Below are 144,179 nucleotides of genomic sequence, written 5' to 3'. Positions count from 1 at the left end.
TTTGTTAGTAAGCAGTGCATCAGATTTGTCAGGTATTTTTGCTCAGAAAGTGTAGGCTGTGTTGGCACTTGACATAGTAGGTATCATTTAGAAAACAGTGACTTGTTCGTAATGAAAAGAAATATTATATGACAAGCACAGTAAAATTTTGTATTGCTTAACTTCCTCAGAGGGGCAGGTGCCTTTTTTTGGAGAAAAGAGTTTCCTGTCTTTATCTGTCCAGGTTCATTATGGTCTTTAGACTTCTTCACTGTTGAACTGCAGCTACTTCTGCATAGTATGGGAACTCCAGCTTCGCAAATATAAAACCAAATGTGTGATGTTTAGTGACTTTCCTGGCTGTAATTAGCCATATGTTTGAACCTGATCATCCCCATTCTCTAAACATCTCTGTACTTAAGTTGACTGCTTGCCAGCTGGAAGGCATGTGAGATACCTTGCCATCCCACTGATGTGCCTCTGTCTTCAGAGAGAGATCTGAGACATGAGAACGTAAAACTATACTTCATCTATTGTAGCCTGTACAACTCAAACCAGAATAAATTAGTTTTGGTATGAGTATTTTGTGACAATCTAATCAAAACAGAAATGTTGCCAAGGGAAATAATCTGCAATGTACCATCAAAGCCATAGCATACATGGTTTTACTTTGAGTTCCTTATTTTTAGTCATATTGAACACTAGTGATTCCAGACAAAATCTGGGATCCAGTAAGCGTATTGGTCTGCAACTTCATACAAGGACAGCCCTATTGCATGAAATATGGTTATTGACTTAGACCATTTTAAGCATAAATGTTTTCTGATGGATTGGAATGTCTTCAGAATTTTGGCTGCAACCACGTGGGTATTTTGGTTCACACACCTGTGCATTTTAAAGCAAATCTCCCACTTACCTGATTTACTGCACATTTGTTTGTCTCATAACAATGAAGATTCAGAGGGTCATAAAGGTTCAAAGCCAGCACCAGTGCTGAGAAACTTGTGAACTAACTTAATTGAAAAAGACCTAATTGCAGTGTACTGCAACATTCTGTTCACTCTTTACATATGTATATATATATATTCAAAACACAGAGATTTTAGTTCTGCCATACTAAAGTACTGCTTCTCAGTCCTCCAACACAAAGGCTGGAGTGTGAGCTGCCCCAAGAGCTGTTTGAAAGGAAAGGGTTTGCTGGAAGGAGAAAAGATGAAGCAATTTTTAAGGGACAAGTCCAAGTTAGAAATGTTTCATTGTTCTAAATGAAATCAGTATTCTAATGATTGAGTAATTTAAAGTTACTCTGCAGCATCCAGGCTTCTGTAGTAAATTGTCAGATCCAGAATGTACTTTCAGCACAAAAGAAAAGCCTCTCAGAAAACATTAAGCTGCAGCTAAGATGAAGCAGAAGAGCAAAGATGAGATATTTATGTGAAAGGCTGGCATACACTCGTTAATACTTACCCCTGTGTATTTGCAGCTGCCAAGTGACTTACAAAGAATAGTAAATAATGGGCATTATTTCAGTCTTTTTTTTCTCCTTGCAGCTGATGCACATCAGAGATACAGACTTCCAGTATAAAAGGTGAAGGTGCTGAAGCACTTGTTTAAGCCCCCTTCTGCTTCCCAGTCCTGAACTGGTCACCCTTGCTGCAATTCAGACCTGTCTGGGAGCACTGGGAAGTGTGCTGGACACTGTACTCAGGAGTGGGGCGTCCTCAGAGTACGGCTCCCTGCTGGAACACAGACAGGAAACTTTTTTCTTCTTCCTCTGCCAGAGCAGTTAGTCAAGGTTACTGTGTTTAAAAGCAGGTTATGAATGGTACACGATAGTTTTTCCATTTCAGAGCTATCAGCCAGGGAGATGTGCTTCATTAGTCTCAATAATTATCGGAAATAATGATGAAAAATAATCAGCAAGGCAAGGGGAAAGGGACCCATCCTGCCTCCAGCCTTGCTGTCAGTGGTCATTAGAGAGTCCTCCCACAAATAAAAGTGTAATTCTTGGTTCATGTCTTTTAGCTTAATTCTCTGTTGTCCCAGTATATCCAAATGCTTAGAAGAAAGGAGATAAGGATGAGTAAGAGAAAGCTTATTTATATATAACTATGATTTTTCTTCACTAATGCCAGATGGAGTATCTTAATAACGTGATAAACTAATAGAGCTGAATTGCTGCACTGGATTTTTATGACACAAAGCCAACCTATGTTAAATCATATGTGGGCTCAAACACAGGGAGCTTTAATCTAAATGTATGAATCTTTTTGCTGCAACAAGTGAAAGCAAATTGTTCTCCCTCACTAATTAAGATTTATTATACCAACTTTTGATATTTAAAAAAAGTTACATAAAGAAATCACAATTAAACCTGTAAGGGATATGTATGCTTTTCACTTGTACATTAAATGTATTTCTGTCAATCTCCGTTGATCTTCCTGTTGACACAAGTACATACGTAATGTACTTACATAGCAAATCTCACCCAGTCTGAGGGGTGGGAGAAAGACTTGGTTTGTTCTAGATGATATTTGAGGTGTTTCAAGTGCCTTCAGTCTGTGCTCTGCTAATGTCGACATAATACACGAAGGCAACTTGATGTAAAGTCATGGAATGTAGGATTATTTGACTTTTTTTCTTGCTGCCCCCTCTCCTCCTCCCTCCTTGCTTTTTTTTTTTTTTTTTCTCCATCTGTGTGCGTGTGTGTTGTTCCATATTACAAATTGCTACCTTCAGCCAGGGCATCATTCAGAAGTTCTGCTATGGAAGAAACAGGTTATTTGCCTCATAACCTTTCTGTTTTTCCAGTAGTTCTAAATTAGGTCCCTTGGATCACTCTTCAAGGTCAGTGGCTTTTTCATTAAGTGCAGAGTGCCTTAGTTTCTGAGTTACTTAAATTCCCTATGCTCTGGGCCACTGGTTTTAGGCTTAGTTCACTTTTATTTTTGGATTTGGCCAAAGTTAACATAACAAGCTGTATGTGTTATCAGCCTTTTTATTTCCCTCCCTCCTTTCTTGTTTAATATGTGAGCTCATCCTTCCAGTCTAGCAGATCACCTGCATGATTGCTGGAGTATTAAGTCCTAACTCTTTCATTACATTTCAGTAGGTCAAGAACATGGGTTGCACAGCAGAGTGCAATTTTTTTTGACATTCTTTTTGATATTGCCATTTATATCTGTTAATATAAAAAGGACAGGCCTCTAACATTGCTCTTCAGAACAAAGCTGGCACCATTAAAAATCTCTAAGATCTGACTACTAGGTTGGTAACTTGATCAGAAAAGCATTATCAACAAAAGAATAGGGCTAGAATAGTGTACATAAACAAAATTCACAGAAAACATAATTTCTGGCTTTCTGTCAACCATATGCCAGGTAAGGATCTTCTGTAATTCTGAAAAAATGTATTTACTGCAAATTGTCATAATAAATACTCGAGCTTTTTTGCATCTCTTATTTCAGCATTTATTTTTTTTTTTAAGTTTAAATTGTGTCCTTCAGTTCCTCTGCATGGTAGGTCACAGTTATTATTTCCTTTAAAACAAGAGAAGAAGCTTAGGAAAACACACATTATTTTCCTGAATAATATGTGATGAGGAAATGACAGAAGCCAAAATAGTATCCTGCTGTTTTAACGGTTATGCTGTTATATTTTGTGATTTGTAATATCACGGGATGGAAGATCAACACTTTGTCAGAGGAAGTAAGCAGTTGGAGGTGCTGTGTTAATGTTGAAATCTCTCATAGGATTTGGTTTCACTTGAAAATTACATTCAATTAGAAAACACCCCTAAGTGGCTTCTCAAGGTAGTGGTTAACTTGGTGTGATTTCCAAGTGAAGAATACCCCTGGAGGAGATGCTATTAATTGTACTCTTCACAGCATTTCCTAAGGAGCAGCCAAGGTCAGTGTCATTTTCCTGGGCACTATGCAGCCAAGTGACCAGGAACTTCTTCAGTTTAAATAGTTTAGGATCTAAATGGACAAGTGAACAAATCAGTGTGGTAAATATAATTTTATTGAGGCAACAATGGAGTGAGAGAGGGTGTTCTCTAAAGTGAAATCTAGGGCGATGCCAAGAACAAAGGTTTTGACCAAAGCACCAGGACAAAGCTCTGATTGTTCTTTCATCATGTCAGAAGTCTTGCTTTGATGAAGTGTAGATACCATGTGCAATGGTCCCTCACAGTCTTCTTGTTCTGCGTGGTCTTTTTGCTTTGGACTCTGGCCTCCTTGTACTTGTCTTTTTAAAGCTAAAGGCCTTGCTGGTAATGTGATGGGAAGTGTTTCAAGGCACCATATATTCACACAAAGACCTACTGGCAAGTCCTAGCGTGGGTCCATGTTGCTTAGCATTATTATTATTATTATTATTATTATTATTATTATTATTATTATTATATCGGGGTGCAGGGGGAGAGGCTCAAATGAGAATGATAAAGAACAAAACACAATTTTAAGAGAGACATCGTCTTAAAGTAGTGTACCGCTACCTCGTTGCCTGCCAGCATTCTGTAGCATCTTAAATCTGATTTTCAAGGTCTCTTATTTGAACAGGAAGGAAGGAAGACACTGCTTAGTTCTATAAGTCATCTTCATTGCCATTTTATTTCTTTTCCAATACTGAACAACCTTCCAAGTAACTGAGCCAAGAGAACAAGTGAGTCAAGTGTTCAGATTAGCCTGTAAACTGCAGGCTGCAGGGAGACATGGAAAGAACGAGATATTTGCTTTGTCCTTATGCTCCCTTCGCTAAAGCGTCCACTTCCCACTCTCTGAGGCAAGAGTCTCTCCAGCAGATCTCCCTCTGATCTGGTCTTACATTCAGCTTTACCGACACTCACTTGCCATCGACAATATCGGACAGCTAACGTGAATACTTAGTTTATTTGGGCTGTAGGTGGCTGAGGTTGAACTTAAAGATAGTGCTTTAATTCAGCAAGGGAATTGAAAATATGTTTCAAGTGCTTGGTTAGAAGAACAAACTATAGATATCCATCCTATAGTACCTGATCAAGTTTCCCCTTTATTGAAATCTGCTACAAAAAATAGTGATCCTTAAATGTCAGTCAAATAGCAAAGAAAAAATTGAGATCAAATCATACATTTTTCATAAGTATTCATATGGAATAAAATGCAAGTTGAGAATAGCCGGAGATACAGTAAGAGTATATTTTCAACTTAAGAAAGCCAAATGTAAATTTCTTACATAAGAACAGGTTTTAATGTTCAGATTTATGTGATAATAGACATTTTCCCTAGTAGTTTTCCCCCAGTATGCCCTCCACAATGCTCAGCTTTTTGCGTGTTTAATGTAACTGTATGAACTTGACCTTGCAGTCTATGCATTCAGTTCACTGCTAAGGTGCAATTATTAATGCATATACCTATAATATATCCAATCGTTGGGAAAAAAAATGTCATGTATGAAGTTATGCACATTGTCCCAGGTTTAGGTAGCATATTTCTACACCTGACAGTTTTATTCAATTTGTCAGAAACAAAACTCTGTCCTGTGTTATTGAGACTAGCTTTCAGAAAGTGCTTCAGCACACACTTAGCTAAGTAGTTCAGGGTCAAAGCTTTGCCTTAATGGAATGCAAAATAATTTACTTATTAAAAATTATCATATTTTAAACCAATCAACAGTTTGGGGTTTCCACACAGATTAAGCTTATTTTTGCAATTAAAAGTAATTTTCTTAGATAAAAATAGCCTAACAGCACCATCTTCTGACAAACTGTAATTTCTGCAGTAACCTTGAAAAGCACTTTTAATCCTTTGCATACAAATTTTGGTAGCTGTCACAAATAAAATAGAGATTCTAGGGGAAATAGATGGAAGTGTAATACCCTGTATCCTAACAGAAGACATTGGCTGAGAGTCCTGGGCAGCCACTTACTGACCAATTTCTTTTCACTTAAAACAGTGAGAGAATTTCATTCAGCTGTAGTTGTGCCTCAAATTGTCATTGAAAGATTTGCTGCAAAAACATTTCAAAGGTATATTCCTGCCACATATTTGTAAAGGGGTAATTTATATGTAGTTTGAACAGTAGACAGTTCCACCAACTTTAGATGTCTTGTAACTTTATTGTGAGAGTAGAGATATTATATATGTCCGATTTTCTTACCCAGTCTTGCTGTATTTGTTTAACCAAAATTGGTGTCAGTTTTGTAGTGAAGTGCAAAGAATAAAAGAATATTGATCATTTTGATACATTTGCCATCCATTTAGGGCAACAGTGGTATTAGGTGATTGTATTTCAGCAATAGTGCTTTTACTCGTGTTTGCCTTTGTTATCTATTAGCTCGTGCACTTCATCACTTACCATGACATCGCAGGTTCCCACGCAGAAGCAGTTCTAAGGTGGCTGCATCTTCCCAGCCACCAAAAACCACCAGGTGACTCGGCACACCCCACAAGAAACAGGTTTCAAAACATTACCTTGCGCTTGCCATGAGATAAGAGAGGCATGTATGGGCTATAGTATGGATCAGCTTATCCACAGTAGTTGTGCCACAGAATGCTGATTCCAGGTTTGATATATCAAATATCCTTCAGTACACAAGACACACATCAGGATGCGGAACATTAGGAATATTGTACTGGTCTGTGCTGGTAGCGAGATCACTGAGGTCACTGCTGTTGCCATCTGAAGGCTGAGCTTCATAGGAACGGCTAACCGGGAGCTGAGCCAGAGCTCTTGGGACAGAGCAGCTTCAGAGCTAGAGGCAGAAAGCAAAGGGAAAAGAAAGATTCAACTCCTTAAAAAAAACCCAACAAACTCCCCAAAACAGGAAAATCTTATTGTACTTGTTTATTCTCCCATTCCAGGCTTATGGTTGGAATACAGTAAAGTATCAGGTTCCTAAAAGACAATCCTCCAAGACAACAAAACCACCCCAAACAAAAACCAGGTTCCCAAAAATTGTCAGGTTCATGATCCTCCATTTTGTAATAGCTCACAGTTTCTTGTCTTTGGTTCTCAGAACTGATTTGTTGCTTCTATGCTAGAACCCAAGTGGCTTTTTTATAGATAGGAGCTTACTGCCGGCTCCTCTGCTGACTTATTCCTCACAGGAAACACCATGAAGATGTATGGATGTCTGCCCTCGGCTTCTGACTACTCCCTTCTCTTACTTTGAGATTGATAGACCACTTGTTCTTATTTAACTCTCAAAATGACAACTGACTGCTCTTGGTATTTCTGGTTCTTGTGTTTGGTTCACCTTGAATGAACTTCCAGTCTTATTTTCTGAAAGTCCAGTGTAGGTTGGGCTCAATCTTTCAGTCTGATCTTGTGTTTCCCAGTTAAAATCCACTCATAACATATGATCTAAATTCATATTTTTAAAGTCTCAGTTAAATTTTACCTGTAATAAGCAGTGATATTCTGTGGAACCTGCTTTACAGATGTTAAAAGGTAAGGTGCTTAGACTTTGGAAATTTATTTACCTGCTTTGCCTAAACCAAGGAGTTTTTGTTTGACATAGTAAATTCCTGGACTGTAAATGTCATTTAGAAATATTAGCTACACTTTTGTTGATGGTAATAGATGCAACAGTAATTAATATTTGACAAGTTTTGATAGAGAATCAGCCAACCTCCTCAAAAACCGTGATAATAAACACAGTACTGAAACAATTTATGGAACCGCAACTTTGCATCTCAAGGGAAAAAAATCTATTTCACTTTATTCCAAGTAATTTGTGAACATACACATTTACATTAGAAACCTGCAAGGTATCTTTTTAGGTAATCACTGTTTTCATATGTATTCATGAGTTTTTACCCAGACAACTAATCCCTGTACTCATGATGAATTACATATTCACACGTTTAAATGTTAGTTGTATCACCACTGTCTTAATGAGTAAATATATGCTCCACACAGCTGTAATGCCTAGAAGCTTGTAGCAGAGAGAACTGAAAATAGTCCAAGTCTGTCATAGTGAAATGAGTGTGCTGCTTAGGAATTGTGTTCAAATAATCTTATATGTTAATGAGAGAAAAAGTGCAATTTCCCATCCTAATTTAGGAAATGAAGACTGAAATACTATACTGCATTCTCAGACTGAAAGGTAAGAAAATTTGTTGGAGGGAAGTAGAAATGGAAATTTGTTGTCATTATTATTTTGGTGATTGCCTTCCAGCATTACCAGATCTTACATACATTGACCCTTAGCAGTAAAAGAAACAGTATTGTAACTCAGAAATGAAAATTTAGAAATATTTTCAAATCATTGCATTACAACTCAAAGATAGTAATGCCTTACTGTAGTGGCTGTGTACTTTGCAAAGGTATTGATTTATAGCATTGATTTTACTTCCAGAAAAAAGTATTCTGGAAGAAAGCAGAGTTTGACATTCATAAGTACACTGCATTTCCATATATATGTACCAAGGGAGGAGAGCTCTGATTATAGAAGTCAGTTCAGTTCTAGCTATGTGTCAGTCAACTTACAAATGTTGCTGTTACATTTTGAGAAGTTGAAAGTTAGGTAGTACATTGCATTTAACTTTAAAAGGGTATCAAGAACAAAATACTGATGACCATCTGAATGACCTTGTAGGTTTTTTCTTGCATATGTTACAGAAATCTATTACTTTGAGAAATATTTACTAAAGTTGGCAAAAGTCTCAGAATTACTGATATTTATCATTGAATGAACTCAAGCTAGAAAACCTGATTACTTGTCAGACTGTGGAATAAGATTTTTTTCTACAGCAGAAACCCTGTAACTTTTTTCTTGGTTTCCTGTTTATTTAAATTGCATCATCTAATAATAATTTGAAGAAATATAAATTCTGTCTTGCTGATTTGTGATTAACTCTTCAATAGGCAAGTATAAAATATGTGAACATCACAGGTTCACTCATGGAAGGCTAAAAGTTCGGCAAAAGCTTTGGCTGATCACTTTGAGCTCGTCCCTTCTCCAAGACACAAAGCAAGCCTTTCAGTAGAGAAGATTGGCTCAAGCTACCTTCAGGCAAGCAGAGGTACATCATCTCGTATGATTGTAATATGTAGTCCATTGATCAAGAAACAGAGTTATTTTTGATGGATCATCTTGCAGATCTTGAAGCCTATAATGCTTCCTTGACAAAGGATGGGTTGGATAAAAATTAAGGAATGGAGAGGAGAGGCATGAGGAATGATGCTTCCCAGTATTCTGGTTTTGAAGACACTGATAAAAGGAGAGACAGAAAAAGGAGGATGGTAGGACAAACACTAGCCCTTTTTAATGCTCAGACATAGAGCATCTTCCTTCCCGTCTTTCCTGCCTTGAGTAATCTGGCTGCTCACAGTCCAGGATTCCAGCCTGAACCAGCCCTTAGGCCCACTAATTCCCTTGCAGCTGAGGCAGCCACAAGCCCTTTGCTGACAGGATCTTTCCAGAGTCGGCAGCTGTGGCAGCTGTAGGAGAGATGAGCTCCAAAGTCTCCATCGGTGCAACGGAGGGCTGAGGGCAAGCAGGAAGGTTTGTTTGACAAATTGAAAGAAAAGTGTGTTGTCTTGGAAATATTTAACAAGTAAACAGCTTCAGGTAAAACAAACTAATAATAAACATGTTAGACTACGTTACATCATAATAATGAATGTCATTTCTCCTAGGTATCTGATTTATGCTAAACAACTTTGTTTTCTTTTTATTTTCCCTGACTACTTTCTTGTCTGTTCATACTTGTATGCAAAGCAAGTAAAACAAAACACATAAATCAATAGACCTAATTATAAGAGACAAGAGTAGGTTGTACTTATTTCCACTGGTGGAGCTTGAGACTTTTAAGTCTGACGTGTTTTCTGACGACCTATTTGTTCACATCTTCTATAAAATGTAGAACCTCCCCTGAGACATTCAAGGCAAAAAACATGCCAAGAAATTCTTGTTTCTGAGCTTCTTTGCAATGACTACAAATAAAGTTAAACTATGTGGGGAAAAAGAGGCAAAACAGAACTTAAACCTGTATTGTTACTGGCAACAAAAAGCTGAAAAATTTATATGTGGAAGACAGGAAAGAAAAGGCCATTGTCATATAGACTAATTAAATGTAATAATCCAAACCTGTTACTTTCCAAATTGTTCTCTTTATTCTTCAGAATATGTCTTGTCCTACTTATTTCTTTAACCTATTCAGTACTAAATGGTTTGTTGTTTGTTTTTTTTTTTTTTTTACTTTGCTGATAAGAATAAAGTCTCCAAGCCATGGTTGATACATATGCTTCTTGTATCAGAGACCGAGATCTTGCATCACGTCTGGATGATGGGTGTTTCTGTGGATACTTCTGTTGTCTGAATGGCTTTGTCTTGGATTATTAAAAATTTTAAGTCTTTCATTATTATTTTTTTTATGTTCTGTTACAAATAAATATTTTTCCTATTTTTTCAAAGGAGGTAAATTTTCTCACTCATTTTCTCTGAGATTGCCCATGATGCTGGCACACATTTGATAAAAAAAAATGCTTCATATCCCCTTCTTTAAGAAGGATACCATACTTTGTATGCATGTTTTGGATCCAGTAACATACAGGATTGGTTTTATTTGGAGGCAAAATTGGTTGACTTTAAGGTACTTAGGAAGATGAAAGAGAAGCGTATGGCAGAATGTTAGACAGGTATGCCATCCTGTATGGCGCTGGATCCGAGTCTGCTAGCCACGTATTCCTACCTATTCTTCTGAAAATCTGTTTTCAGCACAAATGGTATGTTGTGGGAATTATGTACTCTCTGGAACATCTGGGTTTACTATGGAAAACAACATGATACTTTGCATAACCAGACAGATTACATCAAAACTGAATCAGACCTGGGAGAAACCGTGGACTCCTGGGTATGTGTGAAATTGCTCTTTCAACTTCTGTTGTCTTCTTGCCTTAGGAATTAAATAACTCTCCCAAATCACATGACTATGGTGTTCCTAACCAAAGCAAATCAAATAAAAACCCAAATGTCAGGCCAGAAGTTATTTTCCACAAAGAAAAATAAAATGCTGAAAAGGGGCATTTCTTTTTTTGGTGTGAATTATAAGTTGACTATTTTTTTCTTCATGATGCTCTTTTCCATGTAGTGCAGCCAATTTACTTTTCTCAATAAATGGTAAAGTCAGAAATACGATACATCTTGTAGACCAGGAGTTAATATTCACAATATGTTTCCTGGGTTTGTGCTATAGAAAATTAAGTAATCAATACCATGTCTATAAGGATTATAATAGCTTGATAGTCAAGTGAAAAAAATAATGAAATAAATTAACCATATTCCTCTAAAAATTCTTGGGAAGACTGTTTTCATGCAGATGTGCCTGTTAATTTTGATTTTGAAAGATATGCTATCAGATCTTAGTAAGCATTAACTCTATCTGTTGCACCTGGGCATTAAGAAGTCAGACTTATAAAATCCCTTTTCACCTCAAGTTCTCTGCAGTAAACCTGACCACCTGAGCCCAGCTTTGAATGCCCTGGCTTTCCTAGATTGAAGTTAGACCCCTAATACTATTTGACCATGCAGTACTTTTTTAGTTTTAGTATGTGAATATGTTCTTTTGTTTGTTTTTTCCTCTTAGAGTCAGAAAACAAGACTATAAATCCCATGGTGGAACTTGAAAAATTGGGTTTGTGTGGTTCAAATCTTTTGAAAATTCTATAAAGCAGCATGAGACATTGTTCTATTCAATTTCTAGCTATTGATCCAACTGAATGCTTGTTTGGAGATTGCCTTTGCAGCTTTACTTGAACAGAAGAAATACTTTTCTCTTTAGAGATAGGGTGTGTGGGGATTTCACTTACAAGGGACACGTGTCATGTATACGGATTTCTCATGCAGAGGGCAAATAGAATAGTTTTGCCCTTGAGGCTGATCATTACACCTCCAACTTGCACAGCTTATGGGTGTCTTAATTACAAAAAGGATGGTGAGCCGCTCACAACTGGGAAGATAAATGTCTTGGCTACCAGAGGAAAAGAGTTCTGTTTAAAGATATGTCAGCCAGGCTACCCTGTTCCTACATCAGGCTCCCTGTGATAAAGCCAACATTGGAAAGAATTCAGAATGAAAGGCTTAGATCCTCAGGCCAAGGAAACCTGAGTCTACCATAAAGACGGGGAGACCTTCTGCTACGGGCGGCGATGAGTTGGCCTAACTGCCCAGCATTATCCTGCTGGCCTAAAGGTCACACAGGTGATCTTACCCAGTGGGCTGGTTTTGTGCTTCAACTTGAAAGGTAAGAGGGTTTTCAGAAATAATTACAAATTAACTTTTACCTATTCACACTATGTTTCGCTTTACTTTTCCTGTCAAGGTAAAGCAAATATTCTAATGTTGCTGTTTCTTTTTTCCTGTGCTTCCCTGTTATGTTTTTTCAAGTCATCTACATTTGCGTGTTTTTGTCAATATATACAATGGGCTTCTGTGAAATAAACTTGATATAAGAGCAGAGAAAACACTATTTCTAGCAAATCTGTTTTTTAAAACATACTCAGGAATTTAGGTACTTGCTGCTTATGTGAAAATTCCAACAGTTAGACTAGGGATGAACATTAAAGTGTCTGCCCAAAATGCCACTCCGTTAGTTGACTACAGTTACTCCTGCTTGCTTTGATTAAGATTTTAGGTGTTTTGGTCTTGGGAAGAGTAAATAAGTAATGATTGCACTTAAAATAATCTGTATGAAAGGTTCCCAGAATTGCTGGCTCTTGTGTTTCTGACTTCTTCCGTGGTGTTTGGCCCATGTGTTATGTGAAGATGCTTGAAAGCCAAGTGGTGAGATCCCCACTGGCGGTGCCTCTGGAAGTGCTGTTCTCTGGCACGTGGCTTAGGAAATGGGTGGGGGTTTTGCTTTAGAAAAATAAAGATACCAGTGCCTCATATTGTCAAATGATGTTCAAACATAGCAATAGACATTCTGTGAGGAACTGCTTTGTGGGGATTTGTGTTTCATGTCGTCTTCTCTAGTTAACTGTGAGATCATACACACTCAGGATCTGCAAGTCCGTGGCTCCTGAATGCGAATTTTCTCATTTGGACAATTGAAGTTTGGATTAGCTTAATCCTTTGGTTTGGGGTGGCTTTGCAAGTTTAGCAATTAGAAGGCCACTAAGGTGTCTTTGGGCTGACGAAAATTTTTGGCATTCAGTGACTTTGGTGCTGGTCAGTGCTTGGCTGAATTAATGTCTCTAAACAAAATTTCTAGCCTCCACTGGTAGTTTCAGGGCTATTTGATTTACAGAATTGCATTACATTACAAGCGTGATAAAAATACAGTATTGACTTAGTGTTTCATACAGTCTTATAGTCTTATAAAATGGTATTGATCCATCTTTCACTTCGAAGGTCAGCATAAAGTTTACAAAAAGAAGTATATGAGGTTAGGAAACATTATGCAGTAGTTGCCCATTAAAGTATTAAAATGTGACCTGCTGTTGCAGGAGCTTTCAGCAAATCTTTTAGTACCTTCATCAGTCCCAAGCTGCATTCATATGACTAATAAAAATTAATATAATGTTGCACTGATTAGGATACTTTGCACTGTAATCATTCTTTCATTGGAACACCTCAACACACATCATTATACCTTTTCTTCAAAGCACAGTTATTTTATGCTGCAGTAAATCCTTTACCAATTTGGAATGGAAACATTAAAAGTCTCTTTTTCTGTTGGTAGTGCTTGGTTCTTCTTTAGTGTCGATGTCCTTTGAAATGCATAACAGCTCACGTATGTAGTCTCTTGAGATAGGCAAATACAAACAGGCACCTTGAAAAAGGAAAGTGAGTGAGAATTAAACAACATTGCATTGAAAGTAAAATTGCAAATAGAACCCACAGCTGTGAACTTGCTAAATAAAAAATATACTAGGATTTAATTTGAAGCAAGCTTTGGAGACTCTTGTGATCCTTTTTGAGGACAGATACAGTTGTGCTTCTGCATACGGTTGCTTTCCTGAACGGAAGTCTCTGTGATGTGCTGCTCACGGAGCACACCAGGCAGAAGAAGAACAGCTGAATGGTGCATCTATGCTGGTATTTTAGTTCAGACTGGGAATCTGCTTTTGAAGTGAATCTGGTCAGCCCTGTTTGTGATGATTTGATAACGTCATGAAATGCTTTCTGTTGGATTAAGGGAAGATGTCCTCTAGGGGCATGCCTAATGCACTCCAGGAGTGGCCATTTAGTCTGAAACAGTCAAACAATTGTTGGTAGTGTTGGCGCTGAGTCCCTGCCTGTTTTATTCTTCTTATCTTCTCCTATTGTTCCATACAACATACAAAATTATACGTAACCTATAAACGAGTGTTTTCTCAGTTCTGCTACTTTCTCTGTGATTTCTGGTCAACAGATATCTTGCATGTACAATACAGACACATTGCTTCTGTCATTGAGTTGTCTGTGAAGCATTTGGCTTTTTTTGTTTTTTAATATGATGAGAACTGGCAATGATTTAAATCAATGCCTTGTTCCTTTTGTACTTATTTTAATATGGAAAACTCTTCTAACGTGTGTAACATCATTCAAGCTGGAAAAATACTTACATAAAAATCTATGCTAGCAATATTTTACCTTCATTACAAGTTAAGAAATATATTTGATTCAGTTTGTTAGCTGATCATACTGTTAATTGGTTTTACATGTGTCTACTATCCTAGATGTCTAAAAAGAGATTTAGAGTTGGGGGGGGAGCTATTTTTACTTTTTTAGTTTCTAATGTTAATTTCTTTTCCATAAATATCCTGTTACAAATAATATCATTCTGATAGTCAGTATAACAGAGGAAAAAAAAAAGGAGAAAAAAATTGCAGTCTCCGGCATATTGACAAGATACCTATTCAGAACAGCAACAAAAAATCTCATGGCTAATAAGAAACTAAATATTTTTTTCAGTGCCTAGTCAGCTGGCAATAGCAATAATAAGTAAGCTTCTCCATGACAGCCCAGAGACGCTGCACTTACGAACTGTGTGTTACGCTACTTATTTTGCAAAGGAAGGAATGGCGTACAGGAAAAGCGGGAACAGCATACAGCAGAGGTCAGCTTTCAGAAGAAAATGTAAAAGTTGTTAGATATCAAAAGTATACTTTTGGAGCTACATCATTTTATGATCATAGAAACAAACATATTTGGCCATACTTTTTGTTGTCTTGAAGGGAAAGGAATAAGGACCTTGCCTTGAGACTAATACTGTCTTGCAAAAAAACCCCAATGGTCTAAATCTTGCTTCCCCTTTGAAAGCACACATGCTTACTGCTGTGGTACTGCATTTTAATATTACCACCAGATATTTTTGTAAAATTATATGTGCTACCCATGTATACTCTCTCCATAAGTCAATAACTGTGCAACTTTCTGTTGTATTTGCTTATTTCTGTCAGTCACACATCCTGCTGTATCTAAGTAACAGTTTGGTTGCTTTTTATTTAAAGAAGTTTTCAGACGTACAGAAGGCTTGTGTATGTCTGTGTATATGTAAATACATACATGGAATCAATACCTATACTTTGATGGATAGAAATGAGATTATTATTGAAAAAGTCAATATCGAATATGTATCAGAAAGAAATTTTATTAGATAATGAAGCTATAAAAATCTTTACTGTAACTCATGGATGAGATATTTTGTTAGGTATTGTTGCTACTTTACTAGTTGTACTTAATATTTCTGGCTTTTTCTTAATAAACGACTTTTTTAGACAGTCCAGAGGGAGTTTAAGTTCACCTTGTGACTGCATTTCTAAGGTATTATTTCCATACTTTAAGATGATAATTTTCAATGAAGAGTTTTCATCTGTATGTTATATAAATGTTAGATAGAGAATACAGTTTCATTAAACTGACACTCGTCTTTTACGTTACAGAATTCTGTCACTTTATGAAAGGAGCTACATCATTTATAAGCCTAAATTGTGAAGTATATAAAAATTTAACATTTGAAAACAGGTTTATGTCTGGTTCTGAAGACTGAAAACAGTTTTCCTCTCTCAGATGAGTCTTTTAAGACATAAAAATTCAATTCCTTTTTTTCAGATGTATGACTATTTTCCCGAATGGAGGGGAAGTAGACAGTGTTGCCACAGAAAAAGAGAAATAGCTCTTAAGAAACTTCTTAGATCACTGGAACTGAAACATATAGGGTATGAATTGGATGCTCTGAGTATCAACCTTCGTGAAAAGAGGGCTTTGCAGAACAAGAATTTTTTATGAAAACGAATAGAATAGTGTCTCTGAAAATTGTGAAATGTTTGCAGCAGCAGTAGAAGTTAGTGGAAAGGTATCATTTTTGGCACTTTTCAGGAGAAACCCTGTGTTTTGTAAGATTGATCACAAGTTGCATGTGTTTATCAACCTTTGCTGGTCAAAGGTATCATCACCTGAAACCTTTGGGAGATCCTACTTTGTAATATTTAGTTCAAAGTTATACATTTAGTGAAAGCCTAGCTCTGTGGCTTATAGTTTCTTACTCCCTAGTTCTAGCCGTAACCTGCACTCAACAAATGTTTTAAAAACAATATCCTCAGTAAATGGAGAAGGAGAGATTTTAGCATGCCCTTTGCTACCAAACTGTATAAAGTATTCGATTACTGACTTTTATTTTGTAAGTGCAGTTAAACAAAGATATATAATCAAGTGAGATAAGGAGCTGGTGATTCTGTCCTACAGTTTTCTCTGTCTGAAGTTTCCAATATTTATCTCAATAATCATATAAAAGATAACTTGCTTTTTGGAATATTTAGCTTAATAAAATTGTGATTGCAGTAGATGCTATATTATTTACCATGTCTGTATTATATTTAGAAGAATGTCTAAATAGAAAATCTGAAGTGTTAAATATTTATCTAAGTTATTAAAAAATCTTTTAATTATTAATTATTAATAGCAGAACAGGGACAAAACTTTTATAATCCTTGTTGAATTTGTTATCATTGTAAAGTTTGGAGTCAGTGCAATAAGAACAATCTTCACATCAGAGAGAAAACCAGCATATTGGCAATCTTGTAATATTTTAATTCATCATTTCTTTGGTTGCATGGCTTTATATTAAAATTGATTCATGCTGCTATGTTTCCATGCTCTATACCCATTTTAGTGTGCCTAGAACAAAAGTATACCTTTTCCAAATTAGCAGTATTTGACCCACACCCAAGTGTTCTAGGTAGGATATCATCCTGTGAGCCTAGAAGCATGTATTTTTTGTAAAAAGGTGAAAAATTAAGTTTTATGCAATAATACTACTACCTCTTGCTAATAATTCCAGTTATTAAATGGTTATTATAATTTAGTCACGCTCAAGTTTTAAAGAAAGCTCCAGTCATCAGGATGATTATTGATTTTATAAATTTGATAGAAAATAGTATAACAGCAGTGGTCTCTTGACATACTACTCTTCTGCTTTGCTGTAGAATTCCTTTCTAAGGAAAATTCATTTTTCAGTTACAGCCAGTGAGATGCTCCCTATTCCATACATGCTGTATATTTTTAACGGATTTGGATATTAAGCTTCAGACATTATATAAATTGACTGTTGAATGGTATTGGTTTGTTCATTAGTCATTAGTTTAAATTATCATACAAACATAAATGTTCAATACTCATAGATCAAAAATAAATGTTGGTCATTCTCTTATTTCTGAAATATATTGCAACGAGAGAAATGAATTTATATGATCACTCCAGACATAGTAATACTAGCTCAAGGCATATTTTTTACTGTTCAGACTTTACTCTTCTTCCCTTCCCCCACAAAGGAGTCTCCATAAGCATAAAGCAATTATTACAGATATTTCTCACAAGGGTGGAGCTCTTATCTTTATCCAGGCTGTTTTGTCCTGTCTGCCTAACACAGTAGAAAACCCCAAAAATTTATGTTACTACTCACAACATTCTGAGCCTTTCAAATATATATTTTTTTTTCAAATATCTCTTAAACAAATACTTTTAAGTACATCCACACATAAATATTGGAAACTTAGGGTGGAACACTGGTAGCCCATTTATGAACGTACAGGAAAGAATGAAGGGATATTGGCATGATTTAAAATAAATTAATATTAATATATTTTGATATAATATTAGATAATTTATATAATTACATAATATGAAAAAGACAATGAAAGACTATTTTTAGGTTAGAGTGTTATTTAGAAGGGCTGGTTTGCTGTATTCACTGCATGTGGGATTATGATTTGCTTTGGGTTTGAAAATGGATCTCTGCGTCTGTTAAGAAAATATATTAGGAAAACATTAAGAAAACAAGGCGTTCATTGAGCTGTTATAGAGAAAATATGCATGTATGTCTTGGTCTTATTTGAGAGAAGATACATTGGGTAAGATAATGTAATAAGATGAGTAATCAGCTGTGACACAAGTGGGAAATAGTTTTGCAAGCAGTGCCTTGTTACTGATTATTTTATCAGTGAAATATGCTGGAATAGAACTATTACTTTTTCAAAAATTTGGAAATCTTCCTGACTTACCAACTTTTCCCGTTCTCAGGTTTGCCAGAAATGTTGACAACCAACTTTATGTCAAGTTGATCACAGCTATCAAAAAAAGGAAACGTTTTCTTTTGCTTAATTTTTTACACTTGTCATGTTTCATCAATTGCATTAAATTCTGGCCCCAGTTACGATGTCATTGGCATATGAGTCAGGTCTCACTGTACTGGAGTCAAAGCTATTACAGCAATGTAAACTATCAGGAAAAAGAAGAGAATTGTACCCCTTGTGTTAAAACATCATGACTGTTTAACATAAACCAAAGGATATTGAACTTTCACATTTTGGAAGTTTAGTCTGTCCATAGAAAAACAGCTTTTGCTGTTATTGAGTCCCACGACCGGGGCCAGAAGAGGTGTATTTGTTAACTCCCAGTCAAAGCAAAGCTGGGTGACACTGGAAAGAAGACTCTCTTCTTTCAGACTTTTAAATTGGATAGTGCTGTGATGGGGCACACAGCACACCTCCCTTCTCATTCTTCTTGAAAAATTGTATACTATCTCTTTGTACTGATGGAAGCTGCAAAGTTTAGTACGTGTGAATAGCATCCCTGTGTGATAAGCTTTTCTGGAAAAAAATCAGATGTTTCCCTGGATTTCTGAGGAAAGTAGACAGACAAGTTCTGTCTACTGAGTACCTTTAGAGTCTGACGCACCTCCTACTCATCTTCTCTCTTTCATCTCCTTCTTTGGTCTTATACTCAGCTTTACTTTGTTTCAGTCTAATCGCCACAGTCACAAGGTTTACTTTTGTCTGAACGCAGAGCTCCCTGAAGGGTTTGTGCATGCTCTCTTCATTGTGCTTTCCTGAATGCCGGGTACTGGCAGCGTTCTCCTGGATTACATTTCCGTAAGTATGGCTGCTATACGAATGATGCAGTCCTTAACGCTTACTGAGAGAAATTTGTTATACTCCTTACACTTTTGCAATAATCATCTTATCTTAAACAAGCAGCACAAAGTTTTTTAAATGAACTAGCACTCTTAGGTCAGTTACATGGTGCTGTATATGTTGTGCCTGATGACAGTAGACTCACTCTTGCCTTAGGGAAGTGTAATCTTAATTGCCATTTTTTGCTAGCCAAATCTCTCTTTTCTGTGACAGTGAGCTCTCTTTTTTTGCTTCCCAGGGTTGCAGACTCTGAAGGAGACATACCCCTCTCAAACTCATAGAATTAAATCAAAAGCTTATTGTTAAAATGCTTAAGAATATAATTTGTCTTCCATATTAATTGATAAAATTGATATTTTGCAGGGCTTGAGGATAAAAACAAAACGCCCAAAACTTCAAAGCCAACATTATGGACATTTTTTGTCATGGCAAGGCAGGATTTGAGCTACAAAAACGCTATTCAAACACGGTAAAGCCTTTTAGAAAGCTGGAAATCTGATCCATTACTTTAAATAGACTGGCCATCAGATGCAGTCACAGTGCTTCTTAGCATACGTTGGACACTGGATTTCATGCAGGTCTGTGTACAAGTGAATGTGTTCATTATCCTAATTGCCTGTCTCCATTTAGCTTATTTTCAAGAGAGTTTGAAGGAAAGTATTACAGTATTTATTTATGTCTAAGTTCAGAATGTTTTTTACAAGACACAGAGTGTCAGGACAAAACAACAGTGAACAATAAAAGTCAGTTTGCTGTGAAATTACATTTATGTTAAAACATATATACTGACTTCAAAGGCAAAGTCTGTCCTTATGAAGGTACTTGCTGTCCTATCATTTCAAATTTACAGATGTGCAATGTCTGTAATAATGATATCAAAGACAAATCCTTAGCTCGGTGCATTAAAAATGAATGATTACGGGACAGATTTTTAAAGAAAAAAATGCTTTCAGAATAAGATGTTAATTATCTGTGATCTTGTAAAAATGAAACAAAAAAAACTTGATACAAAAGTCGCAGCTGCTTTGTAGTTTGTGGTCTGCAATAATAAAGCTAAAACTATAAAAAAATATGGAATTTCTAATGCAAATGGAAAAAATTGTTTCCTGTGAAAAGAAAATTTTCATCTTGGCTTAAAAAATTTCTGTGCATAAGAAATTCCCTGAAAAATGCATTTAATTCTAAATAGAGAGAACTGGACTACTGTTTCTGAAAATTAGAAAAGAATCATGTGAAAGCTCTTAACTGCTCACAGAACGCTTCTGAGACAACATGCCATACCCAAGAGTGTAGTTAAACTGCCTTATTTATTTAAGAAAGACATATAGACATCAAGGTGGCTTCAGAAACTAAAGACTTCAGAAACTTAAAACTGCTAGAGGGGAACATTACCTGTAAGGGAGAGTGTGGATGCAACATCAAAATATCTATACCTGAGTTTTTAGCTGGCTACCCTACTAGAGTTTTTAAAAACAATTAAAAAAATTATAGAGTGAACAGGTTTGTAATACTAGTGACATAAATATTGCTCTGATGATCTATTTTCCACCATCTTCCATCATAGCTAATGCTTCAAGTTTGTATGATAAGCACCTAAGGAAGTGACGACATGATGGTCCAAGAGTCCAAGAGTGCATCACACGCCAGCCCAAGGGCCCGGGGCTCCTGCCGCATCCCACTTCGCCTGCACTGTTACCCACAGCTGATACCCAAAATTAGGGAAGCCCAACTCTTTAGTCACAGCTTCTCATTTGCACAGCTGCATCTGCAAAGATATGATCTGTTTTTTTGAGGGAAGCTGTTGGGCTAGGCTTGGGTTGGGGGATGGTAGGATGATTCTTTCCTGCTTTCCTACAATACTGTTGCTTTTGGTTTCCTTAAAACTGGGTTGCTGTAGAATTTACTTGTAGTATCAAGGTTTTTGAGCAGCTTACGCATTTAATTGGCAGACAATCAGACTGGGAAGCTGCCGTGCTCGGTGTAGGCCAGTTAGAGTGGGTTTATGCCATTAATCATCTAATAACAAGAAGTCGCAGGGTAAAGGTGGGGTTCTGGTACCGCCACATCAGCTGCTGTTGAACTGATGGTCTGTGGCTTTGTCACAAGTACTTGCGAATATTGATGCCAAGTTGTATTTAATGTCCTCCAGCGTTTCTCATGTTTTGTGGGTGATGATAGGCGCAAGTGTCTTCGGCAGCAGTGAGGTCCCTGCAGCCATGCCTCCGCAGGAACCTGGGCGGGGAAGGTTGGGAGCTAGCACCCCCGGCCCTGGAGCAGCTCTGCAGGGGTGGCTGGGTTGGTGGCATTGGGCTTTGAGGCGTGTAGGCATGGATTACATTTCTCCCCTTTACAGTAAACATAGGGATATGCCTGGAGTAGAAATCCCGATCTAGGCCACCGGGATTGGAATAGGAAAGGTGAAATAGGTGCTCTCCCTGTGGGTAGCACGCGTGTGGTGACACGTGGCAGTGCTGCCTGATGTCATGTGTGTGCCGGGCAGGCGGTCCTGCCGCGAGGCTCTTTACCGTCATATTGCTCTCTGGGGATGTTTCCGGTATTTGTCCCAAAAACAGAAGCACAAACTGCCTAGTTGAAAAAAAAAAATGGACTAATGGTCCTTTTATATAGGCATGGCTATATCAAGTGATCTTTTTGTTTGTCATTTCATGAGAAAAGGAGGCAGAGGATAGCTAGGAAGCCACGCCGCAGAGCGCTCCCTGCCTGGTTCCTTCCCAGCTCCTCTCCGAGGGCTTTGGCCTGCTTCAGGTTTGGTTTCCAGCTGTGTTTTTGTCTTTTATAGTTAATTATGACAATGTTTACAGCAGAAGAAGTTTATATTCTTCAACTTGTCTTGTCATTATAAAATGAAATCCTGTGATGTTTAATAGCTGGGAAACAGATCAGAATTCACTATGATTCCAGACAGACAGCAAAAAGCATTTCTTAACGGCACTTCACAATTATTAAAAAAAACCCTCTATGTCCTTGACTTCTTTGACACTGCCAATCAAAATTCGTCTTCCCTTTGGGCATGTCTTATGAGCTGCTCAGATTCAGAATAATTTATAATGAGTAAATCAAACAATTCTCTAACATGTTAATGGCCTTAATTTCCTCCGTCTCCTCAAGGTCTAGAGGCTTGATTGCGGCGTTGAGAATATAAAAAAAGAACATTATAAATTGAAACCTGTCAGAGATGGTCAGAATGAGAAAAGTGCTGGTATAAAAAAAAAGTTAAAGGTGCATAAAAGTGGAAGACTTCTGGCTTTTGTTCATACCATGCCTAGGAAATGTCTTCTTGATTTACATCATAGCAAATAGTATTTGTTTTCATGAAATGTACGCTACATGGCACTGAATCAAAGAAAGAAAAGATATAATAGATATATATGCTGTATGCTCGTAAACTGGAATAATTCCTTTTGTTGTAAAGCTGTAAAGGTATTGACTTGCATTTTGTGCATAACAAAAACTGATGATCCAAAAGCAAATTATGAAAAAATTAATCTGTATCCTGGCAGTATGCAGGGTTAGTTACAGCTCGTAATATAAGCTGTATATCAGTGAAAATAAAACTGGTATATAAAAGCTATCATATTATGGAGCTTTGTCCGATAATTTTGTATTTCCTACAGTTTGTAACAGAGGCATTTATGGCAGTAATCACTTTAATTTTATATTTTGCATCAGCAGAATATCATTTTAATTCTGGCTTGGAAGGCTCTGTGGAGGTCATCTTTTCCAACCTCGTCTGCTCCTCGCTCACCTTGCAGCAGGGCAAATTGGGGTTTTTTGAATGTCTTGAGGGATGCCAGTTCCTCAGCATCTTTGGTTCTCATGCCAGTATTTGAACACACTCATGGTAAGGAAAAAAAATAATCCTAATATCTAATCAGAATTTCCTGTCCCCAGTATTTCCCATCACCTTTATCCTGTGTCTGCACAGCTCCCCCTCTTACCATCTCCATGTCTTTCCAGTGGGTGGTTGCAAACAGATCTCCTCTCAGCCTTCTCCTTCAGGCAGAATGACCCCATTTTTCTGACACTCTTCAGATGTGGTTTTGTGACCATGGGCTCTTCCCTACTTAGTCATCCTTGTGGCTTTGTTGGACTGGCTCAAGGATGCCCATGTCTTCCCCGTACTGTGGAGCTGAAGACTGGGTGCAGTCCTCCTGACGCACCGTCACACAGAAACACACCCGAGCCACTAGTCACTGCTGAGGGGCACCGTCGTACCAAATGCTGTATGAGCACACGGTGGACAGGTAGATGGTTTGTGGCCCTGTAAGCTTGTAAGCTAAATGAATAGTGATACCAGATGTTTCCATCCAAGACAGAGACAGCAGCACCCAACAGTGGTGTAATAACGTCGAGCTGGCACAGTACAGTGTCACTGCTGTATCAGCAGCCTAATTGTTGCCAAGTTTTACACAGTACGGGAAAAACAAAGAAAGGGAAAATCGTTAGAGCTATCTGGGCGAGTCCCTGACAAACACACCGAGCAGATTACACGTGAAACTGTATGGATGGGCTTCACTGGAAATGTAGCAATGAGTGGTTCAGTAAGAGTCAAGAATGAGCATGTCAGAAGTGACTGGTGGGATGGGGAGGTGACCTTGAAAACAAAAGCAGCAAAAATAGTGTTGGGAAGTCAAGGAAGGGATGACTGTAAATTAAGGCCAAGAGATCAGTGATGTAAACAGATCAACAGACTAGAAAATTATCTTATAAAAAATATTCTTAGTGAATAAGGCAAAGGGTGGCTCAGTACTCAAAATGGTCACCTTAATGTCAGAAAGACCAAGTCTTTGATGACATGAAGGGACAATCTGAGGATTTTGGGATGTAGGGTATGTGAGAGCATCTGGAGAAAGAAATATGTCAAAGATAATGGTATCGTGGTGTGCTGGAGTAACAGTTATGTGTAACCTTAATTACAGTAATTAAAAAACACACAAAAAGATGAGCTATAAATGTGAATATGCTTGATGTATTATGATGCCAATGTTCACAGGCCACCTTATGAAAGTCTGTAAGATCCACTACATTTACTGCGTATTGCACAGCGATAATTCCTGCTTGTGTCAAAAAGCGATGGTACTTCTGTACCTGATACAGTCTATCCAGTGATTAACATACAGCTTTATCTGTATCTGTATTATAACATACATGTTTTAAACACAGTGTACAAGTTATTGGATGAAAAAGTCTTCTTTATATTTCTAGCCCTACATCAGTTTATTTGTTTATTGTGCATAGCAAAAGGTCAGTAACAGTTTAAGATGTACATTTAACAGGGAAGCTGCTTCTCAGTGTCCATCTAATTCTGTGATTCTGTTATCATTTATGGAAGAAACTGGTTTTCATTTGTTTTCTTGAACAACCCTTGTCAAAACTTGTACTGATAAGGGTCAGAACATTAATCCCCATTATGAAAATCTTCAATTGTTTTTACTGTCATTTCTAATAATGACAAAATGGACACAAGTTCAGTTAATATTTATGATTTTTGTGTGTCTTATGTGAAGAAATTTCTGTGACCCGTGTACTTCCCCCACCCATGATGGTAATGACACAGTAATCTTCATAAGATCCTTTTTGATATGGCATCTTAGGAAGTAGCCTGGAAAAAATTTTATTCCAAAATTTCCTCTTTCTTTCCTGACGCCGTTTAAAGAAAGCTGAATATTTGCATAGCCCTTATTATAAGACATGTTTTTAACTGTTTTCCAATTAAAGTAAGAAAAGTGCGTTCAAGGTAAATCAAAAGGAACTGTTAGATATTTTGGATAATAAAATTATCCTTCAGCAGGGTATTTATGTTGCAGAGACTTTATTTTTCAGTTTACTGTTTTAAAATTAATTTGTTTTAATTTTCAATCAGGTACTTCAGCATTCCATGTTGCTGACTTGAAGACAGCCTGCTTCTTGCTTCTGTGATAAGCAATTAAAACATTGAGACTAAATACTTTCTGAAGTCTTGAAAAATCAAACCTGGGATAATATAACAAAGGCTGCTTCTGGCACAGACTAGGTAAGAGCTACTTTAATGACAATTTAAGTTTGTAATAATTTTACGACATCTGTTTTTTTAAAGTCCAAATATTTATGAACCTCAAGTACAAGAGGAAAAAAAGTCAAATGGATGATATCCTATTTCATCTTTACATATAACATTTACATATAAAATGTTATGAGGTTATAGACAGATAAAGTATTTGAGTTTAGTCCTACCATCATTGGTTTGAGACTACAGGGAATTTTACAAGTTTGCTCTATTTAGAAAGAGGTTTGAGAGCAGCAAAGCTCGTGACATCTAGTCTGTCACGGTTTGGTTTTTCCCCAGCTCACAGCTATGACTATGTTTTTTCCCCAGTTGAAACATTCATCCCTTATCTCTCTTTTCTGTGTTTATCCTCCAGCGTTTCAAAGGCCTGGCCTTAACCTTCTCCAAGAGAGTTACAAACAGTATCCATTTGCCTTGTTAGGGTACTGATTTCTGTGGAGCAAATAGGAATTTAATGTCTTTGAAAGTATGGCCACGTCAATTTTTGTTGGACCTGACCTACACATGGAGACGTATGTAGGTAAAGCAGAACACTTGTGTACGTGCACTCACACAAAGCAAAATCTTACAGGCATCTTTTGTATTTTTATTTACAGTATAAAATGCTGGGGGGGTTGATACCCTTAAAAAATCAGAACATAGTGCAACAGGCACAAAATTTCTTGAAAAGATAAATACTTGATGATTTAAATGTCAAATATTCTTTGTAATTTGTTAGATATATTGAAGTTAATATTTCTGCAACATACTAAACAATACATATTTCAGAATCTTAATAGCATATTACTGAAATAATTTCAGAAAATGCAGCAAGCCTATTACAATTTAAAACTGAGGGATTTTTTCTAGGTTAGAGTCTGTGCCACATAAAGCTCACCTTTGACTTTAACAAAAATGAATGGCTATGCATAAAACCAGCTCCTTCCAGGAATTGGCTAAATAGGAATGAGTAATTACTTTGTGTCAAACGAAAGTATCATTCTTTACATGAGTTCCTTTTTCTGTTGTAGTTTTTGCTAATGCAAAATGTTTTTGAATTATATATGTAACAGTCGCTTATGGATACATTGAGGTCAACAAGAAACATGTTTGGCTAGACTTATTCTACTGTACATCTTGAATTTTGGGAAAGTTTAGAACTGTTTTAATTTGTATGAAAGCTTGAGCATTCAAGCTTTTCCCAGATCCTCATCTACAGATTCAATGTGGGATGGTGCTACTGAGGATCTCTGTTCTCATCCATAACATCTTTGTTTAAGTCTTACAGGATATAGCCACTGGTATTTGGAAAATTTCATTTTGATATTTCTGTTTTCTATGTTCAAAGTACCTCCTCACAGGGTTATGGAATGATCCTCTTTACGTTCCTTAACATGCTCTATAATGTGGTGGTGGGGAAAAAGGTCTGCAAAAAACTTGTGTGTATAAAGTTCTGGGTGCTACCATTGAAGTCTCATAGCTCCAATATAACGTGATATATCTATATCTATTATATACCTTTATATGTATCTTTATAATTTTATGTCGTATATCTATTATCTTCATGGTCTCCTAATTAATTTCTGCCATGTTCCTCTGAGTTCCTGAGAGAAGAATGATAAAACTGTGTCACATTTGGTTCTTCTGTCTTTCTTATAAGCTAATTTTTTTATTTTATTTTATTTTAATGTAAGAAAGATTGATCGAAAGTGTTATTCTGGTGAATTTTGTGTGCAAGCATTTTTTGATAAACTGGGATCAGGTCCAGGAATTTGCCTGTCATGGAGTTTCTGGTGGGAGCAGAGATTACCTTTCCAGATAATTCTCAAGAGTTCTCTAAGAAACTCAAATTTATTCCCATTAAAATATTTCCATGCCAGAGAGAGAAAAGTTGTACTCTAAATATAAATGAGAGGCTTCCAAGAAACTTTTCCAGACTTAATTTAAATTATCATTGAGGTGGAGGGAAAGCAAAAGGAGAGGGGAAAGGAGGCTTCTGCATGCCAGAGTGTGGGGTGGTCACAACCTCAAATACTTGGAGGTGTGAAGTCATGGGAGTATTATCACGTTAACAGCAGTATTATCTAAATATTCTAATCATTGAGTAAAAGACATGACATTCTTTAAGTCTTTCTGTACTGTTTTAGTGCTATGTAGCTGTGAGATTGCTTACACATGTCCTGTTGTCTCTTGCATTTCCACGAGGCTCCTTTACCAGTGCCTCAGCATGGATTGCCGGACTGTGCACTCCGCTGTCAGACGACAGTGCTTACGAGCCCTGGAATGAGTCCAGAGCCAGTCAGAATATTGCATTAAGTGGGCATTACAGTGCAGCTATTACAGGGCAGAAGTTGCTTTGGTAGAAATCTATGCGGAGTCTCATATGAAGTTATTATATTGCCATTACGGTGTCAAAGCAATCCCTAAGCCAGTCCGCGGAGACCACATTATTATGTCATGATTGGAGATTACGCCTTTGCACTAAATGGCTACAGAATAAGTCTACAGAGACCTAATTATATTGCCATTGCTGCTAGAGAGGACTGTTTAACTGTAAAGCACTTTCTGTGGAAGCTCACTTACAGCGACAAAATAAAACGGAATTATGACAGTGTACTTTCTGCTGAAAAAAAGAAAGAAAGCAAGCAAAATCAATTATCATGTCAAATTAAACCATAAATACATACTAAATGCTGAATTTACTGTCAACCTAACTTAACTCTGACTTCCTGTAACTAAAATACACAGATAAATAATAGTTGTCTTTGAATTCCCACAGCAAGTAATTTTTTAATCGTGAAAAATCTCTTTGTGCATACAATACTACAATAACTCTGAAGAGTCAGTTTTATGCCCCTGTAATAATGATGTGATTGGATTATAAAGGACCAGCTCCTGTCCCAAACTACTCAATGCACCTGAAGTTGCTAAACAGAACTTTTGATTGAAGTGTTAGATGGTCAGTAGTGGTTTAAATTGTGAATTTATGCATGGATCTAAACATAAGGCTATTACCAAATTAATTTGTATGTGTATATATTTATGTTCATCCAGACAGAGAGCAAAGTTATTGCTATGAAAATCAGATTAATAGTAATACCAATCTACAAAAAACGTTTCCCAAGACAGAAGGCCAAACAAAGATGAGATCAATTCTTGCAAATGTTTATTTAGAGTGCCTCTCAGACTATGAAGATGTTATTCATTACCTGTTCTATAGATGCAGTGCCTCCTTTAAACTGCTATAGAAAATCAATGCTCTGAGTAGGAGAAAAGACGCTTTCCTCTATAAATCACAAGTATAGACTTCAGTGCTATAAATTTAATTCAGGAACAATGAAAACAAAACAAATATCTCTTCGCCACCTTTTAGTTAATAAAATATAAAGGTTTTATAGAAGAACATGAACTTGAACTCAACCAAGATTCAGATGAACCTGCAATAGAACTGAATTTATTAAATATTCATATGCAGGTATTTGCCTGTAATTAAACATTTCAATTTATATATATGTATTTTAAACAAGTTTCAGTTTATAAAAATCTGCTTGTTATATATAGTTGACTACTATATATCTGTAGAAGTCTTCTCTCTTAAGTCTTCATCAGCTAAATGGAGGAAGTTGAAACGAGGCACCATTTGTTCTACAAATGAAGAGTTGCAAAAAATTGCTTAGAGTTAATAAAACTGGGGTTTAGAGAACAGTAAAGGGAATATAATACTCATCAAGTAATCAATCACCCTTAGCACATATAGTGCTAAATCTGTCTGTCTAATATATCTATTTTGGTATTTTTAATGTATCTGTCACTAGTATCTAGGTACCGTGTGTCAGATTTAGCAAGCCTCATTAAATGTAGTATAAAACTTAAATTCACAAGAAGGCAATAGCTGTTTTCTATGACACAGAAATTCAATAACAAAAATGTAAACTAAAGAAGTTATTTGTAGTTACTGTATATTAAATGCACATAGATTCATCACCTCGTCAGATACTGAAATATATATTCATTTATTTGTTCACTGATGATAGTCTGAAAAATTAGATGAATGAAATAATCTGTGACCTCTAAAATAATTGTTAAGACATAGCCAAGTGTACGTGTTGCAGCTGTGGAGCTCTGCACAGTGGAAGCTGAGGCTAACAGGAATGTGATGATTTACCAGCAAGCTCCTGATTACATTACTACTGCATAGACTCGCAGATGACAAGGAACAACATTACTTATATTAAGACTAACAGATTAAGGAGGGCTGTGATAGTGGGAAAGATGATGTTTATGTAAAGGAAGAAGATAGGCTGTATGTTTAAGGGTGGAATGGTATGGAAGGAGTTGTTGGGAAGGAGATATTCTTACCATTCATGTTTGAAATTAACACAGTTATTGAGTAATAGCAAAATCACTGCCATGCAATGACATATAGGATGTCACATAATGGCGATGTAAAGACTAAGCTCTTCTTCTCAAAGGAATATAGATAGAATATTGTCATTCTAATGAGGAAAAAAAAAAAAAAAAGAAAAGAAAAGAATTAGGCTTGGCTAAAAACCCTGGAAACTGCCCTTCAGGGAAAAACTGGGAATGATCAAGGGCAGACTTTAGGAAAAGAGTCCCTCCTTAAGCCTGTTTGCAGCAGTACTCAGAATTTCAGTGTATGAAGATAACCTTCAATCTCATTTAAGATAATGTCCTAGACGGGAGAAAAATCTTCTAAGAATCACTTGACATAATTTGCGTAGGACTGTAGCATCAAAACAGCTGTGTTATTGAAAATATTTACATGCACAGACATTAATTCTTAGAAGAATCTCTCCTCCATCATGTGTTTCCTCTTCTTCCCCAGCCAATGAAATATAAATTGTGTTAAGGAGTACGTTCTCACAAAGAGGGTCCCCCGTGGAGAGTCGGCCAAGTCATGACAATCACACCAATATGGCTACATGCCGTGCTCACTTTATTAAACAAACAGGTCATATTTATAACTTAAACTGACTGCTCACCCGACTTTACACGCAGTTGATTGAATAAGAGTCTCTGGCCACGTGGGGTCCGTGTCACTGATTGGTGAGCGTGCTGCAGGCGCCTGATCGGAGCGTGCCGATGAGAGTGTGCTGATTTCGCAGTTCCCAGGACTTGCTCTGCACCTGGCTTCTTGTTTGTGCATAGCTTGTTTTATTTCTCCCACTGCTTGTTCCCAGGACAATTTAAAGCTGCTCTGCAGCTTCAACTAATGGGCCTGGGTTGTCCAACCTGGACAAGGGCAACATATGTCCTCGGTCGTTTAAAAATCCATCTACATTCTCATTATACATGTGCTGTCATTTCAAACTAACACTCTGATCCATAGAAAGAATGGCAAATGATAGCTTTTTACAACCTCTTCACTTTCATATACTCACTTATTCATGATTATTCATCATTTGACCCACAGATCATAGTCACGAGGAGGTACCCGTGCTTTGCTGCTGGTACACCTCTAAGACATATGTATGGCAAAGGCCTGAAACTGGGGGGATGGCACTTTCAAAGTGTGCAATCTCTTTCAAACAACAACACAGAAGATTTATCCCATCTCCCTAGGCTCTTCCTAACTCACGTCACCTTATGCTAAAACCAGTGCTCTGTCATGGTGCAGCTCTGGGTCTTCCAACATTCTGCTTAACACCCACGCGTAATGCGGTCAGTCAAGAAAGGAGCTTGGAGTTACTCAGTCCATTACACTGCCAAAGGGCAGAACCAGCAGTACCACATTGACTGCAGCCAGAATTCTTCTAGGTAAATCCCCTTGGCTACTGTCAGAGTTAAATCCATGTTTTCTAACTTCCAGTTAGTGTGGATTTTGCTGCTGAAAGGGCACAAAACATTTTGTGCAGTTTTAAACTCACTGGTTTACTTTTGTGTTTGGAAGACTGGACTGGTCATTAAATAAAAGCGAAGATATGGCAGTTCTTCCAATGTTAGTAAATGGTAATACTGGAACAAGCTCAAGGAATGTCTAAATCATCATCAAACATATATTTAAGAGCTCATGTTTTGCCCGTATTTCCCAAATATAACCTGGATTTTACTGTGGCAATGCAATATTATCGTCAGAGTTTTTAAGAAATAGACCTGACAAAGAATGTAGAACATCCAAGTAGAGGAAAATCTGGAAGTTGTAAAGGTCAGATGTAGTAAAATAATTTTCCTTGACAATGAATTTGGCTTGTAAAACATCCTTCAAAAAATTTTCCAGGAATTGTAAATGTTCAGTAAATATAAACCCAATGTAATTCTCTAATTGAACTGAATCATTGAATATGGTAATTCTATGCACATTTTCCATACAACATGTTGACTTCATGCTGAAATACAAGGAATTGATTTTGCTTCTCAAAGTCATGAGAACTTTTTATTTATTTATTTATTTATTTATTTTATCCAAGAAGTTTGCCCATGCTTTGCAAAGTGTGCTCTTACTGCACATTGTACGGACATTTTTCACTGACAGTATGAGTTCTGGATTCTGGGGAGATAATAGGTTCTGTTATCTACCAAATCAGCAATTATGAGCTAGACAACTGTTCTTCACTAGAGGGACAATAGTGGCTACTCCAATGTTCATTAAGATACGAATCTTTCAAACAAAAGCATACCTACCAGGAATCTAAATTTTGCCTTATTTAGTGAAAGAGTATTTACATTTGATTTCTTGTTTCCTTTTAAAATTGTCTTTTGAATCTAATTGACTGAATTATATTGTGCAATGAACACAGTTATTCAAGACAAAAGATTTCCTGATCATCCTATGGAAATATTCTGATCCTCGCCTCCCGAAATAAACAATCTTTCTGAAGCATTCAAAATCGTTTTAGGAAAAAATATTGTAATTATATAAGTCATTATGCATATAACTCACATATAAGTTAAGTTAAAAAAGACTGATGCTTGAGAACTGGAAAAATGCTAGAATTAAGGTTACCTGTACAAATTCATTCAGTCCAGTGTTTATCTGAATGCATTACACTGTACACAGTGCATTTAATATTATAAACAGTGATTAATAAAGCAGTTAACCAAGAGTGCTCAAGGTTTAACCTGCATTCTTTCCTAACTTTCAAGACCTTAATTTTGTAACCTGATAGGATAGTATTTCGTGCTAGATGTGAATGTAGTCTAAACAGACACTTGTTTTATTGAAAAACTTTAATTACAGCAGCAGCAGTTTGGCCACTAAATAGTGATTTCTGCACAGGGTGTTGTAGGGTTGGTATCTTCAAGATTCACAGGACAGCTCTGAGAAATCTGAGCTATAAAATCCAACTTTCTTACTGTTTTTAGCATGTGAGATTGTAAACTTTGATATCATTACATAGGATAATCAGATTTTGCCCTAGTGTAGCATCTATTCACTTTTTAAAATGTACAAACCACTACATTGACCTCTGGGGTCAATGAAGCACATACTGCATTCATTGTAATGCACCTTGGCCAAAACCAGTCTTACAGGAACTGCATATCTGACATGAACTCTGTCCAGCCTCTTCAGAGACTGACGACGCTAGTTTGGCATCCAGAGTGTTGGAAGTCAGATACAAAATCTCTTGAAAGCTGGAAAGAGCTTTTTACCCCTCTTTTTTATGTATTATGGTTTTTTTATTATTATTTGTTATTTTAGAGGTTTCCTAGTTGAATAAAAGCTATTGAGAATGCAGAAGCTGTGCAGACACAAAATCAGTTATTTGCCAAGGAAGTTTTAACTATATTACCCTTGAAATTTTATATATTTTAATGTATCGCTTTTAATACAAAACTTTAACTTTACCCATAAAAGTCTAATTTCTGCCTGATAAACTCCCAAATTAGTTTCAGATAATTGCTTTTTCAGTCTTCTCACATACATCTACTGTCAATTTTTTACAGCTCACTAAGCCATTTCAAATTATGTCTGGTTTGTCTTGCAAAATAAAAAAGAGTGATTAAAGATGTTAAGGGTTTCTGTATCCAAACCTTTGTTTTTGGCATTACAAATATTTTTCATTTGACTTTTTTTTTCCACATATGGTGCCTTCAAGAGCAACCCTGAAAAGAAAAAGGACTAGCTGTGGTACGCTGTGCCTTAAATTGTGGTCTTTACATAATATGTTGTTTAATGCTTAAGTGTCAGTTATGCTTTCAGGTCCGGCCCTTTCTGATCCATGTGCAAGATCTGCACATGGATATGCAGGTATTATATATTATATAAAATATATATATTTGGATGTCACTTGTGATAATTGCACTTCATTTGTGATTTTATCAGTTTTCACACTAAAAATTTAATAAATTCCTTTCTAATAGTAGTAGCAGGGGGGCAGAAAACTGAACTGACATAAAGGAAGGCTACGATAAAATTTTTGACGCGTTTCCATGGGTTCATGACTTTTTTCACTGAGGTACAAAACTTCCTTCCAGTCCTGTGTTCCTCAAATCAGAGCGGGTTATTAGGAGCTTTTCCTCTGGCATCTAACAGGTGGATAGGCACTTCTAGAGATCTCTTCTTCACATTCTAAACAAATGTATTTGTTTTGGAAATACTTGGACTTGGACTTAGGCCTTGAACGGTGTTTTTTCCTGAAGGGAAGGGAATGGTACATTTTTGTAGACTAGAAGTTACGACTTTGGGATTTAACTTCAAAGAAGAAACTTTTTGGGCAAGTATAATAAGGGGAAGTCGGTAGTGAATGTAGACATAACGGTACACAGAAATATGAGAGGACCTGATATTTATTTTTAATATATTTTCCACTAGGCTTTGGTTTTGTAGACATCTAGTAGAAACTAGTTGCTTCATTTTAAGAGATTAGTACAAACTTGGAAGAATGCAATAATATTCAAAACATTATTGCCAAGTGGAGGATGAAATATTACCTTCTATTAAAAAAACCCAATTTTTTCAACAATTGTTATGCTTTGGGAAATACCATATCATTCCTTTAGTTGAAACATAAATTTTAGGGTTCACTTTTTGCCTTATTAAAATATAATAAGCTAATTGTTGCCAAAAATTTGTTCATTATCTAACAATTATATTAATTGGGTGGTTAAATGTTTACTTAAGATATCCTATTTATCTTCTGCAGACAGCAGATGTAGGTTGTAACAATGGTTATGAGTGACTGCTGACGGTCCAGATTCCTTTCTTTATCCTAAAATGTACTGTAGGGATTGCGTTGCTTCATAGTCAGAATATTCTGTGATATTTATACCAATTATTTCAACCTTGACATACCCTATCATATGATTTTAAAGTAACTTTGAAAGTATTTTCTCTTCAGCATACTCAGTTTTTTTTAAACAGACTGATTGAACTTTAGGTTGTGGTTCAGATCATGCCTTGGTTTGTGATGAGATAAACACCCAATCTCATATAAAGTGTGAATAGAGATCTCAGAATTTAAAAAAAAAATAAAAAATAAAAAAAATAGTGTCATACACAAAGCCAGAATCATCGATCTGAGACTTGGCTAACTACCAGAACCAGGCAGACTGGCACATTTGTTTGTGCACAAGTCAGCAAGACACACTTAACATGCCTTTTTGCTGTATGGTGAAACCTAGTTCTAAGAGTGCTCTTCAAATATCCTGATTTATAATAAAAATAAAATCTGTTATAAAAGTTTGGCATTGCCTATTTTCAGAAAATCTGAATGTAAATTTCACTAAAATTTGAGGGTTTATTTATTTTTTTTTTCTGAAACAGTATTTATGAATAAGAATAAGAAAATCTTGTTTTCAATTAGAGGTTATCAATATTCCTGTTTTCATACCCCTGAGTATTGCGTTATTATGTTGTTAATTCCTCTCAGAACTGGTTCAGTCCGGTTTCCAAACTGGTGGGTGCTGCGTGTGTCAGTCACTCTGTCCAGGTGTGCAACACACACTCCGCAGCTCAGTGCTGCCAGATCCTAGCGAACAGAAACAGGTTATTACCTTACAGATTTTTTCCACATAAAATAATCGTTCATACAGTATATATTTTATTTGTGAATTCTTTACTATTCATTCTTTAAAAGGAAAATGGAAGCAGAGTATATATTTCAGGCCCTGGTGTTTCTGCTTTTATTCTCTCGCCTTTGCTTTCAGGGCATAGCAGCACACAACTCCATAGCATCTGCAAGATGTCGTCTTTTGCACTTCTTTCATCTCTAGGTGACAGAAACAAGCTTCTCTCATCATTATTTTTCTCTTCCCCATTGTTGGAAAGCATAAATATTTTGCTTGTACCCCTTCCAGTCACTTCCCTCCTTTTGAGTTGTGTAATATTTTGAACATTTACAGTATATTTAATCTGAGATTAACAGTCTCGCTGTGAATGTACATTATGCAGACAGCATGAAAAGGGTGGGATACTAAACTTATTTTTCATCTACTAACTAGTGTTAAGGCTTACTGGGTAAGTGCTAAGTTATAAAAAGGCCTCATAACATTAATCTTAACTGTTAGTATTATTAAGAGTGCATAGATGACAAGAATTTTATGATGGAACAGCTTTAAATTGACTATCAAAAAATCAACTAATCACTATGAAGAATAATCATTTAGAATATGATCATTTCTGATTTAAGAATTATCTTTATTTCTTACCATGACTGATATGGTTTATACAAAAAATATTTCATGTTAATGAGATAAAAAGAACGGGGACAGCCGGTTTGTACTTGGTGTGCACTCAGCATTTTGGTCACAATAAGTATAGGCTAAACACCATAACTAATAGTCCTCTTTTCTCTAGAAATAAGAACTGAAATGAGAGCATAGTCCAATTATCTGGGATTATGCAATATGTTTAATTTTAGCATTATGTGCCTGCATAAAAGAAAAAAAAAAAAAGGCACGATAAATCTGGTTAATATAACAGTACTCTTCCAGTCTACTTGTTATATGAGGGAGCTTATTAAATTTATAATTAACAAGAAAATACCTAAAATGTCTTATGATAAAAACTCAAGCAGATTTCGAGTTAAGTCAAAATAGGCTGATATTTCCTAATGAAATGAAAACTGAGCCCTTTCATAGTTTTCTGAGGGATGATTGTCTGGGGTTTGCCCGTAGGGTTTGTTTGATTAAGAGGAGTAGTTGGGGGTGGGGTTTTTGAGAGAGAGACTTTTCTTTCTTTCCCCCCCCCCCCCCCCAAAATAGATCACTGCCTGTAAGCATCTCCCCAGTTCAAAGGAATTTTGGAACATTGGGGAGTCATGGTCATAGAAGAACTATACCTTTAAGAATAACCTCTAAAATGCTATGATAAGTACTTCTTTAATCCTTTTCCTTTTCACAGTTTTCCTTGTTGCATATCTGCAAATACAGAGCATGATTATAATAAACAGCTTGCAGTGCTCTACGGGTATACTGTTACCTCTTTAGAATGGAATAAATAATATAAATTTAAATGATATTTTAACAAATGCGATGATGTTTACTTATGTACATAATAGGCTACCACACTGGGAAAAGTGAGTATAAAGGAAGATAAAAGATATTTCTGGTAGAATTTTCATGACAGAATTATTAGAGAATGCACAGGGTTTTAAACTTTTGTATTTCAGCTTCCCTTGCTAGCATATGGCAAATTTTATTATTTAAAATTCAGTTGTCCAAGTAGTTAATTATAATTTTGAGATATTAGAAGTATAGAGCCTTAATCATAGTATCTTTTAGAGTAGCAAGTTTTTGCACAATGTATGTGTACCGTTATGGCTTGTCCTTAGAAGGTGTAGGCCAAGCCCCCCCTTTAAATTTAAGTGCAATTTAGAGTGACACATAAGGGTAAAGATTCTCTCCTAAAGAACATTAAAATGCTTACTATGTTGTGAATGTTGGAAATTCACTCTCTGGCTGAGCCTAGTTGCCTCTAATTTCAGAAGACAAGAGACTTCTACTGTAACAATTATTGAATATTGCTCTTTAGGGTTTTATGAATAATGAAAAACTATCCATTATATGGAAAGATTAATTTAGCTGAATGAGCTTCAGGATGCTTGGAGTCATTTTCAAATAAAATCTGAAGTCAAGATGTTCATCTATTTGTTGTGTTCGGCTGTGAAAGTAAAAGGTACATATTCATATAAATCATAAAATACTCAGTATATATGAATGCCTTCTGCAAGTCTTCATAGGTGGCTAAAGTAGAAAATACAGGATTCTCCCTTCTTTAGGTGCTTTAATTATTAAACTTAGTATAGCATTCCTGATGCAGAAATCCTCAATAACAGGAAAATATTTGATTCAATATATTAAACTCCCAAGTAATAAGAAAAATATGACTGCACTAATCTTTACTTTAAGAGCTAGAATAGTAGAACAAGACGTTACTAGTGAAAATGAAAATTATATTCATCTTATCTCATAAATGTGTGTTACACTTGCATTTATCTTTACTGTCCTGCTTTTTTTGAAAACAAAGATTGGATTCTGGAGGTGCCTGACTTGAGCAATGGATAGCTGGTGGCATCCAGCAGCGGCTGTGTAGGAAAAGCAGCATAATTGGGCAGCTTCGTTACAGCTGCCTTTCCTGCGAGCCGACCTCGGCTCTGCCTTGCAGACTTCAGGATGCTGACCTTGCCTTACTGCGCCTTGAAGCAGAATTGCTCTCGGGTAGGGGTAGGGGACCACCGTGTTGCCCCTCGCAGAGGCAAGCAGTGGCCAAAGCAGGAGCGGAGCAGCCGTTTGCCACTGGGCTCTTCTCCTGGCTGGGTTGCTGTGTCCAGCCTTTCAGGGATACCTTGAAATCATTTATGGCAAATCAACTACTTTAAAGAAAAAGCTGAAGAAAAGGTTGTCATTCCAGCAAAACTCCAGAGACAGGATCACTTATATTCTTAATTAAAATAAGTCACCTTCATCAATGGAGATTTTATAGCCAGTACACAGCTGGAAATCTATAAAATATCTGCAAAAGACTTTCAGCGCACCTGTGTTTATATTTGTAGGAGGCAAGACTGACGTGCGCGTGTGCACAGAGGTGTGTGTGAGCACGCTCGTGTGTCCCCGGTAGCCAGATGTCATCATGCGAGCCCTTCCCGGGGCTCTTCCAAAGGCAACTATGGCTAGCAGAGTCTTCACTTTTTCCCTGTCCCAGAAAGGGAGGCTCAGAGAGCTGGATTTGCCAGCTTTCCGAGGTAAAGCATTTGTGTTAGATCCAAGATCAGGATTTAGACAGATTGTAGTCTTTACTAAATAAAATTAAATTCTCTGTAGATGCAAATTGGGTGTACTTGGTTGGAACATAGTCTGTTGCCAACTAAAATGTTTGGGTTTATTTAATATAAATCTGCATGTGCGTAGTCTTTATCTTGACAAATTCTGACTGTAAAAGTAGGAAATATAACAGTGGGAAATATATTTTTTTAAGTCACACCAAATATCTCCCTTATATAAGACAGTTATTAAGATTTACGAAAAAACATAAGATAAATGAGAATTATTCTTGATAAGAACAGCCAAAACCTTTCTAATAGCAAGGAGCTGGAAAAGGTTTCGGGAAAGTAAAGGGAAAACAAATTTCCCCTTTTTAATTCCAATATATTATTTTTATAACCTTCTAGCAAATGGTAAATATACAATATGAAAGCCATCTGTGTAGGCAAGAACACTGGCCGCCAGATGAAAATTTTACACCTGCTTAGGCTATTCTCTGAATTGAAAACCTATGAGTAAATAACTATTTATAATGGACTCTATTTATTTTGACAGAATATTTATAATCATTTTTTGGTTTGGTCATAATACTATTTTAAAAGTGTCCGTGAATAGTTTTCTAGAACTCTTTAAAGCTAGTATTTTTCTATTTCAGATTAAAAAATCAGTTATAATTTTGTCTCATGTCATTGTTGTGTTTATTGATGAGATACAAACACTTGACTGTCAAATACAATGACTGAAAATCTGATTTAGAAAGCATGCTCTATATTCATTAATTCTAACAAACTTAACATGTCAGATGTTCATAGAAAGCAAATACATATGGCTATGGATGATTAATTTCAGATTACAAATTAGTAGGAATGGGGTTTTTTCCAGGTTTTTTTATGATGAGTTCTGGATAATCAATACCTACTGGTAATTATTTTAGATAATGAAACAGTGAATTTTTCCTTCCCTAATTTATTTTGGCAGTCATTTCTGATGGAGGGGTTTTTTTATTTTTTTAATTAATTTTTACAAAAGTTTTTAATCAGAAATCTTGGCTTTTTGCTTACCCTGAATTAATGTCAGTATAAAATAATGGAACAAGATTTTAATTAGTTTGACTTACATGTGAATTTGGCTAATGATTAGGCCCATAATTTTAAGTGCAATTTTGAACAGATTTTAGAAGTTAAATTGCTGAAGCCGATATTGCTGTGATATTTACCAGTGTAACTTTCAGTATTTTAAAAAATGGTTCCCTCCCCCCCCGCCCCCCGCATTTATGTTCCTATTAAAGAAACTGAATTCTGCCGTTAATTTCTTAAGTTTCCTTTTTTCTAACAGATAGGTGTCTGGCTTTTCTGTGAATTATTATGCAGACCAAGGCAAGTTCCCTAGCTTGTATGTGCTTCCTTTCCCACTTCCCTTCCCTTTCTCCTCCCCTATTTTGACCTCATTTTGTTTTCTCCCAAATAGTCACTAAGTCGTTACTTTCATGGATGTAAAATAAGCTGTCACAAGGAAGGCATTCTGACATTCCACAAGGCTTTTCTGGGATCCAATATTTCACCATGAATTTGAGTATTTTCCTCTTTTTGTTTCCTTTCTAATAAAAAAGACCAAGAACGGTCTTCTTGATAGCAAGGAGCTATACATACATATGCACATGTATATAGACATAAGAGAGCAAATATTTTTTCAGGAATCTGACTTGTATGAAATAAAAGGCCAGACAATTAAAATCATACTTACTTGTGGTAAAGATACTGACAATTTTATTTATCTTTTATATAATCTGAATTTTAATCTCATTTTTCAACCAAGTGCTTTTTAAATAGACAGGATTATTAGGCTTCAGGTTCCAGGGGAAAAAAAAATGGCAGTAGAAAGGAAGTTTGGAGTTAAGAAATTTCCGTACTTTAACTGTTAGGAAAGCATAGAATAATCACCATTAATGTCACCGCTAAAGAGCACAAGTCACCACTGAATTGTGTGATTGTTTTTATATACACTGCCTATGCCTTTGAAAACAGTACCTATAATTAGACAGTACAAGGAAAGTGTGTGGTTTTTTTTGAAAAATGAAGTTGTTCAAGAGCTGATGCTGAAGTAAGTTCAAATATAAAAAGTAGTTTTAAAATAACACTTTGCTGTAATGAGTAGAAATCATGACAGGAGAATAAAGGATAAGAAAATATCCTTGGGGCATAAGTGAGATGATTAGAAATATCATTAAAGCTAAAGCATCTGTTTGAATCCTTTGTGAGGCATCCAATTCACCCACATACACACATAAAAGAGGGCTCAGTTTACTAATGCTGCAGTTTGAACACTAAATATAACATGCTTTGCATTTAAAGAACATACAGATTAAATATGAGATGCCTGTAATACAAGGGAGCCTGCAGTAACGATACGCTGCGGATTTAAAGATGGCGTGTAAACAGGCAGATGTCCAGAGTGAGCAAATGTTCATTACAGAAATTTCACATCAGGCATTTGTTTTCTACCACTGAAGAAAAATAAAGAATATTTTTTAAAGGTGTGGAGGGAAAATAAAATTTATTAGCAAAGATGAGCAGAAAGTTGGCAGATGCCATCCTGATAATCTGTCAGAACAAAATTCAGCAGGGACGGGCACCCGGCCGATGTGAGGTCGGGCTGAGGCAGAGCCAGGCAATGCAGAACATCCTCATTCTACTGGGAGAAACTGGGCACAGCATGCACACACCTGCAATGGGGAAAACCGGGAGGGAAATACAACGCAGGTAGATATGTAACACACAAACCTTGGCTTTCTGCGTCGAAATAGAGTCTAGTTTAATCCTTTTTGCAGAGCATACAAGTGTATGAAGCTCTACTCATACTTGTAGTATTACTTTAAGCCTTCAGTATCCCAGATAGCACTGCCTGTTGCCATTAACGTTCTCTGTTCATCTGGGATGCCTGTAGAGACCCCAGTCCACTATACAGCCAGCTCTGGTCTGGTTATCAGCTAACTTTATTATGGATTTTTAATTATTTCATTAATTTAGAACGGAATTTAAGAAGTCATTTCAGAATGGGATTTTTTTGTGCTTTTTTCTACAGCTGATCACCCTGAAGCTAGTTAAATATACAAGATATAAAAATGAAGAGTAAAAACACATAAAAAGTTTAAATTCTTTTCAAACTTGCCATAGAAATCATTGAAAGAACAGAGGAAATAATCTGTGGTCTCCTGGGAGTCTCTAATTTGAGAAAAAAAAAAAAATTCTTTTCAAGATTGTTTTTTGTTGTTTGTTTTTTTTTTTTTTTTTTAATTTAGTTTCAGATATCCAGGGTTTTTTTCAACCAGTCTTAAACTTCATTTAAAAAAGGTCAGTGTGCATGTGTGTCCTTAATTGCAGCTGGCCAAGAAAGTCAAGAGAACCAATACTTGGTATATTCTGATAACACTGAAGATAGGACACAGATTCTGCCTCCATTTTGGGGTAAAGAAGTCCAAATCCATTGTAATGTCTGGATGTACTTATATAGTGATGGCACGGCGGTACCACAAGGCACACTTAGGCCTCTTCAGATTTTCTAGATAATTAATACTCGGGTTTAGTATACCTAAAATTTTCACATAGTGTCTCTTACCACAAATGAATTAATTCCTTCTTGTGTGAATGCACAAGAATAATAACAATAGTCTTTATCCTTCTCTGTCCCATCACTAGTGACCTGCTGAAGATGATCTGATCCAGTCTCCTACCTGAAGAAGGATCAGGTCTTGAAGAGACAAATACTGAAAATCTCCAGGGGTCAGACTCCAGCACTCTTAGTGCTTCACCAATATCCTTGTGGTATAGTAAAACCAGAGAGGAAAGTTAATGACAGAGAAGAGGGGAAAATTAAGGTAAGCCTGCGCGATCCTCAGGCTGCTTGGAGACCCAAGTCTGTTTCTGGCAGCCTCTGCCTCTTCATACATACATCACCGTCCTGGAAGGGTTTGCCTTCCCCTCCTTCCCCTCCTGCAGAGCGGCATTCCCTCCCTTCCAGGGTAAGGCTGAAAGTACATCTCCAGGTGGTGCTGGTACCTGGGAATGAACAAGGTCAGGATAGCACACTTGGAAACAAAACCATTGCGTTAGAAATACAGGAAACCAAAACCCAGCATTACAGAAATTCCTGTTCTTAGCATTTCTACAGATTCTCACTGAAGTGAAGGCAGAGACACAGACTGGTTTTGGTAAGAGCTGGAAAAGGTTTTGAAATAGAACTGTCTTCTTCAAAATGAGGCAATATGAGTTGTACAGAAAGCTTGTATATGGATCTTATGCTAATCTAGACTGATTTTTACCCCTTTCTCTGAGTTTAAAACAGTTCAGTGGTTTAAAATAAGAGCACCTATCTGTAGTGTAGGTGTGCTTAATTTTGTGCCTTTAAAAGGAATGTCTAAAAAATGAAAATATCTAGACATATTCTTAGTTTCTAAAGATAAAAAGTCTTCATCTGAAAATTTATGTTAGTCCTTAGGAGTTCCTGCACATGAATGGTAATTCTCAAAGTTAATGAAATATACTTTCATTATATATGAATATATATAGAGATAGATAGATAGATAGAAAATATAGCTAGATAATTCATTTTAGTCATGGTTAAACTTCTTTGCACAGCAAAACCAAAAGAGTTTAAGAATGCATTTACCCTGATTTTTGGACTTGCTGAAGTGCCTCTGCTGATACATAATCATAATAAGATTTGATCACAATGCGGTAAACTACTTTCTAAAGGTCAGCAGAATGAGGATTCCTTTCCTCTAATGGTTTAACACCTTTCTAACATATGTTTTTGAAAAATAACAAGAAAATAGAGATATTCTTGCATGTAAATTACCAGCTTCGAGGTTGGAATATAATGCTAACAGAAGCGAAGAGTTACATTTCCTTTTTGTGATAATAAATGCTTAATTTGTCGGATTACAGGCTATCAAAGTGATCCATCCTTTACACCCTACCCTAAGGTAAGGCACATTAATAGTCAGTTTTATTGGAGTCTTGCATACACTCAAAGGACAGTTGCATCACCAGCAGCTGCAGAATGTATTTGAGAACAGTATACATGTTCCACTTGCATGCTGTAACTGGTTCCACCCATCTAGCAGGGCTGTGTTTCTTTAGTGACCAGTAATTGATCATCTGTGATTTGCTGGAGCTTTTGGTATTAATCTGTGCTTGTACCTTCAAGCCACAGCTCTCCGCATTTGGTGCCGGACCTTTTGGAAAGCTCTGCTATGGCTTCTGTCTCCAACAGCCTTAGACATCTGACTACCCAGTAACATGAAGTCTTATTAAAAACCAGCCTAGTCATACATCCATCCTTATCCTAGGGTCATTGAATAGTTCTCTCTACAAAGTAACAGTCCATTAAAGTACACATTTATATGTATAGCTATAAAATGCATGGCAACTGCTTGGTTTTAATATCTATTAGTTATAGCAGTATCATCAGTATGTTATCAAAATTGCCTTACAACAGCATGACAAAATATTGTTTACTGCAACAAGCAGACCACACAGCAGCTCAAGTTTCTTGCCTCGGTAATTCCTCATTACTGTCATGTTAGGTCTTTTTCACACGCTGTATCCAATCCCAGGAAATGTGTTGATTATATTCTTTGCTAGTTCAAAGATGCGATTGCATGAGTTATGGAAATTTCCCATGTACGTTTTACATTCTAGGCTTGGGTTCAGGTTTCTGCCAATCTTCTAAAAGAGAGAGGAAACAGCAGTCCCAGAAGCATCATGATGGGAAAATCAGAAGGGGTACCAGTTGCTTTCTGTTTCATTTTTTAGTGTCTTGTGTTATGGCCCTTTGCACAGATATAACACACGTGACTTTGGGCTAGTTCCTAACTGCATAAGCGCTAACAAAAACGCAAACCATAGCGTTGCCTGTTCTGTGGGTAGAGTATTAAAATTTCGTAAACTGTCCTTTTTTTTGCCATTGACACTGGCTTGAAAGAAACTGGATAAACAAAAGTGATTTTAGTGTTTATATAGGACATATTAACAGATCTTCAGTAATACTGTCACTTCCAGACATTTCTGTAATAACTGCATGAAAATAAGAATAAACAATGCTACTAAACTTGGCTCTAAGTATATAGCCACTCTCTGATACTTTGAGACCAAAATTCTGAAGGCTATAATAATTATATTTAAATGTTCCCAGAGTATTTATATGTATTTCTTTTAAAAGGAACAGTTTTTTGCCCTTAAGGCCCACTCAAGTTGCAATGATTTTAATTAGTGACACACATTGCTTAATTCAACTTCTTCCACGTGTACTGTTAGGAATGTTTCAACCAGCTAACAGCTCTCCATGGTCAGGGAGCTGAAGGTGTATGTGTAGTGAGATGGATTTAATAGAACAACTCTCCTGACTCAGACAGGGGACTCTGATTCTGGGGCAGTCGTGATTAAAGTATAGGCTGTTTCTTTAAAGAAACCACAGGTTGGGTCATCTTAGGGTAAAGGCCATCGATCGGATCTAATTGGCTTGGGCAGACATGACAGGTTTGGGAGTTTTAGTCAAGATTCCTGGCTGAACCAAGTTCCTCTGAGGGACTTAAATCAGATCTGTATAGCAATTTTCTCATGTCCTTCTGCTGGCTTCCCTTCAGTTTTTCCAGTCCTTCATGAGATATAGGGCCACAGGTTTTTCAGAAGAGCTGTGATTCCCACGTTGCTGTATTTGCAGGCGTGTGTGACACCAAGCTATTTGTTCTGGTCCCTCTTTCCCCATTATTTTATAGTATTCAACATTCAGCTTTAAAAGTGTACATGAGTGACAAATTAGACTCTGGGTGAGAACAGACAGTTGTGCTCCCCGAGACATGACAGGATGAGTCCATCTGGGTGTTTTTGCACCATTTTGTGGTTTGAGCTGCTTCTCCTCCCCTCTGTTCCTTACTCTTCTGACCTTTTCAGCTCCCCACTGGAGTTTTGCTGACACTTTCTGTGTTAAAGGTATTTGATAAACTCTCATACAAAATGTATGACTCTAAACAGACTCTTCAGCATCAGACAGATGACCTTCCTGCCTTCCTCTTTCTTTTTCTGGGCTGTGGCTTTCGCACCCTAGAACAGCCTGCCTAGGGAGCGCCCGGCACAGGTGTGTCATGGAAAGCGAGTCCTGCTTTCAGACTTCTGCACACTATCATACACTTAAAGTTTTTTTTTTTTTTTTTTTTTTTCTGTACTTCCTGGTTGATTTATTTAACAGTCAGGCCTTCTACACAAAGTAAATAAATGTTTATATAAATTAATTTGGTTCAGGCCAGCCCTTCATATTTCTCTGGATAAAGAACAGTTCCTAGACCTCATTTGCAAGGTTTATTCAGTATAAGTTACACATCAGGAAAGAAAACCTCTTTTCCTTTACAAAGATGAAAATACCACTGTAGTGATGTGCAAGAGCTATGCAGAAGTAGAGTTTATCTGGCAATTGAAAGTTGGATTATTTTAGCAAGATTTCAGGACATCACTTGATATAAAAAAGCAGTCATTGTTTACACAGGCAGGAAAATTTTCTTTGTGCTATCTGCAGTTTGGTAATGTTAACAGCCTATAAATCACATTATAATGTGCAAACGTGAATGAGCGAAACAGAAATAGGGGCAGCTGTAATCTCCATTTGTTATCCTTTGAATACTGATAAAAAATTGAGCCTTTCTTGGACTTTAGAGTCTTTAACTTTATAACAGAATATTTAGTTGGTTACATTTCAAAGAAGAATCATAATTTATTTAAATTTATATAGATTTGCTTCATGTAATTATATTAAACTGTAAGAGAATCTAGAAGACATTGTTCTGGAGATCTGTATGTCTTCCTAAGGATGCCTTGTTTACTGGGATAGCATAGCACAGAAGTGTTTTTGGTTACTATTTAAAGTATCATCAGCAAGACAACTGAAAAAAAATCACTGGTCAGTATTTCGACCACGCTCTCTAAATTCACAGTTTACATTTCTTTTTTTTTTTTTTTTTTATTACAGGTTTGGCATTTTTCCATATAGGTGATTATATGGGTAGTACCTCTTGTAATTCTACTTAGTTGTATGAGACATTTGGAGAGAACAAATGGTCTCTGATCTGGATCGGTTACAAATCAGGTTTGTGTTTGTAAGCTATATTATAAATTGGATTGGGGGAGGGGGTGTGTGAAGAAGTGGTACTTTGAAGTCTGGTTATAGTCCTTGTTCTTCAACAGATATGTGCCTTACTGTCACAAAGGTGATTAAATAAAGCTCAGCGAATGTCATTCCTGTCTCTGTGGTCCACGTTAAAGAGATCACTTTAAAATGTATGCACTCAATTGTCAATGGTGTTACCGTCCTCCAAAGCACAGCCTCACAGGGGCTGAAGCCTGACAACAGGGATTTTCTGAGTGGATCTATGTTGATAGCAGACAGTACTAGCAACCTGTGATACGCCAAGCCTCATAATACACGGAAACGCCAGGCTGTGAAGGGACACGAACATCTTTGTGTATGTATGAACCTTAGACCTGAGTAAAGTAGGTGCCTCTGAGAACTTCATGTTGAGGTCAGAGTTCAAAAGGATTTGAATTAATCAAATTCTTGGCATTTTGATCTCATGTGTGAATTTTGGTTTTGTGTCAGAATTAAAGCAGGAATCATGGATTTTGAATTAGATCCATTAATCTACACATATTCTAAACTGAGACTGAAGTCTCTGCCCTGATATCTGAGGAGTTTTGCTTTTTTTTTTAGTGGCATAAATGTTCTAGTTTTGACCTACATACTACACCCAAACCAATTCTTTCTCATTTTCTCCATAATTCTTATAAGATAATCTCAGGAGGATATAGGAGCAGGACATTTAAAAGAGTTTATGTACAATTATTACCTTTCTAATTAAAAAAATTTACACGTGTATAGTTATTAATATGATTAAAGGAAAAATCCAAAAATACCCTTTTAATCGCTAGAGTGTGACTCCATAGACCTTTTCCGCATTATAATTGAATGAGATCTATAAAGCTGAGAAATGAATCACATTCCTTTTAGAAAAAGAGGCATTTTAGTTTTGGTAAAAGGCAAATAATCTAAGAGAGGAATTTTATTCCTGGTATAGGTCAGTATGAATTGATTAAAAGAAAATAAGTATAAGAAATCAGTATTATTGGCAGCTATTTCCTCTTTACTGTGCTGTAGAAGTACCGATGGAAGATCCAGCCGTGTACCAGAATGGCACTGCACCTGCCCCACTGCTCTGTGATGTACTTGCATGTTGCTACTGTGTTTACCAGCTGTATTTTATTAAAAAAATTACAGAAAACATTTGACTGAAGTTGACAAAATAACCACATAAAATGTACCTGTTTATTCCATCATATTTGCATGTCAAGTAATTTTTCAACAGCCATTTTGTTCTTCAAAATTAATTTCTTTATGACCAGACTTATATTTAATATATATTGAAGTAACTTACAAACTTCAAACTATTTTTTTTAAATTAAAAATGCCAGCATACATTTAAAAACTACATTGCAGTCATAGATACTTAGTCAGTAAAGAACACATGTAAAAGAAATAACCTTTTTCTGTACTCACTGCAGTTCTAATATACTTCGAATTTTGATGAATATTGTTGTTATCAAGGAACACTTCTGGAATGTTTAATACTTTATGAATTAATTGTTACAAATTCAGAATTCAGCCCAGTCAGGTTTGTACTGTCTTTTACACAGTAACTAGGTCACCCAAGTCGATGTTTCTCATCTCTAATGTCATACCTGCATGATTATCTCTCTGCTCAGTCCCTGGTATCCCTAAAGAGCCCAGAATTGATCTCATCATGTCCAGCCATTTAGGGTCCAAATTTCCATACAACTTCAGCACAATGTGTTTGGAGTTTAAAAACTGTAATTTTGCTTTTGTCTTAGCAATTACAGAGTCAGACAAAAACACTTCTGGGGTATCTGGGTATCTGGGGTATCCCTGACCCAGAGTGGGTCACCCAGATATTTCATTATCCTGGACCACACAGACACGGCTGCAGCCCCTCCGGCTACTAAATCCCTGCAGTTTATACCCAGCGGTGCTTGTGCATCAACCATGTGTGCACTGGCAGGTAAATTAATTTGGGTGTTCAGGGATGAATGCAGTAAATCCTGCAATTTTTGCCTAGTATACAGAGCTAAAATAGCAATGTGGTTTGCACATATTTATTGCTTAAATGGTCCTGTGGATTAGATATTTAGAGGAGGAAAAATAAAATATGCGGCACCACAAAAATGGAAAAAGTGGTCTGTCCTGATAGGTGTTGCCTTTGAAGTGTTTATGAATTAATGGCATCACAGCTAATCCCTGCAATGGCTTGAACAATTGGTTTGTGAGACTAGGATATACTACATTTACAAGGAAAATAGTTCCATGGACATTTACCACCTGTCTTGCAACACCTATTTCTTTAGTAATACAAATATTATTACAATCTTGGCAACTCTTATTACAGATAATTCTTAAATTGAGAGATTTACTCTAGGTGAATTCTCTTCCTGGTAATTGTTCCATATATCCTGTCTGAGTTTAAATGTCATGCTTCTCAATTCAGAGAATGGCTATTGGCATACTTTAAAGTATACAGAACCTTTGGATTTTCAGAAAACCCTTTCTAAATGTTGTATTTTATACTTTAAGACATACTGTCAGAAGCAGTGAAATCTTCTCTGTTAAAAACTAAGGTCAACACAGAGACCTGCAAGCATAATGCAGGTTAAAAAATGCACTAAAGCTGATTAGGTACTGAATATGATGCTGAAGTACTATGCAAACATGATTAATTGCAAATCTATTGGTATGTCAACTTCAAATGTATGACTTAGGGTTCCAAAGCATAAATTAATTTTAAGATATATGAATATATATGATATTAATCAAAATCGACTATATTCTTTCACAGTTTCCCATTTTTAGAACTTTTTAATGAGTTAAATATTTTCCTGAAGCTACATGTGTTAATTGACAATGGTACAAACATTACAAGTGGATCTGAATTCTGCTTTCACAGCATAATTTTATTCACAGTAACATTTTTAATGTAATTATTGTACCATTTTCTGTTATAGTAACACGTCTCAAAGATTTGAAGATCTTTGCTCAAGGGAATGGTAGACATGCAATAATAGTAAATTTCTGCTTTAACATGTTAAAACTTTTTATAAAGTGCAAGTAATCTTAAATATTTTTTATTTGAACATGCAGAATTGCATTGGAGTATAAGTTATCTGTTCATGAGTTTAATGAAAGTCGGAAGAAAAATGTGCATTTTTGTAGAAATATTTCTTGGAAGACATAAAAGAAATATTTCAGGGAAGCTAAAATGTTACTTGGATATTTCAGTCATGTATGTAAAATCATTTGAAGATAGTGCTTTGGACTTAAAGCTGATCTACATTAAAACAAAAGGTATAAGATGGTTAAATAAGACTCAGATTGAGTGAAAGGTTTTGTTTTATGTTGAACAAAAAGCTTTGATGCTGCTACATCAATCCAAAACACCTTTTTCCTGGCCCAGTTAGCATGTTTACTTAATTGGATATTATTTCATTCTTATCTGCATATGTTATTTAGAATTTACAGCTGAAATGCTTTCTAGAAAAAATACATGAAGGAATTGCATGTTCACATATTGTATGTATTTAGCAGAATGTGTCATCATTTACATAAATATAGCTGTATCTATTCCTACAGGTAATTGTAAGATGCATGATCTTTTCCTCTGTTACCCAATGAAGCCAAAGGTATGCTATAATAATGGTACAAAACCTACAGAAGTTGAATTTTAGCACACTGTTCTGATGGAATATAAAAAAAGAATTCACCTCCATGAATTTTCATTTACTTAATTGCACTGTGGCTCTTGTCAAATGCAGGCTGGAGCCAGCATTCCTGGTGCATGTAGATACCATTGTATTCATGGCTCTCTAATGCTCTGGACAAGGCTTTCTGGTTTGGGGTTATTCATTGCTTCTACAATAGTATTCAAAAATGAGATGTAAATATTTGTAATTCCTGAAAGGTGATATAAATCTCTCCTACTAGCCTGCCTTTTGCTTCACCATTGCCTGCTGTAGAAGAGGAATAGTTTTCTATTTACCTTTTAGTATCCTTTTGCCACCTGTCGGGATGTTTACAAACTAATTCTCTTGTTAGAGTCAGCACACTCTCAATGAGAACAGAAGTCTTTGTAGCAGAATATTGCAAATCAAAAGTGTTTCTGTAAACCTGGCACTCAGTTTCAACAACTCCAGTTAGTTGGAGTTACACAACTTTTAACTCTGCTAAATTTAGCTTTCTTAGTACAAGATAAAAATCATGTCCCAGTAACGAGCAAGAAGCAGAGAGAGTTTATCACTATTTTTGTTTCATGCTAACACATACAGTACTATTTACCAAAACTGGCACTTTCATTCCAACTAGTAAAGAAAATAAATCAGGAAAGAAAGCAACAACTACTGTGACAGCTGCTAGAAAAATGTTGAAGAATCACTTGGCATTCACTTGTAAACCGGCAATTTTTGTTCGCATTTCCAGAAAGCGATGTCAGTTAATGTTCTTTTCTTTACAGGTCTGATGCCATACCCATTTTTAACACTTGTCTAAGAAAATATTGGATCCATGGATAAGTTCAAATCTGTGGTCAGCAGCATTTTAATGTATGATCCCTTTGCCATGTGTCCATCCAGGAATACCTAGCCTAGGTAAGTGTGAAATAAAGATGTGGTTTCCTCAGGGCAACATCCACTTAAGTAATTGTGACTGCAACTTAGTGAGCAAAGAGGTACGCTCTCCGTGATGCTTAGTTATTATAGTGTCACACATCTGAAGGCTTAAATAGAAAGTAAATAGTTAACATAAGCAAATAAAACCCCCTTTTTAAAAGTATTTTTTTCAGTTAGCTAGGTAACTCTGCAAGGAAGGGTATCATCACAAGCTCATTCTCCTTTCTTCTCCAAATTTTAGCATTCTGTTTGATTCAACACATTTTAGATTTTACATATTTTTTTTTATAACAAAGGTCTGTAATTTACAAAGAATTCCCACAGGTCAGCATACTTTAAGGGAAAAGTTCTGCTTTACTTTCTTTTCCAGCAGGAGATTTTATGTAAGATGAAGTAATCAGATATGCCAATTCACTCACCATAAAATGATTGTATTAATTGATCATTGCAAAGTTTTTATTAGAATAATTAATTTCACAACTACGTTATTATCTAAACAATTAAGAAAATCAGTGAGGGTTATGCCACGATCTCAGCAGTGGCGTACTGATAGCACTGCGTCTCCTGGCGACAGCTCAGGTGGCTGAGGAAGATGCATTGCCCTGAGCTGTGGGGTGGAGGCAGGTAGCGGTGCTGGCTGCTGATGGAGTTAATGTTGTTACTGCTCGTTGACAGCTCAGGTGGGAAGGAACATGCAGCTCCCAACACCTGCCAAAACCTGGGGGCCTGGGAATTAGCCAGGTTTCTTAGCAGGTTCCTCTTCTGCATGTCAGTTCAGCAGTCAGGGTATGAGGAGGGGGAAAATTCCCTGTCGCAGAGGTAACTGTACCGAGGAACTCTTTTTCTGTGCTTGGTCAAACAAAGCCCTGGTTCATCAGTGAGAGAAGCTGCCTGAGCAATGGAAGCTTTTACAGAGTAATAACTTTCAACAGTTATTGTAAAGACAGGCTTTTTAAGAGGCAGGCTGATGTTTGTGTTCAAGGGCAGTAAGGAAAAAGGAGGAAAAAATACATATATTATGAGAAGAATAACAGTCTCTGCAGTGATTTTCCTTAAAGGGAGATTTGCGAATGTGCACAAAAGCAATAGCAAAGAGAGGAAAGGTATTGACAGGAAGGAAAATGAAAATGAATTAAAAGTGTCAATATTTCCCTTGAGTAATTAAATAAGAGCATTCTTGTCCCTCATCCATTTTGGGGGGGAGGGAGATTGCGGTTCACTGCAGTGCCGTAAATTATAGCAAGGCAAGTCAGTCTCCACTTCGGGGGGTTCAGTGCCAAAGCCGGCTTGGGGCACGTGCTACCCCATTGCAGGCGGCTACGCAGCCTGCCTTCTGCAAGCTGTCAGCCAGATCCTGCATCAGAGCCAGGCCAAAAAATAGCAGTTTTGTTTACGTTTACATTTTAATCTCAGTCATGTTCAGGATCTGGTTTATACTGGTGCTCCTTGAAGATGATGAAAAAGGTAGTGTTGGGGCTGGAATGAACGATATATGAGGAGGCAGAAACACGTTAATGCCACTGAAAGCTAAATCTTTCCTCTCTGTCTACTAGAAGTGTAAAAAAGGCATCTTTCCACATAGCAATTACATATTTTAATTCAAATTGGAACGAGGTGATGAGTGTATGGGTCACATCCTGCCTACAATTTCACTGGTTCAGTCCTCAGTGGATTCAAGAGGAGCTCATTTTGTTTATCCATGGGGAGAACAGAGACACTGGGATTAAAAATACTCACAGACAGGTTTATGGATGTCCTTGTGTGTAATCCATATAGACTGTAAGAAAACAATTTAAAAGAAATATTTTTTTTCTGTTACACTGATACAGATGAGGTTTATCTTTGTAATCCCAAAACTAGATTACTTGCATGCCAGCAAATGGCTATTTTTTTTTCCCTCTGTAAAATATGAGAAATGTTATCATCAGTCACTTCAGTTCCTGGAAAATCTTTTCAGGTCTGAAATTCTGTTGTGTAAACTAATAGCACAGTTCACTACAGAAAAATATTTTAAATGTAATTTAACATCATACAGAAGCAGACAACTTGTAAGGTAACATATTTTCTTCTAGCAAATATGTGTCAAATTAGCTGAACAGGTTTAACAAGTGTGTCCTCATTCCTTCAGGAAATAAGAATACAATTTCTAGATTCTCCAAGCAAATTAGGCACCCAGCTCCCCTTAAAAACAGAAATAGGTAGTAAAAGTTATTCTGTACTTCAAGATTTCAATGAACTTGAAAATGCCATCTGGTCCTTAAAGAAAAAGGAAGAATTTTATCTGTGTAGTACGTGCCTACCCACCTGCTTCGTCTTGTGGGTTTTCTTTCAAAAACAGACATCAGTTTTTCCTGTGGTCTTGGAAGTATCTGAAGTTTTGTTCTAAAATACGCTTCATCTTTCATGGAAAAAGAACTGTTAATGGCATTGCTGTGTCAACAGCTTTACCTGTTATTTTAATGTTAGCATAGTTTAAGGGTGTGGAAAACACATAGTTCAGCTGCATTGAGCGAGCTGTTGAGTCAGTGTTTAACTGTACACATGCAAAATGATGTTTCCTTCCCTGATCATCATGGGAGAGGTAAGTTGCTGAAATATAGATGAGCACTTAAAAGATAAAACAGAAAACTATAAAACACACTATGTGCAGTGGCATTATACGGTGTCTGACACTAAACTCCCCAGAAAGGGGAGAAGAAAAAGAGGGAGCAGTACTTTGGACAAGTTTGCTGCATGCCCTTCCTGTAAACTGCTAGCTGTGACGACAACAACACTGCACTGGCTGATTTGTAGGAGGATATGTAGAACAATTTCCAACAGGGTTTCAGGAATTCAGGAAACAGTTGGAAAGACAAAGGTGACATCTGCCTCCTCGACTACCTGAAGTGATGCATCTACAGGGAAGGAGGTACTACTGACCACTCGGGGCTGCACTGAGAGATAGGCAGTGGAGAGAGCTCTTTGATCTCCATTTGTTGAAAACTCATTAATGAGCCGAGGACAAAAATACATACAAAAAGTTTTTCATAATCTTTTGGAAGTATAATCTCTATTCAGCAGATAAAATACAGTTGTAGTTTTACTGAAGATCAAGTTGCAGCTTTACTCAGCTCCCGTATGCCCCTCGGGGGTGTGATTTTCTGTCTCACACTGACCAGAGGTGTCAATACCTGTACTGATCCTCAACTAGGTAACAAAAGCATTTGTAAAAAATATTTAAGACCAACTCATCCAGCCATCCTTTTGGGCCTCTTCCATTATATGGACAAGTACTAAATTTCCTGTTAAAAACATGGATAAAAAATTCAGACACAATATTACAGTGTTTATGCCACATACAGGTTAAAGTAATAATATTTCTCTTTTTCTTACTTTGTATTTCTTGAGAAACAATCAACTCACAGGATTGCACATTTCAAAATAATTGGCCAATATGACTTGACAGATCTCATCAGAGCAGAAGGATCATTACCAGATGTGATGAGCCTTATCTTCTATCTGAATAAAACAAAGATTACAGAGTACTTGCAAGGACAAAGGAAAAGTAATGGCTTCCTCATGTCTATGGATATTTTCTGAAGGAAGGGGAAAAAAATAAAGGTAGGATACTGACTTTAAAATTAGCAAAGCTTCCTACAGCCTGTATCACTGAAGTTCATATACAATGGTTCTGTATGCTTTTATTATTGTTAGTCGAGATCACAATAAATTCTATTTTTTCTTGCTATGTAGATGTACTACCTCCTGTGGCTGTATTATCTGCCAGTTTAATAAGGATACTTTTCACCTCTCACCCATGACGATACTATGAAACAGTGAGTTGTCATTCCTAGGAAAGACATATCTGAACTGCGTTTTATTCATCCTTTTAGATTGACAGTGATTAATAATCATCCCACATAGAGTAAACTCCATCTAGACAATCTTTTTTGTGTTCACTCATGAGAGTATCATGTGAGATTTTAAAACACTCGGGTCGTGATGAATTATATAGTCTGTTTTTCTCTTATCCCCAAGACCTGTCACTGTACTGCCAAAAAAAGTTTGATGGCTTTGAAATGATTCATTTGCAAAAAAAAAATCTTGATTCTTATTTGTCCTATTGATATCATCTAGATGTCTTATAAATGGATCCTGTGCCTACTCCAGAAGCTGAACTCAAGCAAGTAGGTCTATTTTAGACCTTAGATTCTGCCTTTTAAAAATTTGTTTCCCCTTTTACCTACCTTCTCTAAACTGTTTAACTGCTCTAAGGAGCATTTCATCAGGCTATATTTATATTCATCACACACAAACTGTATGCTGGAGCAAAACTGAATACAGAAGAAAAGAACAAATTAACTGCTGGCTTCAAACACTCTACAAAATCTGACTGTGAAAAAATGACAACACTAAACTTAATGATTTCTTTTTTACCAAAACAAAATTTTCCTCCTATTAGAAACAAGTCATTGTAATTGGCCAGCCAGACTGGAGAGTAAGCTGCTCATTTTTTTCTAATAAAATACTTATGAATCTGTAATGGGTTTTTAAATTTCTTCTGTTCTTACAATATGCTCATAAAGTGTACAAATCATTAACTCAAATATATTTTATTCAGTACAGGAATAATTTACTTTATGTTTTATTTTAGGAATAAAGATTTAGGAAAAAAATTACCTTAAGAGTAATCTTTAAATATCATCTCCTCTGAAATAGATATGCTAGAATAACTTTTCATCAGATGTGAGGTACATCCTCATTTTAGATCTTGGTAAGAAAATTAAGACCTGATTGTTCTAATATACGATACCAAAACCAAAACTATTCAATCTAATTTCATGAGCATGGATGATAGTTCCCGTCTTCCAATAACACGTAGCATTTTTTAATAGAAAAATTAATGTTTCATTGGATTTATGCACATGAAAGATGAAATAAATGTGTTTTAAAATGTGTGTAATTACACTGAAAGAACAATTTAAAATAAATTGTTCTGTCACCCAATTTAATGTTTAAGATAAACAATTGACCTAATGGTGTTTTATAAAATTACATTTGTCTTTTAAACTACTATATCAGAATATATTTCAGATAAACTTGAGGATAAAAATGTAATGCTTCTGAATAACTAAATTACAATAATTTGAAAATAAATCGGGCAATTTTGACTACATTATTGTATAAAGACTTCTTTTTAATACAGTAGTAGGAAAGATCGTACAGTTTAAAGGAGTAGACATAAAAGAATATATGGATTAAATGTTGATATTGCAGGTTGGAAGGTACCTGTGGCTTTTTTTAGCAGGGCATACTGATGAGCCTGATGGACAGAAACAGAATAAATATTAAATCCACAGTGAGTGTATAGAACAATGTTTTGCTTATCATCCGTTTTTTAAATACACATCTTTTACGAGCTTCTGCAATTCTGCCTCATAGGCCATTTGCAAATTACAACTAAATGACAACTCTCCTAACGTTCCCTAACTGGCAGCTTATGTAAATTTCTATTTCAGCATAATTTTTTGGCAGATATCTCCACTTCTTGGAAATGCGGGTGAGTTAAAAAGTAAAAACCATGAGTGAAATACTCGGTTGATGATTCTTTTTATTGCATAGTGTACCCCCAAAACAGAACAATTTGAAACAGATTACATGATGATCAAGAAAAGTTTGAAATGGCAAATGTTTTGAATGCTTGTGACCAAGCTGGTTCTGTAATCAGTGTCTATGAGAACTGGCTTATTCCTTGTTTTTCACCTCCAGTATTTCCCAGCCATTGTGGCTATATAAGCTTGAGAAAATGAAGCAGGATGCATGCAGTGTGCTGCTGCTTGCTCTGGTATTTTATGTTATTTTGGGGTGGGGTGTGTGTGGAAGGGAGTAGGGAGATGTGTTTCAGTACAATGTTATAGAGTGATATTAATTGGACCAGATTTTTTAATTCTATAAGCATCCACAATAAAATTTTAATGCATACGCAATTTTAAGTACATGCATAATTATCAGGCACTAAACATATGCTTAAGTATGTTCCTGGAGCTGGGCCTAATGACCTAACCTCTCCCCGTGAAAGTCAACGGTAACAGAAGCCATTTCTGTATAATACTGCAGGATATAGCTTTTAATATCCGAGTATTAAAAAAAATAAATTTTAACCTTGTCCTGCTAATAAAATGGACAAATATTAATAGGGGTTGTAATTATTCTAAGTCGTAAAATGCAGCATATTATTCTGATGCTGATGTACCCTCCCTAACATTAAAACATCAAAACATCTTCTGGTAAGCCAGCTAATGTTTCTTCCAGGTTCAAATCACTGAGTACCGATTAATTTTAAGGATGAAGTCTCTTCTCAAATTTCATTATTTTTAAGTGATATTGAAAACCAAACCATAAATTTAATTCTATTTTTGAAAATTTCTGACAGACAAGGTACTCCAAAGGCAACTAGAGACAACCTACGTTGTCAGGAACATTTACGTTATTGTTCTGTAATAAAGAGCTGTGGTTTGTGCCACATTTAAGCATTAATCTTCAGGCATTTCAGTTTCTCCTTCGGTATTTGCCTATAAAACCATCTAGAGTGTTTCAGAAAGTTTTCTTGCCCTTGACTTACACTGCAGATCACAGTTTTTGACAGTTTTTCCCCTCAGTTTTCAAACCAACAATAGAATAATGTTAATTATAATTTCCAATTTTATTATTTTGTTTTCCAAAAAGAGGTGCAAGTGATAGGGCAGACATTTAAAGTACATGTCACTTACCAACAGTGTATTTTTTACCTTTGGAACCTCTCAGCATCCGTATGGTTTTTGAAATTACTTGTATGTTTCTTGGCCTTCCAAGAGCAATTTGAAGGGGAAAGAGGATCCAAATTCCTTGTCAAACTTTATTTTAAAAATGTGCTTAGGTGTTACAGCTACTGAAGATGTTAATCATGTACTTAAGGAATTAAGAGACTGGGATAATCAGCAGAGTATTATAGACTGACACACAGTTGCTGAAAGGCTTTTTTAGGCAGAGGTTTGCACTGAAAATAAGCCTAAAAACAGTGAGTTAGGGTCAGCTGTAAAACCCTTCAGCAGCAGAAAAGCATCACCAAAGGCTGAGCACTGGAAAGCCCTACCATATAAAAAAGCAGTTGAAAGATATTTTTGCTTATTACTTGAAAAAAAAGTTGTGTGATTTTTGAAGATGGATCTCAGCATTGTTCATTGTTCATTGACAACTGCAGAGGTATATGTCTACATCTCTAATGCTCATTTAGGTTATATTTGCTTTAAATTTTTGCTGAGTCATTTATAATTCTGGTGTTGAATATGTTTGGAGAGTGAGAAGAGTTAGTTTAACAGGCTGTGCAATTTAAGATGCCTATATTCCTTATCCTTTAAAAATGCTGGAAGATGGTAACATTTTTTCCCTTTCTTTTTTTCTGAAAGACATGCAATCTGTGCCACTGTTAATGCCTATCCTTGGATTTCCACTGTGGCTGCCCACTCCCTGTTAATCTGTGCATCACAGTATGACAATAACTTGCAAAATACACCCATAGAACATGTGTTTTTCAAATTCAGAATGTCATCGCTATTCAGTAATAAAGTTGGAGACAGCTAGCACAGCTGCTTTGAGTTCACTGAAGAGATAGCATGCACACACGGAGCTCTGGGTCTGCTTTGCAATTGCGGGCCATATTTCTGCCCTGGTGTTCCACATTATTTCATCCTCTTTTTGAAACTGTGCAATATAACAGCTGCAGCAGTTTAAAGGCTCAATTTTTATTTTTCTTCAACAAAAAAAAAAAGAAAAAGGAGGTTAAAAAATTGTGATGAATGTCTTCAAGCAGTGCGCAGAGCTTAACTTGTTACATGAATTCCTTGGACAGATCTAGGGAAATAAACCGCAGCACAGGTGGCATCTGGCCGTCAGCTGCACAGGTGTGAGCGATGGGGTTTGCAAATCCATGAGCGTAGATCCTTGATGCTGGGGCTGGTGGGGGCTCTTCCTGTTTGCCCATGTTCTCTTTCCCCACTTACAAGCCCATTATTTTTGGCAGGGAAAAAAAAGCCAAAACAAAGTCACAAATTAGATTGACAAGCAGATTTCAGACTGTAATTTAGAAATAGTCACTTCTTGGATGATTAAAGGATGGCATATATAGAGAGAGGAATGGCTAATTATAATAGTGTTGATTTAACAAATGAATAATTTTCTGATTTTTCTCTTAGTAAAATATATGCATCCCATTCGTGTACATACCAGAAAAGCCTTAAAAGTGTATCATTTCATAGCATACAACTTTTCAGTAATACACTGACACACAGGATACTTTCCACTGAACAGAAGTGTTTCAGAATCTGCCACCTCTGCTGAGCTGTATTGTCAGAAATCAGTGTGTCACGTCACGAGACACATCATAAATCACAAAAGTGTCGTTCAAGTACTGCTTGTGTTTTTATTTTTGCACTGTTCTGTATCTCCAGTACAAATCCTTTGGAAGAACATAGGCTGTAGACTGTGTTATGTGAGGGATTTATTTATTATTTTTTTTTAAAAAATCTTTTTTTGACTTAGTGGATTGACTTACAAAAAGCAAAGATATAACGCTTGGAAATTACTGAAAACTCGAATAATATAAAACCTGTTGACTATACACTGAATGTATTAGTATAATGGAAAATGCTACGAGTAAAAGTTTTCTTTTATATTATTAGTTAATAGCTTTGGCAATTTTAATTGTAAAACAGTTATGTCTTTAATCGTTAGATGCATCCTGAATAATGTTAGGCAATAAAAAATAGAAAGATGTGCTTCTATCAAGCATGACTCACTTAATAAGCTTGGATTTAATGTTGATTTATCCATCCCTTATATTTATCCCTTGTGGTAACTTTTACTGTTCTAGATACTAATAAATTAGGCTTTTGTACCCATTGCTTCATGATTCTCCTTTGAAGGTTGAAGCAGAAATTTGCAGAGCTGTGGATATTTGTAAGTTCAGTTTACAAAACTCTGACATCTGGAGCTCTTCTTACCAGAAAAATCAGCATGCCTTGCAATCATGTCTTCAGTGCTTTTTGGTGAGACAGACTTTATTCCTTGGTCAGATGATACATGAGGCATACCATGGAAATGCCAGATTTCTGCGGAAAATATATAAATAATATACCGCACATAAAGTGAAATGACATCAAATTGCTTCTTTGAAAATGTGGAAAATATATAAATGTGTGTCTTTAGTACAGGCATTTAATTCCTTTTGATCTTACTGGAGCCCTCCTTTACCTTCACTATTTTTCTCTGGAAATCTCAGCTTAAAGCTTCCCTTTCACTTTTCTTGAACAGGCACTTTTCCTGAAGGGTGTACTGATGCTCCACATGAGAATAGCTCAGCGTAGAAAAGCACCTTTCTCTTCTGGCTTTTATTGTTTTCTGCTAAAGCAGAGAGGAACTTTGGCTCCTTGCTTTAAAACACTCCTGAGAGTGGAGCTTCTGATCACTTCACCAGGTTTCTTCTCACCGCTCTTGGACTCACACGAGTAAGTCAAAGGATATAAAGCATTTACAAAGAGAACTCATTAGAAACTGACACCTTTAATCAGAGTTATGGAACTGTAGAGTGCAATTTTAATTGTTTCTACTGATCACTGGCACTGAATGAAAGAAAAAGGTCTACCAAACAGCTAGTGGGCAGCCCTAACCTGCATCACAGCAATGAATGCTCATCCCTTTGGTAGGCAGCCTTGTGAAATGCTGCATAAGCATTTCGTCCTGATGTATACAAGAAAGTCAAGGAAATGTGAAGCTCTTAGGCTGTTGGAGCAAATTAGATGTCAATTGTTTTGACATTGGCATAGCCAGACAGCTAGAGAAAAGCCTGTGTGAACAGGTGACACTGGGGAACTGCTTTGTAGTTGCAGGGGGACTCACAGAGAACACATGGCTTTTTGCCTGGAGAACAGGAAGCCCCCACTCCAAATGTCAGTGCCTGTCTCCTAGCAAGTCCTGATGGTTTAGCAGGAGTCAGTCCTCATCTTCCAAGTCCATTAATCACATTTCAGGAGGCCAACTTCCTACAGCCAATCTCCATTTCTTCCAGGGATTCTAGACAGATTTAATTTTTCCCCTGAATGCATTAACCTGAAGGAGCAGCCTACTTAATTAAAACAGATATTGTTTCACTTTCTTTAAATATGCAAATGTCTTTATTAGACTAGGTGTCATGTGCTGTACTTTCCTGCTTAATTAATCTCAACCTCAGCTTAATTTGTCTCAAAGGGAATAAAACTCCCACTTTCTTTTGGTGGCTTCCTTCAATGCATTAACTGCAACAGGCTTGTTTTTGTGAGTAAGCTCTTTTACTACGTGGAATAGATAATCTGCATATAATTAAGTATACTTAGTGTAAACATCTAAAGAGAGTAACCTACATATGTATGTAGGTCACTTTGGCTTTTAGCTCCCCATTTGGGGTCACAGGGAGTGTGGGCAGGTGGAGGCCTCGCAGCCCAGGGTTACGGCAGCGCTGCGGGTCCGTAGGCCTGTTCCTGAGGAGGGATGGAGGTTTCCACCTTTTGGATTTACTGGGTTCCCACCCAACTGAGGATGGGAACTAAGTTCTAATTTTCTAGATTTGGGGAATATCTTTGATGTGTAGAAATAGTAATGCCTGAGAAATACCACACTGATTTCTTATATGCACAGGTATCACAGTGACTGCTATGAGTATGACACTCGGCATAGCATTTTTTTTCCCTGCTACAGGATAAATCGATTGCCTGAGGTATTATAAGACTTGAGGTTTCCATATGTTTTAACCAAAAGTATTCAGTCCTGTGCTGCCTGTTCCATTCATAGCTGGAATACAGAAAGAAACACAGTTCCTCTAGGCCTTGCCTCTGCTTGGCGCTCTCCTGCGGTCATGGAGACATTTTTATAGTTCAATATCCATTTGTGTCTCACCGTTTATTTGATGCTTGGTCTGTTTGTGTCTTGACCTTGCAGCTATTACTATTCCGACCACAACAATTGTTTTTCCTTTTTTTGTTGTTTTATTTGTATTAATATGATATACGTTAGGAAATGCTTTGGCTGGATCTATCAGCTGCTGTATTTGATGGTATCACCTTCTGACTGTTCTCCTTCAGAACACTTGAGCATCTTCTTATGTCTGGTCTTTCTGTTCTCTATGCACTTGCTTTTGCACATTTTGGTGCACTTCTGCAGCTAGCTGTGACAGCTGGAAAATTAATTAATGATCTAAAGCAGCAAGAAATTTTTAGAGTTACCAGTGGAGTGGAAGTGCAACTATTCCATGCATTTGGCAAAATTAAAAAGCTATTTCTCTCCTCTGTGTAGCACTAATGTTTAAAATATGTCATACATGTAGGATCTCCAAAAATTTCACTGTACAAACCATTACTTTCATAAGTATGTCTTATTGAACTGTCTGTAGTCTTCTGTCTATTGCAGTATTTGTTCAGCCACGTACGGTTTTTGGACAAATTTATTGCCTGCTGTTAACTTTGTAGTAACATATAGCACTAGATGCATAAATATGACTTAGTTTACATGATAATGGTGAATATTTGCACTGAATAAATGTCTTAAATGACAATTATATTGAGTAATTACATTGCAAAGCCAGATTCTGACCATGATCATATTTTAGTAAATCTGGAACATATGATAGAAGTTATTTTGGATTAACGCTGATGTAACAGATTACTTCGTGGACCCTATTTCCTGCTTCATATATGTCAAAGACTCCTGGTGGTGTCAATACTATTCACAAAAAGATTTAAGTATTTGTAAAGCTTCTAGGAAATATATGTAATTAAATATCTATCAATGAATTACAACTTTAGATTGAAATAAATGGCTTCAATATACTCCTGAACTGACAAGAATTTTATATCAATAAACAGAACTCGTTTACTTTGATCTTATTTTTGAATTTAATTTTGTTGAAATTCCAATTAAACAAATCTAAACCCACATACTTTGGCTGCCTACTTTATTGGTATCCAATCTGTGTAAAAACGTTCACCCTGTAGTTAATTTGTCAGAGATCAGTCACGTGGCAGACACTAATTGTTAGGTTTAAAATTAATTGGACAAACAAATCAATGAGCTACTAATAGTGGTTATTGTTTTGGGGTTTTTATTTGACCTCCTTAGTTGTCTCTCCCTCAGACTTAGTCTGCATATTAAACTGCTAATTAAAACAGCAATACTTTGGATTAGTTTATACAGTTGTTGACTCTGACCTTCTTGTGAGCTTCTCAGCCAGTTTTCCAAAAGGAATTTTCTATTTCTCTTTTGTATGGTCTAGCATTATGCCTTGTATGACAGCATCTTCAAGGCATCTGCCTAATTTTTTGGGATAGTAGGCAGTATAATACTAGAGTTAAATGCAAATGATCAATTTTTGTATGCACATGGAAATTTCTAATTAAATAGATTAAAAATATTAGAATCTGAGGCTTCCATAGCCTTTCCTTAGTGTATCAGAAAATCACTAAGAACACAGATAACAGTTAAGATCATTAATCTGTTCAGATTTGTATTGTTTCTTAGTAACCTATCTCATATACAGAGCCTATCGAATGGGCTGTCCTTCTGTCCCAGAACATAACTATCACGTATGAGATACACCTGGTTTTTGCGATCTCAGAGTCACAGCTAAGCTCCCTTTCATTGTCACTTTCCTAAATTTGTTAGGAGCATCTGTAACTGGACAGTTTCTGCATAGGGGACCAGTTCATCCTTTCAGCTTTTTCTTGCACAAAAACCTGCTTGACTGCATCACTGTGGAGTGTTCCATGGCCCTAAGGAAATGCTACAAATTTCTGAAAGAGAATATGTTAACCTCTTTCTTCAGGAGTAGCGGCATGTAAATCAAGTTCTTACTGCTCATGATACGGACGAGTTATTCTACATAAACCGATAGTAAATTCTTTCAACATTACATAAATTAATAGGGTCATTTCATTTTACAAAACACAAATCCTTTCAACAGTGGAAAATTCAAAGGCCTTGTCTCAGAAGAAGACTTCAACCTACCAGGATAAATCATTTCTAGTTCCACAAACTTTCCAAGGGCTGCAAAAGTGATGGAATATTTTTTGTTGCTGTTAATTGGAGTCTCTGAAATAATTCCACAGTATGCATTTTCCCTGATAATAACTTGTATGGATTTCTTTTTTTCAGTAAAGAATAATTCTGATCCCAAGTAGTTCTTTAAGTTAAATGTTATATTGTGGTTAATACTATAATAATAATTGCCCATATTTACATTTGTGTACTTTTAGGAATCATGAAAGTATGAAGTTTTGTGTGAACTTAGAGGAAAGCAGTGGTGCTCTTTGAAAGATCCCCTTTCATCGATCCAGCTTGAAAGACAAAGGTGAGTCTGAAGTGAAAGCATCAACCAAATCCCAGGTGTACTTGGCTTTTGTGTTCCTATGGGAAAATTGTAAAAGCTTTTACCACTTAAAGACTTTTTTGCTTAAAGACTTTTAATAAGCTTTATAAGGAGTTTACACACTTCCTACACTAGATTTCTTGTTTAAATCTGTTGGATACTCTGTGTTTGTCATTTTTTGTGGTCCATGGGGGAATTCTTATCTTCATCACTGCTTGACGGATAATCTAGAGGACACTTTTCTCATGGAAATTGTTAGATTTCAGAAGTGGAACTATGTGGTGCAGTCTTCTTATTAGTAGAATTGCATTCTGTAGATGTAAATCATAGAGAAAGATGGATGTCTATGGCACTGTCTCAGCTCTCTATTCTCAACAGATATTACACATGTAATACCAATACCAATGTCACTCCAGCCTTTAAGTAGGGCAAGAAGGAGGACCCAAGAAACTGAGGCCAGTCGGTAGAACTGAGTATGGAACTGAGAGGAGCAGCTGATGAACCAGAGGCTGCGCTGCCATTCAGCAAGACCTGCTTTAGCAGGGGGCTAGAATACGTGATCTCCAGAGGTCCCTTCCAATCCCAACCACTCTGTGATTCTGTGATGTAAAATAAGCTGTGAAATGCAAAATTATGCATATGAGACAAATGTTGTAAGACAATGCTCTAAAAGCTAAGTAAACCACTTTGTTCATAAATTGTCCTTTTCTTGCTTATAGTAACTGCAGAGAGAATCTTCTCCCTTAATAAGTTTCTGAGAGGGGTACAGCTATCACAAAGGAAAGGAGACCAGAGAGGTGAAGGGATTAAGGCAAATCTGACAAGAAATTTCTACAGCTAAAATCGAGCATGGCCAAGTGTATGGAAAACAACAGAAGAACTTCCAAATATTGTTGTGCTTCTGTGGATAATGAAAGTTCGTTTGCATCTAGTTTTCAGTGTAGTCACTGTCAGGGTGCTTGCTGTGTAAATTCCTGTATACCTATATGTCGCGACGGAGGGAAGACACAGTCACTCAATATGAGTGATCAGTAGACTTCGTTTGTTGTCTCTTACAGTCAGCTTTTATGCCTTGTTATAATTAGCTCATACATATTACAAAAGTTAAGCTCATTATTGGTTAGTTGCCTAAATACCAAGCCCGCCCCTAGTTTCTCTTCTGTAGTTATCTGTTCCCACCTGCAACATCCTTTTCCCACCGCAATCTTCCTGTTATTGTGTAACAAGAACAGCCAAGGATAGTGTATTTTTGCTTTACTTCAGATAAGCTGAAAGCGATGTGCATTTTTGTCCAGCTGGACTATGTCTATGTGAACTTTTTCAGCTAGCCAGTTATCCACACCTATAAATACCAAAACTTATACCAAAGTACTATGGCTAAAGATGATCTTATATTGTGCTGCATTATAATTAGCATACTAAAACTTGTCAATTTGCCAGATGCCTTTGATGTTTATCAAAAAGAATATATAGAAGCATTTATCAGTCTCTGTGAATCTTAAAATGAAACATATATATCTTTATGTAGCTGTGGAAAAGACGTCTCCCTCAATACAGGAGAGAAAAAATTTAATGGCAGTTAAGTTGCCCTCCAAAACCTAATTTCTGCCTATGTTCTTTTCTGAAAATTCTTTGATGTCCCAATGAAGAAAAACCCAAAAATTACTCCAAATGAACTGACATATAACATTTTGTGGTAGTGGTAAAATATTCTATCTTCAGGAAATACAAAAATAGAAATTAAACATATCTATGGGCAAGTGGAAGTTATTTATTGTATTTAATGATATACATAATGATTTATGTATATGAGTTGTAGATGACAAAGTGGGAAAGACCAAACAAAGCATAAGTTCGGTTCCACTTTTTGTAAGTAAAAACTGAATAATAAACGTAAATGTTAGAAGAAATAGAAGTAAATAAAATCTGCTGAAAAGAGCAAAAACTTTGATAACAGCCTGTGAGCTCTGTCACTCCCTCTGCTGGATAGCATCATCCCATTAGGGGTTAGGCTTTAAACCATACGTTATAGCAGTACCAGAAACAAAAGCCAAGGAAGCTTCAGTCCCATTTATTTTAATCTTCATTGTAAAGGGATTTATAATAACGTAACACAATTACATCAGCCTACAATATTTTAGAAGAGGACTGATATATATTTCCATTCTATATAATTTGTAGTTTTCTAATTAATTAACAATTATAAATAATTCCCTCTGGATTAATTGCTTAAATAGCATTCAGAATGTAAATCTTTTTGTGTAACATTTATATTATTCAGACTGAAAAACCTGCTTTGATTTTAGCCTTGCCTGACTTTGTACCTAGGTCACTGGAGCAAAACACTATAAATTATTTATTTCTATCCAACTTTTACTCCAGTCATATGTTATTTATGCAAAGTATCTCATATTCTTTTGATTTAAACTTGATCTTATTCCTAATTATCCTGGGAAGGATTTTTTTTTTTTTAATCAAAATATTGCTTTCAAATGGATAAATTAAACTTGGTTTTCCCAATGTAAAGTCAGAGATCAGTTTTCTATAAAGATAGGCTGAGGAAACTTAGGGCGCTTCTAGGCATAAGACTTCTGTATGCCTTATCTGGTTGTCTCTTAACTCTCTGTTTCTGTTTGGATTGTTTAAATTAGCTTTCATTAAACCAAAGTATAAATTTTCATAACACAAAGTTATCCTGAAGAATAACACATTATTGATGCAGCTGAATAGGAGTTTTGAAAGATTATATAGGTGACATGTTATCACAATTTGGTAAATAGAGTAACTAAATTATAGCCCATCTGCTATTTAGTAAAGAGCCTCCAACTGCCGAAAGCTGTTGCCAAGTCCTCTCTTTATAAAAAGGCCAAAAATATTCAAAAGGCAGTTTAGCAAAGGACTCAGCTAGAAACTGGACGGTACTGTTCTTTAACTTTTTGTACTAGCTCCAGAGATGTGCTTATAAAGCCTGACCTGTCTTGGCATTGGAACCTTTGGCTACTCTCCTGGCAGCACTCAGTTCATCATCGGAGAAACCATGGTCTCCAAAAGTGAATTAACACCAGGCGAGGCCGGGGACCAAAGGGCTCAGAACGGCCCCGCACCGCTGCCGTGCCAGGAGGACAGTGGCGCCGCCAGCCCCGTCCTCACACAGAGTGTGCATCCTCCCCTCTAACGCTCCACTGGCACGGAAGGACTACTGCACTTGTAGGAAAGATTAAGAAGGAAACACAACACTAAATAAAAGTCTGAGTAACCCTGTTGCAAGAACAATATGCATAAAACTAGCAGTATCAGAAGAAGCAAGAGGCCACAGGAACAAGTGAGCTTCCAAGATGCCTGCGCATGACTTATTTTCTAACTTGGGTTTGTAAGCCACCCTCTTGAACCTGTTTGTGTGCTTGCGTGGAATGGATTGTGTACAAATAACTTGTGCATTTTTGGAGTCTTCCAACTTTTCTGATACCATAAATATTTCATCCTAGTCATGACAGCATGAAGTTCCTCAGACTTTAGCACACATTGTTTATAAGGAAGGGTGAGTAGATCAGAGAAATTCTCAAGAAATGGCACGCCTCAGTCTTGCCTTTATTTTCTGGCTGCCTGTTTATTATCAGGGAAAAAATAGCAAATATTGCCGAGGCAAATGCAATTGGGGTGATATATTTTACATGTAAAGCGAGGATTGTATGGCACAATAATAAAACACTATGGGAAGTGGTGGAGGAAAATATATAACTGCTACATAGATTAACAATATCTGCAAATTGCATAAAAGAATCCTAGGATTTTTTTCCCAAACAGTTCTATTGAGGAAAATACATTACCCAATTAAGATGAAAGTGATAACAGTCTTGGTGAATTGTTATTGTAGAAAATAAAGAATAGTACATTAATGGAACTCAATTTTATCATTATATGTATTTAAATTACCTTTTATATACAACTATATATTTATTTGAAATAGATTTAAATACAAACATAAACATGTTGTAACAGTTCCCAAAGCTTTATAATGAGAAAGAAAACAACGTTAATGAAATATTTGATTCCTTTTATTGTTAGGAAAAACTGAAAATGATCTATCATTTCTATGTTGCAATTTCTGTTGCCTCCAGCCTAATTCAGCCCTCTATAACCCGAATGTCTTACTGGCGTATGGTAGGCTCCGGAGGGCAAGCAAAAAGTCATTCTTGAAACGGGGAGGGGGAGGAGTGTGCATGCACGTAATGCGTAGATACACAATTCTCATTTAAGCAAAATACAAGTGAACTTTCAGGTCACCACTATGGCTGAAACAGAGGGACTCTCAAACGGGTCACAGATACTTTCCTCCTTATTTGTAAGATTTGTTTGGTTTTGTTGTGCTTTGGTTGTAGACAATCTCGTTTTATTTTGTTTTCTCGCAGTTGTCTTTCCCAGTTGGTCCCAGCCAACACGTCAGTGAGCAGCGGCCAGGAGGCCTGCTGGGCCTGCCGTTTCCCTCTACAGATCAAAGTTTAGTTTAAAACATTAAGCAAGTGCATACAAGTGTGGCAAACCCGAGAGGCAGTCTGCTTGCAAGGAAACTCTCAGGGGCTTTCAGACCAGCAGAACAGTCTCCCTTTGGTTATGTGCCATGTTTTGATGGTCTTACTCAGTTATTAGCAAAAAAATATAAAGGCCTTCACAAATCAAACTGTAGGCCCTATTTGTCAGTAATAGCAATTACTGAAGAGCAAGAAGAGTTTACATATAGCAACTGTAAACTTGTCAGCAAAGCAACTGATGGCGTTGGAGAGAAGTGTTTAGCGTGATTCTGATGCACCTCGCTATGGGCACTTGGGGTTTTTTAAATGGCTTTGCAAACAATAGTCTGCCATGTGGAGAGCGGGATCCAGAGCTGATTATGCTCATGGGTGCCAGTGAACTGGCTTGTCTGGAAAATGAAGCCGCCAAAGCCAACAGGACCGAGGAAAGGAACTGATCCTGGCTCTAGGCACATGGTAAGTGAGGAAAGGAGGATCTGAACCTAACGGGTGCAGAAACTACTTTTGTAAAAATTGTAACTGTTAAAGATGTCTATGTCTAAGTTCTGGGACTTGACCTTAAACTAGTTTTCAGTTTTCCTTACTGTTTTTAAATGATTGCAAGATCTTTTTGGTTTCCTTTAGGTGCTGTTTTTTGACTCAGAGCAGCTTGATTTTGTTTAAAAACACTCTGTAGCTTGCTGGGGTTGGAGTTATGATTTATGAAGAAATTGGCATGAGGTTGCAATTTATGCAGAAATTATCAAATCTAAACTAAAAACAATATACAGAAATACATATACGTTGTCATATATGTATATAAAGAAATACTGGGTTGAAGCAGATTCCTTTTTTATCTCTCGTGATTATATGTGAAAATAATGCAGTGCATGTATATTATATACATATCTATATATGCACATGTATGTAAGATCTGTTTTTCTAAAGAGCTGATAAGAACCAAAATCAGACTTACAAAATACAATTATTCTCTGTTCAAGGCAATGATCAGCTACCTACTCTTTTTTATTTTTTATATATTGCCATTCTTTAACATTTCGGGACACTACACAAATTATTTTTGCTGTTTAGTGGATGAAAGCAATATTGTGTTAAGAATGCAACTGCCTCTGTGTTTCATGTATTGGCATGTGGCTTTTTAATTTTAAAGTAGTATTTTTTGTAAAACATCTGTCTTTCTCTACTCAAAAGACTTATTTTCCCCAAAGCCATAATTTTCAATAACTGCTGACAGCTATCGATATTTCCAAGTATTAGAGACATTTCTGGACAAGGTCTTTCAGAGTGTGGGATATCAGTCAATTTTTTTATCTGCATACATGCTGACTTTTTCAAAGAAAGCAGAACTTTTCTTAACAAAACCTGTGATGACTCATTAGAGATATCTTATTTATTCAGGTGTCTTCTAATACATGGGGGATTTATTACAAATTCTGCTAGTTTGCATGATAAGAAAGCCAGGCTTCTTTGCTGTAATTTTCCAGACTTCTGCCACAGTTGTCTGTGTGGGAAATTTGTGTCATATTTGCCCCTGGCACTGAAGTATCTTTGTCTGTTATTGAGACAGCTTTGAGTTAAATTGCAGTGAATAATTCAACTGTTTTATGCTTGAATTCTTTTAGAAATCCTGGGTAAAATACTATTCAGAGTTAGAGATTACTCTTCAAAATTCTGCTGAATTTGCTCTGTACCTCTTCTACCAGAACTTTGATAGATCTTCATTGTGTTCCCTGCTTCTATTTAATATGCTAGAGGGTTGTTTTTCCATTTTCTTCACTTAGAGATGACTTCAACTTTTTTGAAGTATACTGATTTGATTTATTGTCCCTTTCTGATCTCTTTATACGCAAAAGTTTTTTAGTTGGGTGGGGTTTTTTTTGGTTTTGTTTTTTACTTATTTTGTGTGAAGGTGACTATCTCAATTTCTTTTCTGGAGGTATACACTTGCAGTGACTTGATGGGTCCTTCTTCGCTCTGTTTTCAGACACTTTGCCCAATGATTGGTGTAAGTTTTCTGTCAGAATTAAAGTGACTACTGCTTGCTCCAGAAAGTGTTCTTAAACATTCTCAAGAGAATTCAAATAAGCTATTTTAAATAAAATAATCTATTTTGGCAAAGGATTCTTGTTAGCCTTGCAAAGCTTGTATTTGTAGGCTGAAGAGTTGAAAAATGTTCCTGTTTCTTCTCTTTTTAGAGTAGTAATTTGATTTTGTTGCTTTGTTACAAACCTAGACCATATTCTCATTCTTAATTTTAACTAGTAGAAAGTTTTAGCTTTGAATGCAAGTACTGGCATTGAGATCTCACTCTAAGACATAAAAATAAACCTTTCTCTTGTGTTTACATGACTTTTGTGCTTAAATTTTGTGTTGCATTTTTCCTAAAATTAACATTTGAGTAGTAACCTAATAGTCACATAAAATTTCAATGAAAAATATTCATAATAAGCCATCTAGCAATATTATATCATACAAAAATACTAATTCTGCAAGGGACATTTGTCCAGGCATTCTGGGTGCATTACAGTAACACTTTAGGAGTTAATACCAACTCATTGAACTTCCTGGAAAGAAACCTATTTTTAATTGAAAATACCAAGTGAACAAGGCTTTCTGGGGCTTTTTTGGTTTATTTTGTGGTGAGGGTGGATGTCGTTTGAATGTTGTGGAGGGGGATTGAGTGGATTTGGTGAAACAAAAGCCTTATACCTTTTTTGCTTCATGTTCCTGTAATTTTTTGGTAATGTGAATAAATTCATTATTATTATTATTGAGTAACTAAAATTATACTTTGATAGGAAACAGTAACTCTGTGGTTTAGCCAAAGAAACAGGAAGGGAGTTGGGGAACTTAGGTTGCTTGAGTTGGAACATCTAACCAACTCTACTAGTTGGTTAGATAACACTCTGAAAAGCAAGGCAGAATTTATTGTATCTGATATAATGCAAGATGATGTCATTTACACTCTTTCTGTAATTAAATAGAAGGCACTTATAATTAGGGAGAACAGGATATAAGAAATAGGATTTGTCTCTAGTTAATCCAGCATTAAACTATGATACAAATAAAATATGCTTCAAGCTTAGCTAACACTAAAACAGCTTAAAGTGATAGTTTATTTGCTATTTTTCTAGATAAATAGCCTGCTTCATAGTCATATAACAACAGCTATTTCACAGGAATAGTCTCGTCAAAATTCTGACAGCAGTAATTGTAAAAAATGCTTAAATTATTATCTCTTGGTTGCTCATCATAAAAATAATATGATACTTGTATAAGCAGAATATGAGATGTGGAACAGCACAATTTGAAGTAGGTTCCTGTGCTACTTAAGAAAATCATGCAAGGCTCCTTTTAACTGGAAATCTAAGAGAATTGGCAGGGGTTATGGTGGTGCGATGCATACGTTGGTGAATGTATCCATTTGAGGCAAAAGTAGTACAACCCAGTCCTTGCTACATAATTCCGGTCAAATACTCAGGACAAATGTTTCATAATCCTCTGTACCTATGTGATTGAATTCAAATTTGGAAAGCTTATGTATCAACATCCTAGAATAATACCACCTTTCTTCCTGTTTGCATTTGCAGATCATGCTAATATTTAACAAGAACGTATATAAAGAATTCATTTCTCTGACAGTGGTCTCAAGATTTACCCCCCTTGCAAAATGAATGTTTCTAAAATGAAAACATCCATGTCATTGTACTTCAGAAAATAAACTTATTGTAGGACTGGTTATTTCTTTCCAAAAGGAAAATACCAATGTGGTGAGATAACTTTGAGGGAGTATTATTCCTGTATGGCACTCCATCTTTTGGCAAGAGATAGGAACCATTCTATGTGGTAGTGTTAAATCTGTTTGCCAATATTTTTAATTGTTTATTCAGATTCTTACTTAGGAAACTCCCATATTTTATACACTTTCTACATAGAAAAAAAAAAGTTAAAGGCTCAACAGATTTGTTGACAAACAATTGAAAAATCAATACCCAGCAGCAATACGATCCAAATCTTTAGCTGGCTGTCATTAGCACAGAAAGTTTCTTTTTTTTTTTTTACCGCTGATTTCCTTTCTTTGTACTTTGTAGTTTTGTTAGTATATGATTGGACTGCCTATGAAGTTAGTGCTCAGCATTATAAAAGACATACTTCTTTCATACTTTGAGTACAGAGACAAGGTTTTCCTTTAAGATGGTAGAAAAGATAAGTTGACCTTATAAAAATTCCTTTTCATATCTTTATCTAATCTATCTTTAAGTGTACCTTAAATAACTGTATGTGTCAGTGACCATTTGCAGTTTTACATTCATATGTGGTTATGGCATCCAGTGTTACTGAAGTATTGTGGTGGCTCTCGTGGAGTCCCCTCTCCCATTATCAGTGAACCATTTTTGAAGGAGAACGTGTCTGTAGATTAAAAGTAGAAAATGAAAATTCTTCCACTGAAATAATTTCGGGGGGTTAAAATGTGTATTCTCACTATGCATCTTCTGGGAAAGGGGGTCAGCTTTCTCTGGCTCTTACATTACTTCCCGATATTTTACATACCTTAATGCTCTCTGCTGCATGCTGTTCTCACTTCCTTCTTTCTTAACCTGTTGCATGCTAGGAGATCCACTTTCTCAGTTATTCCTTTCATTACCTCCTCCATTCTATTCTTCACTTAAACTATTTCCACTTTTGTCCTTTCTTTTTTCTGTGCCAACTTCCTATTCCAGTTTTTTCTTTCCCTTAATACATTCACACAGTTCTTACGGGCTTCTCTGTATAATGCTATATGTAGTTTCTTTGTAAAACACAAACAGCGTTATATAGTAATGCCTTATTCATATTTGAATTGTAGATTACAAAGCACATGTGCTCACATAATGTAGACGTGTGTTAATAAGAAAGAAGGCAGTTCCAACAGGCCACAGAAAACATAAAGTTGTCGCTGTGTCTCATACATACAGTGGCTGCTGCACTTTTTTTCATTTTAAGCCCTGGTGCTGAGACAAGACTGTTACTGAATACAGTACAGGAAAAACAAATGGTCACTGCTTATTAATTGTGATTTTATAACTGGAAAGAATAATGAATCCACCAATTTTCTGGCTGAACAGTGGAGTTTGTTTCATAGTGAATGTTTAATGTATGGAAATGCATTAGAAACTGGCAATGCTAATAGAAATTTCACTTGATTTCAGGTGGTTTGATGATACAGGTCTAATTTTATCTCCTTTCAAATCATTGAGACTGGCTTGTGCAGAAGGAAAGATGTCACTTCTACACCACCCCTTGACAACCTGAAATCAAGTTAGGATCCTACATATTCTTTGAGATTCAAGGCTACCAGGCCTAGCCTTGGACTGTGCCATTGTCTGATTTGAAATGTCCTTTCTCCTAAATATAAAAACTTAGACATAGGAAACCTCTAATTGTACCACCAGATTCATTTAAATCCACAGCAGCAGTGATAATGAAATCAGGTTGTCATGGGTTTTGATGGCAAAACTGTTTTCCATATCCAGCAATATGACGAATGGCCGTACTGTTACTAAACACTGGTTTAATATGCATGTGACTTGCTACATTAGTTCATTTGTATATTTGATAAAGAAAATCACCAAATTCTCATCATGAATGATTTGCAGTTGTGTGTTTTTACTGGATTCAGTCATGATCGTTTGTTTTTCAGAGAAGGGTAGTTTTCAAACCTATCAGCTGGTGGAACTTTAATTTAAAAACATTAAAGCAAGCCATTTATGATGTCTGCTACTTCTACATTCATTTAAAGGAGCTTTTAGCTGTATCACCGTATTATTGGTTTCCTTTTTTTATATACTTAGAATGTATTATTGCTTTAATGCACTTCATGGAGCATTGCAAAATACTTACTTAAATTATTTTACTAATGCTAAGCAAGGGTTGCTGCATTATTAAACACCAGAGGGTAGGCAAATTAATATAAACGTGAATTTAAAGCGCATTCTTCAGGTACCTGAATGTTTATATATCACGGCAATAGCACAGAAACATATAGTAGTGCAAGATTACCAGCAGAGTGTATTATAAATATAAGTTCAGATTTTAGTGTAGATCAAAGTCATATTTAGTTTCAACTTTATCCTCATTTCTGATGCTTAACTTCATCCCCAAACGAGCTTAATTAAATATGTAAACTGCAGAAAGAAGTACAATGCTTTTCTAAAGCAAAGCATTAGTCACATTTATTCTACAATTGCTACGGCTGTTTTTGGCCTGCTGTTCAGAACTAATGAAAAGCTCCTCAGCTTTCTTATTATGGATGACAGGTTATCATAACTTGCATCTGATCCTTGGTGTCTTTTTCTTCCCACATAAGGAAATCCTGTATTTTTCTCTAGCTGTATTTTCTAAAATTCTTATTACCCTTTCTGCTCTTCTCCAGCTTCTTTCCACTAACCAATATCTTTCCTACAATCTGTTTTTCAAGACTGGGTAGGGTATTCTGGATCTATTAGTAGCATTGTGTTTAGCAGAGTAACTACCTCGTGTGTCCTAATTCTAACATCCCTGTGGGATAACATATCCCAGAAAAGCTTTCCCTTTTATCTGGTGTCACACCATTGAGTTGTATTTGTTTTGTGAAGAATTGATGAGTAAAATCTCCCAGTACTGTTCTGCCATACAGATAATTACTCCCCATTTTATTTTTTCATTATCACTTAGAAACAACTAAAAAACAGTCTATTGTAAAACTAAAAATGTCATGCAGGGAAATGAAAACCATAATAAAAGATAATGATTTTAGCAACAGCAACAAAAGGAAACGCCAATAAATGGTGTACCCACATTGTATTTCACCTTTAAACAGAGGACTTCTGCATAATTTGTTAGAGATGTCTTTTTTTAAAAAAATACTTGTATGCCGTCATAGCATTTTATACATTCAATTTGATGTTGTTAAACTTTATATGCTAATAAAATTCTTAATTAGATTAAAACACAAGCTTCTAACTAATACATATGTTAAAGATTATTTTTTCTTTAAAGGTGGTATTGTATTTTTTAAAAAGTAGTATTTTACAAAAATTAATATTCTCTAACATTCACTTTATTATCCCACATTATAAAATGCATATTATATTAAAAAAGATAGTATTAATCATGGAGTATTCTAAAACTAATCGGCTGCACAAAGACTCTTGATTACTATTTAGGATGTCTCTAGCCCCAAAATTTTAATCTTTCTGTTTTAGCCAGAATAGAGATCCTCTACTACACAAGATCTGTTGTACAAAGGCAAATGGGTAATAACCAGTATGCCACCTTCAAAGATGTTGAACTGTGCTGGTAAAAGGAGAAACTTACCTGAAAAGCTAATGTGATCCAGGGATTGTATCTAGCTGAAGAGGAAGAAAACCCACCTGTAAATCATATAAAGGGCAAAAAAGCTAACAAGTGATATATCTCGGGTGTTATAATCACAGAATTTTTAACTGTCCAGCAAGACCTCCTGAACCAATCATTCACTTTTTTACAAAAACCATGCACAGCCATCTTTTTCAAAAATTAGCCATAACTTGAAGAGTAAGCTACCTGGAAAAAACCCAAGCAGAAAATAAATTTGGAAATCGAGGGCACGATTTTCCAGGGATTCTTCATGCATAAACTTAAGGAATGGATCCCACTGTACTGTAAAACATGTGAGTGGTTCAGTAGCCAAATGTGAATTTGCACAGATGTCTACTTGTGCATTCTTTGCAGGTTGAGCCTGCAGTTAAAACCAATAGCTGCAACCACTGGCTAATGAAAAACAATAGAAAATATGGTTCCTTACAGCATTAGGTTACTAAATTAGGTTTCCAAATAATTAGGCATTATAGTTTCATATAATACTTACAAAGGATGTAATAATTAATAATATTCTCTAGCAAAGGGGCCACTAGCTTGCCCAGCCCAGGATGTGCTTTGTAGGGAGTTCAGTGGTGCAAGGTTCTGTTAAAAGATCATCGGAATCACGGAGCGTGTTGCCGCAGGGGCAGAGCCATGCTGCTGTGCGCTGGTAATGAGGTCTGTCCACAGCTGGGGAAGAGGAAGACAAAGGAGAGGCAAAGGCACTTTGCCAAGTTGCAGATGGCATTATATATGAAATAAATACAAACTCAGGACAGCACTGGAGCAAGAATGAAGACATCTGCAGAGTAACACCTGATAGTGTCTTACACGAGCAGATGAGGCCAAAGCCTATGGAAACTTGGAAGGACCATTACCAATCTGGCCAGATGAAAGTCAGGGAAAAATTAGGTACATGAAATAAAGATCAAGTACATTGTCACTATCAGAACAGAGGTAGTGTTATACAGGGAGAAAATATTCTTCTACCCACACAAGCAAAAAACTGGTTTCAAAATCACCGATATTAATATCACCAAGCCAGCCACAGGCAAATGAAGACTCTGTTAATCCCTTCTTCTGTCATATTATGCAGTGCAAAACAAAATAAATTGACAGAAAAAAAAAAAGTACAGTTTGCACGAAAACTGATGGGGAGTACCCACCTTATATAAAGAGAGAGCGAGGGAAAGAAATGGGATTTTAACTGTAAGCACTTAGTCAGCTCATGGGTTGCAGTATCTCTGAACAGCTCTCTTGGTTACAAGTTAGGTTAGTTTTAGAAAAGCATTGCCCCTTATCTCATTACTTGGTACGTAATATTGAGGGGTGTGGGGGGTGTGTGTGTTAAAAACAAAAGTAGTCTTCTCAGCGTTCATCAATCTATGGGCTCTATCAGCCTCCAGCAGTTTCTACTGTTGGCTCTGACATTTAACTCTTCAAGTTTAATATATTTCTATGACAGAGAAGCAAAAAGCATCAATTGCTTCACTAGCATGCTTTTGTCATGAAAAGAAAAGAATTAGATTGTTCTCAGAGTTGTGGAGCTGAGGTAGCATTTTTTTTTCCTTCTTTCTTTTTTTGATGTTGCATTCTCTTGATGTTACATTGTTTGTCTGCTTGAAGTCTGGTATTGTCCATTCTTCGCATTAATGCTGTATATGCATACACGATGAAAGTAAAAAGGGAATTTTGCAGGGTTATTTGCAATATCCACTAGCTAAGTTCTAATGAAAAAATGCTTGGTTGCTTCTCTCCATTCCTGATTTTAATTTGTTCAATTATTTTGATACAGGTAGAAATGAATATTCCTTTTTAAACAGAATTTTCATAATACTTTTTTTTTAAAAAGCATCTCCCATATGGGTGAGCTGTGAATACTAAGGAAGAGGTTAAAATAATGAAAGCTAAGGAACAAGTTGAAAAAAAACTTTAATGTAAAACTCATCTCGTTCTTAATTAGTTTCAGGATATTCAAAGATGGTGTGCTATATCTCAAGTAAGAAAGCAGACCTGTACAGACTCAGGAAATTAAAAAAGGATTTAATCTCCACAATATCTTTTACAAACAAGAATGTCATGTCAGAGATTCCTGAAAAATGTCTTGTCGTTGCTGTATATATGGAGACTTCTAATTTGAAAATAGAGGCTGTCATAAATTGAACAGTAACAGACTGTTCTGTGATTGGATTCTGCTTGGTAGGCAGCAATACCAAAAGAGAGGCATGGTCTAAAAATCCTAATACAGTTCTTACATTTGGTTATTCATGAAGCACTGTATTATGATAAGGTATCTATGAATTAATCAGAAGTCAGTGAACACTAACAGCAGTGATTTAATTTTGTAAAAAAGCTCATTAACATGTTGGCTTCTGATCTTTTCACAGCAAAGATATTGCTGTGGAGGTTGGTAGGTTTGTTGTGGGTTTTTTTGTTTGGTTGATTTTATTTTTCTTTTATAAAACAGCTAATCACAATCAAGGGTTTCTGATGTTTCTTAACCTGTCTTTAACATTGAAATTTAAGCAATGCATTTTCCTAACTTAGTCTATCATACAAAAGCTTATATGTCCAAATCACATGGCATGTGTGTTCTGTAAGGTATTAGAAAAGAGTGGCAGAGGACAGACTTGAACTGAAATTTATTCTTCAAATTGGAATCTACAGAAATACAAGTAGTATCTGCATAGATGCCAAATTTACTACCAATGATGAAAGATATTATAGTGAATCCACACTTATAAGTCACCCAGCATAAAATCTTAGTGGCTGAATAATAGAAATTTTCTGTCCATAATGCTGTGAGGTGGGCAGATGGTTGAAAAATTATATGTGATCTCATGCAGTGCATGCTGAGTTAACAAGAGAATTTCATTCAAGAAAAATAGTACATTTTAGTTCCACCATATGTGTGATTATGTTTTCTTCATACCCATGGAGAATCCCTGATGTTAGAAAGCAAACTATGATAGCCCATTAACATGTCCTTTTAAAATAATTTATTTAAATGCAAGACCCTTACATTTTTGCAAAGATAATTTATGCATACAACAAAGATAATAGTTGCAGTTGGTTATTCTTGGTTTTTGTTTTTCCATAGGATTGTGAGCAGAAAACCAAAATAGAAATACTACTAATTTCTCTCCTGCAAACAGTCTTTGGGTCCAGACACTGTTCCTAGATAAAACAGAATGCTGTCTGAGTAAGAAGTATAGGGCAGAAACAGGTAGGAGTCATTTCTTGCCTTCTTCCCAGTCTTCTTCACCAGAAAACCTGCCACACTGGCTTCCTTTAACATTGCTGTCAGAACCAAATTGCAACCGTTACATTGACAGTATTTCATATTATTTGGTACCTTCAGTCTTCTAGAGCTTCAGTCCCATCTTTTAAATTTAAATATTTATAGTTGTACAAATACTTTCATTTGTATCTTGTACAATAATGGATATGCTACCCCTTAAAATTACAGAGCTCAGATTTATTTGCATACAAAAGTATGTGTTTTGGTTACAGTGACAAAAGGATCCTTTGACAAATTAAAATGACTTTTAAATATATCGAAACAGTTTTGTTATAATCAATGAAAACATAAGTTTCCTTTGGTAAGTACTAAAATATTATTTTTATCAAGGTTTTATGAAAATTTGAAAGATATTTTCCCCTTCACTCTCCTAGTTTGGAAAGTGGATATTACATAATATATAAACCTCATTAAATAATACATTAGTTCAAAATGTAAATGCTACTCTGGAGAGTAGAAAGCAACTGTTTAATTAGTGTAATTTCAAACTTTAGGCTATGTCAAAACTTAGAGATATATGATCTGATGATACATTATATAATGGTGACAAATTTTCATCTGGTCTTTCCAAATGGCCCTCTCGCATTAGACAATTTAGGTGATGATGTTTCATTTGTTCATTCATGGGAAGAGATTAACCTACATGAAAGAGTTCATGCTGTTACAGAAAGCCTTGAATATTTGAGTTTCAAATTTTTCTGCTTGAAAAGGTGACAAACTGATGATGATGGAGTATTTGGCCCTGACAAAGGCCTTTGGAATCTGCCAGTCCGGAGGTCCATCTCTTAACAAGGCTGTCCTCAGAACATTCCCCCTTGTTCATCCTGCTCTTCAGCCGCTGAAGTGAAGCCTGTTGGAGCCCCTGATATTGGTAAGGACTTCTTTCTGTCCTCAGTAACACCAGGGGTTATCCAGGATGTTTCACTGAATTATCCTAGATATATTTGGTGTTTTCTCTTGTACTTAGATGATCATTCTAACTTCAGGTTTGGTATCTCCAAGAATAAGCAGACAACAGTCAGAAAATGCCTATGATTCCTTCCAGGTTCCAGTCACACTTTCAAAACTGCACAAGCTGCTTAGCAGTTGCTCAGTATTTTTTCCATCTGGCAAATTTATCAGGCCAACGTTGGGGTTTTTTTTAAGGAATTTTTTAGAAACTTCAGATTTTCCTATTTGAAGGAATCCAGTCTCTTATTGCAGCCTCCACATAGGTCTCTTCCTAGGGCTGTCAGTTTTCTCATGAGCTCATTAGGATGTTTTCTTCTGTCAGAGATACTCCATAAATTTGACAATGGTACTGTGGTATGTTCCTACAGATCTTCTCTTTGAATCTTAAGGTACGTACTGGCATATGCTTTCAAATAAAAGGTCATTTGAGTTATGCTCACAGAAATTAAATTCTCTAGTCTCAAGGTATAAGTAACCCTAGTCTGTCCACAATGCCTGTGAATGGAGTCTACACATCATTAAAATGTCTGGCAAAAGCCCTTTAATATTCTGAAAAACAGCGTGATGTGATGACAGAAAGTGCTTTTACTTTCAATTTCTGGAAACCTTTGTATTTATTAGTCCTATTAAACAGTCAGATTTTTTAAGGTATCCTTAAGTAAGCATCCCTTCTTGGGGTAGAGTTTGGATGCTTGTTCTGGGTGTGTTATTTGTCATCATCTGTACCTTACACTTTGGAAAAACAAAAGACTGTATTTTCAGAGAACAGTCTTGTCAGAAAGATCAGAAGACTTAGTGTTTTTCAGCTAACTCAAAAGCAATGCCTTTTGACACTGTTTTGACTGAATTTTTCGCTTTCTATGACCTGTATGTGTACAAGTTATAGCAATCTTTTTCTTTCAGTTACGTGACCTGCATCCAAGAAAAATCTCTGTTCTCACTTTTGAAGACAGTGGGAATTTAGAAAATGAGATGAAAGCTGGAGGCTAGGAAAGCCTACATGCTTCGGGATAGATGGGTTCCACATCCCAGGCAGAATTGTTTTAGCCCTGATGGGAGAATGTTGCCTCTTGCATGCCGAGATATAGTCGTGAGGCAGTGAGGGATGCAGCCTCTTGCTACTATTGCCACTTAACAGAATATTGCTCTCTGTTAGAAAAGAAGTATCTTAGGCTGACCAAGGACAAGAATCAATCACTTCTTCAGACAGAATATGCTTAGGCAGGCTTTTCTGAATAACATTTTTTTTCTGTTTGTTCAGGGTTTTTTGTTTTGTTTGTTTGGGTTTCTTTGGTTTTGGGGTTTTTTTTAAGTGGAGTTGCAGAAAGAAGGGAACTGCTTAAAGTGATATTTTCTTTTTCTTTGTGTATGTACTTTTTTTTGCTATTTCACAAACTTTCTTTTTTTAAGCAGAGAACTGTTTAGGGTTGGTTTGCTATAACTTAGAAAACCAAACTCTCCTACTACAATAGCTGCCAACTTAGTACACCTTAGAAGTCTCTTCAAATGTCAGCGAAATACCAGCAGTATACAAAGATACTTTTATATGTTGCTTTGAAGCAAAAGCAGTAGACTGCATTGAATGTAGATGCCATTTAATGAAGTCACTCTTCCCAACAACTTCTTTTCAGCTTGTTTTGTATAGTTTGACTTAACATCAGTAACTGTCAGCCTCAAGAGAATATAAAGACGAGAGGCAACCCGACATAGCTAAATGTGGAAACATTTTATTTAAGAGTTTCTAGTACATCTGCATCCAATTATCAGTACCTTCTGATTTTAGGAAGGATATATTAGACTTTCAGTCTTTTCTGGAATTGGTTATTTTTGGTTTTGAGGTGGCAAGGCAGTGACGGACACAGGAGATGTACCACCCTTTCTCATCCTGCAGCTTCAGTGGGCTTTGGATTAAGCTGTAATATATTCTGGGCATCATGAATGAGGAGATCCTATAAGCAGGGATGAAATAGACAGCTTTGCATCCCAAAACATAATTTGCTTACAAATATAAATGAGATAGCCAGAAAAGAACAAAAGAAATTATTTCCTTTGAAAATAATTTTTTTAGCTCTGCCTACATAATGGAAAGTGTGGGATTCAAAAATATCCTAGAACATGGAATTTATCTCAAAGTCTGCAATGCATCAGATAATACTGTAAAAAATGAGAATATATGTATGATGTAACAGTAATTTACATCTCCATAACAGTTCTCTCTAGATTCTCAAATTCCCTAATGCCTGTAAAATACTATGGGTTGTCCATGTCAGTGAGCTGGAAATTATCGTTATCATGATGTACTTGTGAATAAAGCAAGACATGAGGATGTAATGCAATTATTAAAAAGTGTATGGCAAGGAAAAGAACAGAATTTTTATCTACTGCTAGCAGGGTTTATGCTCTAATAACAAGGTTGTTTCCGTGAGCACACTAACAGGGTATAAGGTGCTTATGAAAGTGTACAAGCAAATATATTCTAAATTTGTTTCTGTTATCAGACTGGTTGTGTGATTATGTTGGAAGAATATGATAATAGATGTATAATTATTTGTGAAGAATCCTAAACAATTTGCACAAAGTACTGTTCCAAGGACTTTTCTATGTCTTTGGATGTATTAACAAAATATTTTGGTTCCTTTTTAGAATAGTTAAAAACAAGTTGTCCTGTGAACAGAACGTGTATTTAATTCTATTGACCACAGAATTTTAATCAGCTTCACCTGAGTACGCTCCATCTGCATTAGGTTCTGAAAATTTATTCTAAGTTGGTCTGTTGCACCTTATTGATATCTGAACTTTATGTAGATGACCGCCTCTTTTATCTAAGTAGACCAATTAATCTACATTTTAGCAGAGAATAAAGTAGCCTAATTTGTTTTTCTCACTTTATTAGTGACACTCCCAATTTTCTCATTTGTGTCATTTGTAAATAATTGTATTTTTAAAAGAACTTGAAAAGTCATCCAATATTTATTATCGTCTCTGATTCTAATTCAATTTATTTTCAATGAAGTTGAGTTTTGATACTGGTTCAAACTGAGACCTATTCCCCCATTGCTGCAGAAGTGTACCTTCCTGTATCTCACTAAAGGAGCATAGCCTGGACCCAGAATACCAGGAAAACGTCATCATTCTGCTTAAAAGCAATCTTCAAAACATTTTCCTGCTGTTTACAAATTCTAAGAAATGGTCTCTCAAGTAAGAAAAATTATGGATTACAGTTTAAACTGAAACTGGTTTCCATGTTATAGAACTTGAGCACAAGTTAGAATCATAGACTATGATATGAAATCATTGAATGTGATTCTATTAAATTGGCTTCCATGTTATAGAGTTTAAGCAACAAGTTATTACAAATCAAAGGTAATAAACTCATTTGGTATCATCTGAAACAGAAGACTTTTTTTTTTTTTTTTTTTTTTTTTTAATGTGTATGTCCTTCACATAGCTATTCAAATAATTTCTGTCTGGGAACAGCATCTAGTATAACACATGCCAGTACTTGTCTCCTCCAGTTATTTTCCTATTTTGCCTATCTGATTCTCAGAACACTAAAAGTCTTTTCTTCACTTTGTATACAGAGTAGTTTCTGCCAGAACCCAAAGGAAAAACAAGTCCTCTAGAAATGAGTATCAGTAATTTTCACTCCCCTGATTAGTCTGGAAACAGACAAGTCTCAAAAATCAGTGTCACATAAAAGGTTCATTGCTCAGTGTGTAAAAAGGAATCTGATGTGTACTGCTAATTCACAGTGATGTGTGTGATACCTTCTCTGACACACTGAACCATGATTTCCTGCTGTAAGACTAACTGCTGTTTTCAGTTCTTTATGGCAACTGCTAGTATGGACAAACCACTATTCACTTACAGCATCAGCAATGAGGGGTTCAAGATGCAAAGTGAGAACTGATGGAATGAATTGTTCTTCCTTCTTTAATTACTTAACATTATCTAACACGGTTTGATGCCTACAGTACCATTTCTTATAGGAATAACTCATTTATGTGATAACAGCAAAGTGCTTTCTCCTCAACATACAAAAATAATTATTTCCTTAACTGTCAAAACCCAGCTTTTCATGTTGCAGAAGATCTTCACATGGAAATTTCCTTCTGTATTTGGCTTGAGAGGGCCAATATTTCAGAGGGAGTGAAAGGAAAATTGTAATAACTTTTTCCATTAACTTATTCTAGCCTGTGTGGAATCACAAGTCACTACTGTGATTAAAAGAAAAACTTTGTTCCCAGACTTCCCAGAAAAAACAGAAATTCTCTGCACAGGAGACTGAAATGACATGCTATAGCGAAAGGTCAATGAGCACAATGTGTTCTGACTTCTGAACTTGAAATTTTAAGAGTTCCTGTAAAGAAACAGAGAGGACAAAACATGATCTTCTATTCCATCATTGCTGTAAACAAGCCAAAGGGGAATTCTTAAACATATTTGGGTTTTGCAAGGTTGAACTAAAAAGGATTTGACATTTTCAGATATTCTGCTGTTCCTTCTTGATGGTAGATACAAAAATATATCCTGAGAGTTGGTCAAGAGTCGACACAAACGTTGAGGAAATGTTGCTTCCTTGCCAATAGAGTTTGTATTATTTATTTAACATACTAATTGAAAAGAAAACGTCAAAGTTGCCCATGAAGTGAGTGAAGGTACTTCCACGAAGTAAACAAGGTGAATACACTAGGATGATTATTTTCAGAGGACTAACAATATATGACATGTGATGTGAGCCTTAACTGGTCACTGCAGTAATCTCTGAAGCTTTGTGATACTCCTTAAAGACCCTTTTAGCAATTTTAAAGAAAGCAAGATAAAAGTGCTTTTAGGCCAAAACCCGAGTCTATGCAGCTGGAAAAAACACAGTGTTTTTCTTTATTTTATAATCTGCTTGAACTTCTTCTGTTTACAGATCTGAAAAACAGTATTGAGAACAGGAAAGCAATTCTCTGCACTGAAAAAAAGGTATTTACCTGTTTGCAAACGAAGTATTTAATTGCATTCTAGGTCTTTTTTTATTTGCTCTCTTTTGACCCAGCTCCCAAAGTCAGTGTTTCTGCTTGTTTTTTCAGACATCGTTAGCCATTGACTTTTCCCACAATACTTTAACAATAAGTGGTTTTGTCATCTGTCATCATATTTGTTGTTTTACAAGTGGCTAGGTTACGTTCAAGTCCTTAAGTTCTGACCAGGCTTGTTTGATTAGAATATTGTGTTAAATTTCAGTTTTGACATAAGAGTTGTTTGATTATAGGGTTTGGTGGGGATGGGGGTTACTGTTTTCACCCCTGAGTCTGGAGAAATTTACAGCTGGTTATACTTTAGTCTCATATCATAGCAGAAGTCAATGAAACAAACACTGATCTTGGTCATAATCTGATTTCTCAGTCTCATTGGGAGTGTCATATCAGAATATTTAATATCCAAATTTCTTTCATTTTACAGTTCAAATGTGTTCTGAATAGTTCCAGAAAGAGATGTGACCTTAGATCGCAGCTGAGATTCTTTACCTTTGTGTTTAAAAATCCAATATTTTAAAAAACTCATTTCTCACGTATAGCTGAAGGAGACATTTTAAAAGGGTTACATAATAGTACAGAAAATGTTAGTCCTCAATAGTTATTCTTTAAAGACTTGTAGAAATGGCATTTCAAGATTTTATATTCATTGTGTCATATTGATTTCCGGTGCCATTTCAGTTTGCAAAATATTACTCTTCCACTGCAGGCACTCACATTTCAGCTGCTTCTTTTCATTTGATACTAGGGCCAAATTATGACTTCATACATGCTGCCATTGAACTGTCTTGAGGCTGTGCTCACGAGAACACTAGTGAGCATTCATTTACAGTGATTGAGCAATGCTTATATGATGTTAACTGTGAATTGCTTTAATATAATACTGGACACAAAGCAGTAGCTACTGCTGGCCACTCACAATCAGTAGTTTATTTTTCTTCCCTGCAGGCAGTGGGCTTGATTGCATACCCTGTATCAAACCAGCAGTTTCAGTATACTATTTCTTGTACTGAAGTACCACTTTCTAATTACTGGTAAACAGAGAAGTCAGAGAAAGAAACTATCTCTGCATGATTTTATGTCTGGTTGTGGATTGTAGTTCTGTGGTTGAAGAAACTTTGTTACCCCCCTAGGAGTCCTGTACATCAGTTTCCTTATAGTGAACTGACTGGAAAGCTTTCACAGACATATATTTCAAGTTATTCTTCAGAGGAGGAAAAAAAATGGGGACAGTGATGTTAATTATAAAAATGGGTGAGGATTGACTTGAAGAAAGGGTATATTTGATTACCACAGTAAAGGGATCCGTTTGCTAACGAGAAGCATATATCATTAGTAGAAGTTTTCCATTCAATTCATTTGTAAAGTAAAAAATAAGATTTTATTCAGAACAAACATTTTCTTTTATCTTGATAATCAAAAGACCTCTTGCCAAAGTAAAAATGACACTTGACGTCTCAAAGCAAGTGCAAAGATGAACTGGAATAAAAACATCACATACTCAATTTAAATAACAGAATTCCAAATACTCAATTAAAAAAAAAAAAAAAAGTAATTTCAAGCTAATTATTCTTAGGCATAACATTCATTTTACTTCTACAAATTATTCTACTGAAGTCACCATACCATATGTATAAAAATGGTCATTTTTGCTTGACATCAGATTTACCGATTTTGGGTATGTGAAAGCTGTTTTCAATGGTGGCTTAGTCACTCTGTATACATTCTAACACAATGGGACTTGTGTATTTCTGCGGTTTCATACCAGACTTTCAAAGTCACATAATCTCCTAAAGACAGTGATAGATGCTGAGAAGGATTCTGAAGAGCATCCAGCTTGCTGTAGGCTAGGCACAGGGAGAAAGAGGTTGTTACTTGAGCTAGATTTGCCAGGTGACAGTTACACTGTCACGAAAAAATTATTGGCCAGATTGACCCATCTGCCTTCTGGTCTTTGTTAACTGCCAGAATAATGGGAGAACCTGGCCCAGTAACTGTAACATATTAGTTACTTGCACTCTATCTTCTTGGCAGGCAGATGTTCTATTAATTAATTTTTTCTGTAGTAATTCATCACAGAATATTTAAGTCTTGTGGCTTGTGATTTGGAAAAGGAATACTCATTTTCCTAGTTCATGAGGCAGAAACAGAACAGGACCAGATGGTCCAATGTGGCAACGTTAGATAGCAATGAATAGCTACATCTAGATTGCTTCAATCTACCACACATTGTTCAAAAACACTCTGTGTGTACGTGTGCCTAGGTTTTCCCCGTTCTCAGAGCTTTACAATTAGACCACAATAAGAACTTTTGATACCACAAGCAGGAATGGATATAAACATTGGCAGTGCCTACAGTTTGCTTGTGATTGGCTTTGACTCCCAATGTCATAAAGTAGCTGCTTCTAGTTCATCAAATAAAGTCATATGGTCGACATGCTGCTATTCGTTTTCCTCCTTGCAACTGAGCCATAATAGCTACTCCTATAGGTTGTCAACCACTTGGCTTTCTCAACTCAGAAAGATCTTAGAAAATTATACTATATATAGTATCATTAACTTTGTTAAACTTGTTTCTTTTTTCCCTCAGCAAATACGACAGCCACTCAGCTGTACTATATGGGACAATGGTCTTGACAGGAAAGATTTTTGACATTCAGTCATTGAAAATTAACAAAGCACATATTTGCAGGTGATTTCACATCATCTATTACAATAATAATGAAAGTCTTGCCTTTCATCATCGTATTTGTTTATTAGCCACAGCACAGTTTTTCAACATACAGGGTTTTTTTCCTTTCTATACTAAAAAAATGAAATGGAAATCTAAGAAACTAGCAATGAAAAACCATTATTTAGATCACAACACATCTATAAAGGAGATCTTACTTTTTATTCTTGATCAAAATTATTAAGTTAATTTTGACTTTTTAAAAAAAAATATTATTTATTCTCATGCTTAGGCCAGACATGTCAGATCACTCTGCCTGCTGAAGTATCTCCTGTATATTCACCCCTTCTTCTCCATCTGTCTTTCCCCTCAATGAAAGTTGTTTGAAGAAGTGGAAGCCACCAAAAACCACGAAGGATATGTTAGCTGAATTCAGAGTTGGAAGAGAACCAGCTACACTGTAAAGTACCATCATCTTAATTATGTTTCTCTTATACTACATGAGTTTGTAGATTATTTTAAAAAGATCTTACGCTCCAGCTGTGTTTTACTCTTCCAACCTGATATTAAATCTTTTCTGTTCTAATCTGCTTTTAACATTCAAATTCCTACGTAATTTTCTACAATTTACAAATTTGAAATTGATTATTGCTGGCACTGAAATGTAGAAGTTAATTGCTTATCTGGGAGAAAAAACAAAAGCATCAGATTAAAATGAAATCATATGATGGATTTTTCTTTGTGGAAGTTAATTCATATTCATTGTTGCTTACATCTGCATAAACAGAGGTTACTCTTAACCATTCTGCAGAACACAGGTACTTTTAACATTTCCAAACCATTATGCATCTTTCCAGTGACTTTTCTCTTTTTGTCCAGATTGAAGTAACGTAATTATTTTAAACAGAAGAAGGCACCCAAGAACGATGATATTAGATTACTTTCCCCAATTTATATAAATGACGTACGTCTATAACCACAGCACCCATGTTCCGTTGATGTGGTGTGACCTCAGGCTGTCTGCTACTATTCATGGTAAGTGCTTGGGGAAAGTAAATGAAAATTCATTTCAAATTTGGGGATTCAATTATTATATCTTAGTTTAAGTTATTTGAAGAGCTTCACAGAAACAAGGCTTCTGCTCTGCTTTTTGAAGCTCAGGTCTTTTTGAAGTTCAGGTGCTCCATGTTATTACTTTTTGAGTGGAACCATGAAGCTTCTTCTCTTTGAGATGTTTCAAGGTGTAACAGAAGACAGATAAACTAATGGATGATGTGGTTGCTTATGCTACTTGTAAAAATCCTGCTGGATTGTAAATGTTTCCGTCATTTGACCCATTCATTCTGCCTCTCCTAAATGCAGGTGAGTTTGTGCTGTCACAGGAAAATTTCTGTGTGCAGGAAGTATAAGACCCACATTTTTAAAGCGCAGAGGGCAAGAGACTTCTCTTAACTATCCTGGAAAGGGTGTGTCCATTTGGATTTTAGATGCTTGCAACATTCAGAGATTGCCAGAAAGGAAGTTTGGTCTAAATAGAACAGAACATATCATTCCTGTAGCTGAAGGAGAAATACTATATATATGCATAAACATAGCATGATGTTTAAATGTGACACTATATCTGACATGATGCTTTTTCCTCCTTTGTTCTCAGTTATTATGTTCTTGTAAGAAGTCTGGTTAGGCAGAAATTTCTAGAGGGAGGAAAGTTTGCTCCTATGTCTGTGGGAGCTAGGGAAAAACTCAAGGGAGAAAAAAATTAAGAGACTACAGGTTTGGGCAGGCAAATACTTACAGCAAAGAGCTGGGAAGCTGCTTACAGCTCATGCTGAGACTGAGAGTGCTTGAGGAGCTGGGAAAAGGCAGCCAGGCCACAGAAATGACGAGCAGAATTTCCTGGGGACTTTGCAGTGTTTCCTGCACCTCAGAAAGTCACAGCGTTGACTGCAGCCAAAGCTGAAAGCAATAATCACCTGCAGGGACATGAGAGACATTGAGAGCATTGTTTATCTCCCTTCTGCTTATATGTTTTCCTACTGTCTTTGAATTTTGCATTTTAAAAAAATATTCTTCCTAGTTTATTTTCTAATAAAATCTTTGTTCTTACTGTGATCAAGATTAAAAGTGGTTTCATATTCCTTGCAGACAAATTATAAATAGATCCACCTCAAAATAGATAGGAGTGTCACCAGTAGGATTTAAATCTGAAAATCATAAACATGCTTTCTTCTGTATATTGCTAGATATGCACAGACTTGAGATTTACTTTGTTACCATGGCTATAGTGGAAAAAATCATGGACTGCATAGGAAAACTGTTGAAACTGCTTTCTAAATCCATTACTTCTAGTAGTAAAGTCTTTTGGTAATTGAGACTAAAACTTTTCTTAAAGGCCACATGTCATTTAAAGTGGAGATGCTAAATAACCCTAAGGGCAAAAAAAAAGTGTGATTCAGAAAGATTACAGAACTATGCAAAAAGTAAATTTGACACGGTCTTATCCACACAAAAGTATGTTATTTTAAAAGGAGACAGACAGATGTCATGTACTCCATTATATTTTCACAATAAGGTAGTACATACAATTGAAAATATTGCAAGAAAAGGAGAATAATTTTGCAGAAGTGATTTCAGGAACTCCCTTGGATTCACAAGTTAGGATTTTGCTGTAATAAGTGATAATGCAAAATAACATTATTCTGTAGCAGCAGTACTGCTAGACCACTTCCACAAAGATGTTAATAGGATTTTCAAACTCTTTCATGTCCAAAAACAATGGTTGAAAGTCCAAGATTTACTCAGCAGGTTTATAAAATGTGTGTAAAAATACCCCCTAAACCTTCCTAACAGCATATCCCCAAGTGTCAGATACTTCCTTATTCTGTAATCTTCATTAATTCATTTAAAATGGTATTTAGGATTATTGTATGTCTTAAAAAAATATATGTTTGGAGATGCTTAAAACCTTATGTAAATTATATAACTCCTCAATAAGTAACTTATCCAACATGGTTGCTCATACTGGATATATTTACACAGACTTCTCTGTCTACAAACGAGGCTTTCAAATATGTGGAGTATATGGAATGCCAGCAACTCTAAAAAGACTTTTTTATTAAAATATGACATTCAGCTGATTTAAACGTAATCCATCAAATTATTCTATTTTGCCTCTTCAGGTGCTCAAATACTTAATCTTTTTCTAAGGCATTGAAATATTAAAATGTATTTTTACAGAAGTCCAACCTTAAAGTACAGTATGCTTAAACTCGCTCTAAATTAATTCAGAAAAGTCTCTCAGTCTTTTCTAATAATCTGTAAACTCAGAGCAGCTGCAGAAGAGCGAATCCTCCTGATGGAAGACGAGCCCACAGGTTGTTACCCAGTACCAATAAAAAAGACACGGACATGATTAAATTGACTGAAACGCATTTCTAAAGTGCTGCTGGACGATCTAATCTGAGCAGTTTGTGCCATTTTTTCAATTTCCTTTGTAATAATTGTTTTTATTAATTTATGGTTAATCTTAAATGTTTTTAAGTGGTTATACTTGAGTTCTCAGCAGTTTCTTCAGTATGCTTACACTGCCACCTATAGGGTACATTTCTTTTTTCCCCCTATACAGTTACATGAAGGAATTCGGCACATGCAAAAGTTGTGCTATGTGACATTTATTCTGTTTCAGTTACGAACTACAGAATAATATACATCTAAAGAGTGTGGGGAGTTTAAGAAAACAGCATTTTCCTGACAGATACAAGTACTAGAAGCTAGATTTTCCAAAGCAATTGGATGGATACTCAACTTCATACCTTAAGAAATCAATATCAAGGCAGCTTGCTTCATTAGCCCAAATGCTGATGCACAGGTGAATATTATGTTGGTCAACTGTCTAAGTAGAAATACATGGTAAGAATATTCCCTTATGTCCACAAAATAGTTTCTAGGTGCTGTTAAACATTGTACTTAATTCTGAAAGGCTTGATTACTCCCAGGTTAACATTTTTTCCACCATTACCAGTCTTGTGACCACCAGTGACAAGGTGGTCAGCCATAGGGCTTTCTGCGACCAGTAACTTGAGAGAGATTACATATATATGTATATGTGTATTTAAAATTATTTTTTTGTTTTCCTGGCTTTTACAATTTTTTTGATAGAATGTATTGTATGTTGCATAAAGGCAAAGAAACAATATAAACATCAAAATAAAAATTTCAACACACAGTACTCTGGCTTTGATGCTATTTATTTGGCTATTATTGCCGAATGCTTTACCTTTTGATAAGTCATGGTCCACTATCACATACATCTCTGGCAGGATTAGTCCTGGGGAAAATGGAAGAACCAGGAGATGGAAACCTTAAATAATTTGTTTGCCTGAGTTTAATTCTGTAAGTATAGACTTAAAGATAGAGATTGTTATGTTAACCTAAGATAGTAGGCAAGCTTTTACATTTTCTGTTCTTGCTACAACATTTATTGAACAAATTTAACGCCTTGCAATGTCCTTTAAAAATACTGGGGTTTTAAGAGTGTTCACATCTGAACATGTAGGAAAGTATCTTTAAAATTAGTATAAGCCTTATTCCTATAAAGTGATGCAATTTCTTTAAAAACAATGAAGTCTGGAGAAGGACTGATGGGCAATGAATACTGTAAGGATTATGAATGAATTGAAACCTTTTTCATAATCTGCATAAAGTTTCTGGGAAGAAGCATGTGAACATATTTATCTTCTCATCTATGAAATTAATATTTTTTGATTGTAATCAGAATTGCTTTCAATTTATCATCCAGTTCATCTCATATTAAAAAATAATAATAAAAGACAGAAAACAAATCCTGTCCATTTTGATTACAATCTCACACTATTAAAGCACAATATTTTGTGACAAAGGAAAAGAACTAGGGCTTCTAATACCATACAAATTTCAAATCAGTACACATTTGTCATCCATAAACTATTGATACCCGTGTGTCCCCTCATAAAGATGAACTTTATAACTTTCAGGTGCAATGCTGTACACCGTGTAGCAAGCTAGTGTGTTGAATAAACGATTCTTACAGGTTAAAAAAGCTTCTCATGATAAAATCTTGGTGCTAGTACATCATGATTGTAAGATGCTCTATGATTAGGAATTTGGGGGATTTTTATTGGCATGAGAACTGTAAATCTCAGTAAAAGATGCTTATTTGAAGATGTATGATGTTGCTCAAAGTGAAGTAGTAAAATGCTGTCCCATCTTAAAAAAATCTCAACAGTCCCTAGGCCAGACAACCTGGGAGTTTTTGCAACCTGAAGACTGGAGAGTCAGGTATTACTTGTTCTGAGTCTGGTTTTATCCTGTTCAATTTATTTTTCTGTGTGTGTTTCTTTGAGGTTAGCCTATTTCATTAGTTGGTCTTCCTCCGTCTCTTGCATTCCTTTTCTGCTTATGTGTTGTTTAAGGTGATTTAATTTATTCAGCAGAAGCTGTTCACCCTATTATTTGTTTTGGTTTGAGTTCAGTCTAGATTTACTTATGCTAACTTTTGCTCACACCATCTGAAGGATAGTTGGTCTACAACTTAATGCTTATATTTTAGCAAGCTCAATTATTTGAATTTTTTTCTCATCACACTATTTTTCGGAGCTTTACTTTAGAATTTAAACTTATTTTCTTGTAAAAATTGAGGCTGATTTTTTTTCATATTTTGCAATTTCATCCACTTCATGATTGTAAGACATCAAGGAATGGAAAAGAAATTATAATTGTGCTGGTAAACCAGATAAGCATATTCTCATACACATAAAGAAAAAGTAAACAAAGAAGATGAAAATAAATTACAATTTACCTATGAATTTGTTATTGAGAGCTTCTCTTTGCAATTCTTTCCTTTAATAGTCAATAAAATGTAGGATTTTGTGGTTTGGATTTGTTTTGTTGAAAGTTCAAATTATTGTTCAATTTAAAAAGGCTAATAAATACTACCTTCATATGTTCCAAGGTTTGAAACTTCTCTCATTCGACATGGCCAGTGAACCCATTTGGCATAAGAAAATACTATTTGTTACATTTCTCAAGCATAAAACTTGGTTTGTGTTTCTTCTGATCTGAAAGATAGGAACTTGTTCTTACAAAGTAAGCATTGAGATTTTTGTCTCTGCTAGAAAAAATTTGCAGGAATAACCCAACTGTTAATACGTTGTTACATAATATCATTCTTGTATTGACTAGCCCTTAATACTGTTGTCATGTGTGTAGCAACTGAGTCCAAGTATTGAACATTTATGCATAATTGCTTGTTTCCTTTACCTTTCCCATTTTATCTTCCTTAATGTTAACTTATGTTTTTATTTTTTCCGGCTATTTCTACAAAATCCTCCCAGCATTATCACTTTCTAGAAGTTTTTTCTGGTATCAGAATTACTGCTAAATGCTTTGAGAGTGGAACTGTCTCAAAAGAATTTTGTGTATTAATTATATATTCCCTTGTATGTATATTACACAAAGAACGTAATATTAGAACAAATTTAATGTTTAATTTCAATGCACTGAGAACATAGCAAGAAATGAATGCAGGTTTGTATTATTTTCTACTTTGCACACCTTGGCATTGTTTGTTGGTTCAATCCTGCTGTTTTAAAGAAGTCTAGGTGGATCCAAAATCATAGCTATTTATAATTCAGTTTGACTTGCAGTGCATTTTTCAATTTGCCAGCTGGCAGTTGATTTCTGCAATCCAGCTAAGAAATTCTCTGTTGATGGCAATATAATTGTGCCCATGCATTTTTTTTCCACATAAAAGTTATTAATGAAAAACAGTGATGCAACAGAACACCTAAGCATGTCACAGATGTTGAAATCACAATACATACATATAGTAAAGCATATATTTCTGCTAACACACATGCATTTTTCAGTGCAAAGAAGGACTTGCTTTCTGAAAAATGTTCTTTCTCCATGTCATACTGAGGTTTCTCTGCTTCTCAGCCAGCACAGTGTGCAAGCTTGTGGCTTTCTGGCCCCCTGGGGCCCTGCTGGTTTGGTCCCCGGCGGTACTCAGCAGTGCACAAATGTGCACGCTGTGTTGACAATTGTAGGCCAACACCCCCACGCAGAAGGGAGGGAAGGTGGCGCACAGCTGCACTCCCTGGACCTGCACAGCCCGCCTGGTCCACTGGCAGCTTCAAACCGTGGCATAACAATCAAGCTGAATGCTTAAGTAAATTAGATTACTTACTCAATTTGACAAGATATTTATATGCTCAAATTGTGGTAGGATTAACTGTCAATATGCTGTTCATACAGAAAATGTCAGGTCCCTGAGAGTATTTATGGGCCTCGGTGGCACAAAGTGGCCTCCCCAGGGGCCCCCTCCCAGGCCCATGGTCCTGGAGCCCATGTCAGCCCCCCCGGGTTCTCAGTCCTGCCCCCGTGACACCATAGGTGTTGGTCTCCAGATCTGCCACCGCCAGGCCTGGCCTAGCCGCGGACGACCTGCAGGTTGGCATCCTGGGTCCACCCCTGTCCCCACAGCCCTGCCTGGCTCTCCCAGGGCTGTCCCCTCCCCAGGCCTGATCCTGCCTGTCACCCACCAGCTGATAGCCCAGCAGGGCTCAGCCCCCACCCCAGGGAGCAGCCGCCCTCGCTGCACTGCCAGCAGGGCTGTAGGTGTATGGGGAGATGAAACCAGCACCATCTATAATTACACAGAAAGGGCTTCATTTAGTTTAGTTTTTGTGCTCTTTTTTAAACATTTTTATCTCATTATAACTTTTTATTAAAAAATATTTCTTTTTTGGACTGTTATATTCTGTCTGGCTTAGAGCCAAATCTCACAAAGGCCACAAGTGTTGGAGACCCGCCATGTTATGGCGCTAACACCAGTGTCTTGAGGAACAGGATTAATCATGCAGGCAATTAGCTGATTAAAGAGGTGCAATTTCCTTAGACTGTCAGTGTACCTTATTTTTCTCAGAATATCTGATTTAAGGTCTTCTGATGCTACAAGATTTAGGAACCAGCCATGGAAATAATTTGGACTATATGAAACTTATTTACTATTGTGTAAACGCAGCTGGCACCCAGGCTGTACCTTTGGTACACCACTGCCATGTCATTTAAGATAAGAAAAATGTAGTTGTAGAAAAGGGACTCTTTCCAAATATGCTTTGTCTGGTAGTTTATATTCTAGCAGTGTAACAGAAAAGCTGAAAAACCTTCCAATGTTTGGTCAAATGTAATAACTGCTCCTCCCACTAACCTTTTGAATTAAGGTAGTACAAATACTGAAGAAGTTGTTATTAAAAATGACTGGGTATGAATGTTAATTAAATATTAATTCATTTCATGAAGGTTTGTTACAATCATTGAAACCTTGTTTTAATGTAACCAATACTGCTGCTGGAATGAAAACAAAATTAAATAAGTTACAGAACACATCAACTTGGCAGGAAATTTTAAAATGGGACAGAACTGGAAATGTTCTTCATAAAAGTTCTCTTCAAAACATTGGCTGTTATTGCAAAATCTATACCATGGATGTAAGACCTGTTATTTCAAACAAAAAAAAGGTACTTGTAGTCAAATATTTAAAAACGGCAAACATTTTTTTTTTTAAAAAAAGCTAAATCACCATAGCTTTTTTTAAATTTCAGAGCTATTCAAATAATATATTTTTCTTGCATCAAGATATGATCACATTATATCTTTATTGATTCAGATAATTATTTTTTTCTTTTACTATCACCAGGGGACAAGGTGCTATTTCAATAGATGCTATTTCACTCATATATTCCTAGTTCATATTTAAAACATTATTTCTGTCCTAGTCAGATCATGTAACAGTGAGACAAGTAAAAATTGTAACTTGAATTGAATTAGGGTAAATACATTAACTTAACTTCTCAGAGCTCATTCTAAGAGAAGAGGAGAAAAATCACCCTAGCAATAAAAATACTTATATTTTATGGGGATATTGTAGCAGTACAGTAAGCTACTTCCACTTAACAGACTGTATTAACTGTATAGCAATGTTTTATTATTATTATTATCATCATCATATCATCATAATTGTTATAATATTATCCACTAATAGACTGAAAGTGTCAGGTACAGCATCCCTTGTTCTCAGCTTCTGTCATTTTTAATTTATGCTGATTGATTTATTTACTGTCATTAAAAAGTATTGCACATTGCAGTTGATTGTAATTAAGATGCATGCATTCTTAATGTAGCTGCTTAACTATGACTGTTTCAAAAATCAATATGACCTCTTAAAGAATATGGGCTATTTGTTATTCACTGTAGAAATGTGTATTGCTGCAAATGTGCATGTGTTCAGCTAAGATAGGCTTCTAAAAATATTAGATGTGCAGCTAGAATTTTATCAGAAATCTTTTGCTTGTAGACGATTGTCCTTCCATCAATTGAGAATCTGTTGTTTTGCCATTACAAAAGTTTACTTGCATTTTGAGCTAACAATTACCCAAATACAGCAATATCAGGAATGGGATATCATTGAAGCGGACCATGTGTTCAATAGGAAATTCTTTCTTAGTAAAATTATCTTATCTATGAGTATCATTGCTGAACATCTTTCAGACAGATATGTTATTGTTCATAGGCAACCTTTCCGAGACTGCAAAGGCAAATATGGACCTAACTGTAAGTTTTTTTTCACATTTCATCTTTAAAGAGTCAGTTGCAGAAGTATTCATGGAAACCTTTTGTAACAATGAATTAAAAGTCAGTGTTGCAATATACTTAAACAAAACCAAGACTTTATATCATTGCAGCCTTTCTTTACCAAGTAACTTAGTGGGTTTTTTATGGTCTTTATTAAAGATAATAAACAAAACAACTCATAGTAAGTCTTCAAGTCTTTGTTCTCCCTAAAACATGAGGGATCAAGACCAACATTTTCTTAAGGAAAAAGAACGCTAGATCACTAGAGATGATCTACTCAAATTTAGAACTGTGTTTTTTTTAAAAAACAGTATATATTATATCTATATATATATAGTTATACTAAGTTATACTCGTTATACTAGTTACAGATACCTATATATACACACTAGTTATATATAATATATATATATGTTATATGTACTAGTTATATATATTATATACCAGTTATACTAAGAGGATATATACATATGTTTTTAGAGGAATATTTGCTTAAAATTGGGTCTGAGTAGTTAGGTCACTTAGAGGTGAAACGATCAAAGCACAGAAAGAAATGCAGTTTGTACTCCAAGAGAACAGTAAAGAACAGTAACGTACTACACATCAGAATATGACAGGTGGATTTAGAATGTTTTTATCAAAGAAAAGGGAGTAAGTTCTTCACTTCCCTTTTCCACAGTCTTTTTTTTTCTCCAAAATTTGTTACTTGCCTATACAACATTACAGAATAATGACTGTTACCACCATAAAAAAAAAAAAAAAAAAAAGACTTGTTTCTTTTTCTTTCTGGATGAAGTAAAATGTCACAATCACTCAGTTTTGTTAAAAACTGTTCAAAACTTAATCTGGGAAGTTTATCATGGTATACGATACTGGACTGGAAAAGACAAAGTAGTTGTCATTTCTGTTCAAATGTATGTGCATCAGCAGTGAAGTTCAAAAAGTTGTGTTCATCAGTCAGTCAGTAAGAATACTGCCACTGTAGAAAAATTGTTTAAGCATGATCATATGAGTAAATTGTGGAAACTGATGGGTTTGTTCCCTTACAAAGTTAGGAATATGCATTCAGCAAAATTTAGAGAATTTAAATATGAGGTTTAATACTTTTAATAAGAGTTTTATTGTTTGCATAAGGATTGCACTGAAGAAAGAAGTTCAGCTGACCATTTCACTTATTTCATTTAATTTTTATGTTTGTGTACATAGATGCATTTTGGGTTTCCATTTAACTGGATTTTAATACATACATAATAAAAGGTATTGATTATAATGAGAGAGAAAACGGCTTTGCAAATAAAGGATTCTTGATTCTCTTATCCCAAGAGATATACACCCATCTGTTACTACACAAATACAGGAAACAATTACAGAGTTAATGCTCTGAAAAACTTGTTAATTTGTTGTACCGTGAAAAGTGGTTGTAAAAAAAGAAAAAATAATTGTCTGCACATGATAATGTGATACTGATGATAAACAATAATAAATGACAAGGACTTTGTGTAATTTACATTATAAGTATATATATTAGCAAAACATGTCCCTTAAATTTGTACATGTAACACATGTTTCCACACATGGTAAATATGCTTTCTATTAACAACTATGCAATTAATACGTCTATCCAGACTGCTAAGGTAACGTGTTATAAGAGTTTTCCTTTAGTGAAAAATTCTGAGGTTACTTTAAGCAATTAGTCTATATTTGCTGAATCATATTTTCACACAATTTCAGTGTAGTTTCAGTATTTTCCTGGGGTTTTCACATGGCTTTCAGTTAGCCCTTGTGTCATGCAGAAAAGCAGTAAACCTAGTTGGTGTCTTTAATCCATTGTACTTTGATATTCATTCTCTTTGGCTCCTTAAGAGCTAGTACGCATGATAGAATTTCTCCATAGGTCATGGTTTTCCCACCTAAGTAGAAGAAACTCTTCCTCTGGGAGGTGTAGAGAATTAAAATGTCATATGTCAAGTGGAGTCTTTCCTGAAAGCTTTGCCTGTCTTGTCTTACAGTGCCTGTTGAGTTCCACACTAGTCAAAATTACAAGTAAAGACCAGCTTATAGTAATTAGAGATATGTCGGGAGCACTACTTCAGGTACAATTAAAACATCTAAGTCCTTCCAAACTGTAGGATGTTATTACATATTCAACTCTTTATCCATTCCCTTGAGAGAAATAATACTGGAATAGCCATGATTGTCTCACCTAGTAAGTAGGACCAAATGAATTTGAGACTGCTCAGACTGCAGACAATAACACACCCTAAAGCTGTTTACAATCACCATTTCTCCACAAGGATCCAGGGACTGTAGTGGTAAAGAAGGAGTATGTAGTTAAGGCTAAAAGTAGAAGTGATTTTTCTAATTTAGCAGAGCTGTTGATATACTTAAAAATTAAATGAGTATTTGAATGCTCACCTTAGTAGGAGCCATTCCCCAGTGCAGCTGCAGAACTGTGCCATGGTGCAGAATATGTGTAGTCATTTGTGTGGTCATTTCTGTGGAGCCCTAACCCTTAGTGACGGTCATCCTTTCTAAAGTTGTATTGCAGGTAGTTCTGAGGGACAGAAAACCTCTTCAGAGAAAAATCGCATATCAGATGATAAACACTGTGTATTAATTTTTATTTTTAGTTCCTTTTTAGTCAGTTATGTAAATGATGAAGAGCTTAACTCTCCTGAATTATCAGCTTTCAGTATGCTGAACAGAGTTATAGTTTGTCCTCATTTTAAATCGTTATTAATGTGTTTATGACATTGAAAATGGGTTACTTCACTAAATGTATCATTACAATTCAGTGTAACATTCTTCTGTTTTCAGTGTTATATAAAGAAAAAAAAACCTGACAGAAGAGTTATAAACAGGCACTATTACTGGCAGCCTATTTTACAAATGAACAAGTTACAGTTTTAGAAGAGTAGAATTTGTGCCAGAAAAACAGATTTTGATAACTGAGCCTGTCAGGAACACCCTGAAGGTCAGCATATCTGTGGATGAGACCTGCTGTAGAGCAAACAATTTACTGGATGATTCAGCAACATTTCTCACGGAGTGTATCATTCATCATTGTTATAACAACTGAGAGGCAAAAATATGATTAATTTCTTTTACTATTTTGAAGATTTGGGAAGCATACATCAATTTCTTTGTTGATCAGATAACTCATTTCTGAAACAGATCTAAATCCAAAACCCCAAGCATTTAATAGGAGTGTAATTTTTAAATTGCCTGGCAATTTGATTTACATTTCTTGTTTGTTGTTTCATAATGCAGTGTATTTCTACCATTCCTCATGTGGCCATTGATTATATAGAAACTGAATAAATTGTATCATGTAAACTGTGTAAAAGCAGTGCGTATCTGTTAGCAAGTGTAGGGTTTGCAAAGCACAGCTCAATTTGCAATTTGCCCCATTTTACTGTCAACCAGTTTTTGACAGTGACATACGTACATAAATGTGGTGTTGGTAGGTCTATGGAAGACACACTGCGCTAGGGCCAGGAGAAGCACACTAGTGATAAACCCAAATATCTTTATGAATAAAATAACCATTTTAAAGCTCTATGCTTTTCTTGGGCATGTTGATGTTCATATGTCTTCTGATTCTCTAACTGTTGTGTGGCAGTATTTTGCTTTTCAAAAGAAATGCCTCCTTTATTAACAACGTTGAGTTTTTCCTCTATATTTTTTGTGTCCCTTTCACACAGCCCTCAGACGAGGTGGCTCTCCAGTATTATTATGAATAATACTCCAGTATCAGTAATGAGTAACTAATGCATATGTGGAGTATACATTAAACTCTTTCTTTTGTACTCCCCCCATTTTTAATGTTTGGTCTCTGTGCATCTGTTGCTATTGTATTAGTGATACCCAGATACTGTGTTCTCCACAATCAGCTTTTGTTCATAGTGGCAAACGTGATTAAGAGAGACAAAGATACCTTGTCTCTTAAGGGTCATACTGAACAAAAGATGTTTACATACAATGGATTGTGTATTCTGTTTTGCTGTACTGCAGTGGATTGGATGTTCACATGCTGCTGCTGTGTACAGGGAGCAAGGAATCATACATGGGATGAGGAGTTGCTGGGTGGCACGGGTGACCACAAGCTGACAGAATGGGTCCAGGTTGCTCTATACACACCTAGACATACAACTGGCTCCCAGCATGAAGAATAGAAAGAAACACACTCAAAAGAATTTACAGAGAAAGACTTGTGAGATTTGCAGCAATAAAGATGACCACCATAATTTAAGACATGCTAAGCAAGTCTAAAAGGATGAAGTGTGCAAAAGTGGGATTTAATTGCAAGACCCTTCTACGCTGCCATTGCCAGCAGAATTGAGCTTCCCTACTTATAAAGTCCATTGGTTTATTTTGAAATTGAATTAATCTCAGCTTTAGGATTTAGAACCCTGGTTTTTTGGTTTTGGTGTGTTCATAGAATGGAGAAAAGGTGTTAACAGGGTCAGCTGAAATGCTGGCCAATTCATGTACAGTCTCAAGATAAATGTAGGTAATCATACAACTATGTTTTTTATGGTTTTAATAATGTGTATTATATGAAAATGTATGTTTTCTGATCTTAGATTTAAAATCTGCTTGGTTTAACAAACTTTAGCAACAAAAAGGTTTTTATTTGGAGGAGGACAAATCTAATTCCTACTTGGGCCTGTTCACAGAATGGATACACTTAATTTTTGTGATAAAATTATAGGCTATGTGCAGACAGTATCTGCAAACAAAGTTCTAACAGTATTCTTTGTTAAGTCTGTGTTCACTGCTTCAAGATCAGTTTCTAGAAGATTACTGAAGTTTTCATTTCTTCTTTTCCTTACCTGCACTGTGTAACTTTGTAGTCTTCTTCAGAGTCTGGGCGTGGGAAGTTTTTTATTTCATTTCTAAGAATTTGTTGCAATTTTTGTTAGTACCCCATATGGAAGTTTTTATTATTTTTACATACCAAACCCCAACTTTAAACATCAGTTATTCAATTTATAAGGAAAAGATAATTCTAAAACCTAGGAACTTGATCAAAAAGTAATTTTGTAATTAGGCTGCAGGGGAGATTAAAACCGAGATTTGCATTAGAACTGACAATTTGGCAAGCAGATTTGATATAACAGAAAACATGACCTGAATCCATCACAGAGAATTAAGAAACTATAAATGATTCACTTATGTCCTTCATGTTTCCAATCTAATGGCTAAACAAAATTGTATTATTAACAGACATGTCTTTATGACTCTAAATTTGTTAGGGGAAGCATAAATTATATGTAGCTACTATATGTACTATTTGTTTAATAAAAGTCTTCCAAAAGAGAAATAGAAATTAAATTGTTTCAGAATAAGTATGAGCAAATGTAATCTTAATTTTGAAACATTTATTTTGTTTATTTGGCGTATTTAGATACTTACCTGTAGGACTTGCATGAACAGAAGTACTTCTGAATAGGCATACTTTCAATCATCTTTTTAATCACGGTTCATTGACTTTCTCCATTTTCTGACTTAAAGTAAAAATCTGTGTGCTAATTCAACATATTTTCTGGTCACAATAGACTGAGGAAGTATCTTCAAGATAGCCATAGCTACTTAACTTCAAAACACCCCAGGGCCTGAGCCATCCTCTTGTCTTTATGCACCTAGCAGTCCCCAAAAAAACCAAAAAAGGAGAAGCTAAAATGCACAGTTAAGGACGTGCATAAATCTAAATCACTTCTATTTGACTATTTGTTTCTTAAATCAAAATTAAAACAATTAGGAAGAAAGTTATGTCTAAATAAAAAAACCAGCTTTCATTTTATACAGAATGTATTTCAAAGTGGCGTTCAGTGTTTCACATCTAATATCTTCTTATAAAGCACTTATGGAAATGTATAAACTCTTTTAAGTACCACTGGGTTGTAGGACAGCTGTTTATGAACTTAAAATCTATTAAAAATTCAAATCTTTCCCATGTGAATAATAAACCACATGACAATTACAGAAATACATCAACATAGGCAATAAGCAATGACTCTTTGCCTCATTATTTACTATTCGTGTTGTACAAAATCAGTTACAGCTCATATAATGTCGTTTAATTTCATTAAAATTAAGTATAAAACTTGGTATTACCATATCTATCCTATTAAATATTTTACCCTGAAGGTTTACAAATCTCTCTAACTAGTGGCTGGTGTCTGCTACTTCATGCATTGTGGTTTTTTGAAAGGAAAAAAGCCCAACTACTTGTTTCAACCTTTTTGTAATTAGTTTGGACATGTGGTGAATGCATGATAAAAAATACCACATTCAGTATTTTTTTTTTTACAGTCTAAATGGACAGATTAATACTGAACCACTTTTATTAATGTAAAAATTAATGTTGGAAAAATGGCTATCAATAATTTGTGGCTGTACTTTTAATATCTCAGACTACAGCCCAAGTTTTTGATTTTCTATAAATTTCATGGTATACTTGCATAGATTAAGGAGATTTTAGGAAAGAATAGGTAATATAAATAAAAACATTTTCATAGGAAAAAACCAAACCAAACCAAAAAACAATCGAAAGAAAAATGGATGCCATTCAAATTTATTAACCTCTACGTAGCATACTGGCTCTACTACTGGCTGGAAATGAAATGTGCCTGTATTCTCCTTATAGGTAGGGATAATTATAAATATCAAAGGAAAATGTTTATCACCCTGAAATGGAGGGTTGTTTTCCTAATTAACTAAAAGGTGTCATTAATTGTAGCACACCAGGTATGTGTACTGCCACCAGATATAAGAAAGTAGAAGTTTCCAGCCCAAAGCATTGAACAACTAAAAGGGAATGTGCAGCTCCATTGGCTCAGCTGTGTAAATCAAAGATAGTTCTTTATTTTATTCTTAATAAATCTAAATTTTGATTGACTCCGGGGGGTGGGAATTTTCCGCCGATGGGTAGGTACTAAGCAGTCAAAAATTCTCTGAAAAACAACTTTTGAAGAGATACTTATTGAGAACTGACAACCTGATCTGTGGTTCAGGCATAACATTTCAGGCACAGGAATTTTTAGCACAGGCTTTTCTAATTAAGACACACATGCTTTTTGTTTGCTTTTCAGGCTCTGAGTCTTCAGTTCCTGGTGGAAAGACCACCTTGTTATGGTCAGTATGATGGTAAGAGCAGAGCTCTCAGGCAGAGAAAGAGCATGAAAATGTTCAGGTTAACAGTAACAGCAAAAATAATCCAGTACTTTTAAATATTTTCAACTTTTAGTAACAGGACTCCCCTGTACTGAAATAAAATGTACTCTATGAAGTGATCCCTGGATGAAGGTATTACACCCACACAAATTATTTATGTAATCTGTGAGCCTTGAGTCAAATGTAAATTTCATAGTATCACATCTCTTTATAAGCCTTGAGATATTTATTAGAAATTATTCCTTGCTTAACAATTTTATTGCTTCTTAAAGGAAGTTTCTTATTGATACAGTGCATAAACCTGTTTTCCATATTGCAGAAAAAATAGTGTACTCAGAACTAAAGCCTGTAGAATGACTTTTAATACATTTATATTGTTAGTTTGTCTGGAAAACCATTATTAATATGCTTTTCAGAATCTTGCAAATATTTAGGATGACAGAAAAAAAAAAAAAAAAAAGAAGCCAAGCTATTTGAAAATACTAATACCAAACAAAAATATAAACCCAAGATTTTTAAGGAAAATGTGGAAAATCATGCTGTAGAAATAACCACCATTTAATATTCACTACCTTATCTTATTCTATTAGTCCTGTTTTTGCAAAATATTACAAATATTGTTTTATATTTTTGTAGAAATATAAAATGATAGAGAAATACAAATATTGTCTTAATTTTAAGTGGTTTAGCTTCATTAAGCAATCTTTTTTCAGTCATATTAAGTAATGAGAGGTTTTGCTGTACCTTTTGTTATTAAAGGAGAAGCTTTCATAACTAATACTTTAAATTTTGCAACAGTTGCTGTTATCATTTTTGCATCATATTAATACAATTAAATAAATTGTCCATAGTAATGTTATAATTCTCCCAAGCACTATCCCAGAGGGCACAACCAGCCCTCTTTTAATTTCAATACTTTTACCAAGATACATATTTCCATTTCATGCACAATTATACATTGATTTTTGCTTGGAGTTTGTAATGCTGCCTAGAGTTAAAGTTGGCTAGTGTTTTCTGCTCTATGTTTCTGTCAGATGTTTATAACTTTATCATATACTAACAGTTCAGGTTGAAAATTTCTGTGCAAGCTGCTTCTATTGTGGGGGGAAGATCTGATAAAACATTTAATTATTCCTAAAGAAGAGATTAGGTGAAAACCTGGGAAGGAGCCTGAAGTCTGCCAAAAGAAATTGCACTGTAAAGGAATTATCTTTTTTTGGATTTGGAGGGTTTTTTTCCTAACCCATGCAAAGTTAACTATACCTTAGGCCAAACTTAGCTTCTGGAAAGTCTCATCCTTAGCTAACCTGGTTATCTTTTTTGACCTATGAATTCTGTAGGAACTCCAACAGATCAGTCAGACGGGGTGATGTGATGACGGCTAAACAAACTGGGAAGGAAGACTTTTCTCAGAGTATTCTCAGACTGCTGAATAAAACTACTTTGGAAATCACTGGAGAGAATAAAGCAAAACCTGTGCAGGCAGTAAGGCAGAGTGGTGGATACAGCATCTGAGGGCAGGACAGGTGTGGGAGCGCAGACCTGGGGAGGAGGAAGAGAGGGAAAGCCGAGTAGAAGCATGCAAAACACTGAATGGAGCCTGCGTGTGCCCTTCCAGCTACAACTGCATCACTACGCTTTAACAAAAGGGATGGACTTAAAATGAGGTGGGTTTTTATTTTCTGTAAAAAATTTTAACACTCATTTTATCACGTATTTAAATTGAAGAGCCAAGCGAACTCGCAAGAATTGATATGCTGAAGTGTACACATCTTTTTCAGTTCTTTTTCAGTAACAACATTTAGAAAGTAAAAAGACAAGAAGGAAAGACTGCATCACCAAATAGATATTTAGTTCTTACAATAAAAATCAAGCTTGTAAACGGTCCAAATAATTTTAAACAATGCATTGCTTTCATGCTTTCATGTGAATGTTGATATAGATCTTCCTTTCTCTCCCTCAAGATCTCCAAAGATTAGTCAATATAAATCTGAGATTAACAGTTATAAATATGATGAATCTTAAATGGGAAAGTAACTAGATAACTAGGGAAGGCTTTTGGTGTCTAGGGAGAGAAAGGAATCTGTCTGTCAGCTTGCTAATACACTCTTGCGGGGGCCAGTCTGTACCGAGACATTTCTGGGAGCATTTCACTGCAGAACCAGTCTTTCAGTTCTTACATTTGGCCTGTTACCTCCCAGTACTGGCCAATTCTGTTTATGTGTAGGATATTTAGGTCATCTAATTTTCAGTCACAATTTATCTCTAAACTGAAACCTGAAAAGCTAATGGTGCATACAACTGAATGGCATGTTAATGATGAAATGAATTTAACTAGCAATTAAGGCACTGACATTTGTGAGTAGCAACTAGTTTTCTAGAAGTACTCAGATACCATTTCCTGAAAGGCAAAAACTCTGCAGTGTTATCTCTCTAGTTCGCTTACTAGGACAAATATATGTTTTACAGTTCTTAAGTGGAATCAGTTTATGGCGTCGCTTAAAGTCTTCTACCAAAAGTCAGCATATATCCCCTGGATAGGAAGGCTATTGATTATTACTTCTGGTCTGTGAAATAGCTGGCCAGTTTCTTTCTTTTACAACTTTCTTTTTTGCTGTTTATCCTACCTGATCTATTCAGTGTTGAAGAAACATTACTAAGATCTATTGTTGGATTTGTGTTCTATTATAAACTGCAAGACGATATAGTAAATTCCCAAAAGACTCCTAGTAGAGTTTTTCCCTAGTTATTTTTTTATAAATATCATTCTCAGGATATTTTCAAGCAACTGTGAAGGGAGGAAGAAATTCAAAGTGAAATATGTTGATAAAAAGTTTTTAAGTTGTACTGTCTTTTAAGATACCTTAATATATTGCCCATGTTACTAAGCATATGAATGTACAGAGATCTCTTGCATTTCTCCACTGCTATTTCTTACCATAGTATGAAAACTTTAGTACATTTGTAAGTCCCTTTCTCACTTTACTGAGCACACATACTGGTTTTATGAATTTATTTATCAGTTTATTGTTAGCCCAGCTCCCTTTTATAAAGCAACTGTCAGCTCTATCACAAGAAACGCTCCTTCAAATCAGCTTTATTTTTCAATCTGCCAGTGTTTTAGAATGCCAAGAACTTTTCATTTTTTTTTTCTTTCCCCCCTTCTCCTGACAAAACTTTAAAACATGAAGGCCCTTTTGCCCATCATATATTTTATTTATCTAGGTGGCTGTATAGTATGCATCCTGTGACAAATGCACCTGTCATCTATTCAAATGATAGCAGCCCTGAGGCTAGTGGTACTTTGCAGTTCGACAAGGTGTGCATAAAAGTGTCTCTTCCATCACCACAAAGTCCATGAATATTATTCTTTTTCAGTGCGAAATATTTATTTGAATGCCATTTCCAAAAAGCTACTGAAGTACGGTGGTATTTTTGGAATTTGACAACAGAGAGTTTGCTTTTTACTGGGGGTAAAAATAATAATTTTCCTTCATCCATAAAACATGGGAAACTGAGGAACAGAAATGTTAAGTCATCTGCCCTCAAAGTCAAGTGATATCAGACTAGAATGCTATTCTGCTCATGTTTTTCACCCTCTAGTGACCTGACCAGACTAGCTGCAGAAGAATTATATCCTTGAGATCAAAGGTTAGCAATTTTAGTTCTTAAAGTAAAAGTCTGTTGGAGGGATTCTGCTTTTGGCTTTTACCTTGGAGAGAGATCTTGGCTTCCTTTAAATCATAATATGATACTAATTCTTTTTTATTCACAATACTTACTAGTTTATTTTTAAAAGTACATTTTAGAATATGTACTTATCTAAGCAGGAAGAGGATATTTTAAAGGTAGAAAAGGGAATTACAAGGAATTGAAGGGCTTTGACTCTCGTATATCTTTGGTAATGTTGCCTTTTATACTTCATGCATTCATCTTTTATTCTTTGGTTCAACATGACTTGTAATGACGCAATTACCTAGCAGCGTAAGGTGCAATACTTGAAAATATAGGGTTACAAAAATGGCTCCATTTAATGATTAGATTAAAGCTGATTTAAAAAAAAATATCTGTGTTTTAATATCCTGTAAGAGCAATTAAAATCTGTATTAACATTAGCCCTGGCAGACAGAGTTTCAGAATTATTTCTCGTCCACATTAATGAGCCTTTATTATAGAAACCCTGAGGTATTTTATATCTCACATGGAAGAATATAATTAGACACAAATTGATAGGCCTGTGCCTGGTACAAAATTAGAATTTATAACAGATGATTCTGAACCTGTTGTCTGCCTAGTTTTACCCCTAGCAAATGCATCTGCAAGCACTGTAACTAATCCCCTAAAATAATCTGTAACCAATCTGCACAACATTTCCCATTTCCTGATACACAAATCATTACAGAGTCATCCAGGTGCCATTCTTTCACAGCTTTACTAAACACTATTGAACACCTAATGACCTTGACAAAATTAGCTGCATTGGAGTTGTGAGTGCTAATCTACTTCATTTTAGTGATGATGCTGTGTAGCAAAGCAGGATTTTGAGTAATGAAGAACCATAAAACCCATTTGGTTGAGTATATTTTCCTAGCCCCCTTTTGTTTGGTTCCTGTTGCCTTACATATTCTTTTTTAATTGTGTAGAATTTGTCACACATCAGTTAAATCATTTTGTGCTTATTATGGTGCAGTATTCAATTCAATTTCCTTCCTGAGAATAAAAATAGTATAAGACAACAATGCATTCTCTTACATATGTCTGAGTTATAGGTAGAAGTAAAATTATGAATCTACTAAAATAAAGTTCTTGAAATGTCTGGAAAATAGAAATTGCCATTAGCTAAAAGGACTAATAGTACTCACACGAGTTTATTTTGGGAGCTGTATGGTATAACTAACAGGAAACACTGAATGCTGGTAGATACAAATCTTAACCTCTTCCTGAAACAGTAGTTCATGGGAAAAATTATTCATGCCCGCCTTGAAAATATAACCCAGGACTGATAAATCTTCATACCTCGTTAGTTTCTGTGATACTCTGAGAACAGAGGAATGAGTATGGATAAAATGTTAGGTGCAAAAAAATGGCTTTCATCTCTTTATTCATTCTCCTTCTAAACTGTCAAATTGTGATCCAGATGCAAAGATTATGTTAAATATTTGAATGCTTTCCCTACTCTAGAAAGCAATTTGAGTGCTTGGATCTGAATTTCAAATTCTTAGGCTTATAAGGTATAGGAATAGGAATTCAAGAGAAATCACTTTCTCAAAAATTTTCCTCCAGAAACACAGTTTTCTCATAAAATTCTATTCAGTTGAATTCTCTCTAACATGGCTTTTGAGATCTTGGTACTTGCTTATAGTCTACTTGACAGCACTGTTAGCAAAAAATGGTGTTCTGAACTTCCTATAATGAATTTGACATCCTAGCAAAGGCTCCAAAAGGGAGAAGCAAATGCAACTGCAGGCAGCATGGACTTTGGAGTACATTTCTCCACAGGCTTTGAGAAGGGCAAGAGAGATACAATGCTGTATGTCTGCTACAAATGGTATTTCTAGACTGAAGTATAATTAAAAAAAATATCTGATAAGCTACCTTTTTTTCAGTCATGTACTGTATGTAGTATGTAGGCAAGCAGAGAAAGGAAGAGTCAGACATATGTCACATCTGTCGGACAGATGGGCAAATTAATGGTGATATTTCTGCTACAGTACTGCTACATGCTGAATGAACAGATAGTGCAGTATTTTGTTGACTGTTTAAATGTACTTTAAAGATAGCTCTAAGAAATGTTCATTGTTTTTGCCTAAAATACAGAAGTTTTTCCTCACCTTACAGTTTCATAGAATCACAATATCATAGAATTGTTGAGGTTGGAAAAGACCTTTAAGGTCATCGAGTCCAACCATTAACCCAGCACTGCCAAGTCCACCACTACACTGTGTCCCTAAGTGCCACATCTACACGTCTTTTAAATGCCTCCAGGGATAGTGACTCAACCAGTTCTCTGGGGAGCCTGTTCCAATGCTTGACTTTCCTTTTAAGACCATGTAAAAAGAGCTGATGGTAATTCAGTGTGATATTTTCACACAATGCTTTAAGTGGGAAGTACTCAGAACAGGAGTGTTTATTTGAAAATAAGTTTCCCTGAAGCCTCCTCTGTTGGTTTTTTTTTTCCTTCTTCTTTTCTCTTGAGACAAAAGCACACAATAGACTCAAACTTGAGATCCTGCTAGAAGAAAAGTAGCATTTTAATGGTATTATGTGCTACTCTTTCAGCAAGTCATAGGTGAAATATTATTAAGTTTAAAACCAAAAGTGTGCATTTGTAGACTAACATTATATATGTATTTCACAGGAATAATAAAAATCCTATAAACCTTTCTCAGACTTTTTTTCTTCTGTTTGTTCTGGATAAAGCAGAGCTCATGCTCCACAATAATCACAGAAGATAAGGTTGTCAAACAACTAGCATGACATTTCAGTTCATGTTTAAATAATTAAATATACAGTTTTCTGTTCATTTTTACTACAATTTATTTTTATCTTAACAATATGAAAAACAGTAGATAAAATTGCAAGTTTTCAAACCTAGTTGTATATTTTTTAAAGTATTACAGAGTAAATTTAGATTTTTTTTCACATATTTTCAATGTTTTTAATGTAGGGCAGCAGCAGGATAAAATCAGTCATTTGTCATTGAGCTTTAAATCTCAAACATAAAAAGCTTTTTTTTTTCCCCTCACCCCAAAAGTGAGTGGGATTTAGCATCCTGATGGAAATTCTGGGACCTAATCCCAGCTATAGTCTCTAGAATATTTCAAATGAAAAATTATACTTAAACCACACATTCAGCAATCACTTGTTCTTGATCACATTCAGTTTAAAAAATAAATATTGACAGTTTAGTGTCAACATACCTCACATGAAGAGTTTTATTGATTAGTTTTTTTATTGTTATTACTGTCTCACTGATATTTTGGTAGCAAAAAATAAAATACATGCAACAGCCTTCATAAAGTTTTCATCCTGATTAGAGCTATATAAACAAATATGAAGTTAGATGGAACATTCGAGTATAAGCTGATTTTCACTGACCATTAATAATTACAGTGTAATACCTACAACATAAAAAGTGTAGTAGAAGAATTAACAGTGCTAAAAATTCATTTATTTAGCCCAGCTGATGAAACGAAGTAAAATATTTATGAGAAATAAAGCAGATTTCCTGCTTCAGTGTTTACTCTTGTTTGCTGAAATAAACTCCTATTCCCTTCAGACATAGTGACATTTCTGCCTAAACTCAAGCTATTGATTTTTGATTTAAAGTTTATGTAATGTCCAAATATTTTAAGATTGACTGGAAAGTCAATATTAAGAACAACTTAAGTCCAATATGTACCTTACAAATATCCCTATTTATTAAATCATCAAATATTAATAGCTAGACTTAACTTTTTAAAATTTATCTGAAGATCTCTTTTGATTAGCTCTTTTAATGACTATTAACTTCATATGTGTAAACAGGAACACAGATAGATCGAAAATAATGAAAATAGGACTATCTTCTACTTGTAAGACTAGATACATCACAACCATACCTGACATTGAATCCATACCATGGTAAAAAAAAAATACTGTGAGAAAATTAAAAGGTCTCATATTTATTCATACAATGCAATATGTTCCTTTTCTCTGGTTTGGATTCTACATCATTTAATTTGAATTCCTGTTCAAGGAACACAAGAGATACAAAGCACCACAAAATATAATGTAAATACATTTTTAATCACAAGAACTGTAATTTCACTGGAAGGGCAAAATCATTGAGTACTCTTTGAGACCATGAACCTCCTTGTTCAACACCAGCCCTGTTAGATAAGAAATATTTATGAAGATGAGAATAAATAATATGAGTAAAAAGGACTTTAGGAAAATTTTGGAACAAGTGTATATACCCTCATACGTGAAATGTGAGATAATGTTAATTTTCTATTCATTACAGAGAGCTGGTGTCTTACCAGCTAAGCTGGCAACGTTGAGGGGAACTTGGTTTATACAGAATTAGGATGTTTTTTCACAGTGTCAGAAAGATCAGGAATCTTTTCCTGCCCCATGTTTGGTTACACTTTCCAATAATTCTGGCTTTGATGAGGCAGTTCTGGAGGACAGGGTTGTTTTGAAGTAGGGGAGATGGGCAAATGTGATAAGCATAGGCCTTTCAGAGTGTTGCTTGCTATGTCCTCTCCAGTAGTAGGTTTTTTTAATTCACATTAATCTTTTTGTTTTTCCTTGTGCTTCTGAATTGCCATATTCTATTTAATACTCGAATATTTACAAGTCCTAAACAATGAGTCTTAAACCCCCTGGCCTACAGCTTTTAGAAAGTTTTTAGATAAAGTTTCCATTGATAATGACTACAGCTGTAATACTATAATGCACATATTCTGTAAAGTATGTATTGGCTTGGTACCACATGAGATTGCAAGACACTCAAATGATATAAAATTAATGTGACACTGAGACATACTGAATGGATTGGAAAGAAGACAACTGAGAAGTCTCAATATGAAAAGGAATTGCTGAGCAGGTGTGCTTCATAGGTCTCAAGGGGACTGTCTCTTCTGTAACATGTTTCTGTTATACAAAACTGAAAATCACTATTGAAATTTCTTGGTGCACAGCTTGGAAATGGTAAATAAAGAAAAGGCTTGATTGTGAATGCATGTGATCTCAGTAATAATGGACAAAGGTAGCCTGTAACTTGTTTATGTCCTCGATACAGGAAGCAGCTCCATAAAGCCCGTATTTGAGTATGTCTTGTGCCCATCAAATTTCATATTCCTTCCTTAAAGCTATTTTATATGTCCCATGGTTAAGTTTCAGTTTTCCAGTTTTTTCTCCATACCAGGTCTTTCCATATGATTCTTTCACACTGAGGTATGACCTTTCAGTATATCCTTTCAACAAGAATCTCCATTTCTTCTCAGCTGGCACAAGAAAAATGTCAGCTTTCAGAAAAAGCATTTTAGCTATGCAGTGTCGCTAAGTTGCATAGCTGGATTGGAACAAAGATCCTACAAGACTGGCAGTTTCTTTTCCTTCCAGCTGTTCTGTGTTCCAAAAGGGACTTAAATGTTCTAGTGATCCAGCTATCTATCACATATTTACGTTATTTGAAAAACAATCTTTGTAAAAAAGTGAATGTATTTCTCAATCCTGACACTCGGGTAAACTCAGGACTAACGTACCTAGTACTGCAGAAATATAAATAGTTTCAAGTAAAGTAGAGAACTGAGAGATTCTATCAGCTGCTGCTGGTAGCTGAAAATTGTGGTCAACATTATTTAAGTGAAGGAATGTTTTGGCAGAAATTTTAGAGGAATAAAGATACTCAAGAGCAGGTATTTGGGTATGAAACAATTCTAGACACAGATAGGAACATGGCCTTCTGTAGTTTTTCACAAGGTACATTGATGCCACTAGACAAAATACAGAATTGTTGCAAGGAGAGAGACTTAATTTCTTCTGTTAATATATTACCCTTCATGCGGTGCTGCTATACTTCTAGTCTTTTCGCAAGACGGAAAATTTAAAGGTAGACTTGTGTGAAGGATTTTGAATTTGTACAGGTATGAGTCCATGATTATCAGTGGAAATAAGACAGCCAAAGCTTCTTGTAACTCCGTTTTGAATTTTGGAATGGAGAGAAATGGAGTTAGACTTTTGGAGGCAGAAGTAAATGTCTTGACCCTCTCCAATGCTTAATAGTTCTAAGTAGGTAGTTATAATATAGTTTCATCATTTACACTTGTTTATCAAAATAGGACACACATCCCCCAGAGAGCCGTATCTTTGTACAGTTAGATGATATTTTACAGAGGAGTTCCATATGCAAATCCAATATACTTAACCCAAAGTAAAAGGAACAGCAGTACTATAATTATATGGAGTCAGTTAAAAAATATCTAATTTCACAATAGTTCCAGAACAGCAAAACCAAGCATTGCCACTAAAACAACAAGGCAGTTAATTGGAGGAGTTCTCAGTAATTTGTTTATCACTGTAAGAGTTCAGGTACCTGGACTCAGAGTAAATTCAGTCATGGCTGTGGGAAAAATGCCTATTTATTACTGTCTCCCTATTGCTTTTGTGTGAAAAGTGGGTTTTTTCTCTCTTTCCACCTTATTAAAAGCCTTTCATCTCCTAAAATCAATGAAGTTATCAGCTGGGAATTGTTTGGCTTAACTCAGGGATTCTTTATAAGTTTTGCACAAAGTCTTTTGTATGTTACCTTCTTAAAATTCATTTCGTTTCTTTTGATCAGATAATCTTCTTGCCTGGAATAATTTTTTAACTGTTAGACAGATGGATAGACAGATACAAATACACAGACAGATAAACATGCATAAACAGCTCTCTAAACAAAACACTAGGCAATAGGTGACCTGTGCCAAAAAGGTCTTGCCTTTCCCTTTCTGCCCATTGAAATATCCTCAGTTTTCCCACCTTCCCAGTACTCTCACTGGCAAAATGACAGCATGTACCATGACCAGGGTAGAGGCTGCATGTAGGTGGCTGACCAGTATTTTTATGTGGGCTGATGGCTTAAGATCCACTTGTATTCCTTCATTGCAAAGACTAGTTTGTACCTCCTACTTGTTACTGCTTGTAACCACTGACTTCTATAAAACTTGTAGGACCTTTGTGCCTCTGAGATGTCTTCTTTTCTAATTTCTATTTTTTTTTTAATATTGGTGAATATTTCAAAGTTATTTAGAGGATAGAGCCGATAAATATACTTTTGTTTTCTTAGGAAGTTAAGATAAAAATAATTAAACAAATACACAAAGCAGCACTCATTTTTTTCCCAAAGATACCATACTGTATGCTGGGTTGAGATATTAGCAGTCTGAACAACAGTTGAATTGACATGTTGAGTGTATGGTATAAGGTAAACAAAAGCAATAAATAAAGCAAAGACCAGTTTTGCTGGGGGAAGAAAAGGAGAAAGAAAAAAGAGGTGTTTGTAAAATTTTGGCAAATGTTGGAGACAGGAAGGCAGTTCGTGTAGAAGATAGTCATTAAAACAGTTACTAATGAAGATCAAATTAAAGATTTAGAGAGCAGTGAAGACAATCTTGCATTTGGACAATCTTAAACTGAAAAAAAACCAGACACCAATGAATGGTGACTGAATGAAAAAGGACATTAGGCCACCAAGTCAGTGAAGAAAGAGGAATAATAGGCAATGGAAGGAAGGTAGATAATGGTTTAGAAAGAAGAAAAAGATAAGTGGATAGTAAATGTAAAAGGCTAGACAAATGTGTTTGGAGAAAACCTTATATTTCAAGCATTTTTTTGGTCGTTTTTGTTAATTTTTTATATTTTTAAATGTGTATGTGCTGGACTTGAAGCTCTTATGCATCAAGACATTTTGTTTTCTCAGAGCCTCAGGATGTCCTCTTTAATTCTGGTTAGTGATTATTAACGCTGACACTATTGTCATGCTAATTGGAAAGTCAGATTTTAAGCCCGAGTACTTAAAGAACCTTTGGCACTTTTTATGTAATTCTTCTCAAGCAATTTACTTGAGAAAATCAACAATGTTCAAATGTCTTTATACTAGACATGGTTTGAGTAAAATAAGTTTCCATCTCATCTTCTGGTTTTAGAGAGGTGAGCTTTGTGGTGACTGTTTACAGAAGGCTGTTCTTTAAATATAAATTACACAAGTAAATATTAAGGAGAAACAGTAACTTAAACATGAGGTAACTTAAGCAAGAGCCATTCTGACTTTGACTCTGTATAGAGGCAAAAAATACTCATGTCTTCGCTAGGATTTGACAGTGACATGGTGTTAGGTATTAGTTACATCACTTGGGGGGAAAACATGTCTATATCTCATTAACAGCAAAGGTAAAGCCACAATGTCCTTCCTTACCCTCTTTTGAGCTCTATCTGTATTGGTGCTTTAGAACTCTGAATTACTGAAGGTACAGAGGAAATATTTTGTGTTTCTTCATAAAGCATGACTGAAATGCCTTACAGTATAGAAATAATATAACTGGACTTTTGCAATTCAGAGCATGAACTGATAAACCTAAATCAACCTTACCTAATGTCATGTAGGATGTCCAGATACCAAGAACCTGGGTCAGGAACACTGTTTGGAGACAGACACCTGTGTGTCTCATTTGCACTAGTATAGTGAATACACATGCAACTGGTTTTTTATTTATTAGATAATGCTATCCGCACTAATGAAAGGGGAAGAGACTGTAGATCTGTGCTGCAAACCATATCTGCAAATGCCACATAGTATATTGCGTCCTTAAGAGTGGGACAAAATGTATCAGTAATCCTTTTTATGATTCCTAAGTGCAGTACTCTGAATTCATTGTAATATTTACCATACAACCCTACAATCTGTTACATTGTCACACTCTTTGTCAAACAATAAGTATGTATTGTACACTAATGATAATACATCTTTCCTAATTTATTACCTCTCATTGCTGCTGTTCTCCCATAGCCTTTAAAATGCAATATATCAGACAGGCTATATCTCTTTCATTCTACTAAGTCGGAAAATGTAGAGTGCCTTTACCTTTTTATTTCTCATAAATTTTATTTGTTTTCTTCTTTTTTCACTCTGTTGTTATCTGGATTTTACAGTGAATATAAAAGCCGGTATGGAGTTCCACAACCAGTGCCAGACAGCTTGCAGTATTTTTTGTTTCCAGAATGTCTGGTTATTGCAAACAGAGATATTCTAGGACCTGATTAATAAAAAGTGAATGCCAACTAAGGAAACCTCTTTTTTTCATCTTACTGAAACCTCCAATTTATGAGATTTGCATACAGAGATTTTGATTGAGTAGATATTTGAGTCTTTTTCTCCTTCTTTATACAATTTCTGTATTCAAATAAGGCAAACCCCTGAAAGAAGAAATCATGTTTGAAGCAAAGAAGGGACTATGGTTAATGAGAGAAAGGAGCAAGCACAAGGTAGTAGTGAGCAGAATAAGTGGATTTCTGTCAGAGGTTTTACAAGCACTGAGTTTCTGTGAGCAACCAATGATTCTTATTGCAATGGAGCTGGTATACTGTCAGTTATCATTACTAATAAAAAGCATTATAAATTACTTGGCTGAAGTACAGATTCTGTATTACTAAAGTGAATGGGAGCACATATCAATTTCTTAACATAACATATAATTCTGGATGCACAATGCAGAAGAGTTATTTTTTCTCCTGTTATTTTTGGAGGAGGACTGTGGGTACCCTATATGCCATTTAAACGTTTTATATCTTTAATTTGTCATAGGCTGGTGTAGAGGTAGGGTCAAAGAGGACACGTTCCTTACTTTTTCTGCTAGTGTTCTTCCAGGCACTGTGTAAAATAGAAGAATTTCATAGTTTGTATTAATTATGAGTCCAGTTAGGCTGCTATCACCACTATGACATTCAAATAATATATAAAATTATTGCATCAATAGTATTTATAAGGTCAGGCATGTCACAGTTATATTTTTATTAAAATTAAAGACGTCACTGCTGTAGGGTAATAAGTTTCTAGACTGCTTATTGAAATTTAAAGCATAGATGAATGTGGTCTATGGTACTTAAACTGGAAATACAATCTTCACATTAGGATTAGAAGAATGCTTTTCCTGATTACCCTAAATATTACCAAATCTATCAATACAATACCATTAGTTGGAAATATTTGATTATGCCTTGTAAGATAGTTATTGCAACAGCTCTTTCACATAGTGTATGAAGACATACGAATCAGTTCTGAAGTTCCATCAGTAGTTTTGGACTGCCCAAATTAACATGCCAACGAAGTGAGTTTATGTTAATGACTTGACACAGTAAGGTATAATATGTACGTGTTTTTTCTAGAAGACTTCTATGATTCTGTACAGACTAATATTTGCCTTAACTTGAAAGTATAATTGTATTTTTAAATTTATAAATGTATTTTTAAAATCTATTATAATTGGGAAAACACATTTGAGCAGAGAATGAAAATTAATTTAAGTGAGGGCTGTGAGTTTCTTTATTTTTTACTTTTCATGGGTAAAGCTGTAAGGACTTCTGTCATGACAAACAGTGAGCCTTTTTCCACTTTTTTCTTAGCATATATGTAACTCTTATAGTTCCAGGTGTCATTTACTTATACCAGTGAAATATATACAAATATTAAAATTCTATTACATTAATAAAATATTAAAATTATTAATCCTAGTGTTGTAGAACAGCTGTATAATCTATTCCTTTATCAACAAAATTGGCCTGAGGTGTATTTGTACCAACGCTTAAACCAAAGAAGATTGCATAGCTGTAAATATACAAATTTTCCACTTTTACTAGAAAACTATCCAGCTCAATACCATGGTCCCAGTTTAGGATTTCAAGCCTAATAGTGAGAAATGCACTTGGAAGTTAATTATAAAAGTGTAAAAGCAACTGAATGCAAAATTAAGTGGTTTCTCAGAGGACAGCTGGGCTTTAAAGACTCCTATTTCCTCCTGGAACAGGATCATTGATAAATGTAGGGTTGCCTGTCTTCATTGCACCTCAAGTATGAGGTTATGATGACACTGAGTTACTCAGAGCACATATTAACTTTAATATCTGACTGTGAAACTGTTGCTGGTTTTGAGGCTAAGATAGGTCACTAAGGAAGCAGAATCTGTAAACAGAAATACTTCTGAAAATTGCAGGCTAGGTTACACTAATGCTGTCACATAGGCTACATAATAAATTGAATCCATATTTATTTGTTTATTTGCTTTGCTTTCCAACTTTTGCTACGTATTTTCCAATTTCAATTCAGTTAGTGGGCCGACATGGAAGTAGTTTAACCTTAATTGCTTGGTTTTGTTTCCATCACAGGAGTCTGTTGCTTTTCAGCGTGGCTGCTGATTTACAAGCACTAAGCAAGAAGCTGTTATACCACTAATAGTTCTCAAATGAAAAAAAAAAAAAGCCTAAAAACATACCAAATTACTTTTCAAACATACCAAATTGCTTTTCAACAATGGGTTGCATTTCTACATCTTCTAATTTAATGTTTGAACAAAGTTACAATCAGAAAATGGAATTACTATCCTGAACTGAGAAAGATAAAATCAATACTTGTAACAGTTATTGCTAACCATGTAGCGCTTATAGATTTAAATATAGAAACAGTTTATTCTGTGGTATTTATCAGTGTTAGAGCCAAGAGACTTCCACAAACAGGAAAACAGTGGGTGACTGACAATAAAACCACAGATATCTGATGTTTTGTAATTGTTGATGTGGTTAAACAAGTAAGTTAATTGTAAAATAGAGAAATAAAAAAATAAGTGCAAATAAAAATAAAAAGCCCCATCTAATATTTCTGTGCTTGGTTCCCTAAGGGAGCTTTAACTTATAAACACACTAAATCCATCCACTGCAGTTCAGGGTATATAATCATTGTTCAAACTTTTTATATAGTTGTATGAAACGATGACAGGAAACATATTTCCCAAGTAGAGACTCTCTCTCTCTAAATGTATTTAGTAAAATACATTTTGCTAAAAAGAGGCTTGCTTGATTTTAAAAAGCATAAGGTTAAAAAGCAGCTATTATATTCTGCATTGTATAAAAATGCAAATACAATGTGCTGAATACAGTAGGTAACATCCTGGCACAGCTTTCACTGACTTCATCAGTTTTGATGTTGAGAATTTTGTTAGTGGCTCTAATCAGATGATTCACATTATTGCTCTCTGTAGCAATAACACAGAGTGCAGGAGATAACCAAATCTGGCATAGAGGCAAGCTATATTTACTGTTGGTATGTCTCTGCATTTAGCACTTTGCTATAATGGCTTGATCATTAGGTCATAATGATCTGAATTAAAAAATCCCTGTAAATGGCCTTGTGCACAACTTTCAATACAGTTTAAGTGACAGTGCCTTACTTTTGGAGTTTTTCACAGAAAGGAGAAAACTTACTGTAAATAATTATGAGAATCACAGATTAAAGGATGATTAAACTCTACTTGCAAGGTGGAGAATGACTTTCCACAGGGGCATGTAGTGATAGGACAAGGGGGAATGGCTTTAAACTGAAAGAGGGTAGTTTTAGATTAGATGTTATGAAGAAATTCTTCCCTGTGAGGGCGGCGCTGGCAGAGGCTGCCCAGAGCAGCTGTGGGTGCCCCATCCCTGGGGGTGCTCAGGGCCAGGCTGGATGGGGCTGGGGGCAACCTGGGCTGGTGGGAGGTGGCCCTGCCCCTGGCAGGGGTTTGGGGTTAGATGGTCTTTAAGGTGCCTGCCAACCCAAATCATTCTATGATTCTCTCTCCAGAACTATTTTCCTGCAAATAAAACTCAGTATTAAAAATTCTAGGAAAGGTGCCTACAGAGAGGTGTAAGCTCTCTGTCTGTTAACCTCCACCAGCAGCCAGAGAGCACTGCCCAACTCAGCTCCCTTAGGGACCTCCCTGCTGTGTGTGTTTGTGTACATGTGTGCATGCGTGCGTGTGTGTGTAGCAGTCAATTAGACACAGGTGAAAATGCAGATTTTCCAGTAAACAGGTATCACAAGACTGCCTAACTAGAAGGTAGATCTTCAGACAAGAAGCAAATTCCTCTTTGAGTCTTAGAACATTGTCCTTTTATCATGCTCAACATTATAATATGAAAAGCTCTCTTAGGACTGAACACGTGGTACCACAGTATTTAACACCATTGCATCACCAGGTGAGCCCATGTATCTTTTTACTCACAAAAGACTCATGCTTTCAACTACTGCCCAGTTTATTCACTGACGTAGCTACCCTATATTTTATTTTAGAGAAATTGTCTAAGAAGGAAAAAAAAAGAGATGTGGAAGACACAGTAATATTTAGAATATTAGTGGTTTTGGTAAGAGAAGTCAAGAAATTATTATTTCCTGAAATTATTCAGGGAAAAAAGTTAACAGCTACTGAATACAAACATGTTACAAACTATATCAATTGTGTAAGTACCAACAGAGTTAAAAAGAATTTCCACAAGAGAAACAAAAGAAGGCGGCTTCATTTAAAACAAAAATGTTTTATCCACTACTGATACACATATAAGCTGCAAAATACTGATCATGGTCCAAAACCTTCTGGCACCTTACGGGTAGAGTATTCTTTTAGGAATATAGATAATAATCTCTGTTCTTTTATCTTATTTCTGCAGTGGTGCCCCAGAGTCATATTAAAAGTTTACAGAATACTACTGGACTTTCCGATTGCATGATCGGTTTGAAATCCATCTTACGTTACCTTTGATATTTCTTTCTGTAGTGTTTGTACAAAGCATTGAAGCAAGAGATGGTTGTTTTGTTTTCCAGTATTTATTCCAGTATTATTCAACTAAGCAGTGTTCAATGCAGTTAGCTTGAGATTATACCCTTAATGATAATAAAAGCAGTAAAATTTATCTCAGGCAGACTAGATCCTTTAAATTATTTAAATAAATAGATATGATCAATTTTCAAGCAAATCCACTGAAGTAAATAAATAAAGTGAAACTGAAATTAAAACAAAAAGTAGTAACCTTATTGTAGTTCTATTGATTATAGAGTTATATTAAGGATTTACATTAAAGTAGAATATTTAAGTGGACTGATTTTTATCATTATTGATTTTAAAAAACTGAAGAAAATATTTCATTGATGTTGGCTAGAACTCTGTATATAAGACAATAAAGGCCAACATTAAATAAAAGCTGGGGCATTGACCAGCGCATAAATATATACAAGCTTCTTTGTTCCTATGGGAATCAGTAAAGTCATCTGTATTATTTGGTATTTCTTAGATATAAATAATGTTTTAGCCATATGAAAACATAATCCTAAGGCTACCAAGAAATAGTAAAACAGTAAAATACACAAGTTAAATGAGAAAATTAATATATTCCTGGATGGGTCTTTGAAATGGGAGTTAAGAATAGTGTAACATTTGACATTAAAATTGCATGATGAATTAGGTTAATTAACTTGAAAAGTTAGTAATCTCCAGAGCCCTATAGCTTTGGGAAAGGGAGACGACAAAGAACATCTGAAAAAAGTACAACTCTTTATTCATGCAGATGTCCCAAAGGAGCCAATAGGGAGAGTTCCATGCTTGGGCTGATTTTCCAAGACTACCCCATATTATTGTTATTGTTATTATTGATGGTGGTGATGATGATTATGTACGAAAAACCTCTCAGCTATTTTTTTTCATTTATATTTTAATTCACAGCAGTTCTAACATGAAGTTAGATTATGTGTAGGAACAGTTTCGTAGTCTATTCTTCCCAGGAACATGTAGTCAATTTTGTGTTGAACCCTACCAATATCTTTGAATACTGCTGTCTGAAGTGTGCTGATATTTTTAGCAGATTGTTTTATTGTAATGAACAAAATGTCTTGTACATCTATTTTGATGAATAATTTTGTTTTCAAATGCCATAGGAATCTAAAAAAAAAACCCATAAAATTTTGTGACATAAACACATAACCTTCTATTTTCATTTCACTAATAGAAAGGAGAATTAGAATCATAACTTTTCCAGCCTGGAAGATTTTTAACAAAGCATTATTGTTGAGCCATCAGAGTGTGGTTATTCGAAATGGAAACATTAGTTTTATTCTTTAAAAAAATCAATAAAATAACCATCCACATTCACTTCAGTTTTCAGTGCAACATTAGTAAGGATCATAAAAAAGGCATTTAACTTCAAATGAAGAAAGAATTTGGGCAGTGATGATGATGTGGAGTAATGTATATGAACACAGCCTGGCAAAATTATCTTAGCAGTATTTGAAGGGAATAGTTTTCTATTTCATATTGCACTGGATCTACCTGATTTTTCTAGCCGTTTACCTGCGGCAGTTGACAAGCCAAGCCACATTTGCACAGCATTTTGGCAGAAGTAAATAAATTGGACTTGCTAGCTGTTGCATAGTCTACTGGAGTCAGCCCATCCCTCTAAAGTGAGATTTATAGAACAAATCCAAATACACTGGTGGTCCTTGATCCACAGTGGCTTTGCTGCACAAGTGTGCTGTCTCTTGATGACATGGTGAATGAATGATATCTGGGAGGCACCTGCACCAGCGGCAATGGCACGTGTACCACAAAGCAAGGCTCTACCATCCCCACTTGGTGATGGTGTAGAGGGTACTGCTGCCGTACCAGCCAGCAGGCCTTGGTCACATCATGGTAGAGAGGCTTTTGCACCATGTAGACCATGTACTCTTTTAAACTCCTGATCATGCTGGACAATGGAGCAGGCATATTGTGAATTTTTAGATTCTTCTTTCTGGTGGGTTGTCCTTGGTTGGCTGTCAAGCTCCTACCCAGCTGCTCTCGCACTTGCCCTCCTCAACAGCACAGAAGGAGAAAATACCATGAACAAGCTTGTGGGTGAAGATAAAGACAAGGAAATCACTTACCAATGGCCACCATGGGCAAAAAGAGTCCAGGGAAATACCTGCTTTCTGTGGTGTCTCCACAGGCTGCAAGAGAGTGGCTGCTCTAGGCACAAAACCCCTGCCTCCCCTGGCTTTGCTGTTCCCAGGGCCATTTCTCACACTTGTCCTCTCACACATCCCTGCCAGGCAGAGTTTTGTCCTCTCTCAAGTACATTTTCCCAGAGGTGCCAGCAGCCCCCCTGATGCGGCCGTGGCCCGCCCATGGAGGGCTCCTTGTGCAGCCAGCTGTGGCACCTGACCTCCCCTCACAGCAGCCTGTGGTGGGGGGCAGCCTGCGGCACCCCCCTGCCCAAACTGGACCCCTGTACCCTATCAGGTCAGCATCAGACCTTGCACGTGTTCCTGACAGTGTCAGCACCTGCTGCCTGGAGCTTTGCAGAAGGTCTTAGAGGTAAGTAAGGCTCTCTGGTGTGCCTGGCATTGAGAAGTGTGCCTGTGTCTTCAGCCATCAGCGGCTTCCCATCTGCCATGCCACAAACCCAGCCTCCAATAAAAAGGTCAGGAGCCTTGATAAACTAAGAAGCTCAGCCCTCAGCTCCCTGCCTGCCATGCTGCCTGTAGGCACAGCGGACATTCGTCCTGACAGAGCTGCAGGACCCGTCTCTGTGTGACACGGCCGAGGCACTATGCCCTGTGTGAGCAGCTGCCAGCGGCCACGGCCAGCATGGCTCCCCACAGCAGGCAGGGGCTCCGCAGTGCCCAGCACTCCACAGAAATGCTGGGAATGACATGGGACAGCTTCACCCGGGGCCTGGGGACATGGCCAAAGCTGCGGTGTGGGAGGCATGGCTTACAGAGCCATCTGTCCCTCAGGGGGGCTCGTGGGGCAGGACCACCAGGCTGGCCTGGTTAGCAGCCATGGCCTCGCTGCCAGGGCCGGGCTGGCTGCCTCCCAGAATCAGACTCGATTACAAACCAACACGGTATGTGCAGTGAGGGATTTGGGCTGACATACAAGTTCAAAACTGAGCTAACACGACAGCATGGACTGTGGGGCTGTTGAATCGCATTTCGAGGTGGCCAGAGAGCCTTTGGCCTGTTTCATTAAATGTAAATTGACTCAAATGCACTCTGAGTGAAGCAGTGCAATTCTTGGCAGGCCGCGGTTTGTCTCAGCTGTTATTGAATCCCTGGCCCTCAGCTAGAATAATTATCTTCTCAGGATGATTTTTTTTTTAAAAAGGAAGGATATAGGTACTATTACAGGAAATGTTGTATATCAAGGGCCCTGTTCTGCTGAAACTGTGGAAGAAATTAGGAAAAGAGACTTTCCTGTGCTAATAAATACTATAATTAAATAGGCTTTGTAGCTGGGAATATCAGAGTGGAAACTTTAAATTTATTTTGGTTTTACGTACGTTACATGAAAAAAGAACCACTAGTATGTATTGCAGTAGTAACACATTTTTACTTGTAATGAGCTATTTAAAAAAATCATTGAGGTTTTACAGCGACATGAGTAATACTGTTATAAAGTTCTTTGTGAAAACTAAGTACTTTTGAAAGAACAGAAGGGTGAGAGTAAGCACATATTAATATTGATGTTTTACTCAAATCTATTTTTGTTAGCAAGTCATAAGAAATGAATTGCTGTGAAACATTGGAAGTTACAAACACTAGCAAGCAAGTAGGTTATTAATTGTATTTATTGGGGTGGAGAGATATTATGGGCAATAAACAACAAAGGTTTTCATCCATAAAGAATACATTGAGCTGCCTCCAAAGTGATTTAGTTAATTGATCTAAAAGAAGGTTGATTCATGATTAGCAAAAGGACAAATAAATCTCAATTTAAAGCTCTCGGAACGCATTCGCTCAATAAACTGCATCAAGAAACACAACTAAAACAGCTGTTAAGAAAGTCTGAGACCTTTCCTGCTTGATGAAAGCACAGTAATATTGAAATGCTTTGACTTTCCTTTTTTTTCATTTGAAACTGATTTTGTTTATATGAACCCTTGATTCTATCTACACAAAATATTTACCTGTTGTGTTTGTGTAGTGAAAATAATCTTTATTTTTATTTTACTTTACAGCTGTGGCATTTAAAGATTGTCCAGTAAGTACAGAAGGACAGATTTCCCACTGTTGAAGCTCATGAAGGCTGCACAAGGGAGAATCTGGCTGTGAAATGGCAGGTGAAGCACTATCAGCTGTCTGATCCGCTTCTGGCCTAGGTCAGGCTGGACCGTTTACATAATGGATCCAAGTCTCAGTATGGCATGGCAGATTTGGGGAAAGGTCCTTTGCAGATTTTCTAATTGCAAAAAATGTATCACACAACTGTAATTTGATGTAAATGATCTAACAATAGGTTCTTGCTAGAGTGTCTGGGACTTGCTTGTTTCCTTCCCTGCTCCTTCAGCCACTCTCTGTGTCCTACCTGAACAATAAGTGTGAAGGTTCCCATTGTCCTACCTTTGTTACTTTGCTCTCCTTTTCTTTGGTGGCTACTTACAAAACCAAGGAAGTGAAATGTGTAAAATGGAATCTTATTCACAGCAGCTATTGAAACAGAATTACTCACTAAGGAATGGAACCAAGGAGAAAATGGCCCCAAAGCATTGTAAACTGTAGGATACTTTCCACTGGAGCCTCTAGAATTCTAAACAACAGCAGGCAAGAGATAGACATTGAAAAAGTAGCAGACTGAGACATGTCCTTAAACGCATTTTTCAGTGTCTTTAATGAGGATCTGTGCACCTAGAGAATAGCACGTCTCCTTTAATTTCCCCTGAGGCTAACGCTCCTTTTCTTCTGCTGCTGCTGCTCTTTCTATTTATCTAATTTTGCATTTGCTGAGTGGTGTTCTTGTGACATCAAGAAGAACACGGTTTCCTTTTGGATATTTTAAAAACACAGTTTTAAGTTTCCACTTGAAATTTGAACTGCTTAAGTTATACGTATCCACAGTCAGCCTCTATTCTGGTATGCAGAAACCTGTTTTCTTTCATGTAAACCACATACAAACACTTTGAGAAAGGAACAGAAAAACAATGGAGAGGGAAGCCTGAAGTAAAAATATTTATATTTATACACAGAAATGGTTATTTATGTTCTGAGGGTTTTGTTGCCAGAGAATAAGGATGAAGATGAAACCTCCTAGGACTTAGCTTGTCCAGTGCCTGATGGTAGAGAAATTGCCCTACCTATTTTCAAAATTACAAAATGTAGTAAATTTATTACTTGTATAGATCCTGTAAGGTTTCAGCAGTAGGTTATAAAATATGTTGAGCTCTTCCACATAATGAAGATATAATTTTTGTAATACAGAATTCTTATAATGAACGGACTTTGACAATACAGGCACATTTGTGTGGCATCTTTTATAATACAGAGAAGTTTAAAATATTATGTAACTATTATTTGTTTTGAAATGTGCATGATATTTTGACTACTTATGAGGCTAATCAATTATAATTCTACTAGTTGATAACACCTTTTACCTACCACATCTAATGAGCTGCTATATAATCTCCAGATTTGCAAGTCCCGTCTCATAGGACCATGGGTTTCTGAGTATGATATTTACATGCAAATAAAACTTTTTACATTCAGCATTGACACGAAGGTATCCTGACAACAGAATTCTAGAAAATGCTTTCAGGACCTTAAACATGTTGTCACATATTGCATATTTGGACTTCTACATGTAGGAGATGGTGCTCAGTCATTTAACGCACAGTATGTTTATATATAGTATTGTTCTGAGGAGATATTTATTACTGTTCCTAAATACTGGCTGTGACTAAGACTGTGGTTTAAATTTCAGACCAAGAACATAAGGAGTGTCAAAGTTTGGGAGTCTGAGGCTGCTGTTTCCTGGAATAGGGGGACTTGTGATCACCCTGTGTCTCAAGAGTCCAGTGCTGTCATGGAGCAGTGGCAAAATAAAGGTGGGTCTGTTTCATTCACATCCTTCACATTTTGTTGCATTGCAGTGTAATTAGAAGGTCTGTTGTTAGAAGTGTGTCTCAGTGTTTTCTGTTCTTATGAAGATGTAGAAGGGTTTTATAAGTAACAATAGCTTAAGCTTATCTGTTCCTCAGTAAAAAGGTGATTGTGTCGTATTTACATGCTGTTAAACAGCAAATTCATGCACAGTTCTGCAATTTTGAATTCATAGCAGTTTCAAAATTAAAGGTGATTACTTGGCTTTCACTTTGTGTTGTTACCAACTGGAAATCTATACATATATTTATGATACGTGCTTGCCAGTACCACTACTAAATACATTATCAGAATTCCCTATTAGATACTTCACTACATCTGCATCTGCATGACGAGAATCAAAAAATGCTATTAAACTTCCAATTATCTTGGCTATTCAAAAGTTGGTCTGGGGTAAGAATGAATGCATACTGGAATGACCTGTGTAGACAATAGAAATATGTTGAATTTTATGCCATACCCTAAATCAAGCTACCTGCATGAACCCTTGTGTGCAATTTATTAAGTATTGTTTGCTGAATTCTACACTTTCTTGTATTTTTTAAACTAATTTTGTCAATTAAGGTTGTTAAATTAATTATTTAATTACACCTTAATCTATGTAAATCTGTTGAATATTCCTGATCTTCACATTCTTAAATTACTTGCAGTCCAAACTGAAATGGTATAGCATATACTATACTATATATAGAGACTATATTAAGAGATTTAGACTGTATATCATACATAAGTTTAGTTTAATTACATTCCTTAGGAGATTTGTCCCTTGCATAAATTTTAGCAGTTTCGCCAGGATGTGTTGGACTCTTGATCTCACTGTGATTGTCTTTTCTCCTGAAGAGAAACAGTGCCATCTACAGACTCAATTCTTATTTTTTTAAAAAAGCAACCTTTTTCATTCTAAAAAGTTACAGAAAGATTCTGGATTTGAAAATAATCCAGTATTTACATTTTTCATAAATTGTATATAAAGTAGCACTTTAAATAACAGATGACACTTACTGATAACATCTTTTAAATAAAAGGATGCCATTTGTGACAGTATAAATGCTTATTTCATTAAGTTTAATGACAGAGAAAAGCAATCAATATTTAATACTAGTTAACTTTCATTTGAGTTTACATGAAAGTAAAGGATGTACAGCTGTAATTACTTCACAGGAAAACTGAAAAGAGCTATGTCATTTTCTTGACTTTATTTAAAAAGGGCTTTATTGAAAGAGCTACTAAAAGGAGGGTAATAGTATTTTACACTTCTTTATCCTACACCCAGGGGATAACTTCTCCTGTTCACCAGTAATTCTGATACTGTTAACAGGCTCTGTGGAAGACTATCATATAACTTGCTGTTCTGTTACAACAGTAACCTTTAGTCACTGTTGGAAATGTGTTGTACATTGACAAGTATTCAATCATAATGTATTAACAGAATGGAAAAAAAAAATATACTTTCTTCACTAATTAAATATAGCTGGTAACTATGTTATATGCTGTTGAGTTCGTGTGACAGTATCTTAGGTATCAAAGTATCTAAGGTATTAATGCACTCCAGGGGCATGGAGGTAACTCCCAGTCAAGTCAGCTGAAAATGAGGACACAGGCATTTCCATTCCCTTTGCAACTTGCATGTTTTAATCAAGCTAATGCAACAATTACTTAGGCTACATCTTGACAGCACAGTAGGTAGCCTTCCTGGTGACTTACTCAGTTCTGTGCCTCCCTCTGCACCTCCAGTCCAATGTACCTTGCAGAGCTCTTAGATAGGTTTACATCCGAGAGGATGGTGTGTCTCTAATTCCTGTGCCAACATGGATTCAGTCTTCTGACTAGCATGCTATGTTCAAGGAAAAAAGTTTTGATCTCTTTCAATTTATGCCAAGAATTGGAAAATAATAAGTTTTTTAAAACATTTTTAATGATTAAAGAGGCAATTTTAAGAGAAGTAGCAGATACTAAAAAATTAAGATATTACATTTGGGAATGAACATTTAGATAATAAATTTATGTTGAGACTTAGCTACATGGTGGTATAAATAATGCATAAGAAATACACTTGATACAAGTGAGACTGCTCAAGTGTGCAAAATTAAGTGTTCATAGTATGTATACCAAAAAGAGATGAGAATATGTTTTCATAAATAAACTTTACCAAGTGAATTCTGGAAAAGTTTGAAGATGATTTACTGGGTTAGATGTGAGTTTCAGCAAATAATTGATTATATAAAATATTGCAAACAAAATAATTTTGCTTTTGGGAAGTGATTTAAAGCCAGCAATCAACACTGAAGAAAGGTTTCTCACAGTAGAATGTGCGGGATTATTTTCATCACTAGGATCAGAGGAAACATGGCTCAGAAAAGGACATAGAAAAGGATTCCAACAGGAAGTGTCATCATTCTCATTATAATGCTATAGACTGCTATAGTACCATACCATAAAGGTGAAGAGTATAATTATGGTAACTATTTATACACTTTTTGCTTTCCACTGCCAAACAGATTCTTTCACAGCCATCTGACTTCTACCTTCTTACCCTGCATTGTTCTAGTACTGTTGATCTGCACCTGGAAAACCCCTTATGAATTGACTGTAGGTGATATCAACAGTACACACTGCCTGGGAGACCAGAATAACCAAGCAGATTCATGGGTCACTTAACTGCACACAGCGGTCTCTGCAGGGACTCTTTTACTAACTGTAGTAGAGTCAGAGGAGAGCACAGTCAGAAAGCAAACTTCTTGGTAACTTAGCATTAGACTTGTTACTCATCTGGGTGGTAAAACAGGAATGGGGGAAAAAAAGCAACAAACCTCCTGACAAAGCTATGCATTAGAACGGGTAGAGCAGCTGATGTTTGTGTAAAACTGAAAAACTGGTGACAGAAAAAGACTTTCCCTAGGGTTTCCTCTTGCTGCTCAGTCGAGTTCTGTTTTCTCTCCAGAGAGCAATTCGTGACCTCCTCTTATACCTATCCATTATAAATATATACAGTCCTAGAGGAACTGAATTGCTCAAAGCCACAATTAGCTTTCTGTGAGGTTCTCATAGTAGAAGACAGCAAGGTCATCACCTCAGTCCCCCCACTACCAAAATGAAAAAGTGAAAAAAACCCAACACACTCATATTGCCTAGAGTTAAAAACTTGCTTTATGTGCAGTAGCTTGAATTTTCTATGCTGATTATGTCCACATACTAAATCCACATTTCAAATGTTTATACACTATATTCTGGTTTTCTAGTAATGCCTGATTTCTATAGTGGGAAATGCATGACCTACAAGGCAGCAGGTCAAGAGGGAATGATGAAGGGCTTAATTACTTCCCCCAGCTAGCATCAAACTGCCAATTAAAAGCAGCTGCTGTGAAAACCTAATGCCCAGAGGGCAGCAAGGGAAGAAGTTACTTTGGAGGATTTGGTTTTGCCATGGGGAAAGACTGTTGATAGTGAGGTGAGCATTAAAATGCTTGGCTGTCAGAGAATAACTTTGTTAACTTAAGATGGGGATGTTGTAAGTGGCTGGTAATATTAAGAATTTTCTGTGAGGTAGTAATTGTTTGATGATTTATTGCATTTGCACTGAAGTGACTGCCAATATTTTTCCCTAGTATCGATTTTTATAATCCCTATGTCTTAAATTTCCTTACACTTATATTAGGATGGGAATGAGAATAGAGAACATATGATGAAATAACTAGCTGTCTGTAAAGATCAAACCTTCATTTATACTTCAATGAATCATTTCAGTAACTACATAACTGATTAAAAAAAAGTGAAAGTGTCTGGTTGAAAAAGAAGTAGCATAGTAGCCGAGTGCTGTTCTCTGTCCTATAACGGAACCAAAATCTTGTATCTGGTGACTTACTGTTTTTGTCTTGAGACAGCAATAACTAAGGTGAGGCTGTCTGCAGCCCCATTAATGCTGTGTCAATGATTTCAAGTCCTGTGAGATGTTTCTACCTTAATCTCTGCAGCACATTACCTGTACTTTACTTGGTTTAAAATATCAAATGACTTGAAGTCACCTGAACATTAAAAATAAGGGAGGTGTATTTAATGTGATTGTTCAGCTGACAACTGTATCAAGTTGTCTTCTCGAATTCACATAGAGATTTGAGGTGCTATACTCTATCAGAAATGGCTATTAATAAACATTAGCTAGTTTGATGATTATGAATAGTGTTACCAAGCAATTAAAACTTAATTGACCATTAAATAAAGTCCACTTACTGTAAAGTATCGCTATCTGAGTTTGAAAAACAACCTTAACAATATTGTTTTTATGAAGCATTATTTGGCTTGTGGTTTCTGGTTTAAAAGAACAAGAGAAGGTATCTTCTGTGGAAGCTTAGAGAGTTTATTGGCAGCTAAAACTATTTTATTACAGAGGGTGAGGTTATTTTAGGTACTTTGGGACCCATACTCTGTTTTCCACCTTAGATGTAGTTTTAGGGCTTATCTCGTTTTGAACACCTCAGCGTTTGATATGGAAATGAAGCTGGCAGGCCTTAGCATTACAGTTCAAAATTTATATGCTCAAGTCCTTGTCTCAACTGAACTAAAAAAAAAAACTGGATCCCAAATTGTTTTCATAGAAGTTATCTAATACACAAATTTGCCTTCTAAACTGGAGTGGAAGCACATGGGGTTTGACTGGTACAAAGGGCACTGCACCACAGCAAATATAAAGCTTTCCTTTCTCTGGCAAGTTAGTTACCACACAGTATCAGTTGGCTTCACCTTACATGAGGTATAGCAGCAGTCGGTTGCACTGTGATACCACTGTGATCTTGGCTTTCTTCTCTCCACCTTACATTTTTATAAAAGACTGGTAAAACACTCAGTGGTTAGGCATTTACTTGAGGAGAGGCTTAGCATGTACAGAATGGAGAGGGAAAGGCTCTTTGATCTTGAAAACTTGAGGGTGTTGGATGAAAGCTTTAAGGTAAACATAAGCATAAACCCTCTGCTGTATAGGATACCTGATAGCCAAGCTTTCAAGGAACATTTCTTTTGTAGAGCATCTCTTGGAACATGCAATAGGATTGTTTTCCTAGGAAGCCACTAACTGGTCTTTTCTCCTCTGATTACCCTGTTTCAAATACATTATCTTCTTCAACAATAAATGTTTACTGAGTTGACTAGTAGGATAGCAAAACTTAAATTGCCATAGTATTGATTAAACCATCCTCGTTTTCCCTGCCGTTCAAGGAAATAGCATGCTCTCACTGCTACTGACTTTATTCTGCATGCAGATAATACTCCAAAGCAAGGTTTGGATTGCAGATTAATTGACTTCTCGGTTGTAATAGATGTTATGGCACGTATAGAGAGCTTTACAAATAGCGCTCCTTTCCTGTCGCGTATTTCAGAGAGGCTGCTGTGCTCTTGCAGACATGTATTGACTGCATTGGGTCTCAGAATCAGTAAGTTCTTGTTTTGCTTGTTGAAGGAGCACAGTAATAGCTTCTGGCACATTCCTCTCAATTACTGGGTTTTAGATGTAGTATGTGAATATTTCAAATTTTCACTTGAAACTTGTGCTGTTACTGTTTTGAGTCTTCTGTAGTAGAAACACCTCCAGAAAATTGAATGTATTCCATTGATTGCAGCAATATTATTATCTGGTGATGCTGGGTGGAGCAACTTGCATCAGTATGGGCTGTCTGAGATAATGGAGGGGATTACTGTGCAGCTGCCAAGCAATTCTGTTCACTTTTTAATTACTTTTCTGAACAGAAAGAACATGTCTTTTCTTTTTCCCAGAGTATGTTTAATATTTGTTTTATGATAGCTGAATAAACTGGGTATTCTCTCTGCTTATAAAGGTTATTAACATTGTTTGATATGTATTACTATCCTAATTGCATTCTTTCATCTCTTAAATATTTAGTTTTCTGAAACTCATTGGAGAGAAGGTCCCTATCCCATTGAATCAGGTGCCATTATTTTTACTGTGGGAACATTGCAGGCCAAGGCAGAGTCTTTGGAGTAAGGGAATGATAATGCACTTGGGTTGCTAGAGCCCTCGGAAGTTTGCAGCTGGTACTACTGAGGGTGAGATCAGGATGTCTGGGTGTGATGGGACCTTTAAGAGGACCTGGGAAGGTCCTCTTTCAGAATGATCTCCCAAAGAGATTAGCAACTAATCTAAATTAAAGCAAGCAACCACGAAATAATAGCTTTCATTTTAGAGTATGAGCTAGCATAATTAGTTTTTAGTGGCAACTAGAAGTCAATAGGTAAGACAAAATATAAGTAACAATGTTTTGAATCTTGATTTATACCAACCCTTGAAAAGACCCTTCCCCTCAGCTCAAGTTCACTCGGTTCAATGGGTTTCTGGCTTAGGCTGCTCAGCCCCCTTTGACCCCAAGGAAGAGGCCTTTTTTTCTCTTAAGGCCCCCTCCTTTCCACAATCTTTTGCCTCAAGCTGTAGGCAACCCCACCTTCTTGCCCTGACTTTCCTCTCCTAGACATACACATTGGACAAAAGACATCAAACATGCTGTCCATCACACTGAGGCTTGTTACCACAGCTGATGGGGAAGCACAGCATCTGTCCTTCCCCTGTTCTGTCTCCTACTCATAAATTTGGCATAAGCCTCGCACTCTTCCTTAACTTTTCCATAAGATCGTGAACCTCTCTGGTTTTGGGATAATTAAATTTGTCAAAAGTGTTGACAGGCCCCAGATGGTTTCTGCCCTCTTAACCTGACCTTTGCAACTGTCTGCATTAAATTTCTTTTGCAATAATTCCTGCAATAATAAAACCATACTCTCCTTCCAAAACCTGGAGATATTTTGCTTTTTTCTTTGTTATTCCCAGTTAGCCAGATATTTCAAAAGTAGTTGCTCATAAATTTTAGAAGGTAATTGATTCTATTTTTTTGTTCTTTAAAGTTTGTCAATAAATGTAACCACTGAGTTGTATTGCGCTGTTCGTTCCCTCAATTTACTTCCAAAAGATAACTTATGCTATCACTGATTTCTAAGGGTGAAACTGGTCCAGATAAAGATAATGGCAATTATGGTGTTTGCTCAAGTATGGCTGAGATTTCATCTTCATTGTTGAACTGTGGAAGTGCTATTATATCGTTTTGTTACTGGCGGTGAGTTAAAAACTTTTTTGTAGAGAGGGTTCGAAACAGTTTCTAACAAATATTACCAGTCTGAAGAAGAATTCCATGAAAATTAATTAAAGATTATGAAGATAATTTACCATAAGATTAAAATGAGATTACCAGATTACTGTTAGAAGCAGATGCAGCTTCGTTTTGAATGGCTTTTTCGGTATAAGGACTGGGAGCATGGGTGATAGGAATGCATTGGGGCTGTAAATCTTCCTTACCTTAGGAAATGGATACATTTCCTAATTTGTCAAATAATCTTATGGTTTAAAGATAAGGTCTGTTATAAATGTAGAAGTCAACATACTGCTGCTCCTTCCAAGTGCTAAGATACTGAAGTCAATTATTGGAAATACAAAATAAACCACACTTGATTTCATTCTACCTTTTTACTACTTTTCATTAAAACAGAGGAACATATTTGAGATCTAATTTGTTAATTCCTATAAGTACCATGATTTGGGTTCGGTGGTTATGTTTGGGTTTTTTTAGCAACACTAAGATAAGCTTTTGATTAGTTATCAGACTAACACTTGACTAGTTGTACCTGAGGAATGATCAAGGACACCTGTGCACTGCAAGACTTCTCTGAGCAGTTGGTTAGTGATCTGTTGTTCAAAAAATGTGCTCTATTTTTTTAATATAAACAACTGCACTTGATTTTTGTTTCCCTGTGAAGCCCATGCAGCCTTAAGTCATTAACCAAGCTTCTGGTAAAAGAAATAATAATCAAAATGAATGGTTACTTTGGGTAGTGGATTCCAAATTTTTAAAATGAACTATGTGTTGTAATGACTTTTATATCATATATTGATATAAAATTAATCAAGTTTATGTCTTCTGTCAGTACTCAGCTATAATAAATGACAGGCTGTTGTGGTGCCAAACCATCCAAGAAATTATTTGCTATAGGCTTTGTCAGAAATCTGCTGACATTCAATGTGTTCTTGACTGTGGCTCAGATACAAAATTCCAGCTTTGTGTCATATATGCATGAGTTCTTCTTTCAGGCCATTTTGGCTTTCTGCAGCTGTTAAAAGGTCAGAGGTAATCAGATAAGCCAGTAGGATGCTATCTGTCACTATAATTGACTTGAGCCATCATACATAGGAAATCATGCTGAATATCAATACTGACATTTAAAGTGATGGTATAGTGGTTGTATTATTACAAATGCATCCCATATTTAGCTACAGCAGATCCTGGGGTTTTTTTCCTGTGCAGAAACAAGTGCTGTAAGGTATTAAATTTTTATGTTTTCTTATCTGGTGAGAATCATCTCAACTACCCAGAAATTATGTTCCCAGAATGATGTGATTGAGTTCCTCCAGTTTTGAAACATTGCTGTGCACGATTTATTTTATTTTCTGATGCATAATGGAAGTATTAGCAAAATGTAACTTGTACAGCTGGCATTTTTAATGTTTCTGCCAATCAGAAAATGAATAAAGCAGCCAAAACTTGTTTTCCATAACACTGTTAAATTTTTGTCATACGTCTACTGGAGTTGACACCAGGTATTCATGTCTCTCGATACTTGGTGAACATTTCATTGCTTGAAACTTATTTTGAAGTAACAAGTCAGGGTTCTGATAGCAATTCTGTATGTTCTCCTCCCACGTTACAAAATGTCATGTATACCTGTATTTTAGCTGCAGAGACATTATTTATTATTATTACTATTTAATGTTCTTATGTAATCTTTAGTACAGATAAACTGCAGGGAGGATAATGCCTGAGATTCTATAGATATATCTAGCTGAAATGCAAGTCTTAAGAGAACCTTTTAATTTATATGTATACACACACAAATTCAGCAGGGAATATTTTCTTTCCATTTTGCAAAGTATCCTAAGAAGGTATTTGATTAGCCCATGAAGTGCTTTTAGAACTGGAAAACTGTAAAGCCGCTTGCATCAAGTGGTGTACACTACACTTCTGTTCTACTGGGGAAACAATCTTCCAATTAGTAAAGCAGATCTTTCAATGTGATTATTAACGTAAAATTATAATAAACCCACGCAATAAACTCACATCCTCTATTATTATTTTTATTTAAGGAAGAAACCAAAAACTCTATCCTATGTCTACCACATCCAGGAAAACTTATTCTGTAACTCTTAGTTCTTCCTAACTGTAAATGATACAAACCAGATTGTTTATTCTTTCTTTCCAAATTTCATTTTAATAGTGATAAATGAAAATAAGTCATTGGGATGGCTGCAAGTTGCCACTACTTAAGCTAGTTCTTAGAAATATAAGTACAATACTAAATTACTAGAAAAAGAAAAGTTTTTTGGTACAAGACAAAAAATATTTTATTTGAAAGACTGCATTGTCCCTTAGTAAAATCGAATATTATCAAGATAAGAGAGGTTCATCACATTCTTGGATCATGCAGAAGACCTTTCTAAGGCTAAACTGATATAATAATGGTATTAAAATTAAGCAAACTCTTCTTTTGTGCTACAGTTTCTGCTATTAATGTTTTATTTTGCCTTAGTATAATAGCCAATATCTTTAGTGACAGATCAGGAACTGAACTAGATAAACTAGGATTGAAAAGTACAGCTTGAACTAGTTGATTCTCGTAGCTGGGGATAAGAACGTATTTCTGTCTCCTGTGAAAAGAGAACATGGATGGGGAGATACAGCATCCATTTGCTATTAGGTTGCATGAAAAATGTGAAACCAGCTGATGTCTGGTAAGGAAATAGCCCCTTAACTGTTAGAATAAATGAAATTTAGAAAAAAATAAATCTAAAGGCATTCATAGTTGTGCTGAAAGGATGATATGTCAGCGCTTCAGGAAGCAAACCCCAGTTATTTACTGATGCAAGTTAAAATATCATCACTGATTTCTATATGAGGCCACTATACCATATTATTACTTTGTTGCTTAAAAGGTAAAAATATACTTACATATTACATGGTATTTTCACACTTGCTAAAGAAAATCTGGACAATGTCTTAAAAAAGTCTTGGGGTGGTGTTTTATATTTTTAATAAAATCAACTCAGCTGTTGTGAACTTCCATTAGAATCAAAGAAAAGTTTTATTTAAAAAAAATTAAATAAAACATATAGATGAAGTTTTAATATTTCTTTAATACTTACTTCATTAGAAGCAAATACGTTAGAAACATTTGGCTCACTGATGGTATATACGTTGTGTTAAATCAAATGCTGCTGGTATGGTAAGAAGCATGTTATATGTTATTTAAGATGTTGTTTATTCTATTGGTTATACCACTAGGAGCTCCTAACTGTGTGACCTACCAAATTAGATAGGATGGGAGTGGTGTTGGGTGAGAGTGAGGTACAGATTAAAAGCATTTGCAAGACTCACTTCAGAAAACTCATTGCATTTCCTTTTAATGTTGCATTTGCTCTGTATATTTTCATGCTATTGAGCACTGTTGATGAAAGGAACATCTTAAGCATCAGATTTCAAAATTTTAAACCAAAAGTTGTATTTGAGCAAGTTCTCTAGTCAAACGTTTCAATATGAAGTTTATTTTCAGCTCTACTCTGCCGCAATAATGTGCCTAATAAGGTTTTGTAGCAGTCCTCATAATCTTGACAGTGAAATACACTTCTAAGATATGCTGCTTTAACAGAAGGACGAAAGGTTGCTGGCAGAAGTATTGATGCTGTCACAATGTTGTTGCACTGTGTGCAATCTGATCTTCATAAAATCTCGGTTATCAGAAAGTGAACGGCCGGACTGTTACCCCGGTGTTACCAAAGCACACTTCCTAGGTGAATGTGGGTTATTTGCTGTGCCAGCACTCGTCAGTCCTGGAATTGTCTTCTGTCCTTTAGCCTTTCTTCAAGGAAAAGCAAACTCTTTACATCCCCTTTGTCCATTTAATGTGAACACAATTTCACATTAAATAAAAAACCCCCATATTTTATTATTATGACTCTTATTAGTTTACTAATTAAAAATTATGTCAAAACATTTGCTAACTTATACTGAATTGCATATCCAATTTAGAATGACTACAGTGTATGACCATGTGGATCTGAACATGTGTGACAGGTGCAGCAAATTGCATGCTGGGGTCAGTTTGATTGCAAGATAATTCATGGAACAAGGAGCAATGAAATGTTTGAGAACTAAACCACTGGGTAATTTAGGGATTTCATTCACTATTGTGATGAATAAGTGCTGCTCTTATTTCCATACAAAAATGTTGATTTGTCTGTGAGTGCAATAGACACATGTCCTTTCAGAATGTATCAGCTTATTCCCCATAAGTAAATTAAATATTGGATTTTCATGGTTTGCTATAGTAATCAATTCTTAAACCTGAATTATATGCAGGACATGTAAGCAATTCTAGCACTCTGGGCACAAACGTCTACTGCTTTCACTGTTAAGTGCTGCTCACTCATAAAACATCAAATCATACCATTTATTTAAAAAAAAATATTAGCTATTGTTCCATGAAGCTAATTTTATATAAATATTTCAGCAAAGCAGTTAAGAATTCTCATATGAAACATAAATCTAAGCTGAAACAAATCGAACAAAATTTCAAATAATTGTTACCAAGAGTGAAAATACATGCTCTTTAAGGAGTCATTAAAGTAGCATGTCTCAGAATTTAGCCTAAGTATAGTTAGTTAGTTAGTTAGTTATTGGTCTGGAGCAATGACATGGTTTTCCAGTACTGAAAATTACCTATCTTTTAAGGATGCACTCAATGAGCCGTGGTTCACAAGAACAGGAAACTAGTTAAACTGAAATAAAAAGTTGCTCATTTTCTCTTGGGGAATGGCTTTCCAGTTCTTCTAATTTATCATTCAAACTTCCTTTCATCATTATCAAGGTGTATTGACTCTCTATATATAATTTTATTTATACATCCTGCAGTATGAAGTTCATCAGTGTAAGACCTGCATGTTTTGATGGTGGCCTTTATCTTCCCTTTATTAGTTTTGCATTATTTTTCTGGGAGATCGACCATATTGCAAGTGATAATAAAGTTCAGTGTGTGTCACTTATATTTTAGGGACCATTTTTTCTTTTATTACATGACATTGCAACTACTTTTAAGTATCTCATTCCTATTTATGCAAGGCTTCTACGCTCTTACTTCAAATTGGAAAAGACTCGCCAGTATAATTTAAGTACCTCACTAATTAATCCCTAGGTAAAATGGGATTCGGCCCATAGTATTTAGCTGCACTATAAGAGCAGCCATCAGCTATATGATCTGTATGGTTTTTTGCTGTATTGTCTGAAAATGAGAATTGTCTGTATTCGGAGAATGTGAATAGTGATTCTGTACAGCACTTCTTCATGTCTCATTATGCCTCAGAAACTACATTTGGGGCTGGCTTCTGAACTAATGTAAGTCAGCCAGGTTAAGTGCAGTCAGATGGGAGTAGGCACTGGCTTTCAAACATATATCTCCCCAGATGTGTGTCTTACAGCTTTACGACAAAAAGTGAGATACTAACTTTACTAGACACAGGGCTAAACTCATTCCAAATTTTTTCTGTATGTTTTCTTTTTCCCTCTGGCAAAGATTAATTTGAAGATTTTTCTATGTAACTTTGTAGTTCTGACCAGACTTGTAACACCTTCACTTGAACAACTAGTCTGATGTACTCATTCCTGTTCATCTGCTTTCTACTTCTGGGGTGGCTTAATACATCTGAATTCTGTTGAAATTGCAGTTTTCCATCCACGGTTCTTTTAGGAGGCCCCTAACGTTAAATGCTTTGACTACATTGAAGAATTGGTATGGAAGTGTGTGTTAGTATGAATTGGAGACAAATAAAATATCTAGAAATCTATGATCTCTATATAATCTTGACTGTAACTTGACAGTGAAAATAGTAAAGGGCCACAGACTGAAAAACACGTAGCAATATCTTTGCTGGTCAGTATTATTTTGTCTTTGCAGGAAACAAAATAATAAGGCAGTTATCGAAATGGTTCAAATGTAGACTTTGGGACATACTTTTTTTAAATACAGTTATATTCGAATGTGCCATCAGTAATGCTTGAACCTCAGTGAGCTGAGCCTCATCACACTGGCCCAGTGTATGTTCTGACATACGGCAGTAGCCTCCAAATATAGTCCAGGACACTTTAAGTTAATAGACTTTTTAGAAACAAATAAGCATTGTTCCGATTACGCATGTCTGGAGAAGGAAGATAGGAGGTGCTGCCTCAATAGGCTTTTACCTGGATCAGTTGAAGCTGTTTGCAGGAATGTGGAAATACTAATACTGCAGGGTACTGATTAGACTGGGCTTGGATAATGGTGCGCTTCTTCACAATGACTGAATAAAATTGGATGGAATCCCATATTTGATAAGGGCACGCTCTTATTTTCCTGGTTTTTTTGAGTTATTTTCATGTTTTATTTCAAGCTTTTTTCCCTAAATATTAGCCCTGAAAAAAGCTGATAGATAAAATGGTGTACCAGTTAGTGAATCAACATGCTGATAGGCAGTAAGAGCCAGAGCCAATCTGTGTGAGACATACCAGTAAAAGACACTGATAAATTCATAATGAAAATTCAGCGAGAGACATGACATAACAGAAGTTTGTGGAGACAATTATGTGCAGTGCTTTATAGCGTCATCTTTTCATCTGGAAACCTAGCTATGGTTAGAAATACTAAAAATAAAACCCCCCACACCAAGCTCCTCTCATCAAGGGTACTCACTTAAACACACAGGTAAAACTTTGAGTTTTGTATTACCTTGGCCTTGTTTAGTGTCTAATGCAGAATGAGTTGTGGTGGGAAGAGGCAACAGAAGTGGTATGAGTTGGAGGAGGCAAAGGAGAAGTGTAGCTTTAAGTGTGCAGAATATCCCTTCACCAATGATGAAAGCTGCTGAAGTCGAACCAGGCATGAATGGGTAACATGGAGCATGAGGAAAGGGTGGGAGTTTGGTTGAGTGGTGCTGATATAACACCCTTCTGCGCTAAGCTACGGGCAGCGAAACATCTTAGTTGTCCCATATCAATAGGTTATTTAAAATCTGGCAGACTTCGGATTAATTTCCCTTACTTTTTTTTTTAAAAATGTTGAATATATTTTATAGAAAAGTGATGAAGATTACGAAAGTATTAAGCTTTGAAGTTCCATAGCATATAATTATATTGCTGCTTTAAAATAACTGTTAATTTAATTTGTGACCTCTGCCTCCTTAGCTTCATTTGCTTTCCTGTACCATTCTTTCCCAGGGAGCTCAGGAACGTAGTGTTTGTCTGAGGCCTTTGTATGAGACTTGCAATATGCAGGAGCAGCACGGACTGGGGAGACACTGTCAACCAAAGACTAAGGAGTGAAGGAACAGTAGGGGCTCTGGGGCTGATTTAGAGTAGGTGATGGTTTCTTGAATCATCCCTTTGCCACTAATAAACTAATTGAATACATAGGTTAGAGAAGTCCTCCTTAGAACACAAAAAAAGCTGCTGCTCAAAGTATTATTTAAATATTCTTTGTCAATAAAGGCTTTAAAAGATCAGCAGATACATTATATTCATTACCGTCTTGCAGAAAGTCTTATTTCTTTATGGGAAAGAATGCAAATGTTGACTGGCTGCATCAAAAGGATTCCTACCTTAAAACAAACAAACAACAAAAAAACCCCACCAAACTACCACAAGTAGGGCTGTGTGGTGTGGGCATTTTTGTTTGGGTTTTCGGTTGTTGTTGTTTGTTGGTTGGTTTGTTTTTTTAAATAAGTACATGTTTCCAGATGGACTCAGTCGTGAAAGTTCTTCCTAAATGCTTAGATCCTCCTCAGCTGCCAGAAAAACAAAGTTTAAGTATTTTTTTGTTGTCGCTATCCTATCAGGCATGTGTGTTATATCACGTGCTTCCACTCTCGAGTGGAAGTTAGTAATTACGTAAAACAACATTAAGAAATACAACATTAATTTAACTACTTCTAATAGCAATGGAGTATAAATAATCAATGTGTCTATTAAGTGTCTAGTACTGGAAATAGTTAATAAATATTGTCTAAGTTTCTTATGTTTCTGGGTATATTTAATCCGTATTTTCTGAGATATTATAAATTTGTGTGCTTATCCAGAGACAGATAAATATCTGAAGGAAGCAGTAACTAGATCTAGTTCTACAGATCAGTCACATAAAATTAAAGTCAAATACATAGTTTGGGGTCTA

At 35.9% G+C, this 144,179-nt stretch overlaps 1 long non-coding RNA gene across 1 annotated transcript; it reads right to left on the bottom strand.

Moving 5' to 3' along the window:
• Window positions 1-71,794: 71,794 nt before the first annotated feature.
• On the bottom strand, window positions 71,795-143,927 carry LOC308053675. Its single transcript, XR_013923757.1, has 3 exons — window positions 100,673-143,927; window positions 90,381-90,558; window positions 71,795-81,296 (listed from the first exon to the last, which is right to left on the bottom strand). It is a non-coding gene; the product is annotated as an uncharacterized lncRNA (long non-coding RNA).
• Between the last annotated feature and the right edge of the window lie 252 nt (window positions 143,928-144,179).

Source organism: Falco punctatus, assembly GCF_963210335.1.
Source record: "Falco punctatus genome assembly, chromosome: 15".
NCBI classification, from domain to species: domain Eukaryota; kingdom Metazoa; phylum Chordata; class Aves; order Falconiformes; family Falconidae; genus Falco; species Falco punctatus.
Note: the sequence above shows the minus strand (reverse complement) of the source record. Positions and strands in the feature narration are given on the sequence as shown.